This window comes from Labeo rohita, chromosome 16 (assembly GCF_022985175.1).
Source record: "Labeo rohita strain BAU-BD-2019 chromosome 16, IGBB_LRoh.1.0, whole genome shotgun sequence".
NCBI lineage: Eukaryota > Metazoa > Chordata > Actinopteri > Cypriniformes > Cyprinidae > Labeo > Labeo rohita.
This window is the reverse complement of record NC_066884.1, coordinates 23,312,670-23,444,370: the sequence shown is the minus strand read 5'-3', so window position 1 is coordinate 23,444,370 and position 131,701 is coordinate 23,312,670. Positions and strand designations below refer to the sequence as shown.

General features: G+C 35.2%; 3 protein-coding genes across 4 annotated transcripts; all 3 read left to right on the top strand.

Annotated features, from left to right (window-relative positions):
- Positions 1-27,313: 27,313 nt before the first annotated feature.
- prkcg (protein kinase C, gamma) lies at positions 27,314-67,189 on the top strand. Of its 2 annotated transcripts, none has more exons than XM_051131855.1 (17): positions 27,314-27,836; positions 30,051-30,322; positions 34,755-34,786; positions 38,432-38,514; positions 41,424-41,535; positions 43,762-43,890; positions 44,790-44,946; positions 45,059-45,260; positions 47,995-48,177; positions 53,179-53,352; positions 56,789-56,880; positions 57,729-57,791; positions 57,877-58,015; positions 60,522-60,602; positions 60,705-60,812; positions 61,007-61,147; positions 63,267-67,189. In XM_051131855.1, the coding sequence occupies exons 2-17, from the start codon at positions 30,093-30,095 to the stop codon at positions 63,426-63,428; spliced, it is 2,088 nt and encodes a 695-aa protein (XP_050987812.1). In that variant the 5' UTR covers positions 27,314-27,836; positions 30,051-30,092; the 3' UTR covers positions 63,429-67,189. The 2 variants fall into 2 exon arrangements, with proteins under 2 accessions (XP_050987812.1, XP_050987811.1); XM_051131854.1 differs by having other exon boundaries at positions 27,314-28,006; positions 29,967-30,322.
- A 2,261-nt stretch (positions 67,190-69,450) lies between these two features.
- On the top strand, positions 69,451-86,422 carry cacng7b (calcium channel, voltage-dependent, gamma subunit 7b). Its single transcript, XM_051132285.1, has 6 exons — positions 69,451-69,720; positions 75,151-75,346; positions 78,149-78,235; positions 78,321-78,461; positions 82,818-82,963; positions 85,334-86,422. Exons 2-6 carry the CDS (start codon positions 75,151-75,153, stop codon positions 85,802-85,804), a joined length of 1,041 nt encoding a protein of 346 aa, XP_050988242.1. The 5' UTR covers positions 69,451-69,720; the 3' UTR covers positions 85,805-86,422.
- A 6,374-nt stretch (positions 86,423-92,796) lies between these two features.
- cacng8b (calcium channel, voltage-dependent, gamma subunit 8b) lies at positions 92,797-125,477 on the top strand. The gene is made up of 6 exons (XM_051131895.1): positions 92,797-93,105; positions 114,172-114,426; positions 114,570-114,794; positions 121,000-121,083; positions 121,785-121,925; positions 123,238-125,477. Exons 3-6 carry the CDS (start codon positions 114,572-114,574, stop codon positions 124,065-124,067), a joined length of 1,278 nt encoding a protein of 425 aa, XP_050987852.1. The 5' UTR covers positions 92,797-93,105; positions 114,172-114,426; positions 114,570-114,571; the 3' UTR covers positions 124,068-125,477.
- The last annotated feature ends 6,224 nt before the right edge of the window (positions 125,478-131,701 follow it).

Sequence of the window (131,701 nt, the reverse complement as noted above, 5' to 3'; positions counted from 1 at the left end):
CTTTTCCACTTTTTAAAGACCCACGTGTCATCGCACGAGTCAAGAAATAACAAGCTCAGGTATTGAACTGCGCGTTGTGTAAAGCGAATCACACACAGCCGCTTAATCCCCTCGGTCAGCGGTTCTTCCAGTGCCGGGAATACGGGTGCGTCAGCGGAAAGTCCACCGCGCCCGGCATGGAAGCGCGGCGGGGGGGCAGGGAGATGGATGTAGAATGATTGAATTAATACAGTGTGCCATGAGTACACTTGATCTGTCATTGACCCTTAGAAGGCGCTAACACAGTATTCTGTGACTGCATGTACAGAACGGACTTATAATTCCCATGTAGCTTTTTTCTTGAGAACAAAAAGAAATATTATCTCTATATACTATGTTTTTGAGAATGTATCATGTTATACTGTGAATTGACTTAGGTATTTTATTGCCCATTGTATTCAGTTTTCATTGCCATCGGATCATTTATCTATACAAGATATATATGTACAAATAAATATATACATATATATATATACAGACAGGTATATATATAATGAGTTAAGTTTGATATACTTGGAGGAAGTGGTAGATATAGTTTTAAATGTTTTAGCTTTGTAGCAATTCTAGACTCTGGAGACATTTTTGAATTTCGATTCCTCCTATATGACTGTGAAAACATTAGTGCCTGTGAAGAAAAAACAAGAAACAAGTCTAATATCCTTTCATCCATCCATCCCTCTGTCCATCATTTATAACAAATCTTCACAATTACTCTAATACTACCTAAATAGCTTTCAGATCATTTGCGTTTTTGTTGCCCTTTGACCATGTTGTGTTGCGTCCTTATCACAGCGTCTGTCCTTTTGACATTCTGCCATTCCAGCTGTCCATCTAGCCCGTTAGTATTCCATCCATCAGTTCGACCGTCCATCCATTCAGCCACCCGTCAGTCTAAGGACAAACTGCTGATTTCCTCTTATTCGGTAGTCTTTTTTATCCACATCACCATTGATTAGGCAACTTAAACAATGTACCTCTGGCATTTTCCTTTTTTTAATCTCTCTGTTTATCCCTCTGTATGTTCTCTCAGTTAGCAAAAAACAAAACGAGAAAAAAAACAGAGACCAGTAGCTACTGTGTTCCTGCTCCTATCAGTTGATTATTGACGATAATGATCAATTAAAGTTACGATGTAATTGATAAACGACTGAAAATGTGACTGAAGAGTTGATGACCATGACACTGTAGTGAGAGTCTGGGCTGTACTGTACACAACTCACTGTTACTGTGTTGAGTAGATGCATGATAGGTTAATGTGTGTAACTGTAAAATAATGTTGGCGTACAGACTCGTGTTTTTTAGGAGGTACATACCGTAGGCAATAGACACGTCATCCCATCGGCAAACAAACACTCACCAAAGGCTTCATCTCCCTCCCCTTGTCTGTTTAGGCTGGTGACCTGATTGTGAAGCGGACAAAGTACAGGGTTGTTGCTAGAATTGTCAGTGGTCAATATTTGGCTGGGATATTAAAGTCACATATTGTGTTAAGGGCTGGTCAGCTGCTATTTTAGATTCAGTTTGACTGTTTGTATGTCAGTACATGAGAGAAAAGCCTAGTTTTTTTTTTCTACACTGATGCAACTACTGATGCATTATGTGTGTGCTTCTCATTTGCTATCGGTCATTCTAGGTTCTGATATTTATTTTCTTTGCGGGATCTGTGCTCAGAATTCGGGAATCTTGTATGTTCATTTACACTACTGTTCAAGTTTGGAGTCAGTGAGATTTTCATTCTTTTATTCAATATTGATCAAAAGTGACAGTAAAGGCATTTATGATGTTAGAAAATTCTATTTCAGACAAACACTGCTCTTTTGAACTTTCATCAGAAACTGAGAATATTTAGCTGCACAACTTTTTCAGTACTGTTAATAATAAGAATTATTTTTTTGAGCATCGAATCTGCATATCAGAATGATTTCTGATGTGACCTTAAATGACCGCTGAAAATTCAGCTTTGCAATCACAGTAGTAAATTACATTTTAGTATAGAAAACAGATATTTTTAACTTTTCTAAATATTGCTCTTTTTACTGTATTTTTGGTCAGATGAATGCAGCCAGATCAGATGGTTGAGCATAGAAAAAAACAAAAAAGAAAAAAAAAAAACATTAAACCTAGTCCTGGGCAGTTTGATCAGAAATCTGTATCACATTTTTATTTATTTATTTATTTAAATTCTGACAATTTCACAGTTTATCACATTTCTGTCTCCCCCAAATTGAGCCTTTAGATGAACCATACTGCATGAAGCCATTACAGAACCACTGCATTTTACGGTCCAAACAAACATGCTTGTGGCACAATGTAAATTAGATTGCATAATTTCAAAATGTGGAGAAAGAACAGAATAGTCTGACCGTAGCTTGTGAAATTGTGCCACATGAAACATTTGCACAAAACCAGAAACAGCAGACATGCTTAAAGTCCCCATGAAATCAAAATGTAAGATTTTTTGTTTTTAGTACGAATATGTTATCCTTAAGGTTAGTGTGGTTCAAAACAGTGCCAAAATTCGCATTTACAAGATATACACAATCAAAACTTACGGTCTCCACATTCTGCCAACAGGGATCAATGTTTTGACATCACCGTGCACTTCAGCTCTCATAAAACTTTCTGTCCAATCAAATGCTCTCGAGAATCCAAAGCTTCCCGCCTCCTACACTATAAATAGATGCTGAAGCTGCGACTGAAAATGGCTGCGCAGACACTAAAACATATCGGACCCATTTGAATTCTATAATAAGTCTATATTATATGGAGGTAAGATGAAAAGAAAATACCATCTAAACTTTTCTGAAGACAGTTCCCCTCAGAGATACATTCATGTAAACCCCTCACCCCCAATTCAGTATTTAGGATTTTTTTTCCCGATATTTCACATATGAAATGAGTTTTGTTCTGTCTGCTACAGTATTTTCTTCTTTTTGCATTCGTCTTCAGCATCTCTGGCTTTTACATCACTGGTGGTTTACAGCATATTTGCCCAGTTAAAGAATTAGGGACAGTTTTACTAAACATGGCAAATTAGCGCAATTCCCAAACACCCAATGGGCTCAGAAATTTCTGCGGGTGATTTACTAACAACATGCAAATTAAAGAACGCAGGCTCAGCATCTCATTTTTATAATCGACCAACGAAATATACGAGAAGTTTTGACAGACCCGGTATTGCGTGACTCCTAGTTGAGAGTTCCAAGTTGTCAAACGAATCATGCGTTATAATAATGTTTGCGCTCGTCAAATTACTGGTATTTGCGCCATTATTTAACGGCCAAAAACTCCTACAAATGCATATTCAAGAAGTTCAAGTGCAAAAATAACTTTGTCCATGCCTTATCAGTGCTAATTTGTCACTGCACATCTTTAGAAAATCTTGACCGTACTATTTTAACACCAAAAGATGGTTTGCTTTGGCCCCTAGTTGTGTGTTATTAATAGTTCTACTAGTTTTTTAACCATTAGTCAGAAGTGTATGCAATTCAAGGCACTGTCTGTTGCTTAGCCATCATGTTGGTAATTCAAACCAGTTTATGGTTTGAACCAGTATATCGCCCAGCACTGATTAAAGCATTAAAAAAATTTTACTGACCCCAAACGTTTGAACGGTACTGTATTAAATGATAAGCTTTCAGCTACCAAAAGGTATTTAGAATTTTTATTTTCGGCCTGCAAAAACCTGCAGTCCTCATATTCCATTTGGACTTGCCAATGAGTGACGTGATGACTTTAGGGTCTGAATAGTGAGTCAGTGAACGAAAGAAAGATGAGAGACAGATTATGTGCAGGTTTGTCATGCATATACAGCTTTGTAAGGGTTTCATAATTTATGTGGTGATTGTGCATGTGTGAGAGAGAGTGGTGCACATACATTATATATACACCGATACAAAGTATCCATCATGTTTTTGCTCCATACCTCTCTACCAGATTATTCAGCCGTTTCCTCGCACTCATTGAGCTGCTATACTGCATAATTGACTCGCTCAGGACAGACATACACACACACACACACTCATTCGCTGCAGCTTCATGGATAGCAGAAATCTTGCAGGTGTTCTAGAACTTTCTCTTGCTCTCTTTCTCCCCCTCAGGAGCTTGAGGCTCAGAGTAGCTCCAGGTAGCTGTTGGCACCATGATGTGAGGCATTACTTGACAGGCGGCTCGATGGATAAAAGTGCAGCTCTTCCCTCTTGATCACAGCTGAGCAGAGATCAATGTGTGTGTGTGCATGTGTGTTTGTGTGAAAGCAGGTCAGCCCCTGTGATAGACCACTACATGCTTTACTTAGCCTACCCTTATTCCACAGGCTGCAGCTGTACACCAACAATAGCATCTGAGATTCAAGGCTGGAAATTCACTCTTGAGTTGCTTTCTTATGCAATGAATGTGCTTTTACATCTCGTCAAACCCATTTTTGAACAGGGTCCTCCATGTCATATCACCATCATAGTCATACAATCCCATCTCACATTCAAAATGAAGAAGGAATAGGAAGAAATAATTACTGCTTCACTTTGTCTTAACAGCTAGATTTTTTTTAAAACATATTTTGGATATTCTTTCTCACTATTTTTTTAAATGGATTGATGTGGCATTGTGTAAACTGCACTGTAACTAAAGGCAATGCGAGTGTGTATGTTTGACGGGAATCAGTCGAAGATGTTTATTGCCTTTGTACTGTACAGTCCAGACAGAATTCATCCACCAATCAGAGTTTGTTTGGTTATGACATCATGTCCTGGGATTGGGTTTGAAGGGGTCAGTGCTAAGAATTGCTTCATAAAGAATACTCTCTTTAAAATACTCATTGCCTTTGCTTGTTTATCTTGTAACTGTATTTATGTGTGAACATGGGAAGGCTTGTTTATGTGTGTGTCTGTGCAGACGAGAATGTGAGCGTCTTGCCTTCCATACCTGCCTGCGGGGGGGATCAAGTAAATTCTCTTGTATCTTGGTAAGAACTTTCTTCACTTTCTTGGTACACGTCTCTCTGAACCTCCCCCCTCTCTCTTCCTTTGAGCGATGTGATCTGAGCTTTGATCTTTGAAGACCAGACCTGACCTTATATAAGCCACCATCTCTGTACGCAGAGCCGTGATGAGCTGTGATCTTCCTCTCCTTGTCAGTTAACATGACAAATACAAACTGCACAGAGTCATGCACAGTTTTAATAAAAATCCTCTTCTATAATACAAAAGATATTAATGGGTTATATGTGCTAGCCTAAATTCTTAAAAATGTGTTCCTGTCTTAAAACAATTTCTGTTTTCTAAAACTGCCTGAATCCTAACATAGTGTTCGGAAAGGAAATGACGTGTACAGAATGCCTAAAAGGAATTTCTCTCGCAATTCTATCATTTGGTAATTATACTGTATATGAATTGCAGGCATCATGGAGCGCTAGTAAAATGTGGGGCATTGAAATCATTTTTGAATGTGCGCTCACTTTTTACTTTCACTTTCAAGATTCGTCATCACACATACTCTGTATTTACTACGGAGCAGCAGTACTTACCACGCATTTTACAAGATTAGATGTTCGTCAGTGGTCCTTGGGATCTGCAATTCATTCGCCATCATCCTATCAGTCATTTCTCCTTACTTGGTATGTGAAATTTTATGTACTGTAATGTAACAGGCGATCACTAGTGGCTCCGTAGAACGTGTTATTCCTTTTCTGTGCCTTTCAGAATACGGATTCACTATTTGGCCACATCCTTAGTATAGACAGATAGATGGTAGTCTCAGCCTCAGACATCATGCAGACAGACACAATAATGGCAATACTTCAGGAGTTTCAAAGACCTCATCGGATTGGTTGAATTATACAGTATTTCTGGGACATGTGTCACGTTCTTTAACGTTCCACTTGGAAGCAAAGATGCCGTGTCTCCAAACCCCCTCACGAAGAAAGAAGGCCATCAAGTTTACAACTGTGATGATAAGCGCTTATCAGGATTAACTAAATGCTAGATTTTCAAAAGTATGTGAAATATTTGAAGTTCATGGCACAAAATCTTTAAAACACGTTCAAGAGTTTTACATACTGGTCTGTTATTGTAGGTACATTTCCACACCCCTAAACCTCAAATAAAGCACAAAATGAAATGTTTTGGTTGCTTTACCTGTCAGTCATACGGCCTCTTGGACAGGACTTGGCCATTCAAAACACTGTAAAAAATAAAAAACACAATTTGTTGAGTCAGCTTAAAATAATTTGTTACCTTGCTGCCTTAAAATTTTAAGTTATACGTTTAGTCAACTTGAAATGTTAAGTTGTACTAAGTAACAACTTAGATATTTGTGTTTGCTAAACTTAACAGATGGGTAAGTAACCCAGCTGCCTTAAAATTTTAAGTTGATTCAACTCAAATATCTAAGTTGTCACTTAGTATAATTTAACATTTCAAGTTGAATAAACTTTTTTTGAGTTGACTGAATTTAACATTTTAAGGCAGCCAGGTTACAAATTATTTTAAGTTGGCTCAACAAATTGTTTTTTACAGTGTGGGCAAGGTCAAGGCAAGCCTGCAACCTTTAGCCAAAAAAGCATAACGGCTAAAGCTAACACTTCCAGTTTGGGAAAGGAGACCAGAGGCCATTTTCTTTGAATGGATGTCAGTGGAGGAGAGGCTTCACTACCTTGAATAAACAGCTTTTTAGAGGAAACAGCTTATCATTTAATGAATCAACCACTTATCGGCTAATTTACAGTATGTTTTACACTGAACAATGCTTTTGGATTAAACAGTTTTTGAAGTTTATGCCGAAAAAATGCTGTGAGAGGGTCTGTATTACTTACTATTGAAGAAAGCGTAACGGCTAACTTGGATCACATGTCCCTTAATTAGCAATCACATTACAGTCTTGACATCATTGTATTTCAGTTCTGAGTTTTGCGACACTGTTGCCATTTACGGATACCATAGGAATAAACGAGAAGTGCCGTATACAGAATCCCACCTGTCGCAAAAAGTCAGTGACTTCTCTAATAAAGCAGTATTTTTTCTTGCAGTAAACTCTAAAAATAGTTAAATCCAAAAGTATTTTTTAGTGTAAAACATTAGCAGATTAGCAGATAGGCTGTCGATTCATTAAATGATAAGCCGTTTCCTTTAAAAAGGTGTTTATTCAGCATAGTACAGCCTCTCCTCCCTTGACATCCATTCAGAAAAAACAGCCTCTGGACTCCTTTTCACATACTGCCAGATCACTTTGCCTTCTAGTGGCTTTGGTAAGTAATACTTAGACCTAATAAGGTTCCCAGACCTTCTACTGTCAGTCTGAAGGTCTGAAGGTCTGGCTACATAAGACAAGATAGATTTACTGGCTTATATAGTTCAATTATTAATATAAAATCTTACTATCTTTGTAATTATTATTAGCTCTGTTTCAAAGCGCATTGTAACTTAATATGAAAAAAAAAAAATGAAATATTGCCAAAACAATTAAGTGAAGCAGCATTTCCATTGTGTTTGCTTAAAAAAAAACAACAACATCAACTTCCAGAGAAATTGGCATGAAGTAACAGAAAGGGAAGTTAACCGCTGGGGTCTTTTAGGAGCAAATTATTCAGTAACATCTGCATCCAGGAATTTATTCAGGATTTATATGCATTTATTCAGAAATATGTTTACCTTAGGCAAGACCATAAATGTTTTTAAGCACATTTTGGAAATTTCAATTTTGCATCTTGGTGTTTCCATTCAGCATTTTCTTAATCCAATATTTCAAACTTCACGTTAAAACTTATTTGAATGAAATCCTATTGCCTGTTGATGTTTTTGTTTCTTTTCACCAAACGCCTGGATGCTTAAAGGGATAGTTCACCCAAAAATGTTTTGTCTTAAAATTACTTACTTAATTATTCACCCTCTTGTTGTTCCAAACCAGTAAGACTTTGTTTATCTTTGGAACTCAGAACCCATGGCCCAGAAAAGTAGTATGGACAACGTTAAAGTTGTTAGTCCATGTGATATCAGTGGTTCAAAAGTAATTTTATGAAGCTGCAAGAATAGTTTATGTGTGCAAAGAAAACTAAAATAATGACTTTATTTAACCATTTCTTCTCTCCAGGGACAGTCCACTGCCATTATTGAGAGTACCACGACTCTGCTCATAAACAAGGCGCAGTGCATTCTTCGTCTACATCCGCAGCACCACACACATGCGTATGTGTATTGTATGTGATGTATGAAGCTCAACTTACGCAAATGTCACTTTAAAACCAAGCAGCTTTTTGTTGGAAATTCTGCCAAAATTAACCAACTTAAACTTGTTGCAAAATCTGTGTGGGGAAATCGTTTGCAAAATTCCCCATTTCTTGGATTGCTATTAAAATGACTGGATTTCTGCTGCAAAAAATTGGTGAATGTGATTGTACCTTTAGGGCCCTATCATACACCCGGAGAAATGTGTCGTCAGGTGCGATGCAAGTGTTTTTTTGATAGTTTTAACCTGATTCAGTTATCATTTTCACATCCGCCACATTTTTACACACACAGGGACAACAGTACACAAACATGCCAAATATTAAAAATGAAAGGATTACAATTTAAAAGTTTATTTATTGTGTACATAAAGTTAAAAAATGCCTACATGCATGGGCAGATCCGTTTCCTCTGCCGAGAAGCGTTCAGTTTTTGCTCTTGCAAATCCACCATGGTGCAAGTGCATATGGCTTTAAAAGAGAATGGGAGATTAGACTCTGATTGGTTTATTGCAAATTACGCCCAAAACACACCCATGACTCATTAGGAGAACAGATACAACCCTTTTGGACCAAGTGGCAAACAAGCAAAAATGGATTCAGACACACCCTAAGCGAAGGTCGCGTTAACTGAAAATTGTCCATAATTTACTGAATTTTTTATTAGTGATGGAAAAATCTGAAGGCCGTCCGTTACTTTGACAGATTACACTGAGGGTGATCTATTTTAAATTGTAACTGCAAATTCCCACCCCTGTTCAGTTGGTGGCAAGTGCGCTCCAATGTTGCAGCAGAGCGCGGGATCCTCCAGAACAAAAATGAAACTGTCACAAATCTTTTGCTATGCATTTGATTATGCACAGCCGAGCATGATCTGTCACACCACATTATAGAGCGCTGAAATTATATTTATTGCTTGAATTTCCTAATGAAATGGACAGAATTTGAAGTCTGAGGCTTTCTTTCATATCAAAAGTAACGAAGCACAAAGCTTAGCCTGTTGAGATTTATAGGATGGGAGGCGCACAATGTACTGTTCATTCATCTGCTGAAAATGATATTAGTTCATAAAAATGAGAATTTATTAAAATTGAAAAATCTTTTTTTTTTTTTTTTTTTACCCAGACCTAGCATATTTTGTTGTTTTTAGTGTCCTCTGCTGTCACTGTGGAGTGTGGAGTTGAACATGAAAAGTGAAGTAAAGTAGGGGAGCGCAGGGCACAAACTAACGCAGGGTTTAAATATTTCCACACATGCTAGCATAAGTAAATTTACAATGATTACTAGTTGTCATATCAACACTATATAGCGAAAAAAGTGCACCAAAATTCAAAAGCCTTTTATATCATTTACCGTAGTAAAAGTACATTTCTGGCTTTAGTAAATTTTTCATCTCAGTGTTTAGTATTAATTGAAAATGAGACAAATCTGCTATTATTTTAATCTCCAATTTGTTATTTATCAGTTTAGATAGTTTATTAATGCTTTGCGACACTAACCAGTTCTACATTCCGGTCGTGCAGATGGGGAACCTCTGCCATGCACTTAGATCATTAATATATGGCCCTTAGTGTCATCCCAACCAGGCTGAAATTAAAGGGATATTTCACAAGAAAATGTATTTGTTAAAATTTACTGTGGAACGTAAAAGAAGATAACAATCTCAGTCCATACAGTAAAAGTCAACAGTAACCAAAACATTAGGGTTAACAACATTCTTCATAATATCATTTGTGTTTCACAAAAGCAAGAAACTCCAACAGGTTCGAAAAAGCATGAGGGTGAATAAATGATGACAGAATTTTCATTTTTGGGTGAACTATCCCTTCAAAAAAACACTGTTGAAACACAAGTATATGGTAACCAAAAAATAACCTTTGATGTTGGAATTCAACCCTTATTCTCCTCGTCCTCGCTTCCCCTAGAGCCGCGTGCGTACGTGTGCCCGTCGGGGCGAGAAAGAGATTGCCGGATATCTTGTGTTTTATGCATATGCTGTGTGAGCGAGATAGCTGGAGTGCACTATATCTAGTGTTATCGGTATGATGGCGGAGAGCTTTCTGCCCCGTCTTGGGAGTGTTTTCAGCGGCTGTAGATGATCCATCTCTGGGGTGTGCTGATGTCTGCGCATCGATCAACACTGAGCCGTGTTTATGTCACTCAAAAGCCGCGCGGGTATGAAGAGTTCTGCCACGGCGCAGCAGAATCCGAGTCCTCACTTATCCTCTCACTACAGCATCAATGCTAAGATTAACACCGCACGTGTGCGTGAGCGAGCGAAGAAAGTGTTAGTAGCTGGATTTGAAGCTCACGCGTTTGCACACATACTGCACATGATAGAAGCAGCAACGTTCTCTCTTTCATCATTAGCCCAGCATGCCGCAGGCTGCGCCAGCACATCGACTTGATCTCTCAATAAAAAAATATAAAATAAAACAAGAACAGGGCAAAGACAGAGAGAGATAGAGAGCACCATTTCATCTTTTCATCCACAAAGCAAATCCTGTCAGATCTCCTTTTTCCGCACACATTACTGTGCCGGGACCGTACGACAAATTACCCAGAATCCACAGGGGCATACTCCAACTTCACATGGCATAGCGTTCGTCTCTCATCATTATTGACATTAGCGTTAATATCAATTTGTCTTGCAGGACTTCGCTGCTGCTTTTATAGATAAAACCATTGCGAGCGATTGCTGCACGGGGTGCAGAGGCGATTAAAGACGCTTGTTTTCCCGGTTATTTTTGTCAGTTCAAAGGCCTTTGGATTCTCTGCAGCTGTTTGTGTCATGCAGTACACACCTGAAACGAGTTCTCATAGTTAAAATCCTTTTAAAGTAAATAAAAATGAAAAGTTAATAATAACAACAACAGATGCATATGCTTAATTCAAATCAGATGCCACAGTTGAATACCTTTCAGTGGGAAAGCAGAAGCAATCCGCTGGTGGCTTTTGCTTTCCAGAAGCAATGTTGCTGAAATGTAATTTGTGTCTAATTTCATTTGAAAGTTGGAAAAGCAAGACCAGACACAAGCGCATTTGGATGTTTTCATTTTGCGGTAATAGATTCATGTAATTGGTCAGATTCTGGTTAGAGAGAGAGAGAGAAGGGAGGCAGAAAAAAAGAAGGCTGGGGATTGTATAGATGCAGAATTTTTCCTCTTCATTAGTGCAATGTCAGGACTAATAAGCTGATGGCTTGTGGCCAGTATGAACTCTGTCCACTTTGTACAGTAGAGAGAGGAAAAGAGATGCACTTTGATGTTCTAATCTTCTGAATCTACCTTTATCTTTCTGTAAACAAGTATTTCATAAGTGTACATCATAAGCTGCTTACAAAGCTCTCAAAGCCACTAATGTGGTGTGGTTGAACAATGGTGTCAGAAAATAATTAAACAACCGCAACAGAAAACACTGCGTGATTTGTTATGCGTTTTATGGTTTGTGAACACATAGCTGCCAGTGCAATATAGCTTTCCTTTGAGCAATTAATCCCTGTTGTTGGGAAGAGATATTTATTCAGATCAGTGTAACCGTGATGGATGCGAATTTCCAAATGTTACGACACGACAGGTTTCGAATGGCTGAAACGCATAGATCTTTACTCTTTTGACCTTCATTTATCTGGATTCTTGAGAGGTTCTGCATGTTGCAACTTGTTATACCTGAGTAGCTAATTGAGTAATTGAGCTAATTAGAGTGATTAGTTGGCCAGACAGTGCACTCAACTGGGATGGCCAAATTTCATCAGCGTCTCAATGAGAGTTTCTAACGAATCCAATAAAGCAAGCTGCTGGTTTTTGCTACAGTATTCTTGATGGGTGTCTAACTGCTTGTTTGCCTGTCTGTGCTCAAAAATTTAAATTTGCTGAAAACGTACTCAACCTCAGGCCATCCGTGATGTAGAGCTTCTTCATCAGAACAGATCTGAAGAAATGTAGCATTACATTACTTGCTCACCAAAGGGTCCTCGGCAGTGAATGGGTGCCGTCAGAATGAGAATGATATAATCCACACAACTCTTGTTAATAGCCCTTTTCACACATAAAGTCTTTACTGGTAAATTACTGATAAATTACCATTAAGAGATCATGTGTGAACAAGATCTTTCCAAAAATACCTGTAAATTCGTTCTGGCATTTTACCTGTAAGGTAAGGTGTAACATTACCAGTAAATTACCAGTATTATGCTGTGTGTAAATGCAGAATGAATATTACTGGCATGAGCAAGTACAAGTTCAGAACACGCTCATAACACGTCTAATGTAGATGATGCATTTACTTCACGCTGTGTTGTTGCATGAATGTAAATGTTTGACACAAAAATTTAAACATTAGTGAAAACTCTGGTTTAGCCCTCCATGTTTACATACACAAAACCGTGACGTAAAGCCATTAAAAGGTCATTTCTGGTTAATGATGTCATATAATAATTTACCGGTATTTTGAAACAGATGTGTGAATGATGCTTTACTGGTAAAAAGTCAGAAAACACTGCCTGTGTAAACAGCGCATTTTTGTATTTATCGGTAAAGTCATTGCGGTAATTTTTATGGCAATTTACTGGTTGTGAAAGGGGCTAATGTCGTATGAAGGGAAAAGCTGCTTGTTTATAATAAACACATACCTCATTAAGCAGTTTTAACTTTAAACCATCGCTTCTGGACAAAATACAAGTCTGTAATCCACAATAAGGCTTCCTTCAGTGAAAGTCTATCACCTGCTGTCCTCTCACATTAAAATCTACTGACGTACACTAACAGTCAAACGTTGAAGATTTTGAATGTTTTTTAAAAAAGTTTCTTCTGCTCACCAAGCCCGCATTTATTTGAATCAAAAATACAGCAAAATCTGTAACATTGTGAAATGTTTTTACTATTTTAAAATAACGGTTTTCTATTTGAATGCATTTAAATATGTAGTTAATTTTTAACATCATTACTCCAGTCACAAGAACCTTCATAAATCATTGTAATATTGTGATTTGCTGCTCAAAAAACATTTATTGTTATTATTATGTTGAAAATCGCTGAGTAGGTTTTTTTCAGGTTTCTTTGATGAATAGAAAGATCAGAAGAACAGCATTTATCTGAAATAGAAATCTTTTGTAACATTATAAATGTCTTTGTCATCACTTTTGATCCATTTAAAGCATCTTTACTAAATAAAAGTATTCATTTCTATTCATGTGACACTGAAGACTGGAGTAATGATGCTGATCACATGAATAAATTATATTTTAAAAGATGTATAAAAAATAGAAAGCAGTTTAAATAGCAAAAATATTTCTGGTATTGCTGCTTTTGCTATGTTTTGGATCAAATAAATGCAGGCTTGGTGACAACAAGAGAATTTTTCAAAAAAAAACAAACAAAAAAAACACTTTTGACTGGTAGTGTGTTTGTTTAGAATTGTTTGGGATTGTTTTCACAGTGCTTCAACTTGTGCATATTTCTCTTCTGATTCAGAAAAGTGAATTTTTGCACTGGAGAAAGCAATATTATGGATAGAGGACTCATATTTTAGTGGGAAATAATCCTAATTTTAGTTTAAAAAATTCTAATAAACAATTTCTTTTAAACATGCAGCTTTTTGCTTCGCAAGACATTAACCATTTTAATCCCAAATTTTTCCCAGACATAAAAATATCCAAATTATGTGTCATTAGTAACCCTTTGAAATAATCAATAATTTTTTATTTTTTATTTTTTTGGGTGGAAGTGTTTGAAAAATGTGTTTTATGGTCGTCACAATTGTGACCGTAAGATAAAGTGTATACTAAATTTACATATTTCTGCAGTCTTAAAAATGGTATATCTTGGCCGAGCAATTTTAAACTCTTTGATCACATTCTAGGGTTATCCATAAAAAAAAAAACATATATATAACATTAGGAACACTGAGATGAAAGGCAAAAAAATACAACCATCAAAATTTTATATTAGTGCTACCAGTATTACAACATCAATACTGTAATTTTTTTGTAACATTTGATTTTTTTAATTTAACATTTTAGTGTAATTTTCACTAACAACTGCAATTGGATTTATATTGTATACCTAAGTTCACACTATTGTGACCGTCAACATGTTTACTCATTCTATGACAACACTTAACAAAACTGATTTTATGTGAATTCATATATTGATACTAGAAATAGTCACATTGTATTAAGTATATACAGTATGAAATAATCAAGGAGTACTTTAATTGCAATAAATAGAGGTTTTTAAGCCAATCATCTGAGCCGTAAATGGCATGTGACTGATCAGCCGCAGGAAAATGACATAATGACAATGCTGATTGACTGATGCCAATCCCAAGCTACTTACTAATGACTGTCCCGTCGGTATGTGAGCTGTGATGCCAGAGGCAGCAGAAAGGGATAAATATAAGCCCATTTCATGCTTTTAAGATCACTCCAAAGAAAATGGGCACTGACAAAATATCTACTATAATATAATTAAATATTTAAAAAATACACTGCCGTTTCTGAACGTCAATAAAGAGAGATGCTTTTTGGCAAGAGAATAGAGTAGTAGGGACAAACTGAACCATGCCAAGCAGCCAAACTCTAACTCAACCCCTTGGAAATATTAAATATATATTATATAAATATAATGGACAACAAGATTGTATTCTAATATAGCATGTACTGTATGCTGTTATGTTTACAGTGTCATTAATATCTAATCAGTATTGAGCAAACTGGCCTCCCAAAAGTGTAAACTATGTTAGTACATGGTTAGATTAGCCAATCATAACAAGTATTTTACATATAAAATTATTAAAGGAATAGTAACAAAATTTGCAACTTAATAATAATACTGAAAGGGTGAAAAGTGGTGTAAAACTACATAACTGCTTTGCAAGAAACCTTGACTAGTGGTACTCAGAGAGAAAAAAATAAATTAAATGCTGCAAAAAATTCTACTACTAAAATTTCTAAATGTACTACTCAGATTTGAATCTGCACATTCATGAAAACCTTTCAGATGAGAATCACTACAGCAAGCCTGCGAAAGGTTTAAGGAAAATCCTGTAAAAGGGAAGTTATTAATATCCTCCTGCCATTCCTCAGGCTCATTTAGACAGTCTCATCGTCCTCATATCTGTCAAAAGTCACACAGGAGGTGTCAGTGACTCACTGATGATTTAATGAATGCAGTGCTTTTTCGGAAAATAGGCTGCCATGTTTCAGGTTAGTTTAACACTGCTTTTGTGCCTGAAGCAAAAGTGCCTGTGTTATCAATGCTCTCCGGATTTAAACTGCCTCAAACTTTATCAGTAAACTAAGAGGAAGAAATTAGCTCTGAAATGCTGGGGCTTATAGGAGTATTATGCATTCAGAATCAAAAAGGTTCAGTCAGCAAAAAATGGAAATATTGGCAAAAAAAAAAAGTGAATATGTGAGGGTTATTTTATGATGATCTGCAGAGATGATTTAAATTGTGCTGGTTTTGTGTGTACTGGGGAATTTTACAGCATCACTAACACAGATCTGTATGTGCAATCTTTCTATGTGTGTACTGTATAGTTATTTGAACACAATTATGGCCCCAAAGAGGTAATGAAGGATGTTTATGGCTTTTCTAAAGATGTTTGAGTTGTGGATGTCTCCAACTATGAACTACCTTCCCTCTGTCCCTAACAAGCCTCCAGATAGTCAGTGACTATTGCCTTTGCTCCATTTTATCACGGCCCCTCTCCTTTTTAGCAACTAATCAGCAACAAAACAGTCTCTCTCTCTTGTTCTATGTGAGAGAGGTGTGTTCCCAGAGTACTGCGGGCGTGGTGGAGTGCTTTATGGCGGTAATGTATTTCCACTCAGCATTGCCATAGTTCATTTTTACGAGCAGGAACGGGGCATTGTAAAGCAGGCAGAGATAGCACTGTGAAATATTCCTCCCTGTGTCCACAGCATGACCGCTGCTCATGTAATTTCAGCTGCATTCTGCCAAAATTGAACAAGGGAATTGTGTATGAGGGTATATATATATATATATATATATATATATATATATATATAGGACTGCAACGATTCCTCAATTCTATTGGAGTATTCCATTTTAGAAAATCCTTTATTGCATTTTGCCCGTGTAGGGTAATCGGCAAAATGCTGGAAGTGGAGCATTTCACATATTAAACCCATTTAAAACTCATCATATAGTAATAATAATAATGCTATTAACGTTAATAATAACAATAATAATGCTAATAATAATAATGTTATTAAGAATTCACGAACGATACGATTCAATTAACTAAATATATGCGATGCAGGTTTAATATATGTGCTTTAATTATTTACATACCTGTACGTGCATCTCAAAGCGGTTTCATTCACAGTAAATGCTGCTACACAAACTCATTTAACCTTACATGTGTCGAGAATCTCAAACTTCATCTCTGCACATTGTTGTGAGTTTGGGTTTATTGTAATGTTCATCATGGAATGCAACGTGTGCTTTTTTCATCAGATTTGTAAGGTAAATCATTTATAAACCTACACAAACACAGGAGAATACATCATTATGCTTTTCAATATGCTTACTGTTCATCATGATTTCAAAAAAGTTTGAACCCTCACTCTGAGTTTTAATGTTTTGATGTCCACATATTCAAGAACAGTGGCTGTAGCTTTTCTATCATAAAGAAATGGACAAATATTAAAGATTAAGTGGACATTTGAATTAAATGTTAAGTCAATATTCAACACGGATTAGATTGCGCTGTAAAGTGTAAAAACAATCGTAAGGCCGTTGGCGCCCTCTGCAAGCATTTGTTACAATGCCTAATGTACATTAGTTCTATTGTTTATAATACATGATGTATTTTAACAGTTTTGTTCAATAATACCATACGATTACTTGCATTTGATACTTTATTTGAACTAATTATCATTGCCTCATTGCTATTATATACGTATTTTAAGTCATTTTAAAGTCTATTGTTCACTTAGATCTATTTTTATTACTGCAAAAAAAAAAATTATAATGATAATCTACAGACCCAGTGTTTACAAAGCGAACGCGCAAAGACTAAGAAAGTGCAAGTAAGTCAAACGCTGTTTACAAACAAAAAGGTACAACGTGTTGGACGATTCTGAAGTTGTAGGAGAAAATAAGATGGAGTTTTTTGCCATACTCTACCTTTTTTAGCCGGAGTACACAGACGATGAACTTAGACGTGATTCATAGTAGTGATGGGAAGTTCGGATCATTTTACCGACTCGGACCTTTGCGTCTTGTTCAGCAAAATGAACGAATCTATTTTCGAGTCATTACGTTATTTTAGCTAAATCACCATCACCTGACAGCCCCATAAGATGAACGAAAGATTCGAAAAACCCGAAGACTCAAAACAGGTGAACTAATTCCAGTACAGAACCTAATAGGATGTTGCGCATGCGCAACTGAACGATTCACTCCCCCGAGACGACTTGTTCTTCGCGAGATGAATGAAAACATGTTTGCCTTTTCATTTCAAGAACATCATCACACGCCACTGATAATATATAAGTGATGCATTGAATCATTCACTCAACCAATTTGTTCAAAAATACTTGCTGCGTTTGAAATTGATTCCTATAACTGTATTTAGTGCACTATTTAATATAACAGCCATTTGTAGTGGTGTCCAAAACCATAAAGAACATTATCAAATACACTCATTCAATCCCATAATACACCTCGGTAACGAGTGTGCAACCAATGTATTCAACAGCTGTCTGCTAGAGAATATATATGCACTATGTGGGTCACGCCGAGTCATTTTTTTTGCAAATTTAATGCTGTTTAATTTTTTTTCATCAGTGTATGAATTTGCATAGTTATTTTCATTCACTTCTTAAAGCTTATTAGTAGACTATTAAGGGAATAGTGAATACACTACAGAGCTACAAAACAGGTATCATTTTTTTTCAGACTTTACAGAGTAAGTTACAGAGGAAAAACTAAACACCATGCACTATATGACTGAGGATTGCAAACAACATTGTTTAATTAAAAAATAATGGCTCAAAATATCATACATGCTTGATATCCTCTGACTAGATGGAATTATAGTCTGAAATGAAAAATTAAATCAATGTTTGTGCCTATCTACGTATTTTTTGGTGAAATCTGTATTTGTTTGCAACTATTTTTGATGGCACAGAAAATATGCATAATTAGTAAGAGTGTTGTTGCTGTAATAGAGAGTATATACACCTCTAAGGTGAGAAATTTGTGAGAAGTTTTGTGTCTTTCATATCATGCAACATTGTTTAGATATTTATTCTAGCAAGGTGATGATAAAAAGCTCCCCTTTAAAAAATGACAGGTGTGAAAAGGCTAAACATGATGCATATCTGTGATTTGCCTCGTGGCTACATTTGTAGCATGACGCTGAAAGCCTGCCATACTTTGGCAGCACATACCAACAGATATGCTGTTCATGTGTTTAGAGGTGAAAATGATTTTGTCCTCTTTTCCATCACCTTTTCATTTTGTCTGCACAACTCATTTGTTGGCTAGTTTGTCCTTTTATTCTTCATTTTTACAGATGTCTTCTTATTACACTACAGAAGGCCAGTATTGCAATGCAGCTTCTATTATTAAAGGGACGGTCCAACCAAAAATGAAAATTCTGTCATCATTTACTCACCCTCATGTCCTTTTTAAATCAGTCTTGTGTGGACCACAAAAGGCAAATCTTGTCACTATTTTCTCTGCAGTTGCAATGAGTAGGGATTGGGGCTCCCTGCTGGGGGAAAGAAAAAAACAATAGAAACCCTCAAAGAATTTGTAATGGTTTAAAGGGTTGTAATGGGACTTGTATTGGTTTTAATAGAAACTGTAATGGTCCCTGTTGGTCTCTGCTAGTAATTTGTTGCCTTCTATTTATGGCATGTTAAAACTACTAAATCCTAATGGATTATGGCCCAAAACACACTACTGGATAGGGTTGCCAGATCTGTGTAACAAAACCTGCCCAAGGGCCAATCAAAAATAGTATCCCAAAACAAGCCCAAAGCCCCTATCCAAACATCAAAACTCAACATATGCCATTCTCATACCTAAAATACATACTTTACATACACTGTTAAGCGTTATACACAATTTCAACTTGAAAATCACTAGTAGTCATAAACATTTTGTTTTCATAAAGAAGTTCAAAGGCCCCTGTCTCACAAAATTTTTTAGTAGAATGTAAAATATCCAATACACATATTTTAGTCGATTACAGTCTATGCAATGTGTTAAACCTTTAAACCAGTTCAACAAGTAGTTAAATTCTGCTGGAAAACCACTACCTTGGCAACACTGCTACTGGAAACCATTAGATAATGATCTTAATGGTTAACAGTTGATTGTAATGGTATTTGTAGTAGAAAACCCTTAGAACTTCTGTGATGGTTTCTTCAAACTTAGGGAAGGGCACACCATAAAGACTTCTGCATTATATTCACAGTCTTCTAAATTCATATGCAAGCATTGTGTAAGAAACATACTGTAAGTTATTTTCTGATAATATTGTCCTCCAGTGAGCTGTTAACTATGAAAGCTTGTTTCCAGCAATGATAAATTCAGACTTACTTTGTAAGTACGTTTGTATTTCACATTTCTGACCTTTTTCTTGCAAATTGTGAGACAAAAAGTCGCAATTATTATTTTTTTTTATTTATTCATTCAGGCTACCATAGTTAACTGCTGCAACCCTTAAACTGAGTCAGTGAGCTTAATCAGTCTGATCCATAAATTAATCGTTTAGGCTGCTTTTGTCAGCTGGATTCATTGACAGTATCTAACTCAAAAAAGATTCGTTCATATAGCTATAGAAGCCCATTTCTGCCACTAAATAAAAAATAAAAAAGGTCATAGCGAGTTTTTATGTCACAATTATAACTTTTTTTCTTAGAATTATGAGATATAAACTCACAGTTGTGAGCTATAAAGTCCAGTTCTGAAGGGAAAGAAAGACTGATATGTTCTTAGAATTGCAAATTTATATGTCACAATCTTATAACTTGATTATGACTTGTATCTTATCTCTTAACTGACTTAGCAATTGCATGTTATAAAGTCAGAATTGCTAGATATAAACTCGCAATTCTGAGGAAAAAAAGTCACAATTATGAGATATAAACTCAAAATTCTGAGAAAAAAATTACAGTTGCAAGATATAAAGTCAAAATTCTGAGAAAAAAAGTCATAATTGCTAGATATAAACAATTCTGAGGGGAAAAAAGTCACAATTGCAAGATATAAAGTCAAAATTCTGAGAAAAAGTCACAATTGCTAGATAAAAACTTGCAATTCTAAAGGAAAAAGTCACAATTGTGAGATATAAACTTAAAATTCGGAGAAAAAAGTCACAATTGCTAGATATAAACTCAAAATTTTGAGAAAAAGTCATAATTGCTAGACAAAAACAATTCTGAGGGGAAAAAAGTCACAATTACAAGATATAAACTCAGATTTTCGGAGTTCAGAATTCAGAATTCGGAGAAAAAAAATTACAATTGCAAGATATAAAGTCAAAATTCGGGGAGAAAAAAGTTTTAAAAAAAAATTGCTAGATATAAACAATTCTTAGGGAAAAAATTCACAAAGTCACAATTCTGATAAAAAATGTCACAAATGTGAAATAAAAACATTCAATTCTGAGAAAAAAAAGTCACAATTGTGAGATGTAAACTCAGAATTCTGAGAAAAAAGTCACAATTGCTAGATGTAAACTTGCAATTCTGATAAAAATGTCACAAATGTCACAATTACGAAATATAAACTCAAAATTCTGAGAAAAAAAAAATTACAATTGCAAGATATAAAGTCAAAATTCTGAGAAAAAAAAGTCACAATTGTGAGATGTAAACTCAAAATTCAGAGAAAAAAGTCACAATTGCTAGATATAAACTCAAAATTCGGAGAAAAAAAATTACAATTGCAAGATATAAACTCAAAATTCAGAAAAAAAAGTCAATTGCTAGATATAGACTCAAAATTCTGAGAAAAAGTCATAATTGCTAGACAAAAACAATTCTTAGGGGAAAAAAGTCACAATTACGAGATATAAACTCAAAATTCGGAGAAAAAAAAAATTACAATTGCAAGATATAAAGTCAAAATTCTGAGAAAAAAAGTCACAATTGCTAGATATAAACAATTCTGAGGGGAAAAAAGTCACAACTGCGAGATATTAACTCAAAATTCAGAGAAAAAGTCACAATTGCGAGATATAAACTCCAAATTCTGAGAAAAAAGTTTTTTAAAAAAAATTGCTAGATATAAACAATTCTAAGGGAAAAAAGTCACAAAGGCACAATTCTGATAAAAATGTAACAAATGTGAAATAAAAACATTCAATTCTGAGAAAAAAAGTTACAATTGCTAGATATAAACTCAAAATTCGGAAAAAAAAAATTACAATTGCAAGATATAAACTCAAAATTCGGAGAAAAAAAATTACAATTGCAAGATATAAACTCAAAATTCGGAAAAAAAAAGTCACAATTACGAGATATAAACTCAAAATTCTGAGAAAAAAAATTACAATTGCAAGATATAAAGTCAAAATTCTGAGAAAAAAGGTCACAATTGCTAGATATAAACAATTCTGAGGGGAAAAAAGTCACAACTGTGAGATATTAACTCAAAATTTAGAGAAAAAGTCACAATTGCGAGATATAAACTCAAAATTCTGAGAAAAAAGTCACAATTGCTAGATGTAAACTTGCAATTCTGACAAAAATGTCAGAAATGTGAGATAAAAACATTCAATTCTGAGAAAAAAAAAGTCACAATTGTGAGATGTAAACTCAAAATTCTGAGAAAAAAGTCACAACTGCTAGATATAAACTTGCAATTCTGATAAAAATGTCACAATTGTGAAATAAAAACATGAAATTCTGAGGAAAAAAAAGTCTCAATTGTGAGAGAAAAACTTGCCATTCTGAGAGAAAACAATTACGAGATATAAACAAAATTCTGAGGGGAAAAAGTCACAATTGTGAGTTATAAACTCAAAATTCTAAATATATATATATATATATATATATATATATTTTATATCACTCACTGTAAAAAACAATTTGTTGAGTCAACTTAAAATAATTTGTTACCCGGCTGCCTTGTTAAGCTCAGTCAACTCACAAAAAAAAGTTTATTCAACTTGAAATGTTAAGTTATACTAAGTGACAACTTAGATATTTAAGTTGATTCAACTTAAAAATTTAAGGCAGCTGGGTTACTTACCCAGCTTTTAAGTTTAACAAACACAAATATCTAAGTTCTTATTTAGTACAACTTAACATTTCAAGTTGAATAAACTTATTTGAGTTGACTGAACTTAAAAATTTAAGGCAGCAGGGTAAAAAATTATTTTAAGGTGACTCAACAAATTGTGTTTTTTGTTTTTTACAGTGCTCACTACATCAGAGTTCTAAGAAAAGAATTCGAAAAAAGTCGGAACTGTGAGTTCATATCTCACAATTCTCATTTTATAATTCGCAATTGCGAATTTATGTTGCACAATTCTAAGAAAAAAGTCAGAACTGTGAGATTTACTTTTTATTCCGTGGCAGAAATGGGCTTTCGCATATAATGCACTAAGTAGCGCTAGAACAAATCTTTCGGTCTAAAATTTTAGACTGTGCGCACACAAAGCTTATTGTATGGCTTTAGATGACTTGGAATAAAGCAAATGAGTTATATGGCTCTCTTTTATAATACTTTTATTGTGCTTTTCCCTTTTTTAAAGCTTTCATTATATTGAGCAGTACCATTTCTTTTTGTATTCCAGATTAAGAAGGTCACACAGGTTTTGTACGAAGCGAGAATCAATAAATAATAATTTTCAATTTAGGGTGTACTTTCTCTTTAAATGCAAGAAATTCTCCCCTCCACATAACAATATAGATGACTATAGATAAGTGCACAGGCTCTTCACATTGTTAAGCTCATCTATATTCTGCATTATGATGCTATTACAGCATGACCAGAGACATGAAGCTGGCATTGATTTATCACTGCAGCCATTAGACACTGAAGCTCTGAAATCATTGCTGCAGCATGTGCCTCTATCTGAAATTAAGATATAAAACACGCTGACCTACACACCCTCACTCTCAATGACAGCGACACACACACACACGCACCTAAGTCTCCATACACATACCTGTCCAATGACACCGTTTTGCTCTCTAACAATCTTGCTAATTATAATTGTTAATTAATTTTCTCGCAGTGTCCCCATCAGGAGACTAATAACCTACATTTTACATAATTAGACCTTCAACCTTTTACTCGCTCTCCCGTTCCCTCCCTCTTCCTCTTATCCTCTCCTTCCCTTCGCATCACCTCCTGGACTCTGTCTCACTCCTGTTCTCTGGATGTTAGTGGGTTAGTGTTATGTCCTAACACCGCTCCTTGCGCCCTCGTCCCAATATAACAGCACTGTGGCCAGACCCCTCACTGTCGCCCTTCCCTCTGGTCTTCCTCCCGCTTTTAATGTCAGTGTCTGACGGCCATCTTGTCTGCCTCCTCTCTGTCTCACATACACTGTGACCTGGTTTCAGATGCAGCTGTGAGAGCTACAGATAGCCACCTGTGTGCAGGACCATCATGCACCTCTTTGTTTCCAGGGGGCACCAGGGCCACTTCTGACTCGCTTTTGCTCTAGGCAAGATAAGACATGAAAACTTATCTTGTATTTCTGTAGAATGTGTTAGTCTAGTGGTATATTTCTATATAGTGTGCAAGGTGACCTATAAGCTCAGATCCTCAAACAATACTGTATATTTTTTTTTTATTAAACAAGAAAAATTACAGGCGAACCCTTGAGACATTTTTATTTTTTTTTTTATTTTAATTTGATAATAAATTATCTATTTATCTTATATTGTTTTGTACCAAAGCATTTATTTATTTATTATATATTAAAGCTGAATAAATAAGCTTTCCATTGATGTATGGTTTGTTAGGATAGAACAATATTTGGCCGAGATACAACTATTTCAATATATGGAATCTAAATATTGAGAAAATCACCTTTCAAGTTGTCCAAATGAAGTTTTTAGCAATGCATATTACTAATCAAAAATTAAGTTTTGATATATTTACAGTAGAAATTTTACAAAATATCTTCATGAAACATGATCTTTACTTAATTTCCTAATGATTTTTGACATAAAAGAAAAATCAATAATTTTGACCCATACAATGTATTTTTGACAATCGCTACAAATATACCCATTCTACTTAAGACTGGTTTTGTGGTCCAGTGTCAAAAATAAGTCTATTATGCTCAAAAAGGCTGGATTTATGCATTTATTTGATCAAAAATTCAGTAAAAAAAAAAATCAGTAAAAATGTTATTGTGAAAGTAATTAAAATATTATTATAACACTGATATTATTACAATTTTAAATTTTATTTTCTATTTTAAAATGTCATTTCTGTGATGGCAAAGCTGAATTTTCATCATCATTTCTCTAGTCTTCAGGGTCACATGATCCTTCAAAAGTCATTGTAATAAGCTGTTTTGGTGCGTAAGAAACATTTCTTATTATTTTCATTGTTGTAAACAGTTGTGATATGCAATATTTTTGTGGAAATCATGAATTTAAAAATGTATATATTTATATATTTTGTGTGTGTGTAAAAATAGTCTTTACTATCACTTTTGGTCAACTTAATGCATGCTTTCTGAATAAAAGTATTGTTTTCATAAATAAATAGCTAAATAAATCTTATTGCCAAATTTAATGGTTATATATATATATACGAACAGAATTTATTTAAAATAGAAATGTTCTCTAACAATATATACTATCGTTTAAAAGTTTGGGATCAGTTAATTTTTATTCTTTTTTTTTTTTAAGAAATTAATACTTTTATTGAGCAAGGATGTGTTAAATTAATAAAAAGTGATAGCAAAGAATTATGTTGTTAGACAAGATTTATATTTGAATAATCACAGGTTCCAAAAAATATTTGGCAGACAACTGTTGCCAACATAGATAATTATAATAATAAATCAGCATATTAAAATGATTTCTGAAGGATCATGTAACACTTAAGACTGGAGTAATGGCTGATGAAAATTCAGCTTTGCATCACAGGAATAAATTATAATTTAAAGTATATTAAAATAGAAACCACATATATATATATATATATATATATATATATATATATTTTGGAATGCCATTCAGGAAATAATTATATTTATAATATGAAGTTTGAGTGTATGGAATGAAACTCCGAATATATGGAATGAAACTCCGAATATATGGAATGAAAGGCTGAAAAAATATATATAGAATCAAAGTCTGAATATATGGAATGAAATTCTGAATATATGGAATAAAAGTCTGAATATATGGAATGAAAGTCTAAATATATGGAATGAAAGTCTGAATATATGGAATAAAAGTCTGAATATATGGAATGAAAGTCTAAATATATGGAATGAAAGTCTGAATATATAGAATTAAATTCTGAATATATGGAATGAAAGTCTGAATATATATAGAATCAAAGTCTGAATATATGGAATGAAAGTCTGAATATATATATATAGAATCTCAAAGTCTGAATATATGGAATGAAAGTCTGAATATATATAGAATCAAAGTCTGAATATATGGAATGAAAGTCTGAATATATATAGGAATGAAAGTCTGAATATATGGAATGAAAGTCTGAATATATGGAATGAAAATCTGAATATATAGAATGAAATTCTGAATATATGGAATAAAAGTCTGAATGTATGTGAAAGTGTGAATATATGGAAAGAAAGTGCAAATTAAACAATTCTCACTGAATAATGTATAGCTTGCTTTATCATTATCAGAGCAATAGGCTTTTGAATTGTGATTCATTTAAAATGTCATTCCCAGAAATTTTCCAATATTTTGTTGAACTACAAGACTTTTTTTGCAGCAGCAGCTGGTCATACTCCAAACAACACAAACACACTGTTTAAAAAAAAAAAAAAAAAACTAAGTCAACTAAAATATTCCAGTTGTCACTTAAATACTTCTAACATTTTTTTTTTTTTTGTTTTTTTTTACAGTGCAGTTTGGAGTCTATATCACATCATCTTGAGGATCATATTTCCATTATTGCAACATTCTTAATGCATCAGATTTCCTTCAATAGCTACAAATTTTGCTCCATAAATTCAGACATTCATCTTATATATTCAGACATTTATTCCATATATTCAGACTTTTATTCTATATATATTCTGACTTTCATTTTATATATTCAGACTTTCATTCCAAATATTCTGACTTGCATTCTATATATTCTGACTTTTATTCTATATATTCAGTTTCATTCCATATATACAGACTTTGATTCTATATATATATTCTGACTTTTATTCCATATATTCTGACTTTCATTCTATATATTCTGACTTTCATTCCATATATTCAGACATTCATTTTATATATTCATACTTTCCTTCCATATATTCAGACTTTCATTCCATATATTCAGACTTTCATTTCATATACTCAGATTTTCATTATATATATATATTCAGAGTTTTGTTCCATATACTCAAACTTCATACTATAAATATAATTATTTCCTGAACGGCATGCCATAATATATATATTATGTATATATATATATATATATATTTTTTTTTTTTTTTTTTTTTTTTTTTTGGATCAAATAAATGCAGCCTTGATGTGTATAAGAGAAAAAAAAACATTACGAGTCTTACTCATCCCAAATTTTTGAACGGCATTGTACATTTGTATATTATATCATTTTTGAGTGACATAAATGCAAACATTTTATATTAGCATTTATAATTATTTTCATTATTTTTTTTTTTTGTGAAATTGGCTTCCAGGGTCACATGCTCAGTTTGAATGAAGGTGACTTTTTTACCTGCATAAGGAGATTAACCACCATTACTTGCAGTTTAATGTTATATGTTTCTCTTTTCAGGAATGCTGAACTTCCTGCCTCATTCTTGTTGGTTCACTGGAGCTGTCGATCAAGCCTCTGAGTCCTTACGTATGAACAACATGGCTGCCAAGACACCCGTCTGTCGAAACACTTTTATAGATTGAGACTGGCAGTGTTACAGACCAAAGCTGATTATTGATCACTGATCAGATTTCTTTCAACCCTTTCTGTACTGGCTGACCGAGGATGAGCGAGCTGCTGGCCAACATCTCCCTCTCTTTCTCTCTCTCTCTGTCCTCTTTCCTCACCCTCCCATCATCTGTCTCTCTTTTTACTCTCTAGAGAGGGGTAACCCAGATTTCAAAAATGAATTGCTGCCTATTTCTCTTCATCTACTCCCTCCTTCTCTACTCTCTCTCTCCCTCTCTCTCTCTATCTCTCTCTGTCTCACTTCAGTTCATCCCCTCTTTCTGTTGGTAAAAACAGAATCAATCTTGGAAAGTGAAAATCGCCTCTTTTCCTCACCCCCTCTATACTCTCTGTTGGATAAAGGGATATACGGCCGTACACTCCTCCTTCTTCTGTCTTTCCTGGAAAGCTGCTGTATCATCCTTCCCTTCATTCTTTATTTCCTTTTTGGGCTTTGATTCTTTTTTCAGGTGCGTTTCCTCTTTTGTAGAGCTTCTGTTCGGTGAGGTTGTCTCTTTTTTTTTTTTTTTTTTACTTTTTTATGAGCCAGGGATTGATTGCATAGAATAACAAGTCTTGAAAGGAAGTGAGAGGTAGAGAGAGGGGAGGAAGAGGAGAAACCATACTGCCACATTTACAGGTATCTGTTGTTCTCTTTCTTTCTTTCTTTCTTTATAAATGTAGTCTGTGTCACTCGTTGGTGGATGTCCTAAATTCTTTGTATTTCCTCCCCTCAGTCTCCAGCTCTGTAGATCTGTTTTTTAATTAACGTGACGACCATTTGTTCAGTGTCGTTTCCTGTTTGATTTGATCCTGTGTCATCATTCATTTCAGCTTTTCTTGATGCTTTCTGTTTTATTAATGTGAGTCTGATCGATCCTAAAGCACACCACTTGACTGTCTGACTGACCTCAAATCAGCCAAAAAACAGCAATCATTCTATATCACAAATCTTCAGTTGTATACCTAGTTTATTGCTTTTGAAGAACATATATATATATATAATAATGTATAATATGTATAAACATTTATTGTTTTGTTTTTTTCATTTTATTTAGAATTCCACAATTGAACCCCTACTACACTGAAACTATAAAAAAAATACAAAAACATATACAAATTATATTATATTATATTATATTATATTATATTATATTATATTATATTATATTATATTATATTATATTTTATTTTTATAGTATACAGTAATCAACATTTAAAGTGGATCAAAAAAAAGTTCATCAAAGTTATTATATTTATTATAGATTTAATAAATTGTAGAAAAAAATAGTGTAGGGAGACAGTGATTTTGTTTTAATATTTCTAGTAATATTTTTAGTGATATTATAAAACCTAACACCAGTACTGTATAATAATAAGTTTGATGTATTTTATAATATATATATATATATATTTCATTTTAATTAGAGTCCCACAATACTGAAACTATAAAAAGACAAAAACAATATAAAAAAATGATATTATATTATATTATATTATATTATATTATATTATATTATATTATATTATATTATATTATATTAATAAATTGTATAAAGAACAATGTAAGGAGACAGTGATTTCAAAATATTTTTATATAGCAGTATTATTTTAGTGACATTATAAAATCCAACACAAGTACTGTATTATATATATATATATATATATATACACACACACACACACTGTGAAAAAAAACAACTTTAAAAAAGTTGTTTCAACTTAAAAAAGTAAGTGTTCATGCTGCCTTAAACTGTTAAGTTTACTCAACTCAAATGTCCATGTTTTCATATAGTAGAACTTAACATTTCATGTTGACTAAACTTAAAATTTTAAGGCAGCACGTACACTTACTTTAAGATGAAACAACTTTTTTTGTTGTTTTTTATACTATATATAAACTTTTTTTTCATTTTAATTAGAATTCCACAATTGAACCCTACTATACTGAAACTATAAAATGACAAAAACCATATAAAAAAAACATAAAATTATATTATATTATATTATATTATTGTATAAAGAACAATGTAGAGAGACAGTGTTTTTAAAATATTTTTATATATTTCTAATATTATTTTAGTGATATCACAAAATATAACATAAGTACTGTATAATAATAAGTTTAACATATATAAACATTTATTGTTTTTTTATTATTTAATTAAAATTCCACAATACTGAGACTATAAAATCACAAAAACAATATAAACAATTTGATATTATATTATGGATTTAATAAATTGTATTAAAAACAATGTAGGGAGACAATGAGCTTGCAGAAAATGTGGACAAGCAGGTGGTGGGAATCTGGTTGACATGGAGAATGTAGGGTGTGTGTGTGTGTGTGTGTGTGTGTGTGTTTGAAGTAGGGCAGAAGGTACACTAATCGCTATGCGTTTTGAAGTCCCAGTGGAAGTTTCTCTTAGAGTGTGTATTAACCTCTATTTCACTCTCTGTTTCTCACCCTCCCTTTCCTCCTCCTGGGAATCTCTTCCTTTCATTTCCTCAACATCACAAACCGAACTGCCATCACATCCTATTGAATTCCTTCCTTTACGTTCCACGTAACCCCTTACGATTGATCTGTGGTTTACCAGACGTTTGTTTTCTCCCAGACGTTTATAAATCCTCTCGTTGGTCTTTAACCCCTCGCTTGCATAACCCGTCCATCCTTCTCCCAGTCTTCTTCTCGGTGTCTTGTTCTCTCCAACCCAACCGGTAGCATGTCTACCCCGGTCTCTCCGTCTCCATCTCTGTCTCCCCTGGCCCTGTCCTCCCCATCTCCCTCCTCCTCCCCGCTCCCCTCTCCTCTTTCTCCTCCCCCCAGGCTGCCGGTCTTCCAGAGGAAGGGAGCTCTCAAGCACAAGAGGGTCATTGAAGTGAAGGACCACCAGTTCACAGCCCGATTCTTCAAGCAGCCTACTTTCTGCAGCCACTGCACTGACTTCATCTGGTACTTCACACTTTTATCACTGCTGGCCACATCTATAACTCCTAACATTATTACGCTGTAAACCCATACTTTTACCTTAACCTTTACACTGGACTGCATTTATGTATTGATTTAGTCCTAAAATCTTACTGCCCAAATTGTGATTCATATCATAACTCACTCTCAATAATGTTCTGGCCTTGTCATGTACTTTGTAGTTTATACTGAATTGTTATATTCTGTAGCTTCTTCAAATACAGTTAGCCATTACACTACATCATTATTTTCTATTTAAAAGACCACATTTTTTGAGCAAGCGTTGAGCATCTATTTTTAAATAATTTTTTACTTATTTTCCTTAAAAAAAATTTGTACTACACTACTGTTCAAAAGTTTTGGTTCAGTAAAATGTTTAAAACAGAGTGGCTATTTACACTAACTCTGCCCACCAACATGTGAATGGGCTAGTCAACATTACAAAAGTGGTAAAGTGTGCAGCGGAGACGTTTTGACACAAATGTCACGAGTTTGAATCCTTTTGCTGAACTCTTTCTTCTCCCTTTTCACATCACATATCAGATTTAATGATATGTGAAAAGGCATTGAATTTCAATAAAATGAAGGAAATAATCAAAAAGTGGAAAATAAAGTGCCTAACGGGTGTTTATCGGTTAGGGGTAGGAGTAGGTGTAGGGAAGACTTTGCTGTCCCAGTATGGTGGCATCCATTTATTATTTTAATAAAAACAATAATTTACACTCAATACATTATTATTGCATGCTGTTTTATAATGATGTGCAAATATCTGCCACTTGCACCAAGTAGTATAAATAGCATCTAACTAATATTACTGCAAAGAAAATACTGCTATTTTTATATAGTGTAACTAGAATATGCACTTAGTGTAAATTGCATATCGCTAAGGGAAAAAATGCTGTTTTCACTTAGTGTAAATAGCATCTATCGCTAGGAAAATATGCTATTTTTCAATTAGTTTAAATAAAATCTATTGCTACTTGCACTCATGTTAATGAAATATTATTCACATTTCAAATAGCTGTTTTCAAATGTGGTATGTTTTTAATTTGTGTATAATTTATTCCTGTGATGGTACAACTGAATAGTCTTCAGTGTCACACGTTCCTTTAGAAATCATTCTGATATGCTGATTTAGTGCTCAAGAATCATTTCCTATTAAGTGTTGAAAAAAAGCTGTGCTACATAATATTTTTGTGGAAAATGTTTTTTTTTTTTTTTTTTTTTTTTTTTTTTCAGCATTCCTTGATAAATAGAATTTTTTTTTTGTAACGTCCATCACTTTACTGCCACTTTTGATCAATGTGATTTATCAATGCTAGACCATAGACCATACATTTAGATCTAAATAAAACTATAAAAGGAGTAGTTCACTTCCAGAACAAAAATTTAGAGATAATGTACTAACCCCATTATCATCCAAGATGTTCATGTCTTTCTTTCTTCAGTCGTAACAATTTTTTTTTTTTTTTTTTTTTTTTTTTGAGCAAAGCATTTCAGGAATTATCTCCATATAATGGACTTCTATGGTGCCCACGAGTTTGAACGTCCAAAATGCAGTTTAAATGCAGATTCAAACAATCCCAGATGAGGAAGAAGGGTCTTATCTAGCAAAACGATCAGTCATTTCCTAAAAAATAAAAATGTATATAATTTTTTAACCTTAATTTGTTGTCTTGTCTAGCTTTGCGTGTACTGTGCATTTGTTCAATACAGTTAGGGTAGGCTGAAAAATTTCTATCTCATTTTCTCCTCCAACTTCAAAATCACTGCAGAAGTATCGAACCAGTGTTTGCAAAGTGAAAGTGGCAAGAAGGTCAAATGCCCTTTACAAAAAAGGTAAAACAGCGATGTAGGGCGTTTTTGAAGTTGAAGGAGAAAACGAGATGGGAGTTTTTCAACCTACCCTAACTGTATTGACCCAGATTACACAGACTACGCATGCGCATGGCAGAGCTAGACAAGACAAGCATTTGAGGTTAAAAAGTATAGAATGACCGTTAGATAAGACCCTTCTTATTCGGCTGGGATTGTTTAGAGCCCTTTGAAGCGGCATTTAAAATGCATTTTTAGAAGTTCAAACTCGTGGGCACCATAGAAGTCCATTATATGGAGAGAAATCCTGAAATGTTTTCCTCAAAAAACATAATTTTCTTACGACTGAAGAAAGAAAGACATGAACATCTTGGATGACATCAGAGTGAGTATATTAACTATAAATTTTTGCTCTGGAAGTGAGCTACTCCTTTAAAGGATTTGTTCACTTTCAGAATAAAAATTTTCTTGATACTCACCCCCATGTCATCCAAGATGTTCATGTATTCCTTTCTTCAGTTGAAAAGAAATTAAGGTTTTTGAAGAAAACATTCCAAGATTTTTCTCCATATAGTGGACTTCAAAGGGAGCCAATGGGTTAAAGGTCGAAATTGCAGTTTCAATGCTGCTACAAAGGGCTCTACACAATCCCAGTCGATGAATAAGGGTCTAGCAAAACAATCGGTCATTTTTTAAAAAAAAAATGTTATATACTTTTTAACCATAAATGCTTGTCTTGCTCTGACTTCACAAACGACATAATCACGTTGGAAAGGTCACATGTGTTTACAAAGCAAACACGCAAAGAAAATCAAACGCCCTTTGCAAAAAAATGTAAAACAACGATATTGACGATTTTGAAAATGGAGGAGAAAATGAGATGGAGTTTTTCACCTTACACTATCTGTTAGAATAGACGAATAACTAACCGCATGTGACCTTTCCAACTTGATTACGTAATGCGTGAATTTGTAGACGTGCATCGCAGGGCTAGTGCAAGATGAGCATTTGTGGTTAAAAAGTATATAAATTTGTATTTTCTTTAGAAAATGACTGATTGTTTCGCTAGATAAGACCCTTATTTCTCAGCTGGGATCGTGTAGAGCACTTTTGAAGCTGCACTGAAACTGCAAAATGGACTTTCAACCCACTGATCCTCATTGAAGTCCACTATATGGAGAAAAATCCTGGAATGTTTTCCTCAAAAACTTTAATTTCTTGTCAACTGAAGAAAGAAAGACATGAACATGAGGGTGAGTAAATTATCAGGAAATTTTTATTCTGGAAGTGAACTAATCCTTTACTCAGGTTTATGCTTCCAATTACATTGCTATTAACATGCTATTGTTAATTGTGTGAAGAAGTTAATTCCTATATAAATATTTATATAGTTTTACTGGAAAACAAGGCAGAAGAACTCAGTTGACATTTACAATGAGTACACTTTCGTTGACATACACAGAGAGGGCAGAAGAACACTGTCCCACACTTGTGTTACATGACCACGCTTGTTCTCAGTTTCCTCCATGCCTCATAAAACTCATGCCCTGAGGGGCCTCTTAAATTATGCAGTCCTCTCTGTTTGAGCTGCCATTTAACCACAAGCTCCACAGAACCCAGAACCCGCATAGAACTGCGGCCGACCATATGGCCCATGCGTTACCCGCTTATAGACCTCATGTTCATTAGTAAAACTCAAATAGCTTCTGATAGATGCATCTGTTTCTCATTCTGTCCCTTCATTTCAATTCATCAAAGTTTTATTGCTACGTCTATTGGAGTGCAGCATTTCCAAAGTATTGTAAAGTACATTCGTATGTTGTTTTAGCATCATGATTTTCACAAACTCAAAGTACTACTATATGACAGTGTTTTGACTACCAATAAATCTTTTAAGTAGATATTTAAAAAAATAATTTTTTGTGCTGCACTACCATTCAGAGGGTTTTGTATATTTTGAGTATATTTTTAATACAGTATTTTGTTTCGTAGGGTGAATTCAGGTCAATTCAACCATTTTTTGACATTGAGATGTCTGTGTGACTGCAGCCAGATTTACCTAAACTAACCCTACAGTAGATAAATCACTGCTGAATCCTATTAACTTGAATCCTCTTTTCCCATCTCTCTGCCTCTTTGCCCTTGTCCTGTCTCAACCTATATTTCTGAGTATATGTTGATGTTGATGGTTCATACCTCTCAAACCGAATCGACTGGTCTGAAGGACGCTCTTAAAGAGCCATATATACACTCAGATGCATTTCAGAGCAGATCATGCCCAAAGTGTTGGGTGTCAAAGTATCTTATTTTAGCACTTGAGGGATTTATGCTAAGTTGTGTTTTGCATAGCAAAGATATCAGGAGCAGAGCAACCTGTTATTATGGTGAACTGAAGAGCACTTAAATTGCCCGTCGGATGAGTATTTCTTGAAATTACCTTATCTGTCAGGGCCTCAGCAGCTTATGTCTTATGTTTGCCCTCTTTGCTCATACACATACGCTACACTACAGCTCTCTATGATCTCCTCTTTTCTAAAAATCTATGCAATTATACACAATATAATTAGACGGCATGATGTGAGTTGTTGTTTATGTTTTACAGGGGAATTGGAAAGCAAGGATTCCAGTGTCAAGGTAATCACTTTCAATGTATTTATTCACACTCCACAGACAAGTGCAGAAAACACAAAATAACTGATTCTGTCTGGAACTTCTTATCTTTTCTGTTTATAAAATAAGTAATGTTAGTTATTATGCAACTAGATGTTTAATATTTAAGGAGGGCCAAATTTAAAGTGTAGGCCTCTTTCATTGAAATTTAATCTGAATATTGGGGGAATACATGTCCCACTCAGTGTCTATAGTGGTTATGGCCCTGAAAGAGATTTGCTGAAGCAATTCATCTTTGACGATAGGTGAGCTGAGACAGCAAAGTCTGAGCAAAGCCATTTTTTGACCCAAGTTCAAGTCCCAGCTTGTGGTCCTTTCTGATCTCGTTCCCCTCTCTCTATCTCTCTCACTTCTTCACTTTTTGTCCGCTGTCTGTACTGTCCTGTATTAAAAAAGTCAAAAACGTAGTTATAAACTTAAAGTCAATTCACCCTTTCTATAAGCATGTTACTGATCTTATTGTAAACGATTCATCCATGCGTATTTATTTATTTATTTTACATTTATTACTTCATTATTTTTCATTAAAATATTACTATTTAGCCATTTTAAACTCCAACTCTTTCTTATAATTAGCTGCAAGCCCATTCCAATATACCTCCATCCAATTAATAACCAATGTATTGAAAATGGTAAACTGGTTTGAATTACGCAAATGGTATGAATTTAAAAAAAAAAAAAAAAAAAAAGTGTACAAGTGCCTAAGAAACATACACAGCATCATTAATTAAGAGGAGATCCCTGTTAACTGCATACACATCTGACTTTGCGTCAGGTGGTTCTTTGCCTTCATGTCCTGCATTTAAAATCTTTTAATGCACAGCAAGCCGTTGATTATCCCATTTATTCCATTGTCATTTGCCAAGCTATAGACAAGTTAAAACTAGCATTGCTCTTTGCAGCGCAATATTTGACCAAATGGGTAAAAATGACAGTTATTTCTGTCAGTTACGGCAGGTTTTGCTCTAGCATTCTGCCTGCCTCAAATCACATTTATTTCAGTGAATTATAGCATTTATTTCAATTAATTATCGATCGAGAGAGAAAGAGAGAAAGAGAGAGATGACAGTTGAGTGTGCGTTACCTACGTGTTGTGTCTGCCTGTCTTTTTCTACCAACAATTAAATACTTCAAAATAAAGCAATAAGCCCCAAGAAGCCATGGTTTACAGTGAATTTATAACAGCTAAGGAACGACGTTGTTAGGAACGACGCAAAGCAGGCCCCCATAGTTGTTATAAATTTGCTGTAAACCATGGCTTTACGGGGCTTATTGCTTTTATAAAATGGTTATTTTATGAACGTAGTGGTGATTAAACTGATTTGGAACTACCTGTGCATTAAACGGTTTTAATGCACAGGTATTCTAGTAATCCAGTATTCAAACAGACCATGGAATAACACCATATAATGCATATTAATATATATTTAAAAGCGCAGCACTGCTTTGTTTAACCGGTAACAGGCAAATATAAGTACAATCACAGGTATTTATTGCAGAAACCATGAACGAGTATAAAAGCAGTGTCAAAAGTCATGTTGCATTCCGAGTCTTCTGAAGCCATATAATATCTTTATGCGATAAAGAGAGTAAGACATAAGGATTTAATCGCTAAAAATGACCTTACTGCGTTATTTTAGCGCTCACATCTCATTCATCAAAAAAGATACTCCCGAACATTAGCATGATGCAGTCGGCCATGAGACACACAAGAGCCAATGGCATTTCACAACCAAGGCTGACGTAACGCTTCTTCGGGCAGGCAGCATTTTATTAATTTATTTAAGCACAAACAGACTGAGCTTTACAGCAGACAGTGACGGATCATGTCTGTTCCTCTCACAAATCAATCATTTTGCCTCAGAAGACTTGGAATATTAATACTTTTTGATTAAGTTATGACTATAGCTGTATTTGCCTGTTATATCTTGTGCTTTATTGACAAATGGAAGGTTTAGGGGCAGGGGTTGGGTTACGTGCTCGTAAATGTGTAAATAATGAAATATTGCAACTTGCAACTGTTTACACTGAAAAATCACATCCCAACATATATGCAATAATGGCAATATTAATACCCAATATATAATTTAATAATGATGATAAAATTCCCAGTGCCTTTTGCGTCAGCATTATGACACCAGGGGATTCTTATTTAAAGCAATGAAGGACCCTGCACTGTTTCAGTTTTGTTCAGATGTTTTATGTATAATATCACAAAGTTAAGGTCAGACTATTCTGTTTTTGCTTAAAATGTTGTAATTATACAATCTAATTTAAATCAAAAACTCCTCATGTTATATGTAGCATGTTTCTTTGGATCATGGTTAAGATGATTAATATAAAGTAATATAAATTAATATAATATATTAATATAAAGATCAGATTTACTAACAGCTTGCACCACACCCTGCTAACTACAGTCAGGATTTACTGAAGACAGTGAAACATTAGAAATGAAAAGGTGTGCACAGAGTTATTTTTCGGCTGACCTGATTGCATATTCATTTGTAGGAGTTTCCCTTTCAGAAGCAAAATTTATAGGAGGAGAGTATTTAAATAAATCATGCAGAGTGATTTACTGAGGTTTGCGTTAGTCCAAAGAAGCATGTCTTAACACATTTTGCACCGATGTGATTATCATCATCTCTTTACGACCCTATGCTAAATTGCGCTGCTCTTGGTAGACTGCGTTGGTCATTATGGAAATAAACTGGCTGTGTCTGTAGGCCTATTCTTTAATTTGAGGATTGTCAGTAGACCATCTGCAGAATTTTACACTCTCATTGTTTTTATGGAATTGCATTTTCGCTCTAATTTGCCCTGCTTAATAAGTCTTGCCCGTAATGTTTCTGATTAAATTCTGAAAAATTATCTGTTCATTATTAATGAATTAATTTATCTTGTACACTCTAAAAAATTCCTTGCTTAAAAACAACCCAACGCTGGGTGAGATATGGACAAACCCAGCGACTGGGTTGTTTTGAACTCAGTTATTTATTTAACTCAACTATTGTTTAAAATGGCTTTATGGCTGGCTTAAAATGAACCCAAAATTGGTTATAAATTATAAATCAGACACATAATTAGAGGCATCAGCGCTTAGAAAACCACTAGCAACAACAGACATGATAATCAAAACCAAACAGATGTTTTTTGGCAAAGTATTTGAGGTACAGCTCTGTTCTGGAAAAGGGGGCGGGGAGCAGCAGCTCATTTGCATTTAAAGAGACACGCATGAAAACAGTGTTTCTGCTTCCACTCAAAATAGGCATTTTCAAAATGATATAATAATGATCTCTGGGGTATTTTGAGTTGAAATTTCTCTGACACATTCTGGGGACACCTGAGACTTACATTTTGTAAAAAGGGGCATAATAGGACCCCTTTAAATAAAACTACCCAGAAGGTTGGGTTAAACATTTAAAGTCAAAATAATCCAATTTTGATTTTTACGTATTCTAAACCCAGCATTTCTATTGTATAATAAGCTCCTATAAGCCATTAGCAGATGAAATATAGTTTGCTACCATTTAACATAATAAATCTTGATGTGCATGACTTGTATATGACAGAATTACTTGACTGGATATGGTATGTGTTTTTTTTTAGTCTGCAGTTTTGTGGTGCACAAACGCTGTCATGAGTTTGTCACTTTTACCTGTCCCGGAGCCATCACTGCTCCCAAAGCAGAGGTATGTACTCTTGTACTCTGTGTACTGTGTGTGTTGTCCTTATTTGTACAGTATATCATCCTTTTGCCATTTAGCACTATTATTTCTTTTCCTGTCATTATTTTTGCTTGATCATCATATAACTCTTCTTTCCTGATATTCCGCTATGATCACCGCAGTTCATCTTTTATTCCACTGTATCATCCATACCCCATCTGTCTCTTGCCTCTTCATTTTCACATTTTTGCATGGCAAGCCATTTATTTTTTGGCTGAGTAAGCCAATATGGAAGTAGGTCTCACCGTCACACTCATCTTTTCCTTTTCTTGACGAGGCTTTTATTGCTCTCTCTTGCATACCTTCTTTAAAAGGGGAGGCTTTAAAGGAAAAAAGAATATCAATTTTCTCTCTTGCTCTCTCTTATTCATGCTACGGCATGATAAAACGTGCAGGGGATGTGATATGATGGTGTTACACTGCTACTCACACTCACATAGTGCAGAGTGAGTGTTAGAATATGTGTGAATCTGAGAGAAGCAAGGAAGAGGCTTTATTGTAACACTCTTCCATTGTTCCAAATCCTAGTTAGCAGCCTACGTAGGCAGCTCTTTTCATCAAAGGCATCATGGGCCACATCCAAAGGCTGACAACTTAATTTTGCTGCCTAGAAAAAAATGTTCTTTTGACACCACATCTTTTGTGAGGATTGCATTCCCAGAATGCATTGCAACAATGATTATGAAGGAGTGAGATACAGTGGTATGTGAAAATTTGGGAACCCCTTGTAGAATGAAAATCTGAATAATTTTAACAAAATAAGAGAGATCATACAAAATGCATGTTATTTTCTATTTAGTACTGTCCAGAGTAAGATATTTTACATAAAAGATGTTTTATGAAGAAGTTTTTTTTTTATAAAGAAAACTTTTTAGAAGGACTTTTCTTAAGAACAGGTCTCAGTTTAACTGTTCAGAACAAACAAGGGACTTATGAACAACCATCACAAAACACAAAACCCAGGACAGTACTAAATAAAAAATAACATACATTTTGTATGATCTCTTTTATTTTGTTAAAACTATTCACATTTTTACTGATTCTACAACGGGTTCCCAAACATTTGCATGCCACTGTAAATGTTAAATTGTAAACCTACTGTATATTTCATTAAGTACAAAAAAGCACTGATAAAAAATAGTGCAGCATAATTAAAAATGGATTATTTTATCCAGTATCTGTGTTTGTGCTTCTAATATATAATATATAATATAATATAATAAATATTAATGTACTAAATACAAAAAAAAATACATTTTATTTATTTATTTATTTATTTATTTATTCATTCCTTCATTCCAGTTCATTTGAAATTACATAAAAGGCAGACTTTGAAATAAAATTGTGTTAAATTTATTATATTATATTATATTATATTATATTATATTATATTATATTATATTATTATATTATATTATATTATATTATGTTATATTACATTCTTCAAAATAATTCAAATTCCTAAATTATTAGAATAACTATATAAATGTTGCTTATAAACCTATATTTCGCTCAACACCAAAAATATTGATGGAAAATAGTTCAGCATAATTGAAAATGGATTATTTTACCCACTATCTGTGTTTGTGCTATAATATAATGTAATATAATATAATATAATACAAAATAAAAAGAAATATAGATAAATTAATAAATAAATAAAACCCCTAAATAAAGTAATGTTTTTTGGTGTGGTTTTATTTATGTATTTGACTTGCAAATAAAATTGTGTTAAATATTATATTATATTATATTATATTATATTACATTATATTATATTATATTATATTATATTATATTATATTATATTATATTATATCATATGGATGATTCAACAAAATTTTTAAAAAATAGTTCAGTATTAAAAAACGTGATTTTTTAAAAATAAAACGTATGTATTTTATGCTTCAATTATTAGAATATCGCACTGTTAGCTTAGCAACATGCTAATGTGAAACACTATGGAAATGAATAGGAATTAAGTGTGTTATGCAGTGTTTTTGTGACACATGGCATGTAAAGCTTTCCAGATCAGTCACTTGTTAAGAGCTGTCTTAAATAGCAGCTGCCTATGTAGGCAGCAAGGCAACATACTAGGTTTTTGAACAGAGCTGCGGTCTTTATTTCACCCTGTCTCTTTCAGGAGCATAGCTGCAACTTTGTATGAGATTTTTTTCCTAAGCCGCTAAATAAAATGGTTGTAAAATGAGGAACGGGAGGAGTGCTTGCGTGCGGCTGTGCATGTGCGACTAGGCCGTAAGGAAGGCAAGACAATGATGCCTGTGTGAAAAGCAGATGAGGCAGACTGACAGAGAGGATGAGAAGTGGAGAGGAAGATTGTCAGAGGATGAAGAAAAGGAGCAGGCAGCATGCAGAGAGTGAGAATGAGGGGGAGAGAGAAAAACCAGAGTGGGGTGGAGGGGGTTTAGGCATTTAGGAGGATTCAGTTTTCACAGCTGAGCTGAACTCATATATTCATCCACCATTCATCCTCAAAATAGCCCTAGCTAATTGGCTCCCAGTGAAAAAGTCACTTCAAAATGAAGCCTTTCCTCTGGACCTTTAAAGAGAGAGAGAGTGAGAGAACCAGAGGGAAAGCAGAGTATCTGTGTTTGTTTGTGCATATGCTTGCTGTGTCTGTGCATAAAGATTGTCCTATTTATAGAGCAAAGAACAGTATGAGAGGGTTTCTTATCAGACACATCATTTAAATCTCTTTTTCTTTCTCCCACGGCCAACCCGTTTTTTGAGAACTGGGTGTGCATGGCGCCCCACTGTGTTAAATATGAAATGGCATCAAAGTGCTTTTGCCAGCGGACTAAACAATTAAATAATTAAAGGACTACAATGTTTTTCTCTGTCCCTCTCTCCAGGATCTCAAGAGCAAACACAAGTTTAAAGTACATACATACTCCAGTCCCACGTTCTGTGATCACTGCGGGTCTCTGCTTTACGGCCTCATACATCAGGGCATGAAATGTGCCAGTGAGTCTTTTCACAGTATATAAATACCCAAATGAAGATACACTGCGAACGTACAACATAGTAGTTACAGTATGGTACAGTATGGTATAGTGTATACTTTATTGTTTCTCATACTTATAATAATATAATACACTACTAGTCAAAAGTTTTTGAACTGTGAAGATTTCTAATGTTTTTTTAAAGAAGCCAAGTCTGCGTTTATTTGATCAAAGGACAGCAAAAACAGTTACATTTTGATATATTTTTACTATTTAAAATAACGGTTTCGTATTTGAATATTTTTTCATATGTAATTTATTCCTGTGATTTCAGCTGAATTTTTAGCATCATTACTCCAGTCACATGATCCTTCAGAAATCATTCTAATATTCAGATTTACTGCTCAAAAAACATTATTATTATTATTATTATTATTATTATTATTATTATTAATTATTATGTTGAAAACAGCTGAGTAGAGTTCTTTCAGGTTTCTTTGATGAATAGAAAGTTCAGAAGTACAGCATTTATCTGAAATATAAATCCTTTGTAACATTATAAATATCTTTATCAACACTTTTGATCAATTTAAAGCATCCTTGCTAAATAAAAGTGTTAATTTCTGTCATTTCTTCTATTCATCGAAGAAACATTAAAAAAATTACTCAGCTGTTATGTTATATATGTTAAACATTGATAAAAAAAATAATAATAATATGTGTTAATATATGTATGCATATAATAATAAGTGTTTCTTGAACAGCAAATCATATTAGAATTATTTCTGAAGGATCATGTGACACTGAAGTCTGGAGTATTGATGCTGAAAATTTAGATTTGATCACAGGAATAAAACATATTTCACAATATTACTGCTTTTGTTGTATTTTGCTGTGAGTAGAAGAAAATTCTTAAAAAAAATTAATTAAATTAAAAATCTTATTGTTCAAAAACGTTTGACTGGTATAATGTAATATAATATAATATAATATAATATAATACTAAAATTCTGCAAATATTTTGACTGTTCAGTTTTGATTAAGTAAAGAGCAGAATTTCAAATAAGATAATGTTGTTGAATGTTTTTCATTGTATGACCGTATATTATAATATATTATATTATAGATTTACAGCATAACCCTGCCGGCTGTGGAATGATATACAAATGATTGTAAATTTGAATATTTATTGATTTTAAATTTCTGTTACTTGAAATATTGTTACAATAACATTCATTAAATTGTCTGTGGAAGTCTCTTGCTCAAATATAATATGGTGAAGAACAACATTTGTATAGTTTAAATAACAGTTTTTATAACATCTTCACTCTGTTTAAGTTTCTATTGTATCAATTCAAAATTAGCATAGCTCAATCATCAAGATCGCTGTTATTAATTTAACACAATTTCAAGTAACTCAATTATTTGAGTGATGTTTTTCAGGCTTTTTAATAGATATCTCATACTGTAAATTAGACTGAATTAATTCCCTTTAACTCTCATTTAATCCATGCTATAACAACCATGTCATCTAATATAATTTGCATGACATGATACACTTTCAGAAAATAATAATGCAGGCAGTGGCAGCTGACAGCACTTGCTGTTTCAGCATGTTGTCTTGTAAGTCACAATGTACTGCAATGGCTGTTAACACTGTTTAAATTAGATTTAAAGGTTTACAGTATTAGGCAGACTGCTGTTCATAATTGTTGCTTTTGCACTAGCAGGAGACTTTAAACGGATAGCTCACCCAAAAATGAAAATCCTGTCATCATTTATTCACCTTCAAGTCTTTTAACCCTGTATAAGTTTGTCTTCGGTCGAACACAAAAGAAGATATTTAGAGAAAAAAATACAGCCATATACTTCAAAATATCGTCATAAAAAAGACATTCATACAGGTTTGGAACGACATGAGGGTCAACTACACTCTTAAAAATAAAGGTGCTTTAAAAGGTTCTTCAAGCGATGCCATTTTGGTTTCACAAAGAACCATTCAGTCAAAAGTTCTTTAAAGAACCATCTCTTTCTTACCTTTTTATAATCTGAACCTTCTTTCACCACAGATGTTAAAGGTTCGTTATGGAACCATTTAGACAAAAAGGGTTTTTCTATGGCATCATGAAGCACCTTTATTTTTCACAGTGTATCCCTTTAAGTACATTATATGTCTTTTTTTCCTCACACTCTTTCTCTCTCTTTTATTTTTGTGGTATTTGTGTGTTTGTGTATCTGTGTGAGAGAGGTTGTGACATGAATGTACACAAGCGCTGTGAGAACAGCGTCCCTAGCCTGTGTGGACAAGACCACACTGAGAAAAGAGGACGGATTCGCCTGACCGTGCGTGGAGAGAAAGAAGACATATATGTCACAGGTGAACACAACTGTAACTTAAAGACATAGTTCACCCAAAGATGAAAATTCTGGTAACTCAAGGTAATTACCCTTTAAAAACCTGTAAGACCGTTCATCTTCGGAACACAAATTAAGAAATTTTTGATGAAATCCGAGAGCTTTCTGACCCTGCACAGACAGCAATGCAACTGACACGTTCAAGGCCCAGAAAGGTAGTAAGGACATTGTTAAAACAGTCCATGTGACATCAGTGCTTCAACTGTAATGTTATGAAGCTACGAGAATACTATTTGTGCGCAAAGAAAATGAAAATAACTACTTATTCAATAAAATTCCTGCCCTTGTTTTATATCCTCTTCGTGGAAAGTGCTAAGTAATGTTTATTAAGATTACCCTTTTTACACCCTAGTGAAGAATCACTCCTTTGCTCACAGAGAGAATTTGCTGTTTAAGGAAGCACACTGGAGATGCATTATGAGCTGCATGGCCCAGCTCAACTTTCCTCTAGCAGAGGGAAATGTGTGCATATAGCATCATCAGTACATGAGGAAAAGGCTAATTATACACACACAATCTACTGTATTACAATGCATTAGCTGCACTGTGTCAACTTAACTAAGCCTGTGGCTCTTAGATCATCGCCACCATAGAGAGACTAATGAGTAGTGAGAAGACTACTAATGCTCTACAGAGAATGTGAGCATTTAAAATGCACCGCTGTTCTTTTAAAGGCAACCAGCGGCATGTCATTCTGACAGGTCAATTTAACAATACAGCTGAAAACACATTCACTGTACAAAGCATAGCAGCACAACCACAGAGATATTCACTTTGTTCTACTGCATTCATGCAATGTAATTCAATACTGGTATGTATGAACACACATAATTAATTCTCCATGTGTAATGTATGTTTTAGTGCATGAAGCTCGTAATCTGATACCCATGGACCCTAATGGCCTGTCGGACCCTTATGTGAAGCTCAAACTCATTCCTGATCCAAAGAGCCAGAGCAAACAGAAAACCAAAACCATCCGTTCTACACTCAACCCTATCTGGAACGAGAGCTTCACCTTGTGAGTCTATTTGTTTTTGTATGCACGTATGATGCAGAAGTTGCTGTGCTATTGTGAAGGTTTTCTGAGTGGATGATAGGTCATCTATCTCTGTCCTTTTGTCTATGTGTAGTTCAGTGCGCGGGAGGCAGTGGGACAGGCGTTTGTCTGTAGAGGTGTGGGACTGGGACCGGACCTCACGGAATGACTTCATGGGTGCTCTGTCGTTCGGCGTTAGTGAGATATTCAGACGCTCAGTCAGCGGCTGGTTCAAACTACTCAACCAGGATGAGGGAGAGTATTACAACATCCCTGTTCCTGACCCAGACCTGCAGGTAATCTCATATCATGTGCACTTTTATTGTTATTATTCCTATTTGTAATAATTCCTGTTGACCATTTGTATAGAAATTCATTTCCGTCATTGAATAAAAAATAAAAGATATAAACTCGCAATTCTGAGAAACTAAGTCACATTTCAGACTTTCTTTCTGTCTCACAATAAAAAAACTTTTATATCTAGTCTTTTTTTTTCAGAATTGTGAGTTTACGCACAATTGGTAGTTATTAAGTCAGAATTATAAGATATAAACTCGTAATTTTTAAAACATATCAGTCTTTTTTCCCCTCAGAATTGGACTTAATGACTCACAATTGCGAGTTTATATCTCAGTTCTGAGGGAAAAAAAACTTCTATCTAAAAAAAGATTAAAAAAAAAAAGTCAGAATTGCGAGATACAAACTTGCATTTCTGAGAAAGTCAGAATTTAGCTATTTATTTTGGAATTTATTTCTCACAATTACGAATTCTGCTATTCTTATTTTATAATTCACAATTCTGACTTCATAACTCACAATTCCAAGTTTATCATGCAATTCTGTGATACAAACTCGTATTTGCAAAAAAAAAGTCAGAATTGTGCAATTTATCCTGCAATTCTGACTTTATTTCTTGCAATTGCAAGTTTAAATTCTGCTATCTTACTTTGTAACTCATAATTGCAGGTTTATATCACGCAATTCTGAGAAAAAAATCAGAATTTTGAGACATAAACACAACTGCAAGATATAAACTCTTATTTGTATTATTTATCGCAACTCTGAGTTTAAGTCTCGCTATTCTTACTTTATAACTCACAATTGTGAGTTTATATCACGCAGTTTCAAGAAAAGAGTCTGAATTGCGAGATATAAACTCGCAATTGAGAGAAAAGTCAGAATTGTGAGATACAATCTTACAATTGCAAGAAAGTAAGAATTACACAACTTACCTTGCAATTCTGCCTTTATTTCTCGCAATTGTGAGTTTATATCATGCAATTTTTAGAAAAAGTCAGAATTGCAAGGAAAAAAGTCAGAATTATTCATAATTCTTACTTTCTTGGAATTGCAAGGTACAATCTCGCAATTGCAAGAAAGTAAGAATTACGAAACTTTGCTATTCTGACTATATTTCTTGCAATTGCGAGTTTAAATCCCGATATTCTTACTTTGTAACTCACAATTTATATCACGCACTTCTGAGAAAAAGTTGTGAGAAACAAACTAACTAGAAAGTTAGAATTATGCAATTTATCTTGCAATGCTGACTTTATTTCTCACAATTGCAACTTTAAATCCCACTATTCTTACCCGCAATTCTGAGTTTATCGTGCAATTTGGGAAAAAAAAAAAGTCAGAATTGCGAGTTTGTATTACGCAATTCTACAAAAAACCTGAATTGCGAGAAAAAGTCAGAATTGTGTGAACTCGCAATTACCTTGCTCTGTTTTTTATTCAGTAGTGGAAGCGTGTTTCCGTACATGGATAATTCGACCAGATTTACTCATTTTTAAACAAAGGTTGATTATTTCATTTTTGGTAACATTCTTGGTAATACCTTTGTGTGTGTGGTCCTGGTATTCTCTAAATGCCCCCCCTTAAGTAATATCAGTAAATTTTGACCTTGTGGGAACATTTTTTGGTTCCCATGAGGAAAGCAGTTTATAAATCATACAGAGTTATCTTTTTTGAACATCTACAAATGCAGAAAGTTTTGTGTGATGGGTAGGGTTAGGGTAAGGGGATAGAAAATACAGTTTGTATAGTATAAAAACCATTATGTCTATAGAATGTCACCATAAAACATGAAAACCAATGTGCATGTGTGCGTGTGTAATCAGTGTTCTGACCAGCTATACAGCTACTTTTTAAACAAACATTTTAAACATAATAACATTCTATATATTAACACTAGTTAGAACAATTACTAAAATGAAATAATTAATTTATTAATGTTAATTTCTACAATGCACTAATACATCTTTAATATTTTGAGTTTTTTAAACTAACAATAGTTATTGTATTATTAACTGAGATGAATTAATAACAATAGCATATTTGTTAATTAACATCAACCTTGATCCAGCCAGTAGATACTGAAAGTCTAAGTTTTTGATATTCTATATCGCTCGGAGGTACAGTACATTACAATATAGAAGAATACATCTGTCACTACTTCTGTGAATTTCAACAAATTTAAACTTAGTGTCTTCATGTTACACTTTTTTTTTTTTTTTACCTAACATAAAAACTAGCCTACAACTTTGCAGTGCCATTAATAAGTTCTGGGGAAAACAGAAAAGTTGTTGGCTCAGATCTTCAAGTGACTATCCATAAAGCATCATCACTGTGCCCTTGAGCAAAGCACTTTACTCCATTTTGCTCCAGGGGAGATTATCCCTGTAATAGATGTACTGTAAGTCACTTTAGATAAAAGTGTCAACATGCAATATTCAGCCAAGAGAGTGCTGTAGAAGCCTAAGGCCATCTCAGATCCACAAATAAACACATCCAGCGAAAATCAAATGTTCCTTTTGACACCACACAGTCACAAACAGCCACATCTACAAATTCTGTAAATGTCATCTCAATCTGACAACATTCTCAAGCCTTCTTCAGTGAGCACCATAATTGTGTCATTTTCCTAACACATCCACAGGAGGGCAGTGTAGTTCTTTAATGAAACAAACTATTCTTGTGTTCTGTCTCTGTCTCTCTCTCATCCCGTCTTTCTGCTAATTTCTGAAGGTACCAGATGCTGCTCTCACGCCCTCTGTTCCTCCTTCTCCTGTTACCGTGACGACGCCTGTTCCTACTGTGACCCCGCCTGCTCTGAGTCCGACTCCCACTGTACTGCACACAGGCAAAGGCCGAGTTGGGCTGCACGATTTCAACTTCCTCATGGTTCTGGGCAAAGGGAGCTTTGGCAAGGTGATTGAAAATTGACAAACTTTTTCATACACCTATACACATATAGTGGGATCCAGACAGCCAAAATGAAAATGTGACTCAAAATCCAATTTAATCTTGGAAAAACACAGTTTCAGTATTTTCTGATGTAAAATGAACAGTGCATGCTGTCACTAAAGCAAATAAACACTCCATTTCTCAATTCAGCTATTCAACTAACATTTGGACCCTGCTGTATGTGTAATAAATCGTTGTATTTCTCCTCCTGGTTGTCAATAGAACAGAAATCTTTAAAGGAAACTTTCTAGACTCAGACTCAGACAGCACTCCCACAGTCCACCCACTCCGTTCACTGACTGTCTGATGCATATTGAACACCAAAATGGCAAGCGCTGACTGTGATCAACAAGTTTCAGTCTGTTTGGCTGGCTTTACTCAGCTTCCAAGAGTAAAGGCACCATTTTTTTGAATTAGTCTGTCAGTAGACAAATTATGTTTACAAGGTAATGAGTTGATACACTGCTTGCTTTGAAAGACAAAATAATGAGTCTGGCAGCTTAGAGACATCAAATCTATGACAAATATATAGATTAGTCTCATTTAAGTTTAAACTAGTTTAATTACAGTGCAGTATATGTGCTTAGATTTTTTTTTACACTGATTAGTTTATCTTAAAGGGATAGTTCACCTAAAAATGAAAATTGTGTCATTAATTACTCACCCGCATGACGTTTCAAACAGCTTAGACGTTCGTTCATCTTCGGAACACAAAATCTGATATTTTTGATGAAATCCAAGAGGTTTCTACCTCAGCAATGCAACTGACACATTTAAGGCCCTGAAAGGTAGTAAGGACCAGTGATGGGAATAACGGTGTTATAAATAATCAGTGTTACTAACGGAATTACTTTTGTCAGTAACGAGTAAATAAACAAATTACTGTTTCCCCCGTTACAGCGCTGTTACCCTTACTGACCATAAAATGCGGTGTTACTAGGGATGGGTGATATCTTATCGTTTGCGATATACCATTAAAAAAAAATTCCCCACGATAAGAATAAGTCTTCCCGATATAATAACAATAAAATCTACAGTAGCATGTGTGCTACACAGTTTTGCGTGTGTATGGGCCTGTTTACAACAAAGATATCATTTATTGACATGCTTTTTCTCTAAATTAACTTCATAACATAGTGGAGTGTTTTGAAATAACCTTTTGCGATCAGACGTGGCTTTATATCACAGAATGAGGTCAATTAGTATTGCATTATAAACAGTGTTGGGCAAAGTTACTTTTAATGCATTACAATATATAGTTACTCCCTAAAAAAGTAACTAATTACGTTACTTAGTTACTTTTTATGGAAAGTAATGCGTTACTTTACTTTTGCGTTACTTTTTGAATCTGGGCAGGGCTTTCTTGTTTGTTTTTAATATAAAAAGCTCTATTTTTGGCAAATATAAAAGCCTTTTCACACCAAAAGCCTCAGGCTTTGAGAAAAGTACATTCACGTCTATGCAGTAGACCACAGAAGAAAAAATATGAACTCTTCAGCGATAAAAAAAAATGTCGGCAGCAAAGACATCAGTTAATAAAATGGTATTAAATGCATAAAGGATATTTGTATTATTAAACATATTTAATTATTGCAGGTTTGCGTCATATTCTGAGTTGAATTTCTTAGTTTTTATTCATTTTGAGGAATACTGAATCAGTTTTTTTGTGAGTGAGATGAATTAATGCACATTCACATTTATTCTAGAACTAACATCTTCCTCCCGATTTCTCTCAACATGGGGACAGGAGAGCTTTTAATCAATAAATAGGGGGAAAGTAACTGGCGTTACTTATTTGAAAAAAAGTCAGATATTTTCTTGTCAATTAAAAAGTGATGCATTACTTTACTGGTTACTTGGAAAAAGTAATATTACTATGTAACTTGCATTACTTGTAATGCGTTACCCCCAACACTGATTATAAATATACTTTATCCTTATAAAAATACCCAAGATTGCTTGAAGAACACAGACAAACCATATATTGCAGCAATCGTATGTTTATTGTCAAGTTTGCTCAGTTAAAATTTCTCTGCCTGCGTTTTATTCAGCTACAGTGATAACTGGATTAGTGATTTCCTGGATTGCTTCTGCTATTAAGCATATGTGGAGTTTCTGTGCAAGGGCGCCCTCTGGCTTCAAGTGAATTGGACAGTCATTATGTTGTACGTGTGTACTCAGTTATGCTATATTTTGGGTAAAAATAGGAAAGATAATACTTTTCTCTAAAGAAACAGGATTCCCTGAATTATCGTCATTGATATTGCTATTGCGATAATGCCAGAAATTATCGTGATACATTTTTAAGCCCTTATCGCCTATCCCTAGGTGTTACTATAATTGAGCTTCCTGAAGCAGTTTTTATCTGAGTAGGCTCTCTCTTAGCCGTAGGACCTGCCTAGCTGCACATCGCGTTCCATTGCATTGCGTTCTTCTTCTGAGGTAATTTCTGGCTTATTTGTCTCAGTGCATCTTCTTCCAGAAACGTAAAGTAGCCAAGATGGACTTGATGAATATTCACGTTTGCTCATGCCGCATGTCTCACATGGATGTTTAAAATTTGAAAAGCGGAGCCACTCGTGGGCAGGATTACATTAGAAATAAGTTTAGATGGGAAAAACTAGAGCTTGCGTTGGTATCATACGGATTACTTTATCAGAGAATATTTGTTTTCGACGTGACTTCATTTAAAGTAGACATTTTTCAAGCTTTCTATACTTATCTTTATCATGTCTATGAGGCAGGTATTCACTGAGATTCAGGTTGTTTTATTTACGTGTCTGTAAAGAGAGGTGACAGAGACCAAGACGGCAGAGAGCACACCCTGTTAATTTTCTTTACAAAAGCACATTGTTTTGTTGTTATTATGACTATACACAAATAAAAGTAGACTTTGCAGTTTCAAACAATATAATGTGATATTTAGCCATTGGAAGATGTCTCTCACATTGTCCCACAGCAACATTAAAATAGTGTAGATTGATGTACAATGTTTGATTCATTTAACATATTTAATATTGGGGGCATCCAAGTTATTTGACATATGTGACATATTGAACTTTTTTTTTTTAAAGTAACACAATAGTTACTTTCCCTGATAATTAGTTACTTTTATAATGATGTAACTCAGTTACTATTTGTGAGAAGTAACTAGTAACTATAACTAATTATATTTTTAAAGTAACATGTCCAACACTGGTAAGGGCATTGTTAAAATGATCCGTGTGACATCTGTGGTTCAACCGTATTATGAAGCTATTAGAATACTTTTAGTGTGCAAAGAAAACAAAAATAATAACTTTATTCAGCAATTTCTCTTCTTTCGTGTCAACAAGGCCTTGAACGTGATAGTTACGTTGCTGTCTATGCAGGGTCAGAAAGCTCTCAGATTTCATTAAAAATATCTTAATTTGTCTTCTGAAGATGAACAAAGGTCTAATGGGTTTGGAACGACATGAGGGTGGGTAATTAATGACAGAATTTTCATTTTGGTGTGAACTATCCTTTTAATAAATGTCTCACATTCAAACTCAACCAGTTAATGACCTGGACTGGACAAAGCGAATACTATGAATTTAAGCACACTACTGGGCTCACATACTGTTATTTATTTATTTACTTAATTATTTTTGTCCACAAGGTGGCAACACTGGCCCAGATTGTTGTTTCACAAAGAAATGTCAGAGTCTACAAACTACTGGAGACCATAACAACAATAGATGGCCATGTTTTGAGGGCCGTTAAGAGATAAGTATACTTTCGTCAAAGTATACTTTGGCCTTCAGCCTAAGTAGGTGGGTTTGGGACAAAACAGGCTGCAAGGCAAACCAGATTTTTATGCCACAAGTCAGGCTACATGAGACTGCACTCACCCATTGACAAACACGTCTACTTCCATGTTCCCTGTAGATGCAATAAGGAGTGCAAAGGGTACAATGTCCTTGGAACTGAATTAGGCCCTTGTCTCATTCGTTCCTGGGCTGCTGCTGCTAATTCAGGCAGAAGGGGAAACGCTAAAGCTTTGGTCCCAGCTGCAAGAGGAGGAGGCTGATTTCCCTATCTAAAATTTGCAGCTGTGGCTCTGCCTCACTTCCTCTAGGAGGCAGAAGCTCTGACTCGAGGCCCGGTGAGATGCAGACCTCATTCACCTTAAAGTACCTGGAGGTGTGAAGGCACACGGTCATTTGTGTGTCCGGCCAATCCTGTTATGTGATAAATAAGGTAGAATTTGTGATTCATGTAAGAAACGTAGCGAATGCCTAGTTTTGGTCAAACAAAGCTGTGATTTTCGGTCTGTGCTGAACAGAATCTAAATTCTGTTGTCGTGTGTCAGCGCTGAGCACACAAGCGAAGGACTCTGAGCTGTTTGATCCCTGAGGAAGAATGACATGAGTGTGTGTGTGCATTTTGCACTCTCTTGTTTAAACGTGTGGAGGAATGTTTGTTGCCTTTGTGGTTGTGCTCATGTACAGTATATAAAAGTAGATGCTGTGTGTGCATGAGTATATCTGGTGTGCATACACATGTGCACACACTTGTGTGTGTGTGTGTGTGTCCTCACAAGATATTTGGTTATATAAGAGGCCAGGGTTATACTCAGTAGACAGCACATCCTCCAGGGCGTAGAACCGTGCTAAAGAAAGGATAGAAACGAGGGAAGAGATTAAAGAGAAGAGCAGAGGAGAGAGACCTGGGACTCAGAGATAGAAAAATGACACAAAAGAGACACGAAGAGAACAGGATCACACAAGTAAATGAAAGAATTTCTGTTCATTTTTTCCTCTTTGTTTGATTTGAGGTAATGTTCCCATATGCATGTTGAACTCACTTTGAATTATATTTTCTGCTCTCGCTTTGTGTTTGCCCAGTCGAGTCGCTGCTGTAGGAATGTGAGCAGAAGATGATGAACTCTTAATTATTAATGTTCAAGAAGTGTTAGCGCAAGGTTTCCTTGTCATCCCGCAGGTCCTGTTGGCAGAGGAGAGGGGCAGCGAGCGCTTGTTTGCGGTGAAGGTGTTGAAGAAAGACGTGCTGTTTCAGGATGAGGATACGGAGAGCGCCATGGTGGAGAGAAGAGTGCTGGGCCTTGTGGGGCGACCTCACTTCCTGACCTCTCTCTACTGCGCCTTTCAAACCGAGGTCTGTGTGTTCATCGATGTGTGTGAGAGCGTGTAAATGGTTAATGATTAAAAAGAGAGTGGGAGCCTGGGGACGAGGTTTATACATGCATATTCACATTTGTAAATTATGAAATATATATGGGCTGAAATGTCATTCAGGCCCTTAGTGGTAGAACAGATGCGCTTTTCACCTTCAGGGCGATTTTTAAAGCACTTCTTTGACCTTGCACAGCTGGAACATGAGTATTGACATTTTGTAGGGTCCTTCATGTCCATATGTGGTCTGCCGGGGCAGAAACAGACTGTTTTTTTAAGTATGAACGCAGTAATTTTTTGTTTTTGTTGTGTTGGTTAATAGTATGCTGACACCTAGTGGCATGGATGCAGCATCACGCTGAAGTTTTGAGGGACTGATGCCCTTCTGCAGGTGATAGTGTCCCATTTTGGGGAGTAACTAGTTATATGTAAAGTAGTTATGTAATTTAATTACAAAAATAAATGTAACTGTAATCTGTTTCAGTTACTAAGAAAAAAGGTGTAATTAAAGGAGAAGTCCACTTCCAAAACAAAGATTCACATATAATGTACACACCCCTTGTCATCCAAGATGTTTTATGTCTTTCTCTCTTCAGTTGTAAAGAAATTGTTTTTTGAGGAAAACATTTCAGCATTTTTCTCCATATAATGAACTGATACGGTGCCCTGATTTTGAACTTCCAAAATGCAGTTTAAATGCAGCTTCAAACGATCCCAAATGCAGTTGTAAACAATCCCAGCCAAGAAAGGTCTTATCTAGCGAAACGATTGGTTATTTTCATAAAAATAATACAATTTATATACTTTTTACAACCGCATTTGGGATCGTTTGAAGCTGCATTTAAACTGCATTTTGGAAGTTCAAAATCAGGGCACCATATCAGTCAATTATATGGAGAAAAATGCTGAAATGTAGTAAAATGCTGTAATGTGTTACCCCCAACACTGATCTGGATTGTCTAATTACAGTACTTACAAAATGTCATGAATACACCTAAATATTCATCTAGTCATGTTATTTCAAAATGGCTGCCCCATGAAAAATAAATGCCTAGATTCTTCATCACATGCATTTAAAGAAATATTTTTCAAAATGGAAAAAAACTGCACCTCTGCTGAGGTTCTTATGCCAGATTAATGACTGTATCTGCAAAGCTGTTTAATCATAGTAAAAATGAAAGCATCACCATAAGTATTCTTCTCTTACCTCATTAAATGGTTGTTTACATTGGCCTAGATAGAGACCGATAGATTAAATTAATTTGCCCTCAATGAGGCTGTTAGCAGTCTTGAGAGGGAGACAAATCATATAAACAGATTGCTTTTACAATATTGACTAACAGGGTTTATAAAATGTCAACATGAACAATGGGTGAACAAAATAGCAGAAGCTTCTGACAGGGTAATGATTATATTCTTGGAATGCTGTCATGTGAGTCCTGAACTGGCAACCTGGAACAACCTGCATAATAAAAGGTGATTCGTTGATCATTTTGTCTATTTCACTCAAACATGATAAATCATTTTTGTAACTAATGAATTTGGAGGGCCGTTTTGCAAAGTTAGTTGCCTCATTTTGCTTTGAAAAATGACTTTTCATAGTGCTAATTGTCTGACCTCTTTCAGCAGACACGTATTGCAAAGTGGCAATCAGCCTAATGAAAAACATTGGCAGCTGCGGTACTGAAAGAGAGAAAAAGTGGAGTGTGTGTGTGCGTGTGTGTGCGTGTGTGTTTATGTCTGGCTTTAATGGTTTGTGAAGGTTTGAATTACTCTTGTTAAATCACTTGATTTTTTTCCCCCTGTCGATTGAATTTGTAACAAATACTCAATGTGATTGTGTTTGGTAATGACTTCTTTGTGTATGTGAACTGGGTCTCATTGTATCAATGGCATGAACTACAGTTTCCTGTCAAAGCTATCAGTTGCCCAGTGGAAAAATGCAGCATCCCACTGATCAAAAGTTCAAGACCTACAGACAGCAGATGCTGTAGTCAGATGCCTCTGGAGATAAAGTGGGCTGTTATCTTGCCTTGGCTGTAGGTGACAAATACTAAAGCAACAGAGAAAACTTGCTGGTCTCAGCTTACAACACAGATTTCACACAATTCATTGTGCAGGGTGTGTAAAGTACAGTTAGAGTTAGTACAACAGTAATATTGTTAAATATTATTACAATTTAAAATAACTGGGTTTTAAAAGGTAATTTATTCATTCATCTTTACTCCAGTCTTCGGTGTCATGTGATTAGGGGTGCACGTACATTTTTCGGTCTGGTTTTCATGAGAGCACCTGGAGATTTGGTGTGGTGCTCACATTGCACATACTGTGAGCCACTAAATAGAACTATAAAAATATAATAATGAATAATAGTAATAAGAAAAATAAAACATAAAGTGTGATAATACTACTATATTTTAAAATTAAAAAATTGTATAAAATAAAAATTAAGTAATTTTATGTAACACGTAAAATTCAATGGTAATATTAAAAATTTCTCTTTTTTATAGGAATTTTCAGCATTTTCAAGCCTAAAACCAGCAAGCTTTTATTTTGGCGGGTTGCCAGTAACTCTGTGTGCTGTCTGTTTTAGTGCTGCCGAATGAAGTGTGTCATGAATGAAATGTCTAGTTTGCATTTTGCTCTGAAACCAGCAGTGCAGAGCCTAGATTTATGCATTCAGATCACATGCCAGGGTTGCCAGGTTTTCACAACAAAATCCGCCCAATTGCTACTAGCCCAAAACTAGCCCATTTCGAGGGGGGTCCCCTTTTAAAAATCGCATTTCGGGGGCAAAAATACACATTCTTTGTCGGGGTTCCCCATGTAAAATTCGCAGTCCCGCTGACTTGAAAAACAGCCAGCGGCAACAGTGTTATAGTACCACAATTCCGCAGGAAAACAGCGAATTTGGCAACACTGTTGCTGCCCATGATCCTTCAGAAATGATTTTAATATGCTGATATTCTGCTCATGAAATATTTATTTTCACTGTTGAGGGTCGGAGGTTATAATCAAAAGACTCTGGTTTCAGTAAAACCAATTGCGTCAGTGTTTCATAAACCAATAATTTTGTTTAGATTTATTTTTCCTAATGCTGTCAGTTCAGGTAAATGTAAAAAAACTATGTATTTTGACAGATACTTTAATGTTGACCCTTTACCCATACTTTAAAGTATAATTTCTGTAAAAATGTGATCTTTCTGCCCTTGTGTGATCACAAAGTCTTGTTTCTATTCATGAACTTAAAAACATTTGTCTTTTAATTGAACTGATTGCTAATCTACTGTGGCATTTGCTGGATTATTTACTTGTCTAGCATGAGAACAAGCGAACTGATTGATGATTCATTTTTGATTCCTATTAGTATGATGAAGTTGCATATCTGCTGATTGCTGATAATCAGTTCTGTGTTGTAGGATCGTCTGTATTACGTCATGGAGTACGTGAACGGTGGTGATCTTATGTTTCACATCCAAATCGTTGGCAAGTTTAAAGAACCTCATGCAGCGTAAGTTCAGCACTTCTCTTCTTTAACTTTTTTTTATCTTGAAGCGGTCATGACATGGATTTTTTTTTATTATTTTAATATGTTCCTTGAAGTTTACTTATAATGATAAACTTCTTTTCACAAAAAAAGCAAATAAATATGTGGAAAAATTATTATATTCAACCCTCATTCCGACCCTCTTTCTAAAATGACCTGTTTTTAAGGAGCAGGTCCTTTAAATCATGTCAGTAATCCGCCACTGTTATGACTGGCTAACATCATTGCATAGGAAACAATATCAACGCCCCTCGCTATTGCATGTGAGTGTTTTGACAACATGATCAAAATGAAACTGTCATTTCCAGACGAAGCATTATGAAATAATTTACTTACCGTTTGTGATGCAGCTGCAGTCAGATTTAGTGCTGCGTCATCTTTCAACAAATGTTTCTTTGTGAACTCTCCATGACACTGTGCCTCGTTTACAAAACAAAATCCTACGAACAATCCTCAGACAAGATCCAGGATGCCATTAAAAATAAACCCTTTAATTCACGCAAAAATGAACATGTGCTAACATGTACTTACCCTCAGGCCATGCAAGATGTAGATGAGTTTCTACTAAATCTACTACATCACTTGCTCGCCATGGGTGCCGTCAGAATGAGAGTCCAAACTGGTTATAAAAACACATAATAATTCAAACTATTTCTTATAATAACGCTGCTTGCTTTTTCACTTTTTATACTGTTGCAGTACTTCCTTTCTTCTCTTTGTAAACTCACCTGTTTGGCATCATTCTGTCATTCTGTCCTGCAGTGGAAGCATGTGTGTTTAATGGAGTTAATGAGAGATTTTCATGTTGGCAGGTTCTATGCTGCTGAGATAGCGGTGGGTCTGTTCTTTCTGCACAACAAAGGCATCATATACAGGTACAAGACATGATGACAGTCTCCTTCCACAAGCACACCATATGTTACCGTCACTTAATATTCTCTCTCTATCTCTGTTCTGCAGAGATCTAAAGCTGGACAATGTCCTGCTGGACAGTGAAGGACACATAAAGATAGCAGACTTCGGGATGTGTAGAGAAGGCATGATTGAAGGGGACACCACTCGGACCTTCTGTGGCACACCTGATTACATCGCACCTGAGGTTTCCTTTGCTCCATCAACATCCTTTCTCCTCCCGTCTGATTCATCCTTTCTTCTTCATGCCCTTGGCTCTGTGTTTACATGAACACTCAGTGGATGTGCGCAGTCAGCACATGTCTGCGTGTATGTGCATCTACATGTCTCATTTATGTTCACTGCGGTGTTTACTACATGGCGACATGACGGACATCTCACTCGAGTGATGTATGTGCTAAATTGTCAATGTTTGTGTTTTGCTGTGTGATGGAAAGGCGATGTGAATGTGGGTCTGCCGAAGCCCGGTATGCGTCAGTACTGTATTAACCCAGCAGTTAAACTGGCTCGCATTGATCACATTATGTAAAAAAAAAAAAAAAAAAAAAAAAAAAAAAAAAGAAAAAGCCATTGATCTTTGTGTCCCTGTCATTTTGAAAAGATGCAATATGTGTCCCTGCAGGCAAGGAAATTAATCTCTCTTTCTCACGCTGTGACACACACACTCACGGCTGACACAGAGACACTGGCATATTTATTGTGTAATTATCTTTAATATGATTTTCATGCGCTTATCTGCACATTGAGAGGGCTGTAATAGCTTCCATCTAACGCTGTAATGGAAATATTTCTAATTTATATGATTTTGAATTGTCCGTCTTTAAGTTTCTGAGTTGGGATGTGAGTTTAGTTAGTCACATTCCACAGGATGTTGAATTGGAATTTGAATTAGAATGATGGGAAGTGGAATTTACTGAATTGAAATGACTGAAAGTAATTCAACAGTCATGAACAGAGGAACAAAAGGACAAAAACAAACCTATCACAACTTATCTAGGGCTCTGCTTAAAGTAGTTTCCATCTTATCATCCTGCTTCATGTTGTTTGGCTCCATTTTGAAGAGTATTCTGTGAAGTTTTTTAAATTTTTTTTAGAAATATTGAATATAATTAAATACCTACTGCACTACACAACTGTTTAGATGTTTGGGGTCAGTAAGTTTTTTTTGTAAGTCTTTTTTGCTCACCAAGGCTGCATTTCTTTGATAACTGTAATATTGTAAAATATTTTTACAGTTTGAAATAACAATTTCTGTGATGGCAAAGATGAATTGGCAGCAGCCATTACTCCAGTCTCACATGATCCTTCAGAAATCAAATGTTTTGCAGCTCAAGAAACATTTTTTTGCTATTGTCAGTGTTGACATTGTGCTTTAAAAAAAAAAAACATTTATGAATTTATTTGAAAGGGAAATCTTTTGTAATATTATAAATGCCTTTACTCAATTATAATTGGCTTTATTTTATTGCTGAATAAAGGTATTAATTGATTTGACTAAAATCTTACTGATCCCAAACTATAAATTATGTATATATACAATACTGTTAATTTTAATGTTTTTTTAAAAGAAGTCTCTTCTGCTCACCAAGCCTGCATTTATTTGATCCGAAGTACAGCAAAAACAGTAAAATTTTGAAATATTTTTACTATTTAAAATATATAATTTTTATTTGAATATATTTTAAAATGTAATTTATTCCTGTGATTTCAAAGCTGAATTTTTAGCATCATTATTCCAGTCACATGATCCCTCGGAAATCATTCTAATATTCTGATTTGCTGCTCAAAAAACATTTATTATTATTATGTTGAAAACAGCAGTAGATTTTTTTTAGGTTTCTTTGATGAATAGAAATTTCAGAAGAACAGCATTTATCTAAAACAGAAATCTTTTGTAACATTATAAATGTCTTTTGTAACATTAACAGTGATACCATCACTTTTGATAGATTTAAAGCATCCTTGGTAAATAAAAGTATTCATTTCTATAATTTCTTTCCAAAAATTATACTGACTCCAAGCTTTTGAATGGTATAGTGTAGAATGTTACAAAAGCTTTTTATTTCATAAAAATGCTGATCTTGAGATCTTTCTATTAATCAAAGAATCCTGAAAAAAATACTCAGCTGTAATAATAAACAATAAATGTTTCTTGAAATCATTATATTAGAATTTCTGAAGGATCATGTGACACTGAAGACTGGAGTAATGATGCTGAAAATTTTGCTTTGATCACAGGAATAAATGAGATTTTAAAATATATATTTTTAAAAAGCAGTTATTTTAAATAGTAAAAATGTTTTACAATATTACTGCTTTTGCTGTATTTTGGATCAAATAAATGCAGGCTTGGTGAGCAGGAGAATTCTTTAAAAACATTTAAAACCTTAGTGTTTAAAAACTTTTGACTGGTAGTGCAAATGCAAATATAATAATAATGTAAATACAATAATGTTTTTACAAATATTACATATTTTTGTACATGATAGCATGTGTATTGGTAATTCATATTAAATGCAATTACATTGAATTTCATTTTACTTCCTTAAATTCAAATTATAATTCTGCATCCTGTTTGCTACCTCAATACAAATTAAATAACTTAGTTGGAATTTCTAAGGCATTCTAACACATAGCTATGTATGTAACTCCATAAACTGATATATATTAAAAAAAAAAAAAATTGTTTTCAGATTGTGGCATATCAGCCATACAATAAAGCAGTGGACTGGTGGTCATATGGAGTCCTGCTGTATGAGATGCTGGCTGGGCAGGTAATTTTTCATCCTCTGCTTCCCAGAGCCTTTAATTTTGTCCTTTTCTCAGTAGATCTTCATCCCCGGCACCCTCTCCCTCTGTCTCTCTCTTTTCATCAGCCTCCTTTTGATGGCATAGATGAGGAGGAGCTGTTTCAGTCCATCATGGAACAGAGCGTTTCATATCCTAAGAGTCTCTCTCGGGAGGCTGTGGCCATCTGCAAAGGGGTAATCTACTTCCTGTTCTTTCATCTCTGCTGCCTACATACTTGGCTCACAGTGCATGCACAGGGCAATATATCCCATCTTTATTACTAACATAACCTCCCAAAAATTTGCCTAAAATTAGTATACAAGTCTATTTTCATCCTCTCTGTCTTTCTGTTTTTCTTACTTTCTGTCTCCATCTGTTTCTCTCCCAGCTCCTCACCAAGAACCCTGCTAAGCGTTTGGGTGGAGGAGAGGATGCAGAGAGAGAGCTGCGGGAGCATCCTTTTTTCCGCTGGATAGATTGGGACCGGCTGGAGAGACTGGAGATACAGCCTCCCTTCAAACCCAGAAGTGTCAGTATCACCTGTCACCTCACCTGTCTCTGTGTGTGGGTCAGGGTTTACCCCGGCAATGCCCCATAATGATAATAAAACGTATGATTATTAAACATACTCAATAATGTCGTTACGAAAATGTAAAAGTACAGAAAGCCTGGTGTGATGATTTGGTTTTGGGGGAGAGGAAACAAAAAAATCATTAGCTAAATAAAAACAATAGAATTGTAATTGGATAGTAACTGGAAACTGCTCACTGTGACAGAAAAAAGATGTGTATGAAATAATAAATAAGTGGATGGATGGATAGATGGATGAATGGATAGATAGAAAACTCTTTAAAAAACTATGTTCTGTAACACAAAAACAGTATTATTTATAAATTATAGTGGATTTGGGCATGACACTCGCTGTGAGAAATAGTGCAAGCAGAGTGATACAAACGGTCTAATATCTTTAGAATATTTCACTCCTCTCAGCCAATCAGATTTGAGGACCAGAAAGAACTGTTGTGTGTGTGCATGTGTGTGGGTGTATATATATACACTCTACCAGTCAAAAGTTTTTTATGATTTTTTATGGTTTTTTAAAGAAGTCTCTTCTGCTCACCAAGCCTGCATTTATTTGATCCAAAGTACAGCAAAAACAGTGAAATTTGAAATATTTTTACTATTTTAAATAACTGTTTTCTATTTGAATATATTTTAAAATGTAATTTATTCCTGTGATTTCAAAGCTGAATTTTAGCATCATTGCTCCAGTCACATGATCCTTCAGAAATCATTTTGATATTCTGATTTGCTGCTCAAAAAACATTTATTATTATTGTGTTGAAAACAGATGAGTAGATTTTTCAAGTTTCTTTAAAATAGAAAGTTCAGAACAAAAGCATTTATCTGAAATATTTTCTAACATTATAAATGTCTTTATCATCACTTTTAATCAATTTAAAGTAAAAAAAAAAAAAAATTATACTGACTCCAAGCTTTTGAATGGTATAGTGTGTAATGTTACAGAAGCTTTTTATTTCAGATAAATGCTGATCTTTGGATCTTTCCATTCATCAAAGAATCCTGAAAAAAGTGTACTCAACTGTTTTATATATTGATCATAAGGACAATAACCTGAAATGTTTCTTAAATCAGCATATTAGAATGATTTCTGAAGGATCATGTGACACTGAAGACTGCAGTAATGATGCTGAAAATGTAGCTTTGATCACAGAAATAATTGACATTTTAAAATATATTCAAATAAAAAACAGTTATTTTAAATAGTAAAAATATTTTTAAATTTTTTTTTGCTGTTTTTGCTGTACTTTGGATCAAATAAATGCAGGCTTGGTGAGCAGAAGAGACTTCTTTAAAAAACATTAAACATCTTACTGTTCAAAAACTTTTGACTGGTAGTATATATTAAATCTCCCTTTGGTGAATCATTCATTCATTCAGAAGTTGTTTTTTAATGCTCCAAATTGGTTTTCTCAAAAGGGTAGAATTTTCTTGGGTTAATAAAATAATAAATTCTATAAATAATAAATAATAATAACAGATAGATAGATTGTTTATTTATATATAATACAATAAAATTATATAAATTATAAATAAATGCTATATAGATCATTATATAAAATATATAAACTATATATTTATATGTTTCTAAATATTATATAATTTTTCTAGTAATTATAATTAACTTTAAATAGAACCAATAGTCGTGGAATGTCATCATTTTCTTAGAGATAAATATTGTACAGTTTGTGTATGTGTGTGCGTTTTTGTTATTTAAACCCGCAACCATGTAACTGGAAGTTTATTAATGCGCTCTGCCTGCTCCTCCTTATTATTTTCAGCATGCATCTGTTTGTGTGTGCGTGCATATTTACTGGTGTTATTTTGCCTTGTAAAGACGGAAGAACCAAAATAAGCCTGACCCTCATTGCCTGTAGCTCTTTGCCCATATTACTCATGCTAATCTATGTGGATATTACGCTGTGTGAACGTATGTGAGTACAGCAAATAAGTAGAGGTGCTCTGAGTTCACAGCGCTGAACTGACGTCAGCTGCATCCACTTCATTTGCTCTGTATTTAATAGAAATAAACCGTACCCAGCTGATTCTTCGTGTCATTCCCACAGGGAGGCAAAAAAGGAGAGAACTTTGATAAGTTTTTCACATCCGCCCCCTCCGCCCTCACGCCCTCCGACCCGGATGTCCTCGCCGCTATAAGTCAAGAGGAATTCCAAGACTTCACCTACATCAACCCAGAATTTCCTCCCTCACCCCTCACAGCTGTCTGAGAAAACCTCGATCAGTTCATCTTTTGACTTTTTCTTCTTCCTGTTCATGATTACTAAACTACGGTGACCAAAAAATGTAATTTGGCTTCAGCTTGCTTACAATAGGAGTCTGTCTTAATTAGACCAGCAATCACCTTCTACAACAACACCTCCACACTGATTTTAACCATCTTAACGGTAAAGCAATCTAATCATTAATAATATTTAGCCAGTCCACTCTGAGAGTATCAGCCTGAATTATTTAAGGGTCATGCATTCATGCCATTATCTCATTGGACAATAGGATCTTATTGGATATCCCTTCGGATGCTAGTAGTTGCCATGACCTAATTATAACTGAGTGCTCCATAGAAACCAGCATGATCATGATTTCCCCCATGTTTTAAAGTTCACTTCAAGCTGATTATTTAATCTCAGATCAAACTAATGCGGTTCTGCTTGTCTTTGTGTAAGATCCTGTTTGCTCTGGTTTGGTTTAGTTAAAGGTGACATGTCATGAAAATCTGACTTTTTCTATGTTTAAGTGCTATAATCGGGTCCCCGGGGCATCTACCAACCCAGAAAACATGAAAAAGAACAACCCAGTCAATTTCTTTGGTAAACCCTTCTCTGCAAGCTTGTGAATAGTTATAATATGACCACCCCTAAATGCATGGTTCCATCCATGGCGCCGTCATTCTATGTTCGCAAGTTCTAACGCCATGGCAAAAGTTTAAGCAAACCATGTAACTGGCTGCACAGATGAGCCTCAGAGGAGACAAGAGAGCAGTGGATTTATTTAAATATTTTACTGTATATTACGCTGCTGCCACACAGATCTAATATAAACATGCGATTTCTTTTCCAGCTGTTTACCTTCACAGACATAACTGAATGTTTGTGTAACTTGTGTGTTTTTAGCATAAACTTGTGTGTATTTGACAATTTAAGCGCAAGAAGACATGAACGAGGACTAGTACTCACATGCCGTGTGACATCCGCTTTCTGTGCATGTGCTTCTGATGTGTGTGCTCAGAAAAACATATATTAGAAGTAGAGTTGTACCAGGTTTAGTGCTTTCGGTACTGAAATTTGAAAAACGTCCATTTCCCACTCACACATAAGCACAATAGGAGCGTTTAAAAGCCGCGTGTCAACGAATTCCTAATACATCAGCACATCCGCTGACAGATGCGGCTTTCAAACGCTTCTGTTGTGCTTACGTGTGAGCGCTCGGTGAGGAGCGTGAAGCGCTTATGATTGTAGCCAAGCACGGTCATGTCTGTTGAGCGCGTGAACACTATGGCCAATCAGCCATGTTTAAAAATCGGCTCAACAGCGCTCAAATGTGAAAATGAAAATGAACTTTTTTAAAAATTTCTGTACTGAAACTACCGAACCCTGTACCTTTTGACAGCTCTAATTAGAAGTCTAAACTAATATGGTTTAAAAGGCATGATTTCAGCACGATAGACATGATAATCAAAACCAAACAGATGTTTTATCTGAGGTAGGCAGGGTTGCCAGGTTTTCACAACAAAACCCACCCAATTGCTATTCAAAACTAGCCAAATCGTGTTTCGAGGGGGTAAAAAATTGTGTTCCGTGGGGTAAAATACACGTTTTTGACGGATAAATATCACGTTACTGGGGTTACTTCAACGCGCAGACATGAAAAACAACCCGCGGCAACAGTGTTAAAGAAGCCCAATTCTGCGGGAAAACCGCAGACTTGGCAACACTGGAGGTAGGAGCTGTAAAAGCAAAGCTCTATCCTGGAAAAGGAGGTGAGAAGCAGCACCTTATTTGCATTTAAATAGACATGCATGAAAACAGCGTAATAGGCAAAAATAGGCATTTTCAAAATTATATAAATGATCTGAGGAGTATTTTGAGCTGAAACGTCACAGACACATTCTGGGGACACCTGAGACTTATATTACATCTTGTAAAAAGAGGCATAATAGGTCTCCTTTAACTAAATAAGTGCAGACAGGCAAGCAAACACTGGTAAACTCAGATTTATGATTTAGGAGGCACATACATGACAGCTAGATGCAAAAAAATGCTTAATGCTTCAGCGTATTAATTATTTGTATGTTACATGAATGTTTATCTCTGTAGATTCAGTGCAAATATGATTCTATACAGATTATAAACGTTTGCATCATCTTAGTATTTTACAATATAAGTCTTTGGAATCTATGTTATTAAAACAAATGACTTTATGAAAAACACAAATTTAGATATTTATGATTTATTCCATATATTTATATGCATATCTATATAAACTATGTGCAGTGTATTATAAAGTATATATATGTTATTTCAGAATTACATAATAGGAATTTTCTATGAACATGTTAAACCACATCATCAGCATTTTTACATCAGCATAAAATAAAAATGTCTATGTCATCATGTTTTGCAACCTCTAGTGTCAAGAAAAAGCAGTTCCAGCTGTGAAAGTATTTTATTTATTTAAAGCACATAGTGTTGATTAAATTTAAGTTATTATATTACTAAAACTGCTTTTTGAAATCTCATGGAAATATGAATGAATTCATTGAGTGTTATTTGTGTGAAGCTGGTATGAATATGGTTATTTAGACACTGTGAGGTCTCAGAGATCAGCATGTACTTGTCTTGCATGGTAAAAATCATGATGCCTGACCTGGAAAGACCTGAGTCTGCACCCTGTGCCCAAACTGTCTATCTAATACAACTTGAAAGTTGCACTGAAGACAAAATACTGCTAGCAGAAAAGTGGGAACATTTCATGCATTATGCGGGAAAGACACTTTAGGCGGAGTGAAGTTAAGTAAAAAGAGATATGTGACCCTGGACCACATAAGTGTCATAAGGGTCAGTTGAATCAATAAGCTTTCCATTGATGTGTGGTTTGTTAGGATAGGACAATATTTGGCTAAGATACAACTATTTGAATCTGAAAATCTGAGGGTGGAAAAAAAAAAAAACAAATATTGAGAAATCGCCTTTCAAGTTGTCCAAATGAAGTTTTTAGCAATGCATATTACTAATCAAAAATTACGTTTTGATATATTTACATTAGGAAATTTAAAAAATATCTTCATGGAACATGGTCTTATCCTAATGATTTTTGGCATAAAAGAAAAATTGATAAATTTGACCCATACAATGCTACTTAAGACTGGTTTTGTGGTCCAGGGTCACAAATGTGAATATGAAATGTGGATAAACTGAAATTCATTTATATATTTTAAAAAAAAATAATAATCTCTAGAAATTGTAACGAGGTAAAAATTATTGATTACTGCCTGATCGTGGTTGACATTTCCCAGCCTTTTATTTCATCGCAGTCTTGCTGATCTTGTGGTTATGTAAATGGGATACTTTGTAAATCAGGGTGTTTAGTTCTGCTCCTGAAGATCTACTGTACATTTCTGTATAGTGGTTCCAGCTACATCGCACCTGCCAAACTTTCAATTGAACCCAACCGATCATCAGCAGTGCTTGTTTTGAGGTTGGAACTACATTCTGTAGATAGATCTACAAAAATAACTATTACAAATGTTAATGTACTAACTATGAAAACTCCATGTATTAATGTAATTATGCTATATACTACGCCCGTATGTGTTTCCAATCACAATAAACGATTCAACCTCAGAATTAAAGATCATTTGGTTAAATGTGCATGATAGATAGATAGATAGATAGATAGATAGATTACATAACTTTTTTGTATTGAGTTGTTTTGTGTTTTCAAAGTGTGAAATAAAATAGATGAAGTAAACTGAGCATTTTTTTGTGTGTTCACTCCATCCTTCACCCGTTTGGCCTTGTCTCATTGGTCACGTCTCTGGCGTCTGTGTTCGCGCTGATGAGACAGCAGACCTTTATGCTCATCTCTCAATCTCAAGATTTTCTCTCTCCAATCATCGCTCCATCAGTCGTCCCAATAGGCTTGAGTGATATAACAGGATACCCTTAGATACTCTGCCTATTAAAAACTACCCTAACCTCTTTACTGTAACTGTCTTCATCTCTGTCACTCTTCTTTTTTTCAATGCTCCACTCTTTCTTTTTAGTTCTGTGACCTCATCTTTTTTCTTGAACTGACGATTTCCAGCATCTGAAATTTAAAAAGGTGTGTTAAAGGAGGCAAATGCTTTAAAAATGCTTGCTTGCTGTGTGCTGTTGAATATAATGTGCTGTAGATTTCTCTGTGTCTCTTTCTTTCCCTTCTTCACTTCTTGAGGTCAGAGTGTACTGTGCTATTGATATCGTGCCTAAAAATACTTTATCATGAGGTTGAGGCCACTATGAAGTGTAATGGGACTAATAGAGAGAAAAAACTGAGAAAGAATGAGATGAGGCTTGACTCCGTCAAGGATGATGATAAATGTGTGCATTTATCCAAGCTTTTTTCTGAATTTAAAGTGAATGGCTGCTTGCAGATAAGAAAGAAACATCACACATGCAATCTATTTAATATCTCATTTGTTTCTCCCAGACTTTTGCTTTTGTCAGCTGCTTCTCAGATGTTTCTTCTGAGAAGACCCTGGTAATCATAAATTTATCTCATCTAGAGTTTCAGAAGAGACATTGACATTATGCTGCACATTTTCTTTTGTTAAATCCAACAAAGATTCAGTGGCATGTAAATCTTGGGTGTCGCTGCGAAGACCTTTTGAATTATGACAAATTGTTAAGGGAAATTGTGCTAATTACTACAGTAATGTGAGGAGAAAATGAGTCCTCTGTCTTCTTTTTCTGACTCACTCATTTACTGTAAATTATGCTGCTCTCTGTCTGTCTTCTTACAATACACTATTGACCAATCTGTCTTTCCCTCCATACCTAAACTAATTTACTGACATTCTCTGTCTCTTTTACATGAGGGTGAGTGTTAGAATTTGACAGGTTTACACATTTTTTCAGACACTCCAAATTCATTCATACACTTACAGCCATATTAGGGATGATCATTTTCCATTTTCTTTATTGTATTTTTCATCATTTATGGCCATTAGTTAAAGTTACATAATACATAAATTCAGTAATACACACACACACACACACACACACATATATATATGCATCACAATATAATGTACAGTATGAATTATGTACATTATTGATTCTTGCTTGATAGATTTTCTAAAAATGAAATTTGACAATGTAAAATATATTTTTCAAAGTTGTTAATGAAGCAAACATTATTGGAGTACAAAATACAATTTAAGACTGTCTAGTTTAAAATTTCATGTTTGATTCAATTTTGTTTCTTTGTAAATATTTGTTACATTTACTAGAGATGTCTGAGTGAACTTTTTCATTGCAGTGTTATTAAAAGATATCCTATACTGGCTGTTATACAGTCAAACCAAAAATTATTCAGACACCAGATATAATTTTTGACATTTTTACTAGTGGGTGCAGGACACTATAGTTCATTTAAGGAAGTGAGGATAGCAAAACAACGTAAACTGTGACATATTATACCCAAAAATTCTTCATACCGTGGACTACCAGTAAAACTGATAAACATTTGGGACCAAAATTATTCAGACACTTTGAACTGACCATGTTTTGCTTGGTACACGAACTTTGTACACCTCAGACTGAACAAAATTAATAATTGCTTCGTAGTTGGTCACCAAAGTATTGATAGTTGTGTAAATATTGCCATACTAACAGATGTCTGAAATTTTGGTTGATTGTAATCCATTACACACCTTTCTATCAAAATTATCTGACATTATCAAGATGAATTTGTTCTGACACAGTTTAACTCTGAGTTCTTGTCCTATTTTATTACCATTTTCTAAACTACAGCGTATAAACCGTGATAATGTGAGAAATGTTGAATTTTTTTTTGCTTTGACTTATCCAGTATCCAGCTGATATTTGTAAGCTATAAATGTTTAGAAATATCAACCGCATTTTCCCTGTCAAAAGCAGACACCAGATACGAGCTTCATACCATCTTTCCATCCATCAATGCAAAGTACGTTTTCCATTGCGCATTACTAACCCAAGCCCTACTACATATTCATACGCACAATGTCTGCGTTGCTTTTTGCTCTCTTTCGTTTTGCTGGGATAAAAAGAGGCACGGTACGCGTAAAGATGTGAGGGAGGAGAAGATAAGGGGGTATCAGTGGGAAATACGCACGTAAGAGAGAGAAAGAAAGAAAGAAAGAGGGAGGGAGAGACGGGAGAGGGAGAGAGAGACAGAGCGCAGATATTTTGCCAGGCACCCCTGGTGTGAGGCTTGTGCCTGCGCGCTCGCTGCATACTTGTCAGCTCCACGCGGACGGGCAGGGTGAGTACACGCTTCTTCAGTCTGTTTTCATTGTTCCTTACTGTTCTCAACTAATGCTCGACTGAGTCGAAACACATTTTAACTTTTGTCAGGTGTTATAGACAGAAGTTAAAGAAAACGAACGGATATGCGTTTATCACTGCGCGTCGACCGAGTTACAGACGCGTTTCCATAATCCCAGCAGGTCTGTCAGCGAGTCGCATTTTGTGTTGATACGTGAGGGGTTAGATTTATCGTGTACGGGAGTTGTTTGTGCTCCGTCGTGAATTGTAAATCTCCAGGGTCATTTGGGAGACTGGCATGCTGTGATTTCTACTAACATTTGCAGCTGTTGAGCATTTTTGTGTTCAGAAGTGAGTGAATGGTAGCTGAGGTAGTTTAGACTGTAACTGGCTCAGTCAAGTGCCCCAGGAGGCGCGCACTGGCATGTAGGTGGGAACTCCATCATTACTGGGCCAAGGTCTTTCCATACATTAGCCTACATCTGGCTTGGCACTCTTTCTCTTTCTACTCTCTCTGTCCCCGTTCCTCACTGTACTGTATGGCTATTGCTCACTACGTACTTCTTGTAGTACATTCAGATGTCTACGAAATGCTGTAGTGTTCCTTTAAACGAAAATATGCAAAAATATTTAAAGAGACAGTCCAATTAGAAACGAACCTTCTGTCATTTACTCACCCTCATGTAGTTTTAAATCTGTAGGCTTGCTTGCTTCTGTGGAACATGTAAGATCTTTGTGAGCCACATTTGTCCATACAATGAAAGTCAACGGGAAAGTCAACGGTCAACACTGGACATCACTGACTTTGATTTTATGCTCAAAAAGACATTTTCAACATATTTTCTGAACTGTTAACTGTTCCTTTAATATTTTGGATCAAGTGCACCTACTGTAAGCCACACTGACATCATACTGCGTCTGATTGGTACACACTTTAAAGGGATAGTTCACCCAAAAATGAATACTGTGGAAGTCATTGGAAGTTCTCCAGCAGCTATTTGGTCACCGACATTCTTCAAAATAACTTCTGTTGTGTTTAACTGCCAGCTGGTTGGCTGGTCTTAGCTGGTCTAAGCTGGAAGTAGCTGATTTTAGCTGGTCTTCAGTGTTGCCAAGTCCACCGTTTTTTCACTGAATTTATACTGTTGCCGCGGGTTGTTTTTCATGTCGGCGGGTTGAAACGACCCCAATAATGTCATATTTAGCCCCTAGAATGCAAATTTATCAGGGAAACCCAGACAAAAAAAAATGTGTATTTACACCCCTGAACACGATTTTTAACGGGGGACGCCCCTCAAAATGGATTGGGCTAGTTTTGAGTAGCAATTGGGAAAACCTGGCAACGCTGCTGGTCTGCCAGCCTGGCTAGGCTGGTTTTAGCTGGTTGATCCAGCTGGTCTCCCAGTATGACCGACTAAGGAAGTGGCCAAAACCCCTCTAAAACCAGCCTGCTGACCAGTTAAGACCAGGCTTGATTACTAGCTAAAACCAGCCAACCAGCTTAGGCTGGTTTTAGCTGTTTTTCCAGAAGGAAGAAGAAAGACATTCATACAGGTTTGGAACAGCATGTTGATGAGTAAATGATGAAAAAATGTTCATTTTTTTAGGTGAACTATACCTTTAAGTACAAACTTTGTGTGGTACCAAACTCATAGGAAGTTGAAGCAGAGGACAAAACCTTAAGTTGTGCCAGTGCACAAAGGTTTCCTTCAGCAGATGTCAAGATGAGACCAGATCTGATGTGCAGACCCCACAAAAATGCAAAAACATGAAATGAAATGTTAAAAAGGAGTCATCTGTGCAAGTTTGAGGTTGAACTCAGTCGGACTGATTTTGTCATGGAGAAGTAACCTCTCTTCTACATCAGCACACGCGGCCTTGAGGGGGCAGAAGAGCTGCGGGCGAAAGACTTCAGTGAAAAAATCCTCTCAGTGTAGACGATCAAGCTGGAGTTTGACATTGTTGGTCTCTGCTTCTGTTGTGTTTGCTTCAGAGCACTCAGCACCAGCACTTTTCCTCCAGAGCGTTCACGCTGTGCCTTTTTCCACTGCATTGCAAAATCTGTCCATCATTTGCTGAGGTTCATCTTCTGTTGACTGCCGGTGTTAAGGCTTGTGTCATTCTTTGCGGCAGGACGAAAGGCAAAAGGTCGAACTCTCTTGTATTCACACAGATAGCATAAAAGTCTCGTCTAGACACCTGAGATTCATTTTGAAAGCCAAGAGTCTCAGTCTCTTTTCTTGCTCTTTCTTTTTCTCCCTGTCTTGTTGCTCAGGGTGCTGCTCTGAATCACCAACTCGGAGAGACACACAGGAAATGACAGCATGAAAAAGCACACATTCTCTCACACACACTCTATAAAGCCTCTTCAAAAATATCCATCATAAAAGTCGCCATAGCAGCAGCAGCTGAGTGACTGCGGAGACAGGAAACCGATTCTTTCAACCTCACGCGTGTTACCGAACGACAGCATTCATTTCATTAATCGCATGTCAAATCATAATCTTTAAATATGTCGAGAGCGAATGACGGGATGAAAGCGCTCCTGTATCGGCTCGGCACAGATGCGGAGACAATGCCAGAGAGCAGTACGCACATTTCGCTTTGAAAAGACCTTTCAAGTTGTCGTCAGCGCTGTCATCCATTCACAACCGAGGCAAAAAGCATCCCTCATTAATTAGGAATTGATCAGAGCTCTGCCCTGGGAGAATCAGAGAGGTGCACGGGGTCAGAAAGAGGATGTAATCTTAGTTTTACAACACGTTTCACATAGAGAACAAGAGTTCATAGTGTACACTCTGACATTTACATACTGCCATTTTTAGTTAGTTGCCCCATATATGGCCTCTCCTCATTCCAGTGTCTTTTCTTGCCCTGACTCTGTTCTTTTACAGTCTGTACCTTTCATTCTCAGTTTTAAAGAAGTGTTGTTATTGTTAACTAAAATTATTAAAAATAACAGGTCACACTCTAAAAACAACCCAAGTTGGGTTAAATATAGACAAACCCAGCTGGCTGGGTTAAATGTTTGACCAACCTGCTGTGTAGTTTTATTTAACTCCATTATTATTTACAAAGTACTGTATGGCTGGTTTAAAATAATCCAAAAATACGTTGGACATTGAAAATCAAACACTTTATTACTAAAGGCATTAAGTAATAATCAAAAGGTAAACATTTATTAATAAGCAATTTAATTAATACTTATTATTTATTAAACTAATTAATAAATGTTCTTTTATTAAACAAATTTTGGGTTCATTTTAAGAAATACACACATTTTTAAACAAAGTTTAAAGTTGAGTTAAATCTAAACAACCCAATCGCTGGGTTTGTCCATATTTAACCCAACTTGGGTTGTTTTTAACCTATCACTTTATAGAGTGCAAATAAAATATAAATATTAAAATTATATATAATATATATTATATTGCTTAAAATTGCATTGAAAATTTCCCTTTAAAAACTTAGAAATGTTTTTTGGCAACTAACTGACATAAAACAAGTTTAAGTTACTTACTAAAGCACTAAAACTACTAAAAACTACAATTATCAATTAATTAAAGCTAAAGCTAATAGAAACATTATAAAACTAATAAAAATGACAAAAGCACAAAACAAAATTACTAGAGCTGTCAAACGATTAATCACGATTAAACGCATCCAAAATAAATGTTTTTGCTAACACTTTACAATAAGGTGTCATTTGTTAACATCAGTTAATGTAATAACTAACATGAACTAACAATGAACAATACGTTTATTACACTATTAATGTTAGTTAATAACAATACACTCGTTCATTGTCAGTTCATGTCATGTTCTGTGTTAACAAACACAACTTGCGATTTTAATAATGTAAAGATTAATAAATGCTGTAGATCATTGTTCATTCTTAGTTCATGTTAATGTAGCTGACTAATGTTAACTAATGAACCTTACTGTAAAGTGTTACCAAGTTTTTGTTTACATAATATATGTGTGTGTGCTGTTTATATTTATGTATATATAAATACACACACATACAGTATATATTTTAAAAATATTTACAAAATATTTATATTCATATAATTTATATTATATTTAAATATATTTAATACATAAACAATTTTCTTAAGTATATACATGTAAGTGTATGTATTTATATATGCATAATAAATATACACAGTACAAACATGTAAACAAAAACTTTTATTTTGAACGTGATTAATCGCAATTAATCACGATTAATCGTTTGACAGCACTAAAAATGACTAAAACCTAAACTAAAAGCTAAAAAAGCTAGTTCAAAATATTAATAAATACTCAAGTATTAAAAAATACTAAAATAACACTATTTATGGAGCAGTTAATTCAAAAATAGTCACTTATTCGCCTTTAGTCCAGACCTGTGTGACCTTCTTTCTTGTGTAGAGCACTGAAGGATTTTTCTTGTTAATGGAGATGGAAGCATTCAGAGGTCAAAAAGCAAGCAAAAGCATATAAACGTGGTCTCATGATCTATATTTGACGTCATAATTCTGAAAATCATTCAACTTTTGATTGTTTTCTAATGACAATCATCAGTTTAACAAAACCAGTCTGAATGATTTGACTCATCTGGTTCTTGAGTTCAACTTGCTGATGCAATTATTCGCTCGCTAACGGATCACCGGAGGGGAAGATTATCATTAAATAATGACTTAAATTTCTGTCTATTCTTCACAAATACTCTCATATGGCTCCAGAACACTTACAGTAGTCATATTTATCACTATTATTATGTTTTTATGGTGCCTCCGTCCATTTAAGTGTAGAAAAGAATGAGTAGTGCAATCCTTTACAATTTTTTCTTTTGTGTTCAGCAGAAGAATGAAAGTCATAGAGTTTTGGAAAGACATTTAAGTGAGTTATTAATGAAAGAATTGAACTAATCTAATAGCAGCTTTTATCAGATTATGTTCTCCCACAGTGCATTACATTGCAGGGCATGCCAATGTGAATTAGCGAACTGGACCGGTGTGTGTTTACTCGTCTGTGAGCGTGTGTGTGTGCATCTATTTCTTTCTCTGTACGGATGAGGTCTGTGTCTCACAGTAAAGCTATGACTCATGACTCTGTAGGCGCTTGTGTGTGATGTGTGTGTTGTGCCATCTGAATCACTGCCAATAGTTTCACGTTCTGCTTCAATGAATGCCACCCGTTAAGCCTGGTGAACTTTGACCTTTGGTGTGATTGGCTGATTACCGCCACAGTGGGACAGGAACTGTCTCTCGTGATCTTTTACACTCCTCCTATCTGATTTCTCTTGGCATTTTTGTTGCTTAACTGAAGAATGTCACCGACTGTGTAGAAGTGTCTAGATTTTATGTTTTTTTCAAATGTTTTTGCTGTGATTTGGGTCTTGGGTGCTGACGGTTGATGTGTATGTCTGTGTGTGTATGTGCAGATGAGCTCTTGCAGCAGCAGGGCTCTGACTCTGCTCTCCACAGTGTTTGGGGCGTGCGGACTGCTGTTGGTGGGGGTTGCCGTGGCGACGGATTATTGGCTGCTGATGGAGGAGGGAATCGTACTGCAGCAGAACCAAACTGTCGATGTTAAGATGGCATTACATTCGGGCCTCTGGAGAGTGTGTTTCATAGCAGGTGCGGACACACACATATTATAGACACTAAGGTCCTAGATAGCACTTTATGATACAACTTTCAGATGTCAAGGATCCCCAAACACAGTTCTCTGCCTGCTACTATATCTCTACTATATATATATGGTTCTATACATGACAATATACATTACACTGATCGAAATTGAGAGTAAAGGCATTTATAATGTTACAGAAGATTTTTATTTAAATTGAAATGTAAATCTTTTCAACACTGATAACAATTAAATCAACAGTAAATCAGAATATTAGAATGATTTCTGAAGGATCTTGTGACACTGAAGATTGGAGTAATGATGCTGAAAATTTAAAATGAAAATAGAATATATTCAAATAAAAAACAGTCATTTTAAATTGTAATATTTATAATATTGTACTGAGCAGAGAGACTTCTTTCAAAAACATTATATAATTTATAATGTCAATATAATTCTATTAAACTACTAAAATAATCATAATTATTTCCATTATTTCCATTTCTGAAGCATCTTTTAAACAAAAATGACAAATAAAACTGATAATAATATAATATAATAATCTAATAAAATATTGAGTGCATTTATATATTTAAAAACATTATATAATTTTTACCCATCCCATCTTACCCACCTGAACTTTTGAAAAGAGTACTGTAAATATTTAAAATATATTGTATGTTTTCATATATAAAGACCTATTCATAATTTCGGAAATGTAAAAATGTGACAAATGCAACTGATGAATAGAATAGAATAGAATAGAATAGAATAGAATAATATTTATTGTATTTATGTATTTAAAAAACATTGTAAGATTTTTACCCATAGCAAACTTGTGGGTGAACGGTAGTGTTTTATTGTATGTTTACATAATATATGGGAAAAGGGATTTATACTTTTACAGATGTCAAAAATTGTATAAAAAGTATTATTATTTAATTATTATATATTTTTAAATTTTATATTAGGGTAAAACTGCATATACCTACTGAGAATTATTATTATTTTGTTGTTTGTTTCTTACTATTAAAATACTGTTGATAGAACAAAATAATCATGATTATTTCCATGATCTTTTAAACAAAAATGACAAATAAAATGAATAATATAATATAATATAATATGTAAATTTCAAAAACATTATATAATTTCTGCCCACCCCAAACTTTTGAACGGTTGTGTAAATATTAAATAAAGTATATAGTAAATAAAGACTCATTCATAGTTTGTGGGAAAAGTAGTGTAAAAAAGACAATGTGTTGTGCAAAATTAAATAATTGTATTAATTTAGTAATCTAACATTTTACTGATGTCAACGAAAATGATTAAAGTATTGTTGTATTAATTATAATAAATATTTTTACTTTGTAAAAGTGTCTCTATTTAAAAATATTATTACTATTATCATTATTTTTATTTTGTTGTTTGTTTCATATTATTAAATTACTGTCAATGGAATCTTTTAAACAAAATTGACACATAAAACTGATAATACTGTATAATGTAATATTAAATGTATATATTTCAAAAACATTATATATTTTTTACTCACCCCACCTCACTTACCCATTCTAAACTATTGATCAGTAGTGTTAATATTTAAAATATATTATATGTTTTTATGTATAAAGATCCATTATCATTTGTTGGAAAAGTATTGTGAAAATATAATAAATGTAAGAGTGACGTGCATCAACCTACTTGGAATCATCATCATTATTTTGTTGTTTGTTTCATACTATTAAAATACTGTCAACAGAATAAAAGAATCATGATTATTTTCATGATTTCTATCTGACTGAATAATATGAATAATAATAATAATAATAATAATAAAATGTATTTTTATACAGTTGCAATCGAAATTATTTAACCCCCTTGGCCTGCAAGACATTTTGCTGCAGAGAACAAAATTGTATTAATACACAAGTAATTCTGAGAACGTAGGTTGGTGAATAATGAAAAAAAATCTAATTGGCTTTAAACGTTCATGTTCAAAATTATTTAACCCCCAAAAGTAAAATTTGGTGCAGAATCTTTTATTTAAAAAAAAAACACACCAATAAACATTGCTTGGAAGCGTTTAAAAGCTTCTGTCACTTCTCTACTGCATTCTTGGCCCATTCCTTGCCTGAAAAAACTTTCAGATCACTGATAGTCTTTGGTTTTTACTTTGCCACTGCTTTCTTCAAATTCAACCAAATATTTTCAGTGTGAATTAAATCTGGAGACTGAACATGCCACTCAAGAACATACTATGACTGATCCCTGAACTAGGCATAAGTATATTTGGATGTATATTTTGGGATGATTGTCCTGCAGAAAAAGTCTATTGATCATTAGCTTCAGTCATTGCACCAAAGGCATTAGAATTCTTGTCAAAATGGCCTGATACTTCAAAGAATCTCTGTTAACTTTACCATATTTGCTACTTAACCTCAGCACATGCATGCGCTAAATGAATGTAAATGTAACACCCCAAGCTAAATTATTTTTTTTTATAGAGTTTCTAAATGCTTAATTGTGTTTTAAGACAATTTTGTTGCCTACCATAAAAATAAGTGACTTAAAACAGCAATGTTGAATAGGGGTTGAATAATTATGAGATAGCTGTGTTATTAAAGAATCCTATAACTCAAAAACATTGACATTATCACTTTTAGTATACCAGTAAACTGTTGTAGATGCAATTTTTACAAAGTCCTGGATCTTCAGAAAAGCTTGTATTTGTAAAATACTGCAGGGGGATGAATAATTTTGATTGCAACTGTATATCTTTTATTATATCCTCTGTCTCACTGTTTTAGGTACAGAGAAAGGTAGATGTGTGGCCTCTGAGTATTTCACAGAGCCAGAGATTGAAATCACCACAGAGAACACTGCAAATATCCTCAGTGAGTGAGCGTGACTTTAAATCAAAGTAACACATGCACATTTACAAACACAGCTCTCACACACATGTATTTACTGTTCTGGCAGAGATGGTACGGACAGCTACGCCCTTCCCTATGGTATCCCTGCTCTTCGTTTTCACGGCCTTCATCATCAGTAACGTGGGCCACATCCGTCCACAGCGCACCATCCTGGCCTTCGTTTCTGGAATCTTCTTCATCCTCTCAGGTAGTGAGCATCCTGTCACACATCAGGTGCAATGAATGCATATTTTGTGACCCTTTATGAGTTCTGTCTACATTTTCATTGAGTTTTTGGACTTTATATATTTATTTTGAATATATTACATAAGACTTTTAGGATAGATGTTGTGCCATTTATAATTATGTCATTATTATGGCCCTGGAGGAACAATCTTTTGAATTAAGTCTCTTTCTAAAATACCCTTATTGTTAAAAATAGTTCAAAACATATTTAATACAGACCCTTTTTCAGAACGATTCAGTGTGTGAGGATTTTGTGTTCTGTACTCACCAGAATGCAGCAGTACCATCTGTATTACACTAATGATGTCTCTTCCAATCACAAACCTGTGTCTGAGCATGAAATCACTCCATCTGTTTATTATTTAGCCATTTTTGGAATTGGGATAAAAAAAATTTTGGTGGAAGTGCTGTATTTTTATTCTGTAAAATAACACATCTATCATAGGAGTGGCGTATTTTAACCCACTGTCACATGACAGCTCTAATTACACTATTGCGTATCTTTTGCTCTTATTATTTTCTCATGTAATATTCTAATGCAGAGCAAAAACACAGTCATTTGTTTAAGCAGGCAAAACTGCCTGATGTGTCCCATATTATGTAAATGTGAAGATTAAACTCATCAGTCAATGGTGCCATATTTATTTCCCAGTAGATGCTTTAAATATCTGAGCATGCAATTCAGTGTTGCACCAGCAGAGGTCAGCAAATTTATAAAATATAAAACATGCTCAATTAGAGAGAATCAGACCCTAGTAGGCATTACAGCACAAACTTGTCCTAAAATAAACAGCTCATATGAAATTACATTTAATGATTAAACGACCATAAAATGATATTCTGTATGCAATAATATGCTGAATATTTATTCTATTTTCACTCAAATTGTTATGCTTATTTAATTTGTAAAGGAAAGTGCTAAATAAATGAAAATTCTGTCATTAATTACTCACCCTTATGACCTTCGTTCATCTTCAGAACACAAATGAAGATATTTTTGATGAAATCCGAGAGCTTTCTGACCTTGCATAGACAGCAAAATCGTTGTTTTTGTTTTCTTTGTGCACTAAAAGTATTCTTGTGGCTTCATAACATTAAGGTTGAACCACTGATGTCACATGGACTGTTTTAACAATGTCCTTACTACCTTTCTGGGCCTTGAACGTGCTGTTGCTGTCTATGCATGGTCAGAAAGCTCTTGGATTTGATCAAAAATATCCTTATTTGTCTTCTGAAGATGAACCAAGGTCATATGGGTTTTTAATGACATGAGGGTGAGTAATTAATGACAGTATTTTCATTTTTGAGTGAACTATCCCTTTAAATAACAGCCTGCAGTGAGAGTCTAACCCTAACCTGAATGTAGAACTTATTTGTATGCAGATGCCACTGTTGTTTACTGCATCACTGCCTCAACCTTGCACACGGCCAGAAAAGACCTTCAACTTTATCGAAAGCACCTCTCTCTTCCTGCAGCACAAACTTCCTGACAGACCGCCCTTGAAAAACACCTTTTTCCTTGTCCTTTTTTCTCTCCGTGTTCTCTATCAGCCTGCTGCTGAATATGTAATGGACATTTCAGACTGCTCGGGCTGATAAAAGTGCTTCAGTTGAAAGAAGCCATTAAAAAATAAAGATCAAGTGTGCTGATAGTGCCGTTAGATGGAGGGACTGTGAAATGTAGCTGATGTTTGCAGGAATATTGTGTTTTTGTTTTGTGTATATGGGTGAGAGAGTCAGTCATTCGGCTGGTGCGATAAATATTACAGGCATTTCTCAGTTTGTGCACGTTGTGTGAGCTTTTCTCACCCTGTTCCTCTTACAGTCCAAACCTGCACATATACTCACATTTCTCACATCCACACAAGCTGCTTGCCTCTGCTTGTTAAAGGAATAGTTCACCTAAATATGCCTGTTTCCGCCACTGAATAAAATACAAAAAAGGTTACTGTGACTTTTTATCTCACAATTCTGACATTTTTTTCTTAGAATTGTGAGATATAAACTCACAGCTCTGACTTTTTTTCTCAGAATTGCGAGATATAAACATGCTATTATAAGTTAGAAAGTCAGAATTGCATTAAATTAACTCACATTTGTGAGTTATAACATCTGAATTGTGAGATAAAAATCGATTCTGGCTTTCTTCTTGCAAATGCGATTTTATATCTCGCAATTCTGATTTTTTTTTTCCCTCCAATATTTTAGGGGGGGAAAAAGACTGATATGTTGTCAGAATTGTGAGTTTATATTTCACAAATTTGACTTAACTCGCAATTCTGAGAAAAAAAAACTCAGACTTTTGAGTTTCTGTTTCAGAATTGCGAGTTTATGTCTCACAGTTCTGATTGCAGGTTATAAAGTCAGAGCTGCGAGATATAAACTCACAACTCTTTTTTGCTCAGAATTGCGTGAAATAAACTCACAATTGTTATAAAATCAGAATTGTGAGATAAAAACTCATAATTCTGACTTTTTTTCTTACAAATGCGTTTTTATAACTCGCAGTTCTGACTTTTTTTTTGAGTTCTGACTTTTTTTTGAGTTCTGACTGAAATTTTTTCAGAATTGTGAGATATAAACTCAAAATTGCGAGTTATAAAGTCCAATTTTCAGGGGGACAAAAGACATATATACTCAGAATTGTGAGTTTATATCTCACAATTCTGAGAAAAAGTTAGAATTATGAGTTTATATCTGCAAACAAACTCGCAATTTTTATTTCTTAACTTGTAATTGCGAGTTATGAAGTCAGAACTGTGAGATATAAACTTGCAATTGCAAGTTATAGTCAAAACTGCGTAATATAAACTTAAAATTTTGAGTAATAAAGTAAAAACTGCGAGATATAAACTCACAACTCTTACGTTTTTCTAGTATTGCATGAAATAATCTCGCAATTGTGAGTTATAAAATCAAAATTGTGTGATATAAACTTAGTTGCGAGTTATAAAGTCAGAACTGCAAGATATGAACTCAGCTCTTACTTTTTTTTCAGAATTGTTAAGTTATAGTTAAAACTGTGTGATGTAAACTTGCAATTGTGAGTTATAAAGTCAGAACTGCGAGATGTAAACTCACAACTGACTTTTTTCTCAGAATTGTGTAAAATAAACTCACAATAGCTAAAAACTTTCAATTCTGCCTTTTTATTTTGCAAATGCGTTTTCTTTCTCAGAATTGTGAGATATAAACTCAGTATTGCTAAATGTAAAGTCCAGTTTTCAGGGGGAAAAGACTGATATGTTCTCAGAATTGTGAGTTTATGTCTCACAATTTTTAGAAAAAAAGTCAGAATTGCATGTTAGTATCTTGCAATTACGAGAAAAAAAAGTCAGAATTGTGAGATAAAAAGTCACAATTAACTTTTTTTATGTTTTATTCAGGGACGGAAACCGGCCTCCACACCTAAAAATAAAAAATTGCTGCAAATTTACTCACTCTCAAAGCATCTGTTAATGAGTTTGTTTCTTCATCTGAAAAAGAAGAGAAATTCAGAATTACATCACTTGCTCAGCAATGGATCCTCTGCAGTGAATGGCTGCCATCATAATGAGAGCTCTGTTTACAAGTGAAAACAGTCCAATATAGTTTTAACAAATATGTTGGTGGATTTTAAGGGCAACAGTGGATGGACTCACTGGTGGAAACATTATTATGGACTCATATTTTCACTGCAGAGCATCCAAAGTGATAATAGTAAATTTCTACAAAATTGATGAAAAGACTCTTGGATGGCTTGAGGGTGAGTTAATTTAAGACAAATTTTCAATTATCCATATCAAATATCCATGCTCACAGCGTCCTGGACACCAATATTTTAGCGATTCAAATAAGATGAATTACTGCCTGACCATTAGAGATTCTGGACTTTGCTTTTGGCATCTAAAAGAGCGCTTGGACCCAGAAACGGTCACACATGACGTCAAACTTAACAAGCAGATTTATCTCGTCTGTCCTCCGTGCTTCTCTCCAGCCTGCTGTGCCTGCAGTGAGGAGAGTTTGGGGCTGTGATTTATTTAGATGGAGCCGATGTCCTCTCATCAGTGGCCGGGCAGAGCCCTGGAGTGTGTACAGTACTTGTGTGTGTCTGTTGAGTTGGCCGAGGGTGAGCAGTAAATCCTCAGGGGCCTGACAGGAAAGCTGATGTCCTCATCACCAGGCAGTTATTTAACTTTATTGTTTAGTTCTGTTGCTGTTATTTCTCTAGCTCTCATACAGCTATATTTAATATTTGTTACTCAGCAGGTGGCAGCCAGGATCTTGGTGTTCTGTTGATTTTTTCTTCACTTATTTGTTCTCTCTCTCTTTGTTTCAGGGTTGAGTCTTGTGGTGGGGCTGGTGCTGTATATCTCCAGTATCAATGATGAAGTAATGAACAGGCCGCGGGAGCCAGAGCAGTTCTTCAACTACCGCTACGGCTGGTCCTTTGCATTCGCTGCCAGCTCCTTCCTGCTTAAAGAGGTCAGAGGATGAAATTTCAGTCAGAATATCAGCTCATCTGCCTTTTTCATGTCATTTTTTTGCTTGGAGTAAATTCAAGCCTTGAATGGCCAAGATGTGGTTTCGTATTTCTTGCGAAAGGCCCGAGGGGCTTGACAAATGATGGTACTGTAATTATGTCACTTGATGCTGCTGAAGCAGATGCTTTTAACATGACCCTGCCCTGACATACACTTCGGTCGAAAGCTGGAGCTTCGAGTGCGCTCTTTATGTATTATGAATGTGAAGCTTCAGATGCGTTCCATTTTAGTTGCTACTAAGGGTCTGAATACTGTATTTAGAGCGCTTAATCATACTGTTTTGATTGTCTGCAATAGGAAAACATAAAGTAACCTGAGCTCAAGAAGGTCAATGTAACATGCACATGTAGTTCTGTTTCTACAGAAAAGATTGTGTTTTTAAGTTTTCAGATATTTCTGATTCGAATGTGGATGTTATTGAGGTGATTATGAAAGTCAGAAGCAGGCGAAGTGGGTGATGGAGCTGTCAGAGCTGCAGATCACAGGCCGCCTGTCAGCCGTTTCTTGTGTGTGCCCATAAAGTGAGGATTAAGCAGAATTGAAGTTCAAGCTCTAACGTTTTTTTCTGCTGGATTCAGCAGGATCCTTTTACTATTATGGTCGCCAAAGGAAACATTAGTTTGTCAGGTGTGTGAGAGAGGAAATATTAGAGCAAGAGCTAAGAGGAATTGCTATAAAATCACCTCGTATATTCACCTCAGGTTTTCCTTTGTTTAATGAAGAGTGTAGTCAAACCGCAGAGTAGAACTTCTATGCATGCTGCTATTTCCAACCACACAAATGCTTCATTGATTTGCCACAAATACCCAAAGTAAATGAATAATTAAATACATACATAACTAAATAAATCTGGCCTTGCTTTTGTGCACATTGTCAAAGTATATATAGTAAATACAAATTAAAAGATGTTTTAAAAAAAGGTCATCCTTTAACTGTTAATATGTCTTAGGTGAACGTAAACAGCTGGGAGAATATCAGACATTGTATCTGTGTGTTCGGTTTTAAAGGGACAGCAGCAGCACCTAATTTAGTTGCTATTGTCTGTGGCATGGATGTTAATCAAGCAACAAAAGACAGAAAAACACTCACTGCTCTTGACTGAATAATAAATCTAAATATATTTATATAAATAAATATGTCTGCTTGAAAGAGTGAAGAATGTGGTAAACAAGTTGTTATAAAGAATGCATAATTAGCCTATATAACCACTGGTATTTAATTGAAAAGAAGACCATGTTCTTGTTTTTTTTATGAGAAGTGGTTTCATTTAATTTTAATATAAAGGCATGTTGCATGTCACAGCAGTTAAATCTGTGTCTGTCATGATAAAACCTTAATATTAAACCTATACAATGAGTTTGGTCATTTCAGAGAAATGCTTAATAAATGCATTACACTATAACTAAACCCATTAGATTATAGCCAGCTAAATCCACTGTAGATTTAGTCAACTAAAATCTTATGATATTTATTAGACTAAAACTAGACCAGTGGTTCTCAAAGTGTACACTAGTGGTATGCAGAGGAATCACAAAATTAAATATAAATTAATGTTAAAACACAATACATTTAATCTTTATTTAAGTAAAGTTTATTTATTAGTTTTACATTTAAGTACAGTATAGTTTTCATTTAACTTTTAGGTATAACACACTTTAACTGAATCATTAGTAAGTAAGCACTTTGCAGTGTTAATAGTCAAGCTGTGTATTTACAATGTTAAAGTGGCTGACAACAATAAATATTCTTATTAGGAATAAGGAATAATGCTACTGTATTTTACTTGGAAAAGCCAAATATTTTCTGAGGTGGTACTTGGTATAAAAATTTTGAGAACCACTGAACAAGACCAAAGCTAAAACAATTCAGACGACTAAAATATGACTAAAACTAAATGGCATATTAGTCAAAAGACTGACTGAATCTAAATTTGCTGTCAAAATTAACACTGATTTGCCACGAAGAACTGTACTCTTTGTGTGATATTAACTATATTAGATGATATAAATGTAAAATACATATAAAAGTCATAGGGGACATATTTGCATTCTGAATGTATTTTAATAGACTAAATCACGTAGTGAAAGTGTGAACTCTACATTTGCTCGCACAGTAGTCTAACCTACATCTCTTAATGTATGTGTGCACTCTCTGGGTGTGTTTTTCTCGATAATGTCAAATCGCATATTGTTTAAAAAACGATTAGGATATTATCGTAGACAATATACATCGCACACCCCTTGTCCCATATACTGGACATCTGGAATTTCTTCTCTCTCTCTGTTAAACTCTTTCTCTCTCATTGTCTCAGGGTGCTGGTGTGATGTCAGTGTATCTCTTCATGAAGCGTTATGCAGAGGAGGAGATGTATCGGCCTCACCCGGCTCTCTATCGCCCTCGCCTTTCTGAAGGCAGCGACTACAGCGGCCAGTACCTGCACCCCGAAACCTGGCCTCCCCCCCAGCGTGCTCGGAGCGCCTCCGAGATCTCCAGCGACATCTCCATCCAGCTCACGCAGAACCCCCAGCCCCCGCCGAAGATCAGCAAACAGCCGAGCACATCATCTCCGGGAATCACCGCTGCTTCCAGCCCCACCTCTGGAGCTGGATACCAGCTGCCATCACCAGGTTCCGCAGCTCCTTTCCCCCACAACCATCCCCTCCACCCTGGGGCGCACGGGGCAGCTGCTGCATCCCAGACCCTGCCTCTGTCTGCGGCGCCCGCTGCAGTGCCGCCCCCACACTATCACACACATATGCGCATGAGCGCCTCACCATGCTAAACGCAGACAGACGAGAAAGTTTATAGAGTGTTTGTTTTTACTGAGATAATACATAAATGATGAGAAACAGAAATATGATGTAAGGCAAGATATAGTTTTTTATATGAGAAAAGTAAAAATTGTGTTTGTAACAAAAGGCCTCTTTTTAAAACTGAATGTTGTGAAACTGTAGCATATTAAACTGCAATGGATCGAATGAGGGTTCATGCAGAACACTTGACAATCGCACACTACAGAACTGACAATTCATGTATTTAGACATACACATTAGAGCACATAAGACAACTATTGCCTTTACTTCTATAGGTGATAGTAAAAAAAGATATATATTATTGAACTTAAGTTATTTCTCATCATGGAATCTGTGAATTGTTAGTTTTAGTGTTAATATTATCATTAAATGCTAAAGTGGGAATACTTGTTACTGAACCAATTTAAAATGCTAAACATATTGTTTGAATTTGAAATAAGAGAGATTTTTTTGTTTCAAAGAGTTGAGAAATATTGAATATTTCTTGTGTAAATATTGTGTACTGTTGTATTTTGGCTGTGATTTGGTTCACTGCCTTTCCGCAGAATGTTGACAAATTTAGTGGAATTAAAAATCATTTAAATGTTCTTATTGTGTAAGACTCTTTTCTGAATGTATCTTATGAAGGTCCACAAAATAAGCACTTGCCTGGCATCATATTTTAAATAGTCAGCGCCCACATCGCCCTCTAGTGGTTAAGAGACTGTATTGTAACTGCAGCTTTAAGCGCTGTCCGTGGTGCTGAAATCGTTCAAGGCTGCTTGTCAATGCGACAAAAAAAAAGTTCCATGTTTTATTGCAAAATAAATGTACTGTATCTATACAACATTATTGTGAATGAGTATAACAAATCACAACTACAAATGGATATTGATCAGACAAGATGTTTTGAAAATCGTTCTAAGGCACGATTTTAACCATGAGGAAAACTATAATTGGAATCACTTTCAGAACGACTTTTTCTAGCTGATGAATGAAAAAAACACTGGCAGCCAATCAGATTCCATCCTGTTTTAAAGAGCTAGAGCTTGTAAAGCGGCAGACGACAAAACTGCAGTACGTGCTTATAATAAACAGAATGTTATCATGCATTAGTGTGGATGTTAATATAGCTATCGTTATTGTTTTTTGGCATTTTTGTTTTATGTTTGTATCTGTGTCCCTTGACTATGGCTGTGAGATGAGGTGTAAATTTAAGAATTACAGTATGTATTGATCTTAAAGCTGAAGTGTATCCACCTTATTTTTTCCTGTAAGAGCGGGCATGGCCATTTGTAAATATTATGGATCTGGCTTCCGGTTTCATCCGTGTCCAGCTATTTTTAGCTGTACAAAACAGCTCATTTTGCTGCTTGATTTTACAAATTCATCTGTCTAGCCATATTATTTTAACCCTTAAATGCATACCTTGGGTCTTTAGCAACCTGGGACATCATTCACTACCCTCTCCCTCCTTCATTTTTTTTGAAAGAGGGAGTTTGACATCAGCTTTCTTAATATGAATCAATCTATTCATTATAAACAATATAACAATGTTTTTTTTGTTTTTTGTTTTGTTTTTTTTGTGAAAAGTGTATAGGGTCGCTAGAGACCCCAGTTGTGTAATAGTATATTTTTCGTGCACAAAAATATGTAAATATCTGATGACTCAATACGTGCAATTCACCTTTATTCCTCGAGGTGGCACTGTTTGATAGACAGTAATGATGTGACGTTCCACTCATAATTATCGCAGGCATAAAACAAAAGAATATCATCAGCAAAAACTGAATTGGTTTGAATGGCTTTACTGCAGAGCAATTACTGTACACAATAAAATATAAATGTCACTGTTGTTTGATGGTGGATGTGGTGAATAAGCTGCCAGCGATCAAAATAATGACTTTTAAGTCATTGAAAACAATAGTTTTGAGAATATGTTTGAAATCGCGAATATGAGCCAGATGCTGAATGTACTGTTTAAGTGCGCTCTGAGGATGAAGGTGATGGTAAAATCATCTGCTTAAAGTGAACCCTAAGTTTCTGAGTTTGTTGCTATATATAGGTCCGGGTCGCTAAAGACCCGAATATGTAATAATGATTGGTGAAACATTCATGCATCTAAGGGTAATAATTATGAACACACTGGTTTGTAGTGCAAACAGTTTTACCGTTTACTGCACGTTGTTATTCTTCGCGTATATTTAAAAAAAAAATAACCGGAAGTCTCGCCCATAGACTTACTTATGCATTGAAGAATAAGCGGCAAGAAAATTTCAATAATGATCGTTTTCAAAGTTTTCTGAACACACCCCTTGTCTTCCATTGGTGGAACACACACACAGCCCCGCCTCAAACTGACGTCTTTCCTTGAACCAATGTTGGGCTGTTTGACAGATTATTTCATCCCGCCACAAAAACAAAGAGTTACATTTTCGGGAAATAAGGTACAAATTGCTTCCTCACAGTTGTCCATGCACTACACTGCAATAGTCAATGTATTCCAACATCAAAAAAACACATACTCGAGGATTAAACGACAGAGCAATGTGAATGTGTATATTTGCGTGTGTATTTTCTGCACTGGGACTGTTAAGTGCTTCTCTGCTCTGCGGTTCATCGTTCCATTGCCTCAGGGAAGCGTGCAGTCCAATTGATCAAAACTGTCTCTCCATCTCTCTCTCTTTCTATTTCTATCTCTGCGTGTTTGTGTAGGATGTCATAACAGTCGCATTTCAGTAATTCCTTTCGCCAAGGTGTTGCGTGTGCACCCATCCTACTAATATAGTATCTCAAACAGCTAATATAGTATATGTGTGTGTGTTAGTGTGAGGGGGTGGGGGAGTCTGCCCGTGTGTGTCAGTCAAGAGTTGGATATAGCTCTCTTTTCACCAACATTACTGCATGAAAGAGCTGTCACCCAGCATTAGCCATTCCCTGCTCCGTGCGTGTGAGTGAGAGAGAGGAAATGAATATGAATATCGGTCGAGAAAACCTTTGAAGGTCGTAGTTCACTGTACTACAGTGCAGATGTCTGAGTTTGGTCATTTGACAGTCTGCATAATGAGGAAGATATTTTGGCCCGTACACGAGCCCGGACCAATGACAGGCCAAAAAAAAAAAAAACCTCACTTGGTCCAAAACTGGGACTAGTCTTTTCACATGATTACCCATCACGCTTTCAGATTACACACTTGAGATTATTTTATCCACATTCGAGAGTCTCACACACTGAGTGTTTATTGATCTTTAAAACGACAGAAAGCATAAGAAATAGACTCTCACCCGCTCTAAGCCAATTTTGAGGCATCTGTCGCATTCAACCTGCCATTTTTCACTTCCCTCCCTCCATACACCCCCCCTTCTCCGTCTCTCTCTCCCTCTGCGGAACTCAGTGCTCTTTCTCAGGCTGGATAACATTGCATTTCATTAGCAGTGCGGTACTAACATCATCTCCAAGATGCCTGGTTCTCATCTCTTGCAAAAATCAAAGAGGACAATATGTTGAGCATATTGCTTTGTGTTTCTATTATGGTGCGGACTTATTGACTTTACATTCTACTGCTAATTATATTTTATATCCCATAAACCTAAACCTGACAAAAACTTTGCTGCATTTTAACATTTTACATTTGCAGGAGGTTATTTAGTATGTTTATTAGACATTTTTGCACACATATTCTGAATAATATCAGCATCTAGGTTACATTATGTTTATGTAAATGTCATTTAAATGCAACTCTATACATTTTCTATAAACAGATTAAGCTAATATTCTGGTTTCTAGAAATCTATTTGGTAATATTAGACACACTATAAAAATATAAAACTATATTTCTAAGTTGTAAATGAAACAAAGATTGTTGAAGTATGTTTTAGAAGAAAATTCAGTTTCAGTTATTCTCCTTAAAAAGTTCACATTTAATCAACGTTACTTGGTTTTTGTAATTTATTAGCAATTTCTGAGTTAAAATTTTTAATCTGATCATCACAGAGACATCTATTTGACGTCTGCATTTACATCTGTAAGACGTATTTTTTAGAGTGTGCTCATCTGCAATACGTCTGTTGGATGTTTTCTATCAGATGTCGAATAGACGTATTTTAGATGTCTTTCAGATGTTTATGATTTAGAATGTATGTAATACTGACATGTGAAAGACGTCTGTCAGATGTTTGTACACAGCAGATGCTTTTTAGACCAACAGATCTTTAACAGACATCTTTCAGACGTGTGTGTGCTATCTGGGTATTTTTTTCCGTAAGAGTGGGTGAAGCCATATGTAAATTTTATGGGTCTGGCCTCCGGTCTCATCCGAGTCCAGCTATTTTTAGCTGTACAAAAAAGCTCCTTTTGCTGCTTGATATTGCAAAAAAGTGTTTTACCATATTATTTTAATGTATTGTCTTAATTATGAACACACTGGTTTGTAATGCCAACAGCTTTACCGTTTACTACACGTTGTAATTCTTATTATTTCCCTATAGCTCAGGGTTGCCAGGTTTTCAAAACAAAACCTGCCCAATTGCTACTCAAAACTAGCTCAATCGCCCAGTCGGTTACTGGGGTCACTTCAACCCGCAGACATGAAAATCAACCCGCAGCAACAGTATTAAAGTATCCCAGTTCCGCAGGAAAAGAGCATACTTGGCAACACTGCTATCCACCTTTGTCCTGTGTTTGGGTGCTTTTGTGTTCCAGTCTCCATAGAAATCCATGTTACAACAGTGTAAAAAAGATCGACTGAATTGAAACTTTATCAGGATAACTAATTATTAAAATGTGCACAGGATTAATGTTGTGTTATTGGCTCGAAAAATATGTTAATTTGACTAGAAACACCAGAGACCGTAAATGTAAAGCACCACTCCAGTCAGGCAAGATTTCCGCTTTCAGAAAAAGGTGGATAGTGGCTAATGAACCAGAAAACTCACCCATAAGCTTAAGCGTTAAAGACTAAGGTGGATTGAAGAAACAATTTAGGGGGAGAGTTTGTTTATTTATTTATTTATTACAAGTATTACAAGAGGTGTGTATGAACAATGTGTCAGCATACAGGCACATTAAAGGCTTACTCCACCCCAAGATGAAAATTTAGTCATTAATCACTAACCCCCATGTCATTCCAACCCATAAAAGCTTTGTTCCTTTTCAGAACACAAATTAAGATATTTTTGATACATTCTGACAGATCTCTGACCTTCCATAGACAGCAATGTAATTAACACGATCAACGTCCAGAAATGTAGCAAGTATATCGCTAAAATAGTCCATGTGACATCAGAGGTTTAACCGTAATTTTACGAACCTACGAGAATACTTTTTGTACAAAAAGAAAACAAAAATAACAACTTTATTCAACAATTCGTCTCCTCTGCAGTCACTCTGCAATTGCTTCCGTTCAAATTAAAATGTAAATAAATGTAGAAAACGTATCCATGTGGCGCAGCTGACACAGAACAGCATACACTGTTTGCGTTCAGGGGATACGCTCCAAAATGGTGCTAGGGTGATGTGGAGGAGACTAATTGTTGAATAAAGTTGTTATTTTTGTTTTCTTTTCGTACAAAAAGTATTATCATAGCTTCGGAAAATTACAGTTGAACCGCTGATGTCACATGAATTATTTTAGCGATCTCCTTGCTACGTTTCTGGACATTGATCGTATTAATTACATTGCTGTCTATGGGAGGGTCAGAGAGCTGTCAAAATGCATCAAAAATATCTTAATTTGTGTTTTGAAGATGAACAAAGCTTTTACAGGTTTGGAACAACATGCACTGTAAAAATTTACCGTGAATTTAACTGTAAAAATACTGTAAAAATGCTACAGTAAAAACCTGTTAAATGGTTAACGGTAAAAGGCCATAAAATTTACAGTGAACAGTGAAATTTACCGTAAACTGACATGCCCAGAATTCCCTGTGTTACATTTTTTTTTTAATTTGATGTTTTTTTGTTGAAATAACCCTTTCTTCTTAGTTTTTTCTTAGCTGTTTTGTACATTAGAGTTCTATGTTACATCTAATGTTGTTAAATTAATGTTTATGCATTATTTCAGTTTCATGTGTGTTACCATGATGGTGTTTAGTGTTTGTGTGAATGACACTGCGCACCTTCTATATGTTAATATTTAAAAGTTGTTTGTAATGAGCTTTGGTTCATCATTTGACTTTCTCATCACCACCTGCTTTTGGTGGTTATCAGTGTATTACAAAGGTACAAAACAGATTTCAGTATTTCAGTAGGTTGGTACATTAACATTATATCAATTAATGAAATTACGGTATTTACCTGTATATTTAAGTGAAAACCGCAAAACATAAAATGTTGCTACCGTATTTTTATGGTAAAATTCTGGCAACCACAGCTTGCGTTTTTTTTACCATAAATTTTACAGAATATTTTTTACAGTGTGGGGGTAAGTGATTAATGACAAAAAAAAAAAAAAATGTATTTTGGGGTGGAGTAACCCTTTAAGGTACCTCATCACCCTAAATTTTGCATTTCATTGTATTCTTGTTTGCTGTAATCGAGGACAATATATTGATTAAATCATTGCGCAAAATACTGATCGATAAATAAATAAATACAATGAGAAATCACTTGCAAGACTTCCACAAGAAATAAGAACGAAAAGCTTTCAAAAGTTTTATCCTGTGAACTTTACAAAACAGTCCATGTTAACCTAGTCGGCGTGTTTCATACTGCACTGTCGTTGTGGGAACATTTGGTACTCAAAATACAGACAGCACCTGACCCTCTCAACTAGGCTCCAGCGTCCCAGGAGATGGTGTTTGTGTTTCGAGGGAGGTCTGGGGAAAAGCTTCAATTTCAAAAGCACAATGGGGCGAATATTCGTCTGGTCTGTCAGGATTTGGTATGCGACAAGTTGCTTACGACTCACTCTCTCTCTTGCTCTCTCACACACTCGGGGGGTAAGGAAAGGGACGGATGGAGCGAGCGAAGGGTTGCGGCGCGGGCGGGGGAGACGCAGTCGCGCACACGCATTGGCTACACGCGCTCTAGACAAATCCGTGCTCGAGTGACGTGGGGACGTGTGCGCGTTGAATATCTCCTATATACTATCAGTCTTGAGAGAGGTTCACATTCGCAACTTGTTTTTATTATAATTTGACGACATTTTTAAGGCTTTCTGAGACGCGCAAAGCTCTCCGTTCTGTTGTTTTGTAACTCGTTTACAGTCCATTTCTCTTGATATGCAATTTTCTCTCCTCGTCTTCCTCTTTGGGAGTGCGACGGTCTTCAAACACGAGACAAACTAAACTGGTAAGCAATAATCTCTGATTTTCTGTAGTCTGCGTGTGTGCTCGCGATTTTTGGGATGTTTCCGTTTGCATGTGTGTGTCCATGTGGAATGTAAAGAGCGGAATCAATCGATGCCAAATTGCAAGCTTGCAAGCTCAGCTGTCGATTTTCTCAAAGCTCTTCGCCTGCATTTGGTTGTTTCTGCAAATGTTTGTTAAACGGGGGGAAATGTGATAACTGAAATCGTCTTCGTTGTGCATCTGCAAGCGCATCTTCGCATTCATTATGCATGTGCAGCATAAACTCTCCTTATCTGGAGCTCGATGAAACAAACACCGCTGATATACTTCTAAAGCAAGTCTGTTGCGGCTCTTTGGACACATCCTGTCCCTTCAACCTTCTGAAGCGAGAATGGAGGGCTTTTTCAGAGAAAGGCGTCCATTTTCGGTGTCGGTGGAGGGCTTCTCTAATGAATGCACTGCGGCTCGCATCAGCGCCCAGCCTCCCCCTGTCAACTCCCACACTTCACCCTGACCATTTATCTGATCTCACTGATCACAAGCGTGGACCTTTTCACAGCCCCGCTCGTGCATGTTTGATCCATGCTTTTCAGTCACATCATGTGACCTTAGGAACATGGCTTTTGCTGTCAAGAGGCCTCTATTTCAGCATTAGGCAATTTTCAGAGAAGATGCACCTGTCACACTGATAGACGATGAAGGCCTGCACTGTAAAAATGTTTTATAATCTAGGCCAATCATAAAAAAAATCTATTTTTACTGTTCTTTTAGCAGAAGGAATGCATGTAAAAATGCAGTAAAATTCGGTTAATTCTAGGTTAGTTTGCTATCCTGTATTTAGTGGAAAAAAAAATGTATTTTTAGAAAAACTTTCTTATTTTACTTATCAGTTACAAACACTAGGATGATTTTATGTTGCAATTAACCCTTTACAAAGACGCGCCGCACATCATGTTCTCACGCAGTGAAAAATACATGGTGGAGCAAAGAGAAAACTGTCAATGCACCGACAGACAAGACAGAGCAGGTTACATCAGCTATGAAACGAAGTCTCAGCCTTCAATTTTTGTCATTTTTTTTAAGACTTTCAAATAATACATACCGTTTTGTGGCTCTTTAACGTGTCGCGACAGATAGCTTGAAACGATAATCTCTTCCTCTTTACTATTTATTATAGCATGAAATAAACATGAATAAATATCACAGGGTAACTTGTTTCAACGGAAAAGACATCAGTACACACCATTTTCAAGTTCAGTTCCACTGATGTTAATCTACTCTCATGTCTAGTTTGTTTGTTGGACAAAAATTTCTGTTATGATTGGTCAGATCGTCTGTCAATCAAACGTACTGCAAAAGGGTCAGTTTATTAGTTCGTTTACTGCTGTATTTGATCATTTTTGTGAACTTCAAGTCAGCATGTGGCCTTTACTGTACCACTGTTACATTTTCATTAAAAAACAGAGCAGATTGGTGCATTAATATACTTTAATGATTTAACGCAGAACCTCACTTAATTACTAAGTGTAAAATAAAATGCTAACCTATAATGCCTGGAACACACTTTTACATCAACATTCTGGCAACTGCCTCTTTTTAATGTAAGTAAAATAATATATAAATATATTTATGCATTTAACAACATTTATATCCAAAGCAGTCTTAAGTAGCATGGGTATATTTGTAGCAATAGCCAAAAATACATTGTATGGGTCAAAATTATCAATTTTTCTTTTATGCCAAAAAAATCCTTAGGATATTAAGTAAAGATCATGTTCCATGAAGATATTTTGTAAATTTCCTACTGTAAATATATCAAAACTTAATTTTTGATTTGTAATATGCATTGCTAAGAACTTCATTTGGACAACTTTAAAGGTGATTTTCTCAATATTTTGATTTTTTTTTGCACTCTCGGATCCCAAATTTGTCAAATAGTTGTATCTCGGCCAAATATTTTCCTATAATAACAAATCATACATCAATGAAAATCTTATTTATACAGCTTCTGGATGATGTTATCGCTTATAACTGGTTTGTGATCCAGGGTCACATATACAAAGCCAGCTTTATTAGACAACTAATTAAATTATGAAGCAAGCTAGAGAAGAGGAGAAATGCAGACAGGAAATACACTCTAAAAATGCTGGGTTAAAAACAACCCAACACTGGGTGAAATAAGGATAAACACAGTGCTACATAACCTTATTAATAAGTTGAATAAATAATAATTAAACAATAAACATTTTTTTTTTTTTAATTTGCTAATTAATAGATGTTCACCTTTTGATTATTGCTAACTATGTGTCAGATAAATTTTGGGTTCATTTTAAGCCAGCCATATAGTCATTTTTAAACAATAGTTGAGTTAAACAAAGCTACCCAGAAGTTTGGGTTAAACATATTTCACCCAGCGTTGGGTTGTTTTGAGAATTACGTTTTTTTTTTCTTCTTCTTCTAACTAAAAAATAAAACACAACCTTGCAGCAGATTTCGTGGGCACACCTTTCAGCTCATACATTTTGAATGTGTAGCAATATATCTGATCTTTTATTTTTCTTACTCAGTTTACAAGTAACAAATATGTGTCCTATTCAGTCTGTTTACTGTAAAAAATGAATGAATGAGACAGTTTAAAAATCACACAGCGCAAGCTAGTGATGCCAGTGTTTGACTTTGGCACAGAAACCTTAATCAGCATGCTTGTGGGCTCGCAGGAAGCCTAAGATGTGCTTCCATCGTTCACATGGCCTTTGACCACACAGAAATGTTTTAATGAAAGAAAGCACCTGGGCAGGACTCAGGTTGTATTGCTCTCCTTTGGAGGATTCTGTTTAAGCAGATTGTGTCTCCTGGGATCACAATTATGTAATGCTCTGAAGAGTCCTGTGTCAGCATTGCTGTACCAACACCATTTTCCCACGATCTATACAGGAGCCGAGAGCATTGCAGAATACAACAAAGGAAAAGAAACCCCAGCGGATGGCTTTTTTGCAATTATTAAAGAGCGGACCCCCGACTGAGATTATCTCCTTTATTCTCTGTATAATTTAGACAAGTGAACTATAAAAATAAGGAGTCGTGTGGCTGTAACGCTGCTGACATGAATTACAATTTTTATCGTTGCGAGAAGCCTCGCACATGGGTTGGTTTCGCAATTGGCTTCTCTTCACCATCCCATGAAGTGCACGTTGTGTTAGCCGTGACACTTTTCCAGGCACACTTGTTCCCAATACAGCTTTTAAAACAGTCATACTGCAGCAGACAAACAAAGTGGAGTGAAGTGACCCCTCATACCCCCGATCAATGCTGTCTATGGCAAAGCTGTATCCTCACGACACCAGCAAAAGAGTTTTTCTACCTACATCAGTGGTGGATGTTTACACCATAAAACAAAATTAGAAGTTGGTTTATGTATCAGACGTAGACTGTTTATGGTCAGTGCGGTTACAGTCCTGTTTGCGGTTACATTAGTGTGGCTTTTTAACAGACAGTGACATCAGATGAGTCAGGCAACATCTGTTTGCAATGCGCTTACTTTTACCCTGGTGCAATGATGCAATAGTACTAATTTTAAACCATTTCGGCACAGATGACTGATGTCTTTTTCAAGCAGTGGATGCCGATAGTGATATTTAATAAGGAACAACATTTTTAAAGCAATCGGTGATCAAACTAGAAAGCAAGAAAACATACTATTTGTCAATATTACTGTATGTTTGTTCAAATAAATGCAGCCTTGGTGAGCATAAGAGACTTTGTTCGAGTGCATATTAATGTGGAATCAAGCTGAACAACCTACACACAGGCTTTTGGATTGTCCTTAGAGTTGTAATAATTAACTCTCCCTTTCATCAGTCCCATCTGGGACTGAAACTTTCATGGAAGGAGAATCCTCTACCTTAAATACAGACGAGGCAGAGTGCGAGAGAGACTGTGATCATTTGTTCCCTTCATGCATAGTCATCAAACGGAACCTATAGCAAGCTGTAAACAAGAAAAAACGATTCATTCAGTCAGTTCGTACATTTGTTGTCTGAATCTCAAAAGGAATTATGAAACAAGGTAATGGCGCTTGTTTAGAGACTTTGTTAATTGCTTGTGGGAGGAGACACAGACATCCAGGTTAAGCAAACGAAATGAATATCCTCACTTGCTCTCTTCCTCCGAGCTTCCTACACGGGATACAGCAGCAGAACTGCAACTATATTATTGTTCATCGTTCATTGAGCAACTGCCTCACGGCAAATGATCTTTATGTCTGAAGTTCATCCGAAAAGAACTTTACTAAAAATAAAAGAGCCATGGATTTATTAATGTATTAGAGGGAATATCCTTCAGCAGAAATGCTCATACCTTCATACACTGCTACTGTATCATTTATTCAAACATCTACAGTATCTCAAAATGATTGGAGTGCAGGTGTGATATTTTCTTTGGTGGGGAATTAAGCCTAGCTGTGCGTGCTTGTTTGTGTGAATGTGAGGAGACGTGTGATAAATTCATCTAATTGCTTAATTTGGTTTTGGTAATGTTCTCTCATGTTTAATGAGAACAAATTGTTCAGTATTCCAAATGTTCTTTTTTGGTGAAACTCACTTTAAGCCACATGTGATGTTATATTTTTGATCATTGAGGTTGCTTTTATTTGATCAAAAATACAGTAAAAACAGTAATATTGTAAAACATGATTACGCTTACTCCGGTCTTTAGTGTCACATGATCCTTCAGAAATCATTTTAATATGTTGATTTGATGCTCAAGAAACATTTTTTTTTTAATCATCATCAAAGTTGAAAACAGTTTTAAGTGCTGCTTAAAGGAGTTCATTTCCAGAACAAAAATTTACAGATAATTTACTCACTCCCTTGTCATCCAATGTGTCTTTCTTTCTTCAGTCGATAAGAAATTATGTTTCATGAGGAAAAAAAACAGAACTTATCTCCATATAATGGACTTCAAGTTTGAACTTCCAAAATGCTGTTTAAATGCTGCTTCAAATGGCTTTAAAGGGAAGGGTCTTATCTAGCAAACAATCGGTCATTTTCAAAACAAATTGACAATTTATATACATTTTAATCTTAAACGCACGTCTTGTCTAAGTCTGCGTGAACTCTAACTCCGGTTCAATACGGTCAATACAGTTAGGGTATGTGGAAAAACTCCCATCTCGTTTTCTTCCCCAACTTCAAAATCATTCTGCATAGCTGCAGAAGTACCAACCCAATGTTTACAAAGTGAATATGCGAAGAAGATCGAACGCCCTTTATAAAAAAAAGTTAAAACAGCGATGTAGGGCGATTTTGTTGTTGAAGAAGAAAACGAGATGGGAGTTTTTCCATGTACCCTAATTGTATTAACGCGGATTACACAGACTACGCATGCACTTCGCAGAGACGAGACAAGACGAGCATTTGAGGTTAAAAAGTATATAAATTGTCAATTTGTTTTGAAAACGGCCGATCGTTTCGCTAGATAAGACGCTTCTTCCTCAACTGGGATAGTTTAGAGTCATTTGAAACTACATTTAAACTGCATTTTGGATGTTTATACTCTGGGGCACCATTGAAGTCCACTATATGGAGAAAATTCCTGAAATGTTTCCTCAAGAAACATAATTTCTTACTGAATGAAGAAAGAAAGACCATGAACATCTTGGAAGACAAGGGGGTGAGTAAATTATCTGTACTGTGAAGTGAACTTCTCCTTTAATATTTTTTTGGAACCTGAAAAAACTTAACAGCATTTATGGGAAATAGAAATATTTTGTAATAATATAAAAGCCTTGTCAAGAGTCACTTTTAATCAAGTTCATGCCAAGTCCAAGTTTTGTCATGAAACTCTAGATGGCGCAGGCTGATGGGTCCTTACTGCAAACTGATGAAATTCAACTATTGGCACAAACTGATTGGTTCATGTTGCATACGCAGCCAATGAGCTTGCTGCTTTACATTTTAAATGGCTGGTTTGCATCTGCTAGTGCATTTTGCATTTTTTAGAGTCCCTATGAAACCCTCCTCCTTCCCAGCTCCACCTGTATAGATCTGCTGCAGGTTGTTACATAGGCTACAGAATTGGTGCCAGCTGCTGTCCCACAACCAAATAACACATTTAAAAAAATATATAAGAATTCAAATCTTAGATGTTTACTTAGATCATTTTATTATCTTTTGAAACCTACAATAATATTTAAAATATCAGTTTGCTTAATATATAAATTCATCATTTAGTGGGTACTTGCAATTTGGAGGTGGCTGTCCCAAACCCTAACCCCTAAATTTCAGCTTATGAAAATGATATTGAAATAATGTTTGCATTTTATTCCATTGTTGTTTTAAAAATATCTTTTTGATTTTGTAAAAAAGTAAAAAAATGTATGTTATATTTTCTTTGTAAATTATGAAATTGTATTTTTAAAAATGAAAATTAAAAATGATTTTAACTACGCCGCTATATTTATGATCAGGAAATATTCATGTGTCCCTCTCTCTCATAGCTAAATGGTGAGTAGGTCCCATCATTTTGATGTGTGTAACTTTAAAGAATGTCACTACCAAACATCATTTGTCTATAAGTGTAAACACTTTTTTGGGAGTTATAACATTTAGTATATATGTACCACTGTTCAGAACTGTGCTAGCTAACCATGTGCTGATTAGCATTTTTAAGCTAGGTTCAAAAGTGTCTAAAATTGCTACTACCGAAACAGTCACGACCGAAACATTTGGTGACATTTTGATAGTGACATCTTTGGTTTTTTGGGTGTTATCCTATAAAACTGTCACTGCTGTAACAGTCACGACCAAAACATGTCATCATTGTTTCAGTAGTGACAAAAGGAAACACATAATCCTTTATTTGGGGGAAATAAACAATATTTTAGTACAGTTATACAAATTGGTAGTATTTTGGTATGTTTTAGTATGTGGGTTAAAATTCTATAATGTGATGTGGATGAGGGATGTTTTGTCAAAAATAAAGTATACTGAATTATTAACTAAGATGTTATGATAGTGTTTGGTTCAGTGTATTTTCAAACTAATGAATCCTTTAGTTTGAAATCAGTATAATCGACTTTATATCCAAATAAAGATTGAATTCTAAATATAACAAATCTCATAAATCACACTTGAAATATTGTTAAAAGTGTAATTGATCTACCTTTAAAATTTTTTTATAAAATATAAAAAATATATATTTACAAGGGAGATGTAAGCAAAATCTTCATAGGTCAATATAACCCTTCTTAATAAATTACATATATTACTGTGTTTCAGTAGTGACAAAAATTTGGCGAGAGAACACAATATTTCCAAAACTTTCTGAAAATACAATATGAGAATTAAGTGCACAATTACTAGAAATGTGTACAATTTGCATACGTCCAAAAAGTGTGGAAAAAGATTTATTTCCAGCTCTGACTTTGAACCAATATTGTAGAATGGCCCATATATGCTATTCATGCTGCAGCAGTATGTTTTAAATTCTCACAGCAGTGTAATGGTGTATGTATTGGCAAGTTCCTGTACTTGCTTTGCAGCAGCAGCAATAATATACAATAACAGCAATAACCAACATCAGCAGCGTAGCAGATCTGTTCCGCCAAGGCCAGATATATTTACATTGTCACATCCATTACCATGCTAAAATCTTTAGAGAGTTGTGATGATAGAAATGCATCCATGCTGAATGAAAGTATTAATTTAAAAAAACTTTTGAACAGTTGTGTATATGATCAAATTATGCTTGTTTGTTTGTGGGGCCAGTTTAGCAATGGTGTATTTGTATTGATGTTCTTTTAAATGAATCATACTGGATCAACTGAATCATTTTTGTAGTCTGATTAACAGTAAATCTAGGCATGCATTGGCTGTTTACTGTATTCTTATGAGGGTTAAATGGATGTTGTATTATTAAGTGATTCTGTGCTTTGTGCAGTTTTCTGACTGTTGAATCTTTAAGGTGACCTCTTCCTGAAAGCCTTACATGTCTATGCATATTGATATTATGTAAATTGCCTCCCCTCTGATAGAGTATAAATGTAGTACCTGCTGGCTCATCACCGCTCTTCTAACAGAGTTACGCACTCTTTTCTTTCATAATATTGGTCATGTCAGCTGATAATGTGGTGTAGTAGATCTTGGCTGGTAAGAGGAAGATTATGCAAGGGATGATCCATGAACTATCACCACTATCATTATTGTACTGTTGAAAAAGCCACTCAACCCAAGGTTGCTCAAGGAGACATCCATGCAACGGAAATATACTGGAAGCTATTTTGAATAATGTGTCAGCTAAATGACTAATTATGAACACAATGTCTTGAAGCACAATATAGGCAAGATTACATTCACTTCTTTTAAGGGGAAACGTGATCTGAAATAAACACAGCATTTCATTTTTATTGATGTCTCTTTTGAGAGGTCTGTGCTTGTAGTATAAAATGAACACAGGTGTCAGCCTAACCTTAGTCTCTCAGCCTCAGATGGCATGCTCATAGACTCATTCCCTCATTCTGGCAAGCTCTAATCTGATTGGCTAACTTAACGCTGCTTCAACAAGTAACGGCACACATTCTGTTTTTCAGTCAATCTTGAAACAAGGTCATGTTTACTTTCAAGGTTGAAATAATCACTGGATTTGCAAAATGTTAAAGGGGTCATCGGATGCTAAGTTCACTTTTTCATGTTGTTTGAACATTAAATGTGTGTTGGCAGTGTATGTACAAATCTACACTATAATGATAAAAATCCATGCAGTGGTTTTTAATTAATATGTAAAAATAATATCCCCTTTTTTAAATTGAGCCATTCTCAGATGCCTGTCATTGTGGCGTCACACCCACAGAGGCCACTCCCACGATAGTTGATTGACACAAGCTCTTACCTTAGACCAGCTGTCACAGTCCAGTAACTTTCCATGTTTTGATGCCAGAGCAGGGATGTAAGTTAGTCCCAATCTACATATATCCGTCTATGTTCGTGCGAATCGTTCATGATCTTACAGCAGAAGTGAGTATAAGCGTGGTAGTTAGGAAGTTTAGCGGCTAAACGCGGCTAAATGCGGCTAATGTAAACAAGACCGTCTTTCCACAGAGAGAAGAGAGGGGCGGGCCGAGCAGGGCTCATTTGCATTTAAAGGAACAACCCCTTAGAATGAGATGATTTTTGCAGAGCTGATTTTGGCAAAGTAAAAAGGGTGTTGTTTTACAAAACCATTGAGAATTTTTAACCAAAGTATATTAGAGACTTTTGAATTAAGACCTTAAAGAATCATATCAACCTGTGGAAAATGGGCATCCGATGATCCCTTTAAAAGATATTTAAGAGTTTTGAAATTAACTAAATATTCACAAGCAGTGTTGGGAAAAGTTACTTTTTTAAAAGTAATGCATTACAATATTGCATTACTCCCTAAAAAAAGTAACTCATTATGTTACTTAGTTACTTTTTATGCAAAGTAATGTGTTACATGGGTTGTTTGTTTTTAATATGAAAGTTCTATTTTTGGCAAATGTAAAAGCCTTTTCACACAAAAAGTAAAGTAATTTACATCTGTACAGAAGAACAATCAAAAAAATTAATCACAAATTTTAGTTTATCTAGTCATTTTTGCAAAGACACTGGTTAATAAAATGGGATAAGGATATTTGTGTTAACATTTAATTATTATAAATTATTATTAATATTTAATTATTGCAGGTTAGCGTCATATTCTGAGTTTGCATTTCATCATTTTTATTAATTTTAAGGAATACTGAATCTGTTTTTTGCAAGTTAGATAAATTAATGCATGTTCACATTTAGTCTAGAAAAACAGTAACATCATTGTTTACACAATGCCTTTGCCCGTGCTCCCGATTTCTCTCAACATGGGGACAGGAGAGCTGTCAGTCAATAAATGGGAAAACAAAGTAACTGGCATTACTTATTTGAAAAAGTAACTCTTTTTAAGTAATATTTTCTTGTAAATTAAAAAATAATGTTACTTTACTAGTTACTTGAAAAAAAGTAATCTGATTACATAACTCACTTTACTTGTAATGCATTATACCAAACACTGTGTGTACTTTTTGCTTTTTCAGGGACAGAAAATATGATCACAGAGGCAATATATACACATTTTCCGCTTTGTTTCTGTTTTGTTTTATTGTGGTATAATCAGGTAAATATTTCAGGTTGACCAATGGTCTGTTCCAGCCTGAAGTCGTCCTTCAGCTATCCTCAATTTAATATATAATTATTGCATTTCTAGTGCCAGTAACATCTAACTTAACAAATATTTATGCGCTCTGTGTATTCACCATGGTAAATGAATGAATGTCTGAATGTGTCCACACATAACAAATGGCCACCATCATCTGAAAAAAGCATAGTATTTTATATTATTAACGTAATTATGTAATGCAATAATTATGTTAACTACTCTTCATTAAAATGAATGAATTCTGATTTGTAATTTCTCAGAAATAGTGAAAAGGGTGCTTAGGCAGATCAGCAAGAATAAGATGCAGCTTACATAAAGACCAGACCTTGTGCTGTTTAGTCTGTATGCAGGACTAGCTAAATATTAGTTACCCTTTAATTAAACAAAACAAACTTCAGCTACATTTCAATGCTTATGTAAATACAATTACAGTGCCAGAATGCAAAAGCAATCAATTTTTCACATGGCAGATGGTTTTATGCAAAGCAAAGGTTTTATCCATGCCTTTAAGATGTCTTTTTTCATTTCATGCATTCTCAGGGAATTGAACCTGTGACCTTTTGCTATGCTGTATTGTTGAAGGGATAGTTCACCCAAAAATAAAAATTACCCCATGATTTATTCACCCTCAAGCCATCCTAGGTGTATATGACTTTAATTTTTCAGATGAATGCCATTGGAGTTTTATTAAAAAATGTCCTGGCTCTTCCAAGCTTTATGATGGCAGGTTTTGAAGCCCAAAAAAGTGCGTCCATCCATCATAAAAAGTACTCTACACTGCTCCGGAGGGTTAATAAAGGCCTTCTGAAGTGATGCATTTGTGTAAAAAAAAAAAAGAAACATTTTTAAAGGGGTCATCAGATGCCCATTTTCCAGAAGTTGATATGATTAATTAGGGTCTTAATGAGAAGTCTATAATATACTTTGGTTAATTTCTTAGTAGTAGTGTAAAACAACAACGTTTTTAACTCCAAATCAACCTTTTTCAGAGCGAGCTGATTTGGTGCATTTGCCTTTAAATGCTAATGAGCTCTCCTCACCCCATTCTGTGAGGTGATGAGCCGTAATGTTTACTTTAGCCACATTTAGCCGCAAAGCTTGCTAGCTAGCACATTAGGGCAATTTGGAAAGAAACATAAAAAAACCCATATACTCACTTCTTCTGTAGGTGAAGCTGGATCACGAATGATTTGCGAGAACATAGACGCATTTAGGCAGACTGGGGATCGGCGCATTGCTTTCAAAAAGTAAAGTAATGTTAATCCTCTGCATCTTCAGCGGCTCAGATGTCAGGAGTAAATGACGGCTGCTATGTTCATTATTACATCCAACAACAGAACACCTCAATCGCTCAGTCTGAGACATTCTTGTCTTCCCCCGCACCGGAGTCGACACAACGGAGGTTGGGACTGTTTACAGCTCACTCCACTCACTCAAGGCAGGTCTAAGGTAGTGTTGCCAGATTGGAAATGTCCAAGTATTGAACCAAAAGCTCAAAATGATCATATTTGGAAGAAAGTTATCTTACACGAGTCAACAGTACAGAATACAGCTATTTATCTAAACCAACAACTTTTTGACACAACCTGCAAATTACCAAAACAGATAAATAACTAGGCCTACGTAAGTGGGAATGTCCAAACTCCACTTCTGAGTTGCTATCATCAGAAGCCTGCATGTTGCCAGATGTTGAGGGGATCCTTTTGCGGTACAGATCTGATGCTGTCTTGGACCGCAAAATAGTGCTCGTTGTCTTTGAATGCGAATTTTACCAAGGGAACCACGCCAACAACGTGTTTTTTTTTTGGTTTTGTTTTGTTTTTTAAGATCTATTTTTTGGTAATTTTTTTTGCCTTTATTGTGACAGGACAGATCAGAATTCACATGAAGCGAGGTGGGGTGGGATCAGGAAAGGTCCTCGAGTCCACCTGGACCGCAGCGGCACTAGATTTAGGCACGCTACCCACAAGGCTAACGATTTTTAACGGGGACTAACCTCGAAAACGCGATTGAGCTAGTTTTGGGCTATTTTAGAGTAGCAATTGGACGGGTTTTGTTTTGAAAACCTGGCAGTAGGAAAACCTGGCTGAAAATGGCCTGATTTGCAAAAGGGGATATTACTTATAAACATTTAAAAAAATACCACTGGGTGGATTTTTATCATTATAGGGTGGTTGTGTACACACACTGCCAACAAACATTTATGTTCAAACAACATGTAAAGGTGAGTTTTGCATCCCATGACCCCTTTAAAACTTTTTAAACCATAATCTTTAGTTTCGCTTACTGTTGTATGTGTGCTTATGAGAGCGTGGCATTTCAGCGGAAGCTCCGGTGAGAACCAGGCATTGTTTACGACAAAGGAAAACCAGTCTACGCTTGGCTTATATCAAAATCTTCCGACATTTATATCAAAATCTTCCGACATTTTTCTTTACAAATTCTCGTTTTGTACTTCTAATTTTTTTGCTCTCTCCTCTGTCACTTCTTACCGAAGCTTACGCTACACTAATGTCCTGCTTCATCTGCTGGAATGCCACTCTTTTGTGAACACACATACGACAGTTAGCGGAAACTAAAGATTACGGTTTATAAAGTTTTCAAATACAGATATTTTCTTACAAAAACACAACGATTCGCTTCAGAAGGCCTTTATTAAACCCAAAGAGTCATGTGGAGTACTTCTTATGATGGATGGATGCACTTTATTGAACTTTAAAATTTCAACACCCATTCACTGGCATTATAAAGCTTGGAAGAGCCAGGACCTTTTTTAATATAACTCCTAATGTATTCATCTGAAAAATGAAAGTCATATACACCTAGAATGGCTTGAGGGTGAGTAATTCATAGGTCAATTTTAATTATAGGGTAAACTGTACCTTTAAAACTACAGGAACATTATGTGTCAAAATGCAGTCAGAAGATGTATTCATGTGGTATGTGAAAAGGCAACACATACCGTTTTTGTGTGCAGCTGGGGCACATTGGAGGTGATGCTGGCAGATATGACCACAGCCAATGAGAGCAGTGGGAATGTGAGAGGTGTTATAAGGGGTGTGTGGGAACGAGAGCTCAGGTGTTACACTCTAATCCTTCATTAGCGATGTCATCTCTGAGCTTAGTGCGGTCTCACACCCTCAGCATGACGATGATGCTGCAGCAGCAGCTATAAATTCATCCAAAGAGAATGGTGCAGGTAGTCTTTCACTGCATTCATTTGATGTATAATGCTATTCACTTTTCAAAGTGAATCACTCAAGTGTTTCCTTTCACAAAGGTATTTCAACTTCAGTGCGCTTGCTTTTCTTTGATCGCGTTCGGACTCTCCTTTATTATATTGCTTCTGCTCTGTCCATTCTCTCTCCATCTGCTTGTGGCTCACGTACGCTCTCCCTCTCTTCCGAACGGTGCAAAAGAGGTCATAATTGACGCTCTTTGTCATGATTGCAGCGGGGACTTATGTGCTAATTATTTTGATTCACGAGTCATAATAATTGGACGCGTTTCCCATAATTACAGCTTCGCCTTTCACAGTCTTGACATGATTTGTCTGAATAGTGTATTAATTGTCTGTAATTTTGATCTGTTACCCGACGTACACATCTTGACATGTCGAATGTATGGCGAGGAAGTAATGATCTGGGGGAAATGAGTTATTTTGAGTCTTTTCCTCCCCCGAGCCTTGCGAATCAATTCTCACATGGCAGCAATAACTGTGAAATTATGAATGGAAGCACCATTGTGGCTGATTGCACGACAGTCTCATGAGACTAAGATCTCTGCTGTTTTTCTTGTCCCTGTGTGTTTATAAATAATTGTAAATAAATATGTGATTTTTGCGGTCTGCCATGCCATATGCTTATATGTATTTATCACAAGTGGACGTGGCAGATTGTGGAAACACTGAGGCGATCTGCTTGATATCGTGTTATGTGTGTGGTTCTCGGTTTGATGCTCTTTTTTTTTTTAAGCATCATGCAGAAACAGACACTAAAAGCTGCCGACTGTCTTGTGAGTGGCTCTCAGGCTGATTAGTTTGACATATAGAAGAACAGTGTATTTCATACTGCCTCAGTTAATGTTTTGAGGCCTGCAGAGGTGGAGTTAAACCCCTCAAGGCTGTTCAGTTCTCGCTGGCTTTCTGTGGGCAGTCATGTGAACAGCAAAACATGATGGCCTATTATTAATCAGTAAGTGGCAGTGTTTTTGTGGGAGGAATGTAATAATTCTTCTTTTGAGGAAAAGTAATGATGTTTTGTTAAGCAGTGAATGCTGTAATGCAGTGGTTCTCAGTAGTTTTTTTTTCTCCAGAACCTAGATTTACCCAAATTGTCCCTAAAACAAAACATTTAAAAAGGGTCATGACATGGAGGTTTTAAATTATTATTTTAATATGTTCCTTGAGGTTTACTTATAATGTAAAATGTTTTTTGTTTTTTTTTAACAAAAAACAAATAAATATGTGGGAAAAAATGATTATTTTCAACCCTCTGACCCTTTGTCTAAAATTACCTGTTTTAAGGGGCGGGTCCTTTCAGGCTTGTGAATAATCAGCCACTGTTATGATTGGCTAACGTAACTGCTTAGAAAACAATATCAGCGCCCCCTCGCTATTGCATGTGAGTGGTTTGACAACATGATAAAAAAAGCAGTAATTTCCAGGCGAAGAATTATTTCAGGCATACTGAAATAATTTACTTACAGTTTGTGATGCAGCTGCAGTCAGATCTAGTACCACGTCATCTTTTAACAAATGTTTTGTTTTCGTTTACAAAACAAATGCTCTGATCAATCCTCAAACACAAATTAAAAATAAACTATAATCTGCTTGTTCCTTGCACTGGGGAAAGTTTTTGAAAATACATACAGGGCCTAAAATTAACACTCACCAAGTGCCAAATGCAAGTAAAAATCGGCATTGGCGAGTATGTGTAACAGTGTCAGTCGCCAGTTGGCGGGTAAAACTTTTACGTAATATAACAATGGAATGTAGTGATAACAACAGCCAGGTTTTAAAGAGATTCGCTGTTTGTGACGTAAGTAAATAAAGTAATCTTTTCCGAAGACAAGATCATGGTGATTAGCTGTTCTGTCATTAGGGAAAACGCCGAATCACATAATAGAATACAAACCTGCTGATAAGCAGTGTGATGGCCAGCTTGTCTCTAATTGCTGCTTCATTTCAGAAGATTACCTTTTCCTTTATTCTTCATAACCTTAGAATTTGGCAACACTTACCTGGGTTTACGCCAACTAGACGGTGAAGTATAGTTTGAAAGGTTGCGTGTTTGGCTGTACGCATACACTGAGCCGCTTCAGACCGCTCACCCGTAGCGCTTCAACGGACGAAAACACATACAATTATATCAAAATGCACGGTTTTGGTCAGTTACCTCATAAACGTAGTCTTAAATGAATTATAAAGCCTATAAAGCCTTAAAGGGCCATAAAAACTTGGGAGAATATTGGATATGTGTCAGATCCCTGTCGTGTGTGTCAGGTTTTAAAGAGACAGCGCTGATTTCAAGGTGAAACCTGCTGAAATCTGTCACTGATGTAAATCAAAGAACAAAAGAAAAAGAGAAATCACTCAACTACTCTAGTTGCTGATTATCTTTTGTAGCTTGAATAAAGATTAATCTGCATAGTTTATGCATGTACAATTGATAGTTTATGTGAAGATTGTTTTAAAATCACTTGAATTAAAAGTGGTTATATATTTCAGAGCCTATTACATGTTAAAAATAATGGTTTTCAATTATACTGTAAAGCTGAATGGCTATAATTAATAGGCCAACTTGAGGGAAAATGCATTTAAAGGAGAAGTCCACTTGCAGAACAACAATTTACAAATAATTTACTCACCCCCTTGTCATCCAAGATGTTCATGTCGTTCTGTCTTCAGTCATAAAGAAATTATGGTTTTTGAGGAAAGCATTTCAGGATTTTTCTCCATATAATGGACTTCATTGGTGCCCTGATCTTGAACTCTGAACATCCCATCACTGCTGTGAATCACATCTAAGTTCATCGTCTGTGTACTTTGGCTCAAAAAGGTAGAGTATGGTGAAAAACTCCATCTTATTTTCTCCCGCAAATTCAGAATCGTCCAACATCATTGTACCTTTTTGTTTGTAAACAGCGTTTGGTTTACTTGCACTTTCTTAGTCTTTGTGCGTTCGCTTTGTAAACACTAAGTCTGTAGTTCCGCCTACGTTCCATGTGACCTTTCGACATGATTCAATAGTACATAGCATCGTGAACGCGCATCCCAGAGCCTGTGCTACACAAGCTTTTGTGCTTAAAAATTATACACATTTTTATTTTTTGAAAAAAAAAAAAAAATAATAAAAAAAAAATGACAGAACGTTTCGCTAGATAAGACCCTTCTTCCTCGGCTGGGATCATTTAGAGCCCTTTGAAGCTGCATTTAAACTGCATTTTGGAAGTTCAAAATGGGGGCACCAATGAAGTCCATTATATGAAGAAAAATCCTGAAATGCTTTCCTCAAAAACCAGAATTTCTTCACGACTGAAGACAGAAAGACATGAACATCTTGAATGACAAGGGGGTGAGTAAATTATTTGTGATTTGTTATTGAATTTGAGGGTATTGGACCTGGGAAATCACTGAAAGGTTCTTGAATTTGAAGTGAAAAAGGTGTGTGAACCCTGTATGCAGTATATGCAAAGTCTTTTATCTTTTTGGATGTCTCTGAATTTTGATAGTTTCATGCTATGGGCAGCCAGTAAGTATATGAACAAAACACATTGTACTGGGTAGTACACATTAGGGCTGCATGATTATGACAAAAGTCATAATTGTCGATTATACCCTTGAAATTGTAATTGCGATTATTAATTACGATTAAAACAATTTACATTTACTGATGTTTTGAAGAGTTTTATACCATTGCTTGAAGCAACTTACTTATATATAGTTTCTTCTTTAAATATTAAAAAAATATATTGTTAGGTGCATTTTATTTATTTATATACTTATGTATTTACTTATTTACCTATTTACGTATTAAGCATTAGAACTGTATACAGTGCTGTGGAAACAGCACACAGCACTGAACAATTTTTGAGTGGAAAATAGATTTATTGAGTAAGAATGCATTACATTGAATCTGAGGACTGGAGTAATGCCTGATGAAAATTCAGCTTTACCATCGCAGTCATAAATTACGTTTTACAATATATTAAAATAGAATTTATTTTAAAAAATTGTGATAATTTCACACTAGTACTGTTTTTGATCAAATAAATGCAGCCTTGGTGAGCAAAAGAGACTTTTTTTTAAAAAACAGACCATCTTTTTGACACAGCACTTTATATTTGCATAATATAAAACACATTTGCAGTGTTCTAGACAGTATTCATATTACATACTAAAGATATACATGTGTACCATACACTGTCAGGAAAAAAAGGTACAAAAGCTGTCACTGGGGAAGTACCTTTTCAAAAGGTACGCCTGTGCACCTTATTTACCCTTAAAGGGTGCATATTAGTACCTAAATGGTACATTTTAGTACCTTGATTAGATAACACAGTTAAATTACATAGCGGATTTATCACATTTCTCAGGGCACAGGTTAATTGCTGCAACAGGAACAAAATTTATACAGCACTGAACATGTTGTTCACACTGCTTAGTGTACTTTACTGTGTGGTAGTAGTTTCTAGTTATTGCATACTAGATTTGTAGTGCAATAGTAAATTTATAGTGCTTATTAGATTTATAGTTTATAGCAGACCTGTAGTACATGCAGTACTAGATGTAGAGAATATTAAACAGTATTGTAAGTGTTCCCAGCATTCTCCAAGCAGCATTTTTTTAATGAAATAAATCTTTATAGGTTTTTAGTATTAGTTATTAGTATATTTTCAGTATTAGTACAAGTTAGTAGTTAGTCATATCGCTGCAATGCAGTTAGCTACTTGGCAACCTACATTTTAAAGCTTTCTTAATACTGGCAATGTGATAGAACACAATTACTCAGTGATTACACGGCTAGAAAAGAAGCGTTTGTGATCTGTGAATGTGACTTTGTGACAAGTGCTGCTGGCAAAGACAGGAGCTGTAGTAATGAAGTGTTGGACCCAGTTTACACAGGTTAATGTCACATGATGCTTTATTCCCTGCTGAGACTCCAGTGAGAGGGCGGAAACAGGCTGTTGCCTCTCTGTCTACATTTTTTTTTTTTCACGGTTTCATTGCTAGATTCTTGTACTGATCAAAATAAACTTCATTACTTCACTGTGTGAGAAGAGATTAAATGAGCGATTTTGATCTTCTCCATGAGCTTTCATCAAGCTGTTTTGTCATTATGGTTTTTTGGTTAATAACTCTACACTTACCTGTGCTCACAGAAGCCATTGTAGATATTAGACTAGTCTTCTTTTAATTGTATTATATGTGCAGTTGTACTGCACTTCAAATCTTAAATGTGCATTTAAAAATGTACTTGCGGATAATATAATATTAATGAAGTGAAGGCCACTTAAGTGTTCTTAAAAAGAGAGAACACTCTCAAGACTTGCTTCTTAATGCATTTTAGTTCACTTTATGATAATGTCAAATGAAATGTTTTACTTTAAAGTACATTATGCTGTAGCCTAATAATCATTTGTCATGTTTTAAAGGAGCTCTTATGATGTCTAGACTACTGTACTAAAGTACAAGTACTTGATCATAACTTTAACTGCAGTGTGGTATTCATTAGAAAATTTTAAGTTAATATATTTTAAATGTACTATTTTGCAAATTCTTCACTACAAAATATAGCAAAATATTTAAATTTAAGACGTTAAAGATTTTTAATGTTTTTAAAGAAGTCTCTTCTGCTCACGAAGCTTGCATTTGATCCAGCAAAAGCAGTGATATTATGAAATATTTTTACTATTTAGAATAACTATTTTCTATTTTAATATATTTTAAAATGAAATTTATTCCTGTGATCAAAGCTATATTTTCAGTATAATTAGTCCAGTCTTCAGTGTCACATGATCCTTACTAATCCTTTCCAGAAATCTTTCTAATATGCTGATTTGCTGTTCAAGAAACATTTATTATTATTTTTATTAATATTTAAAACAGTTGGGTATATTTTTTTTCAGGATTCTTTGATAAATAGAAAGATCCAAAGATCAGCATTCATCTGGAATAAAAAGATGTGTGACATTATACACTATATATAACTATAGTATAAGTATAATATTTTTTTTCTTTTTGAGCAAGGATGCTTTAAATGGATCAAAAGACAATGACAAAAATATTTATAATGTTACAAAAGATTTTTATTTCAGATAAATACTGTTCTTCTGAGCTTTCTATTCATTAAAAAAAACTACTCAGCTGTTTTAACACATTTTTGAGCAGCAAATCTGAATATTAGAATGATTTCTGAAGCATTGTGTGACTGAAGTAATAATGCTAAAAATTCAGCTTTGAAATTACAGGAATAAATTACATTTTAAAAAATTTATTAAACTAAAAATCAGTTATTTTAAATAGCAAAATTTATTTCAAAATTTTACTGTTTTTGCTGTACAGTGGATAAAAAAAAATGCAGGCTTGGTGAGCAGAAGACACTTCCTTGAAAAACATTAAACATCTTAGTGTTCAAAAACTTTTGACTGGTAGTGTATTAAATAAATGTAAATGCATAACATACAAGTTTCAATAGAAATTACATTTTATATATATATAAATCCTTATCGGTGTATATACACATTTACCGTATTTCAAAAACAATAAATCAACAATTGTGAAATCACATATAAAGATCTAATTAAATCCTACCGAAGTTGGTCAAAAAAAAACAACATTAAATTTAATATATTACTTGCAATTACATGAAATTAAGTTTATTATTATATTATTAATAATATATTTTCAGTATATTACTTCTGTGATGTACTCATGTATTCATATACTGTATGACTATTCAAAAATATGCTAAAGTGTACTTCTTTTTCACAAAGGTTATCCCTAACAATTCTCATATTCATAATTACTCATACTGCGTGAATTATATTGTGAAATTTATTTATATTGTGTACAGACCTTATTTTGTTTGTTTGTGCTATTTTTGTGTCTGCAGTCTATCAGCTTATCTAACAGCTTACACCAAATAAACGTTCCGTAAGAATCATTTGCCACATAAAAAAATTCCACGTTTATAATGTTTTTGTGTTTTTTTTTTTTTTCTGCCACACTGACACATTACAAAACAGCTCTGATTTTCCATCCATGCTTTACTCGAAAGGGATTTTTTTCTATGAGGGCTACAAATCTGTACTGCAGAGGCTCACCATGCGAACAGGGTTTAACCCATTTTGATGGCTGTGCCATATTGCATTATAAATTATTAACAGCCAAGGCAGCCCTGCATTATGTCTGCTAAATTATGTTTGCTAAATTATGCGTACCGCACGATTGTCCTCTAGTTTTATAGGTTTTTCACCGTGCGTTCGCGAGCGTCTCTGTCTCATATAGGTGTGGTTAACATAAAACATCCAGTGCTGTGAGGTAACATTTCTCCTCCTGCTTGGTCAGGGAGTCTCTACAGACTCATTGCAATGATCCAATTCATGTAATGTTGCTGAATTGCATGTTTGTCAGTTATTCCCTTATCTCGTCCCAAGGGATGAAAGCACTGCCCCCCTCCCATCTCTCCATGCTTTTGCGATTCAGCGTTACTATGGTAACAGTGGAGACCTGCCTTTGCTCCTCTCTCCCCAAGTTCTTTAGAAACACTCCTTGCCAAAGTTCCCCCAAACTGTTTTTGCGGCAAAGAAGTTGCAGCAGAATTCAGTCTCCTCTCTTTTCTTTCTTTTCTATCTCCAGGTTTTTTATCAGCAATGACTAGAAGTGACACAAAGTAAGACTGTACACTCACCAAGGCATCAACACAAGCTTCTCCGTTGCGGTCGACCTGTGAGAGCAGCAGAGAAACGGGGAGTAAACGAGCGCAGGAAGGAGAAAAGGAGTGTGCGAGGACAGTCGATGGATGCTGCCCGGATTGAAGGGACAGCACATTCTCATCTGACGAGGAAAAGAAAGATTTCAAAATTGAGTCGAAGGACAGAAACTCGCCGTCAGGTAAGCTCGTCCAATCGGGTAACAGTAAGAGGTTAGACATTCCTCGTCTCTCCATATCTATACTATCTATCTATCTAAGAATCTAAATGGGTGGAAAGATAGATGGGCCATCTGTGATGTTTCCACATCTCTCTCTCCCATAGGCATGGTGTGTGAGAAGGGTATTCAGATCCTTCTCACCATCGTGGGTGCTTTCGCATCCTTCGGCCTGATGACGGTGGCTATCGGCACTGATTATTGGCTGTATTCGCGGGCGCTCATCTGTAACAGCACCGCCAATACCACACAAGAGGATCCCCATAATAAGGAGAAGAAGGACCCCGGGGCCTTGACGCACTCTGGCCTGTGGAGGATCTGTTGTCTGGAGGGTCAGCTACTATCTTGGCTCTTTGTTGTCTTTTGTGGGGGTGACATCTGTGTGCAGTTATTTGAAATAATAAAAGGAGATTTATTAAAGGGGACATTGGATGCAAATTTCACTTTAACATGGTATTTGCATATAAATGTGGACACAACCACCCTACAATGAACAAAAATCCATTCACGCCTTTTTTTTAATCCCCAAAAAACCTAAACAGTCTCAATTATCAAGCTGTTTTGATTTTTTGAGCAGTATGATGTCATATTGCTCAAGCCCCGCCCACAACCGCTGACAGACTGTCCTGTATTAGCATATTTCCTCCCTTCAACCGGTTGTACGCTGTCTGACATTTTCTCCACGCTCGAGCAGCTGTAGCGACAGCAACGTCTCATAAACAATGCGGGTGTTTTGTAATTGGATGTAAAAGTGAACATAAGAGTCTTAATTTTCTCCAGACATCAGAGCCACTGAGGACACAGTGGATTAGTTTTGTTTTTGATGGTAATGCGACACCAAATACACAAAAAAAAATGAAGAGAGGGGTGGGGTGAGCAGTAGCTCATTATCATTTAAAGAGACATGCACCGAAACGGGTCTCTGTGAACGGTTGTTTTTGACTAAAATGGGTGTTGTTTTACACAGCCATTGAGGAATTTTAAACAAAGTATGCTGTAGACAAACTAGCATCCGATGTCCCCTTTAACATGTGCCTTCATTGGGTCAACTCTATGATAGGACAGTGTATATATTAAAAAAAAAAATACTAGGCAACAGTATGGAAAACAGAAAATAGTACATCAAATGGGATATGATGTAGGAATAAATATGTTTTAATGATTTTAATGATTAATGCTTTTTGAAACGTATTTCTGTATCATCTTTTAATTCTATAGACTTAATGGAAATTATAAGATTAATCAACTTTTTTATTTTATTGACAGACATGGTTTTTAACAGTAAGAAATGAAAAACATATTTGCTGATAATTTTGTGAAGAAAAAAAATTATACAATATTATTCACAAGTTTGGGATTGGTAAGATTTTTTATGTTTTTGAAAGAAATCTTAAAGAAATCTCTTTAATACTCACCAATGCTGCATCTATTTGAAAAAAATACAGTAAAAACTGCAATACTGTTAAAAATTATAACAATTTTTAAAAGATGGTTTCAATTGTAAAATATTTTAAAATGTAATTTATTCCTGTGAAACCATGGTACTAAATGCTAATAACATGGTACTAAATTTTATTAATAATCTTACTAACCCCAATCTTTTGAACGGTGTGTGTGTATATATATATATATAATATATTCTTTATAACTGCAGTGACAATATAAAATATTATCTTTATAATATCACATCACATTTTCAGATTTTAAGTTAGGATCAGTAAGTTTTTTTATGTTTATGTTTCGTGTGCTCATCAAGGCTGCATTTATTTAAACAAAAATACAGAAAAAAACTGTAAAATTGTGAAATGTTATTGCAATTTAAAATAACAGTTTTCTATTTTAATATACTTTAAAATATAATTTATTTCTGTTATCAGATATGAATTTTCAGCATCATAACTCCAGTCTTCAGTGTCAAATGATCTTACAGGAATCAGTGTTGGAAACTGTACTGCTTAATTTTTTGGAACCTGTGATACCTTTTTCAAAATTCTTTTGATGAAGTTTAAAAGAAAGCATTTATTAAAAATGGAAATCTTTTCTAATAATATAAGTCTTTACTATCACTTTTTATCAATTTAACACAAGAATCATGTAAAAAGTATCACAGGTTAAAAGTTGGATATACAGATGTTTTCAACATTTATAATAAATGATCACATTAGAATGATTTTTGAAGGATCACTAAAGACTGGAGTAATTATGCTGAAAATTGAGCTTTGCATAACAGGAATAACTTGCATTTTAAAGTATACTAAAACAGAAATTCTAATAATAATTTCACAATATAACAGTTTTTAATTTGTTTTGATCAAATAATTGCAGCCTTCTGTAAAAAAACATTAAAAATCCTACTCATCCCAAACTTTTGAATGGCAGTGTGTATCACACTATTTTCAATATTTATATCCAGTTTTTTTTATGTATCTGATCTAAAGGGAATATTCTTATTTTTATGTTATGAAAACCCCCTGACTTTTATTATTTTTCAGGCATGGCACTGTTTCCAATTGCAAACATACTATAATCATAAGATTGTTAATAATATAATTATTCATCAAATTAATAGGATCTCCCAAGCTTTACATAATGCACATTATTCATGTATTTTCATTTACACATCTACATTATTCTCAAAAAATGGCTAATATGCCTGGATGAAACCATTTCAAAAGTAGTTACATTTTTTGTTTAAATAGTATTTAAGGATAATTAACATTATTAAATAAGTATTATAAAACATCTACACGTCCTGAACCCTGATATGGCCATTTACTGCTAAAGACTTTTGAGTGTCAGAGCCAAGCCAAAAATTCTGTAAAGGTCTAATTAAAAGGCTGAGCTGATTGCATTGAGAGGTCAACACAGAGGGACAGCAGTCGCGGTCTTAGGGGCCGTTCTAGCGCCTCGTGTTCTCACTCATCCCCGTGTAATGCGCTCTCCGCTCCGCCTGCAGCCAGCCATTGTGCTCTGCTAATTTAGCCTTATGGCTAAGCTCTCTGATAACAAAGCATTCAATTAAAGATAAGCCTGGATTCCCAATCATCACAGCGGCGCGGCTTCTCTCTCAGTCGTCTCTCTTTGTTTCTTTCTCGATCTCATTAAAGCTTCGCTTTCCCCTCTTTCTTTGCGCCTTTGGTCGCTGTAGTGTTACAGCACTCTTGGCATAGTTTAGAGGTCAAGACATCCTTGCTTTCCCCAAGGATTAGAGCCAAGATGGACGCTTAGTAGAAACACAATTAAGAGCAGGTGAAGTGGAAAGCAGACATTTTGGATCTGCATAATGAATGTCACCGCTAAACCGACCCAAATAGCAAACACTGTTGGCTGTGTGACGATAGGTGTGCTGATTGTCACATCAAGCCGACACGATTCTAGACACACACACACGCTGGGCCTCGTCCTGCCCTTCATCTACGCTCCCCTGCTGCTGTAGCAATCGATAGCAGAGGCTAATGCTACTCTTAAAGCTAATGAGGTGCTTTCATGTTTATGTAACTTAGATCAGAGAACGCAAGGTCAAGGTAGGTAAATACCTGCAGGCCATACCTGCTGAAAAGTCCAGTTTAGGCCAGCATGAGTATCTATACTGGCTTTTTAATATTTTATTTTAGCTAGTTACATATCTCAGTTTTCTTTACTTGATGTACTAAATTAATAAAGTTTATAACCAATAAAAATAAATAACTACCCTTCTGTGGTACACCAAATATTTTCCCATGGTTGGCAGGTCTGTTGCACTTGATGACAGTAACGATTGTTTAGAAACAAGGCCATTACTGAAAAAACCCAAATGGTGATGGCAGATTCTCCTCAGTGACACCTTTCCCCTTTGTGCCCTCGTCTCTTTCTTGCAGATTAATGTCCATGAGAGGAGGAATATAAAAAGACAAGTACAAAACAGCTGTGAAAAGAATCCCCCCCACAACTGTCCACCTGTTTCTCCCTTTGTCTGTCTCATCAATCCATCACATTCCCACTCCATCAGTCAACACCAGTCATGATGTCATCATAGTGCGTCAGTCTGTCTGTCTGCACTGGAGCGGGTAGCTATTCCCTCCCTGACTGACTCCAGGGCTGATTTCTGTGGTGCATGTATGTATGCGTGTGTGTGTGTGTGTATGTGTGTTTTCTGTTCCACATCTTAACAAACGAACATAATGAATTAAGAGAATTAGATCTGTATCAGACCTCCCCATCTAATTTAAAGAGATTGAATTGCGGATTAGACCATTAATTGGTATTTCAGAACTCTTGCAGTATTTCCAAATTAGATTTTAGAAGGAACGATATGTCTGTCTCTGTCTGTCTGTCTGTCTGTCTGTCTATCGATCGATCTACATTGCCTTGCGAAAGTATTCATACCCAGTCATTTTTTCAAATTTTGTTTTGTTGCAGCCTTATGTTAAACTGCTTTAAATAACTTTTTTTTCCCACCTCAATCTACACTCCATACACTATAATGAGAAAGCAAAAAACTGATTTGTTACAACTTTGTAAAGGTATTAAAATTAAAAAACTGAAATAAGTACATTGCATACATAAGTATTCATACACTTAATGCGGTAATTAGCTGAAGCACCTTTACAGCCTCAAGACTTTTTGGTATGATGCGACAAGCTTTGCACAGCAGCATTTGGCAATTATCTGCCATTTTTCTCCTCACCTTTTCACCTCTCAGCTTGGATGGGGGCTGGCAGACATTTTCAGGTTTCTCCAGAAATTTTTGATTGGGTTCAAGCCCAGGCTGTGGCTGGGCCACTCAAGGACATTCACAGAGTTGTCTATAAGCCACTCGTGCTGTGTGCTTAGGATCATTGTCCTGTTGGAAGGTGAACCTTCATGGTTCTAGGTTTTTATTAAAGGGATAGTTCACCCAAAAATGAAAATTCTGTCATTAATTATTCACCTTCATATCGTTCCAATCCCATAAGACCTTCGTTCATCGTCTGAACACAAAATAGGATTTTTTTTGATGAAATCCGAGAGCTCTCTGACCCTCCATAGACAGCAAGGGTCCCACAGGCTAAAGTGTAGTAACATCTACAAGCAATATGAATGCTCCTGAGCTCAATTTCAAGTGTCCCAGAGTAAGGTATGAATACTTATGCAATGGAATGTTTCAGTTTCTTATTTCTTATAAATTAGCGAAGTTGTTACAAACTTGTTTTTTGCTTTGTCATTATGGTGTATGGAGTATTGATTGATGTGATTTATTTTTAAAAAAAAAAGAAAAAAAAAAAAAAGTAATTTAAAGCAGTTTAACATAAGGCTGCAACATAAAACACAAAAAATGAAGGGGTATGAATACTTTCGCAAGGCACTCTATCAGATCTATCATCTGTCTGTCTGTCTGATATTAATGCCTGTTGTATTATTAGAAAACTTTTTTGTGTTTATTTTAAATTCAAATGTAAATGTTAGCAAAATAATATTAAAACAATAAAATGGAAGGCATATGTGAATATAGTAGCATTTTAGTAGGAGAATTTTTATAGTCATGCAGTTTGCAATATACATCCAGAGCTGGGGGGTGAAAACTTTTTGAATTTGAAAATTTGGTAAATTGAAAGGTAAATTGTATTTAAATTGTATTTAATTTGTCTTCCAGGAAACATGCAAGTATCTTCTGTTGCTTCTGAAGGGCAGTACTAAATGGGAATAACATTAAATATGTCAACCAAATAAGAAAAATCTTGACATCTTCATCCTGTTCAAAAGTTTTCACCCCCAGCTCTTAATGCATCACGTTTCTTTCTGGAGCATCAGTGAGCATTTGAACCTTTTTTAATAGTTATGTTTGAGATATTAAGATACTTAAAACACTACCAATCAATTTTTTATTAATATTTTTATTCAGGATACATTAAATTGGTAAAAAGTACACAGTAAAGTGACAGTAAAGACATATATAATGCTACAAATCATTTGTTTCAAATGCTGTTATTTCAAACTTTCTGGATGTTTCCACAAAATTATTAAACAGCACAACTGTTTAACATGCTAATAAGATAATAAGAAATGTTTCTTGAGCAGCAAATCAGCATCTTAGAGTAATTTCTAAAGGATCATGTGACACTGAAGACTGGAGTAATGATGCTGAAAATTCAGCTATAGCTGTTTTAAATTGTAATCATATTATATATTAGTACTGTTTTTAATGTTTTTTTTTTTTTTTTTTGATCAAATAAATACAGCCTTGGTGAGCATAAGAGACTTCCTTAAAAAAATATTTAAAATCTTACCAACCCCAAACTTCTGAATGGTAGTGTAATAAGCGATGTCACTTAATTATGATCGAGATGAGTATTAAATATTAAAACAATCCAGCTACAGGCTCTGCCAGAAAGTGCAGTGAGTGCTTGTACATCAGGGTGTGATCACGTAGACTATATTTGTGTGAAAGTGCGAGGGGTTTTTATAGAGGTACAGTGCTGCAGTTCTTTCTCAGTTAAGCTCAGAATTAACATATGCGCAGTACGTGCAGGTTGTTGCAAAGATGTCTCACCTCTGATGTTCCTGTCTTTTTGCTTGTAGGGGTAAAGCGTGGCGTGTGCTCCCAGATCAACCACTTCCCAGAGGACGCTGACTTTGATCATGATGGAGCAGAATATGTCCTGCGTAAGAGGCTGCCCTTTATTACAACAACAGAGTTTATCATGACAAAGCATTTCTGCAGCATGAATGGAATGCAGCTACACCAAATGTCTTTGCCTTGTGAACAGCTCCCCCAAAAATAAAACACTGCCACTGTTTACTCATCCTTGTTTACTCTCAAATCCTTGTTTTTTCCCAACTTTTTTAAAAATAATATTTGTTTTAAATGCAGTTTTGGAACACCATGGGGGTGTTTATATAAATAATGATTCATGTAATTCTGCAAATTCAATCCTATGCTTCATATCCTCTAAAATGCTGCAAGACATTTCTGTGCTACCGCTTCCCATGTGCACGTGTACACGTCACACGCATAAATGCATGCATGCACACAGGTTGGCATTTTGGTTGGTATTTAGATGGCATTTCCTTGCGCTGTCCCAGCTTGACTGGTCCCAGATGGGATGCCGAACTGCCAGGGGAACATTTTTTTCCTCTGGGGCTTTTTCATACACAGTACACAACTGCATGATTTAATTAACCCAGGTGCCTCATTTTAGCTTAATATTTCTATCTAAAAATGTGTGGAGATATGAATGCACAGTGTTAAAGACCTGAAGAGAATTGACTCGCCTGCACTCATCACGTCTCGCGCTTCTAATGCTCTCCGTCTCTCACCCTCTCCCATCTGTCTCTCTACTCCACTATTCTCTCTTTCCCTGCAGGAGTGGTCCGGGCCTCCAACATCTTTCCCATTCTTAGTGCCATCCTGCTGCTAATGGGAGGAGTCTGTATCGCAGCCAGCCGTTTCTACAAGAGCAAAAGGAACATCGTGCTGGGTGCTGGCATTCTCTTTGTGGCGGCAGGTAAATTATGTGCATTGTGTCTATACAATGGTCCAGGAGTAAATGTCAAATTACATCTAATATTTACTTGCATCTGAAAAATGTGTCATACGCTAAAATCTTGAGAATCTGGGATTAAAAAAAAAAATTAAACCTGTAAATAAATATATACATGGACAAAGCTTTCAATTTAAATTAAGAAGAAATTTTAGATTTTTTTTAATATAATATAATATAATAAATATAATATAATATATACAATATTTGCATTATTTTGCAGTCAAGATTAAGACATAATTATATTATATTATATTATATTATATTATATTTAGAATCTGGGATTTAAAAAAAATAAACCTGTGAATAAATGTATACATGGAAAAAGCTGTTAAGATTTTTTTTATTTTAATAATATAATATAATATAATATAATATAATATAATATAATATTGCATTCAGGACTACATCTATATTTAATTATATATTATTTTAAATTATATTATATTATATTTAGAATCTGGGATTTTAAAAAAAAAAACCTGTTAATAAATGTATACATGGCAAAAAGCCAATTTAAATTAAGAAATTTTAGATTTTAATAATATAATAAATGTAATATAATATAATAAATATTGCATTCAAGACTACATCTATATTTAATGATATATTATATTATATTATATTATGAATCTGGGACTTAAAAAAACATGAATAAATGTATACATGGAAAAAGCTGTTAATTTAAATTAAGAAGAAATGTAATATTTTCATATATAATATAATATTATATAATATTGCATTTAAGATTACATCTATATTTCATTATATATTATATTATATTATATTATTTAGAATCTAGGATTTAAAAAAAATAAACCTGTGAATAAATGTATACATGGAAAAAGCTGTTAATTTAAATTAAGAAGAAATGTTAGATTTTAATAATATAATATAATATAATGTAATATAATATAATATGTATTTTTTACATATAAAAATTCTAAAATTCTTGTTAAATTAGAAAAATGCTAAATAAAAGCTTTTGCACTAATGGTAAAGACATTCGGACCCCAAAGCATGTTCGGTATGTACTGACAACAGAAAACACCACGAAATGCAATAAAATGCTAAATACAATATTACAAAATGTCTTTAAATGCATGTCGGTACAGAATGATCCACAATGTTACTGTAAAATGTAAAATCTGATAAAACCTATTCCCAGATTGGACTGTGAATCTTATTATTCTGCAAACAAAAGCTGCATATGACTCTACTTCTCTGTACCTGTGAGTTTTGATCAGTTGGCATGTTTCTGACTATTGATCTGTAGGCCTGAGTAACATCATTGGTGTGATAGTGTACATTTCTGCCGCTCTGGGTGACATTTCCCCAAAGAAGGACGAGGATAAGAAATGGCAGTACTCCTACGGCTGGTCCTTCTACTTCGGCGGTCTCTCCTTCATCCTGGCCGAGATGGTGGGCGTGCTGGCGGTAAACATCTACATCGAGAAGAACAAGGAGCTCCGCTGTCGTTCTCGCACCGATATCTTCAAGAGCACCACTCATGCCATGCTACGGCTCCCGAGCTACCGCTTCCGCCGCAGATCGCGTTCCAGCTCCCGATCCACCGACCCCTCGCGCTCACGAGACCCTTCTCCCGTGGGCGGCCCGCCGGGGGGAAAGAACTTCGGAATGCCCCCGTCCGCTTTACTCTCCCAGGGGCCCATCTCTGTATCCACTCTACCCAACCCTCACTCACGGTCCGCTCTGCCAGGGGGCGATATTTCCCTTTACACCCTTTCCCGAGACCCCAAACTGGGTGGCTTGGGAGGGCTGGGCGCCCCTCCGCTGTACGGCACGGTGGACCGTGCCACTCTATACCAGCTGCACAACTGCTTCCCTAAGGAGAGCGGAGGGGGCGGAGGAGGCATGATGATGAGCGGGACGCTGCCCTCGCTCAAATCCCACAATCCCTCAGCAGTCCAGAATTCTTCCAACTCCAACGCGCCGCTCAGCAACTCCGTCCCGTCGTCCCAGCCTCCCCCTTTCTCCTCGTCTACGGTGGAGCGGGAACGAGGGATGGGAACGCTGGATAGGCTAGGAAAAGGTGATAGAGAGAGTAACTCCAACACGCTAAATAGGAAAACTACACCAGTTTAGACAGATAAAGGAGCAAAAAGCGAGAATACCGTTGGTGGAAAGACTGGAAAACAACTAAAAAGAGGATAAGGACAAACATCTCATAATAACAACAACACTCATGTTTTTTTTAACAACATGTTTAATCTTAATGAATCCATAATCATGGGATACTGTGATATTTAGATGTGGAATTTCAAGACGGTGAAGTGTTGTTGTTATTACGACTAAGTTTGAACCGCTAGCTCTTAACATGTTGAATAATTCTAGTTTTTAAGCTAGATTTCGATTTTCAAAGATTTCTGACTGTGATTCCAAAACGTGATACTGAGCACTGCGGAAACATGAGTGTATTCAATACGTGTGAGAATGAGATTACTATTACGACTAACTTTGTGAGAAGCATTTTATTTATTTTCAAGAAAGTTTTATTTTCTACCCTTTGATAACATGCAATTTAGTGTAATATCTGTATATCTGTCTTCCAGCTCAGTAAACCATAATTGATGGACTGAAATGAGAGTTAAACGAAAAGATTTTTATATAAATCTACCATCATATTATTTTTGTTAAAATCACTGTTAGCAGTAGACGTAGCACTTGTCAAATTGAATTGAAAATATTTGTTTTGGGGCATTAAAACATTCCCTCACTTGTTCAAAGAGGGACAGATGATATATTTGTATAGAGAAAATGGTGAACGATGACATTCAGAAGAGGGACTTCTATCCAAAACTGTGCTTTTCAAATCGGAAAAAAAAAATACATTTTGAAATGCAAATGTATATTACACATAACTGTATTTGAAGAAAAAAAAAAAGAGCGCTACATAAAAAAAAAATCTAGAGTACAGGTGTGAAAAAAAAAGAAAAAAGGGCGGAATGGGTGGGTGGGGCTTTTTTTTTGAATATGTATGAGGACATTGTCTTCCTTAAGCTCTGATTGGGCTACACTCGTACGTTGGGGCATGTCCTGTGTCTTTTGTGTTTTCCCTTCATCGTGTCATGTGAACATGACAGCATCCCAAAGGCAAAGCTCCCCTCCAAAAAAAAATGAAAAACAAACAAAAAAACAAAACAAATGTTCACTGTGCTGCACCTGACTCCCTTTGACTGTCTGCTTCTCTAAGTGAGAGATGATATATGTGGACATTCTGCTAACCTTTAACCTTTACTCCATGATCCCAGCCAACAAGAGGTCAACACAGGACATTACATAACAGAGTGCAAATGGGCATCAAATCACGATCTCCTGCAACCGGGGGTCTTTTAAGTCATTAAAAAATGTGAAAAACTACACAGACAGCATTTATGTGGTCAGTTATGAATATTATGTAGTTGAGAATAGATATATCTAGAGAAAATATGGTTTATCTTAATGTGTGATAAACTCTAACACTGTATTGCACGAATTTTATATATAAAAGAAACAACAGACAATCTACGAGTGATGTCATTTGTGTGTTTTTAACATGTTTATCAATAACTAAGATCATCTTTCATGGAAGTATGTTTCTGTCTCAAAGTAAAAAAATACAGACAGGTAATTGTGAGATAAGGTCAAAAATGCAAAAAATAAATAAATAAATAAATAAAATCTAGGGCGCTAAGATTTCCACGATCAGGAAAACGCGGATGGAATTGTGGAACCTAGTCATAAAAAAATTTACTGTATAACGTGGAATGTCATGGAATTTGCCTAATTTTGGATGAATAAATCAAAAGTAGTTCAGTACACTTACATTCAAATACATTACGAGTGTCTGTGAATATGAATATGATTCATTTACTACACATACTAAAGCGTGCAATGCTTGTGGTGTTTTCAGCCTCTGCCACCACAATATACGAGTACATAAATACATAAACATAATCTCTAGAACTGCTCTGAGAGTCACTTCATGAGCATTTTACCATTTCTTTTGAGAAAAACCATCGTCATATGTACAGACAGAAGCTTAAAGGTCTTCACAGCAACCCATCAAAATAAAAGTTCGGTTTTTAAATTATTATTTAACTTTTTTTTTTTTTTTTTTTAAGCAATATTGACCAGAAAAATTAACTACCAGACCGTTTAATTACCAGTAAATACACAACAGTGTTTCTGAAAAATCAGAATTTGGTCAAAATAAAACTTTGAATACAAATTTTTGTTCAACTTTTAATAAATTGATGTTAAATTGTGTAATTAGACATGCTTTTTAAGTAATTATATATATATATATATTTTATATATATATATATATACAGGGGTTGGACAATAAAACTGAAACACCTGTTTTTTTAAAAACAATTAGTACGTTGTTGAGCCTTTTTGTGCCCAATGCAGCATCATTTCATCCTGGGAATGACAAATATAAGTCCTGCACAGTAGCCAGAAGGATTTTAAGCTATTCTCCTCTTGCAAAAAAAAAAAAAGTGGCCAGGTCACTACGTGATGCTGGCGTAGGAAAACTTTTCCTAACTCGCTCTTCCAAAACATCCTTCAATAATATTCAGATTTGGTGACTGTGCAGGCCATGGGAGATGTTCATCTTCACTTTCATTTTCATCAAACCACTCTGTCACCAGCCTTGTTGTGTGTATTGGTGCATTATCATCCTGATACAAGGCACTACTTTCAGGGTACAATGTTTGATCCATTGGGTGCACATAGTCAACCTTCACTCTCTGCTCTTACTGGTGCAGTGTGCAATCAGTGAAGATAGGCCACCAGGCTGTGCAAACATATCCATGAAACCTCCAACACTATATTGGCCAGTGTTTCAGTTTCATTGTCCAACCCCTGTATATATATATATATATATATATATATATATATATATATTTTTTTTTTTTTTTTTTTTTTTTTTTTTAAATTTAACCATTAAAAGAGAGAAATTTACAAAAAAAAGAAAAAAAGGAAAGAAAATCAGAATTTGGACAAAAATAAATAAAACGGAATTTAGGAAAGGGCCCTAAAAATCACATTGCAAGATAAAAGATCACAAAAAGTTGCAAATGTGAGATATAAAGTAGATATAAACAGATATAATTTGAAATATTATATATTAAAAATATGAAAAATTAAGAGGCAGAAGTGACAAAGTTACAAAGAAGGTCAAAATTCTGTGAAAAAAGTCACTTTTATCTTTTTTTGTTTGTTTCTTTTGTTTTGTTTTTTACTCTGAAGACAAAACAGGTTTCCATAAACAACTAATACAGTAGTTCTCAACCAGAAGGCTGGGGGCCTCAGCAAACATTCAAGGAGACCTCAAGATGCCTTTAAATGATTTAAAATAAGACCAAATTAGTAATAAAGCAAAAACAATCAATACATTTATTTGAATTCACCCCCTCAACACTTGTTTTTTTTTCCCCTTTGAAGAAGCAAGACTCAAGACTCGCTTAGAAAACCTGCATTTATGAAGTAAATGTCACATAAATTAATAAAATCTTAAAACTCCACAGATGTTTTAAATTATAATTAAATAATTTTCATGGAGCCTTTGAATATTGTTGTAACCAACAAAAGGCCTTTGAGTCAAAAAGGTTAAAAACAAATGTTCTAATAATAATCACCATTAAAAAAAATCAAATTAGAAAACCAAAATAAAAGAATTTTAAAAACCACGCCATATGGTATTTTAAATTGTGTTAATATTGTGTTGGAGTCCACAGGTTTAAATGCATCTAAAGTCAAAAAACATTGTCATTTTTTCAGAATATACATTTAATTTTAGAATAATTTTTCAATGATTTCAAAACGATTCATTTGAAGCAGTTCTGAGTAGTTCACTTCCAGAACAAAAATTTACAGATAATGTACTCACTCCGTTGTTCATGTTCATGCCTTTCTTTCTTCAGTCATAAAGAAATTATGTTTTTTTTAAGAAAACATTTCAGGAATTATCTCCATATAGTGGACTTTAATGGTGCCCGCAAGTTTGATCCTCCAAAATGCAGTTTAAGTGCAGCTTCAAAGGGTCCTAAATGATCCCAGCCGAGGAATAAGGGTCTTATCTAGCAAAACGATCTGTCATTTTCAAAAACAAAACAAAAAAAAAAAACAGTATATACTTTTTAATCTCAAATGCTCATCTTGTCTAGCTCTGCCATGCGCGTGCGTACTCTGTGCAGTCCCGTTCAAGACAGTTAGGGTATGTCGAAAAACTCCCATCTCATTTTCTCCTCCAACTTTTTTGGACAACAAAATTGTCTACATCGCTGCAGAAGTGTTTACAAAGTAAACGTGCAAAGAAGGTCAAACGAAAATAACCAATTGTTTCACTAGATAAGACCCTTCTTCCTCGGCCGGGATCGTTTAAAGCTCTTTGAAGCTGCATTTAAACTGCATTTTGGAAGTTTAAACTCGTGGGCACCATATCAGTCCACTATATGGAGAGAAATTCTGAAATGTTTTCCTCAAAAAAACATAATTACTTCACAACTGAAGAAAAAAAAGACAAAAACATCTTGGATGACAAGGGGGTGAGTACATTGTCTGATTTTTTTTTTTTTTTTTCTGGAAATGAACTACTCCTTTAAGGTCTGTAAACCCCTCCCTACCATAACCATACTCTGCTCTGATTGGTCAGCTGGCCAAGTCTGTTGTGATTGGTCTTTCCGTATACAATGCATGTCACCCGAAGACAACAAAACGTCCATTACCATAGTTATTTTTTTTTGGCTCTGGAGGGTTACTTGTGAACAAAGATGCTATAAGGTTTTAAAAAATGGCATCGATATTACCATATCAATTTGAGCCGAGTCTGAGGATGATACCGATGCAGTCGCTCGACCGGAAACTCAACTTGATCAGGACGTTTCTCAGTGGTAAGTTTAAACTTTGTATGTGGTTCGAATTGTACTGCTGTAGTATCATGAAAAAAAAAAAAGTAACCACTGATTCTTCACATCGTCATCTTTCTAGATATTTTGCAGAATAATATTTGAATTTTACTATTTTCTGTATAATTTGGTACATGATCAGTTACCAAAATCATTTACCATGCACGAACATGCACTCATTTCGGTCCCGACCAACAATTACTAAAGCTGCGAGAACACATCCTGTTTTATTCCCCCCATGCACTCGTACACATAAAAAGTGAAAGAACAGCCCGTTAGTCTGACAGGCACTATTAAAGGGCTATATATACAAGCAGACCTCTGGCTTGAGTGTCAACCTACAGCTCCAATTTCCCTACTCCTGCACCCACCCAATACACCGCCCCCCCCCATCTGATTAACCCACTCACGCTCTTATGCTACAGACCCGATACAGATTCACCCAATTAAATGGGCCAGCACTAAGCACACTGTAGGAAATGTTGAGACGGTTGCTCCAGGAACGAGCTCACCACCTGTCATTTCTGCGGTTTGAGGAGCTCTAGATTGTTACGCACAGGATGGAGGCTTTAGTTAGACCGGACGAGAGACACGCAGATTACTGAGGCTCAGACCTTTCCTCACTTCCCAAATGTACTGGCACCGCATTTACAAACACTCAAGCAGGAGGGAAGGAACGGGACGGCAGACGCAGGGAAACAGCAGCTCCATCCAAACCCACGGAGACACCCAAGAGCCATCAACATCGAGAGAGAACGTCGAGGGGGGGCATAGTTGACATTCTAGGATAATATTTCTCATCTACTTCAACATGATGTGCTTAGATGAGCAATGTGCTAATTTTAGACCGAGCGAATGGCAAAAGAGAAGGAGTGAGATTAAGAAACAAGCGAGGGAAGGAGTTCAGGAGACTGTCTTAGGTGAAAGAGATTTAATCCTCAAGCAAAACTAGTGAACGAGAAATAGCGTGACGGATAGAAAGTGACACAAACAACCAAGTGAAGAACAGACATGAAGAAGAAGAAAGTTCAGTGAAGGACAGTGTCTTCAGTACAAGGGATGTGTCTAAAGAAAGCTGGTGTACAATATAAACACACATAGTATTTACATAGAAATGTGGCTCAACAGTGGGTCCATATGATCCAAATCAATCGATTCCGTACATCATTTTTATACACACTATAGAAACACATATGTCTCAAGTGTATAGTATTAAGCATCATTGTACATTGATATAAACAATAAACTATCCCAAAATCTATGCATTGAAATCTATGATGTCTAGTCTGCTGATTACTAATAAACCCAGCAGAAAAGACCAGTATAAAATGATCCCAAAAAGTATTTGGACACCTAAATGCAAGAATATTGCATTTTATAGCTAATTGCCAAAACAAGTATATAACAAACAAAAAGATTATTGTTAAATATATTGTGGCTATTATTGGAAAAAAAAAATACTTTCACATTTTAAAAGTGAAAAAAAAAAAGTGTTACTTTTTGGGATCACTGTTGCTGGTCGCCATCATGTTGTGTACTAGTGTGCTAATGTCCCCATTTGGCTTTATAACTAGCTTAAACAAAAATGTACAGATAATGTACTCACCCTGTTGACATCCAAGATGTTCATGGCTTTCTTTCATTAGTCGTAAAGAAATTATGTTTTTTGAGGAAAACATTTCAGGAATGTTCTCCATATAATGGACTTCAATGGTGCCCGCAAGTTTGAACGTCTAAAATGCAGTTTAAATGCAACTTCAAAGGGCTCTAAACGATCCCAGCCGAGGAATAAGGGTCTTATCTAGTGAAACGATATGTCAAAAGTATATACATTTAAAATGTATATACTTTTTTTAACCTCAGATGGTCGTCTTGTCTAGCTCTGTGATGCTCGTGTGTAGTCTGTGTAATCCGGGTCAATATATTTAGGGTATGTTCTCCTCCAACTTCAAAATAGTCCTACATCACAGTTTTACCTTTTTTGTAAAGACCGGTTGACCTTATTTGCATAATCACTTTGTAAACACTGGGTCGGTACTTCTGCAGCGATGTAGGACGATTTTAAAGTTGGAGGAGAAAATAAGATTGGACCCTGATTACACTTAGTATGCACGCGCATGGCAGAGCTAGACAAGAAGAGCATTTGAGGTTAAAAAGTATATTCATTTTTTACAAATCGTTTTGCTAGGTAAGACCCTTATCCTTGCCTGGGATTGTTTTGAGTCCTTTGAAGCTGCATTTAAACTGCATTTTGGATGTTCAATCTCAGGGTCACCATAGAAGTTCATTATATGGAGATAATTCCTGAAATGTTTTCCTCAAAAACCTTAGTTTCTTTATGACTGTAGAAAGAAAGGCATTAACATCTCAGATGACAATGGGGTGAGTACATTATATTTTTATTACTATTATTATTTTTGTTCTGGAAGCGAACTACTCCTTTAACTACAAAGACATATGAATGAAGCTCACCTGCCAAGTTTTGCTATTAAACAGCATGCTATGATGGTTTACAAGCCATCACTTACTAGCACAAACTAACTTGGAAAGCTGGTTTTCAGTTTTAATAATTACTCTAAAATAGGGCTGGGTTTTGACATATATTTCACGATTCGATTCGATTCGATTCGATTCTGATTCACACGCTAGCGATTCGATTTCCGATTTGATTCAATGTTGACTATTTTGGATATATATCAAGTACAGTAAAAGCCAACATCTCTCAACTATGGCGGGAAAAATACCAAAAAGCTTCTGTCTAGAGTTCATTTTTCTAGCTGACTAACGAGTTTATGGTCACCAAATACGGTTTTCCTGAGGTACATG

Coding starts and splice junctions, on each gene's coding strand:
- prkcg (XM_051131855.1), top strand. CDS start 30,093: ATGTCTACCCCGGTCTCTCCGTCTCCATCTCTGTCTCCCCTGGCCCTG. Junction 30,323..34,754: donor CACTGCACTGACTTCATCTG/GTACTTCACACT, acceptor TATGTTTTACAG/GGGAATTGGAAAGCAAGGAT. Junction 56,881..57,728: donor TTTAAAGAACCTCATGCAGC/GTAAGTTCAGCA, acceptor TCATGTTGGCAG/GTTCTATGCTGCTGAGATAG.
- cacng8b (XM_051131895.1), top strand. CDS start 114,572: ATGGTGTGTGAGAAGGGTATTCAGATCCTTCTCACCATCGTGGGTGCT. Junction 121,084..121,784: donor TGGAGCAGAATATGTCCTGC/GTAAGAGGCTGC, acceptor CTTTCCCTGCAG/GAGTGGTCCGGGCCTCCAAC. Junction 121,926..123,237: donor CATTCTCTTTGTGGCGGCAG/GTAAATTATGTG, acceptor ATTGATCTGTAG/GCCTGAGTAACATCATTGGT.
- cacng7b (XM_051132285.1), top strand. CDS start 75,151: ATGAGCTCTTGCAGCAGCAGGGCTCTGACTCTGCTCTCCACAGTGTTT. Junction 75,347..78,148: donor GAGAGTGTGTTTCATAGCAG/GTGCGGACACAC, acceptor TCACTGTTTTAG/GTACAGAGAAAGGTAGATGT. Junction 78,236..78,320: donor GAACACTGCAAATATCCTCA/GTGAGTGAGCGT, acceptor CTGTTCTGGCAG/AGATGGTACGGACAGCTACG.